Source organism: Pleurodeles waltl, unplaced genomic scaffold (assembly GCF_031143425.1).
Source record: "Pleurodeles waltl isolate 20211129_DDA unplaced genomic scaffold, aPleWal1.hap1.20221129 scaffold_97, whole genome shotgun sequence".
In the NCBI taxonomy this organism is placed as follows: Eukaryota; Metazoa; Chordata; class Amphibia; order Caudata; family Salamandridae; genus Pleurodeles; species Pleurodeles waltl.
The window spans coordinates 1,028,816-1,172,994 of record NW_027150408.1 but is presented as its reverse complement, the minus strand read 5'-3'; the positions used below and the strand labels follow the sequence as shown (position 1 = coordinate 1,172,994).

The 144,179-nt window shown below is 47.2% G+C and overlaps 1 long non-coding RNA gene across 2 annotated transcripts; it reads right to left on the bottom strand.

Annotated features, from left to right (window-relative positions):
* Positions 1–53,453: 53,453 nt before the first annotated feature.
* LOC138282305 (uncharacterized) lies at positions 53,454–139,341 on the bottom strand. 2 transcript variants are annotated; one of them, XR_011200909.1, is made up of 3 exons: positions 139,216–139,341; positions 99,700–99,767; positions 53,454–53,722 (listed from the first exon to the last, which is right to left on the bottom strand). It is a non-coding gene; the product is annotated as an uncharacterized lncRNA (long non-coding RNA). The 2 variants fall into 2 exon arrangements; XR_011200910.1 differs by lacking the exon at positions 53,454–53,722 and adding an exon at positions 86,833–86,968.
* Between the last annotated feature and the right edge of the window lie 4,838 nt (positions 139,342–144,179).

The following is a 144,179-nucleotide window of genomic DNA, read 5'->3' as shown; positions in this document are numbered from 1 at the left end:
GCGCCTCTCTTTAGAACTTGTAGCGGATGTATTCTAGGCGCTATAAAAATCCACCTCGGAGACCAGCACAACTGAGGGTGCAGCTTCCTTTCAGAGTTGACACTCAGTCGGTGGCTTCGGGGCGCTGTGACTGCTCAGGGAGATCTTATTCATTCCTATAGCTCCAACTTTTTCGCTCCTGGGTGACAGCACAGCCGCGGATGAGGTTTTTCTGTTACTGAGAGATGTTGCCTTCTGGGCGCTATGGTGGCTGCCTAGGCCGGCGGAGCCGCCACAGTTGGGCTGGTGCAGACCTCGGCACTGTGGACACTAACGAGCAGTGCCAGCTTACAACCACCCCGGCCAGAGTTTGCAACCCGGCCTGTCAAGCCCCCACCCAAAGACCATCACTGTACTGTTCAAAGTGACCCTCGCTCTTGTATCCATCACACGTAGCGGTACGCAGAAGTATTTCAGGCACTATATAGTAATGTGAAAACCTTCCTTCCAACAGCACGTCAGGTTTATCTCAGATTTTTTAAATCTAAACATGCAAATATCTGACCAGCTTTACAATTCTGATATTTTTCAAGATACAACCACTTGTAAACGCAAATATGAAGTCTGTGACTCTGCTATTAGTAGTGCAATGGAGTTTACATATAGTGCTTGCTGGCAGAGTTTCAACCTTTGTAGCACTTTAAATCACAGGTTTTATTATTGACCAGCACTGTGGTACTCGTTGTTTCATTTCAGGAGCATAAAAGGATGAGTTGATTTCGCCTGCACAAAGCCTCTGCATCAGGTGCGTTACCCTCCGGTGCCTCTTACCGGCAATGCCTTGATTTACGAGCCGTGCTGACGGAGCAGAGATGGCAGGAGCTCGGTCTGTGGCGGGGGTGCTTGGGCACAGTGCTCACACCACGTGTCTTCATCCGCGGACCTTGCAGTGGTGAAAGAGCTGAGTGAGATGCTTCTGGCCTTGCCTGAGGAACCAACCTGACCTTGGCACCATCCTCCGTGGTACCGGCCTCACCGGTCTGTCAGCCTCCCTGGCACTAGACTCAACTCTAAGTGCCATCCTCCGTGGTACCGGCCTCACTCGTCTATCAGCCTCCCTGGCACCGGACTCAACTCTAGGTACCATCCTCCGTGGTACCAGCCTCACCCGTCCGTTAGCCTCCTTGGTAACAGACTCAACACTAGGTACCATCCTCTGTGGTACCAGCCTCACCCCATCAGCCTCCTTGGCACCGGAATCAACTATAGGTATCATCCTCCATGGGATTGGTCTCCCCCCATCAGCCTCCCTGGCACCAGACTCAACTCTAGGTACCAGCCTCTGTGGTACTGGTCTCACCCCCATCAGCCTCCTGGACACCGGACTCATCTCTAGGTACCATCCTCCGTGGTACCGGCCTCACCACGTCAGCATCCCTGGCACCGGACTCAACTCTAGGTTCCATCCTCTGTGGTACTGGTCTCACCCCCAACAGCCTCCTTGGCACCAAACTCAACTCTAGGTACCAGCCTCCGTGGTACCGGCCTCACCCCCATCAGCCTCCCTGGCACCGGACTCAACTCTAGGTACCAGCCTCTGTGGTACTGGTCTCAACCCCATCAGCCTCCGGGACACCGGACTCATCTCTAGGTACCATCCTCCCTGGTACTGGTCCCACCCGTCCGTCAGTCTCCCTGGCACCTGACTCGACCCTAGGTACCATCCTTCATGGTACCAGCCTCACCAGTCCGTCAGCCATCTGTCAGCCTCCCTGGCACCGGACTCAACTCTAAGGTACCAACCTCCGTGGTACCGGCCTCACCCCTCCGCCAGCCTCCTTGGCACTGGAATTAACTCTAGGTACCAGCCTCTGTGGAACTGGCTTTACCAGACCGTCAGCTGTCCGTCAGCTTCCCTGGCACGGGACTCAACCCTAGGTACCGTCCTCTGTGGTTCCGGCTTCACCTGTCCATTAGCCACCTTGGCACTGGACTCAACGCTAGGTACCATCCTCCGTGGTACCAGCTTCACCCATCCGTCAGCCATTTGTGAGCCTCCCTGGCACCGGACTTTAGGAACTATCCTCTGTGGTACCGGCCTCACCTGTTCATCAGCCTCCTTGGCACTGGACTTAATACTAAGTACCAGCCTCTGTGGTACTGGCTTTACCCATTCATTGGCCTCCGATCATGGAGCCGCCCTCAGTCAGCCGCCAATCTCCGGTAAAACTGCCTCAGACTTCAGGGTAGAGACCTCCCTTTCAGCCCTGGCCTCGGCTCGGCATCAGCGTTCTCTGAAGACCTTCCCCAGAGAAATGTCATAGTTCTCACCACCTGTGAGTCAGAGGTTACAAGCTGAGTATTTGTCTTATAACATCATGCGGTAGAACACAGGGATTCAGTCCAATTATCTTCACATCAACAGATGTTTCACATGTGACCTGGTTTGTGTACCCCTACACGTGACAGCTCACACTGTGGCATTGAGGTGTTCAATGCAGATGGGAAATGCTAAAGCAAACTCACCAGCTCCAACCACAGCTCTGTGTGGCATTGAGGTTCCCCTTGATGTCAGCGGCTAGACCGGGATCCTTGAGTGTGTTGCATAAGATATGGTCCTTGATCCAGCAGCTTGTGAAAGAAGTGACACCATAGTTAATGTCCTGCATGACTGATATGTGAAAATGCACACTTGACACACACATCAATGATTATGTTGGGTACACACCAAATTCAGATGTAATGCTGAAGTGGCAATATCTGCTCATCCCCTTCCACAAGGATGTGGTTATTGTACATGGGTAGGGTATCAATAGTCTACTCTACAACACTATATGGTGCACTTACCTGATGGATGGGTGGCAGTGGTTTTGACTGCTGCAGCCAGGGCGTCTCCTGTACCCCTAGATGGTGTCATCCATATCATTGAAGTAGTCCTAGCAGCAGCTGTGATGTAACTGTAACTAAGTGCAAAGGATGGTGGTGATGAATCTACATGTACAAGTCAGAGGCATGGACCAGTGATCTACAAGTTACAGGAGTCCCTAATATCTACCAAATATCACACGTACAGGCGAACATGTATTTGGAGGTTACTGGGAGCCATAGGACAGAAATAACTAGGGTGCCCTACACTGGCCACCTTTGGACACACCTACATTTTTAGGGGCATCATGTATCCGAAATATGATGTGGTATCTGCTGATTTGTAAAGGAGACTTCCACAACATGCACAGCTGGTTCATCTTTGCACATCCGATTATGTCCGTGCATTGCAGAGTACATGTCTGATATACACAATTATCAACCAAGGTATGCGTAACAATCATTCTACTCCTCCCAAGACAGGAAAACATTGCCCATTGTGGACTGCGCTCCTCATTCCACCACACGTCCGTTCTCTGAGACCATTCTTACAGACTTCAAGCTCCATGTTGATGCTCACACCCAACAACCAAGGTAAGAATGCTTTTGTTTGAGGGGTATCAAAACCCACCCACCACCCCGAAACTACACCCCTGGTCCCTTGATCTTGCACTAGCCTGTCCTTCACATCACAGCCCTGCAACCAAGCTCCAGTACGCCATCTCCGTTAGGGTGTGGACACAGCAGAATTACCTCTATGTGCATCTCTCAAGCGCTGAAAACCTATGCATCGTTCCTGTTTGAGATCATAATGCTTTCTGCTTATGGAATGCCCTGGTATGGTCACTACATACACGCACAGTCAGTGGCACATCCATGAACTATGACCCAATGACATTGGTAGGCATTTTTAAACTTATTGCAAGCATCCATACCAAAACTCCTGATTCAAGCATGAGGATCATGATTTTTTAATAAAAAATTAATATAATTACATTTTTCACTGTTACTACTGCTTTAACTTCAGTGCGAGTTAATGGCAAAATGTAATTCCTCTATACTTTTCTCTCACAGCTGTGCCCAGTTGGTGTGACTTGTCTTGGCATATCGTTCATGTGTCTCATTTGTACCCCACGGGAGGTGTGGGCCAAATTCAAAGATCATTGCAGAGAAGTATGACAGATATTAGCCTACTCAAAAACATGTTTTGTAAAAAGATATGGTTGGGCTAGTAATGATGGGCCACCTCTGGGATAATGTTTGTCCAACAAAAAGCAAATGATTTTAAGGTCTTGCCTGAGACAGAGCATGCGCTGCTGTTTGTGAGACATTACTTACAGGGGGCTTAGAGACCGCCCATTGCTTACCATTGGTTGGCTTCATTGTCATTCTCATTTACTTTCATTTCATTAGCTGGAGCTTGTTGACATTCACTTCCACTTCTTGTGTTTGTCCCGCCCCTGGAGCATTGTCCAATTGCTTGCATCTTTCCACAGCTTCCTGATCAGACGCTACTTTTTTTTTCTTTTTGTCTAAGCCCTCGAGTGGAGTGCATGTCTTGTACAACAGTTTTAATCGTGCACTAGTCATCCGACACTATAGGTCGTAGAGTGAAAGTGCGCAGTGTTTTAGGTACCCGACTCCTTCGAGGCCACATCTTGAAGGTGAAGCCTCTCACTGGCCGAGCACGGCAAACCAGTCCAAGTCCCCCTTCTGGGAAACACACAGAGCGCGCTAACCTCGCCAACGAGGAGCGCGGCTTTTGTTTTAATCTGCTTTGCCTATAGTCAGGGCCACTGGAATTATGCGACTGTGTGGTTGCGGTGATTTTCAAAAATTTTAGATTTGCAACATGTGTGACATTATCCATCACCTGCCGCATGATCTGCAGATTTTAACAAAAAAATAGTTTCTAGCTCAAATTGTTCAAATATTAATATAAATGAAATGACGGGTGTTGCCGCGCAGTGAAAGGCCCTTTGCAAAGCAGGACTGTCACCTTTTTGTTGCTTATTTCTATACTTTGGGCATTAAGATGGTACTTATGAAGCACAACCAATGTCCAGGCAGTGTTACCAAATTTATAAATGATGAAATAATGAAGTAATACTATTACAAAATGTGCCACATTATGCCCCATAGTTTGCCTTTTCTTGCTGCATAATTTACTCAGCCGTCGCATAATGTGTCCCTCTCCTGCCGCATAATTCCAGTGGCCCTGCCTATAGTTTTAAGAGCTTCTGCGTCAGACAGGCGAGGCCGAGGTTAGATCGGGGATTTGCACAAGATCACACACTGTGGTCGAGAGCTATGACTTTACGTTACGCCACAAGTTTGCGCCTCGTGTGCACAGGCGGCTTCCGGTGCGGCTCCCTGCTCCACACCATAACACAGTGAAAGAGCTCAGGGTCCCCCAAGTGTTGCTGTAGGAGGATCAGAAACCACAAGTTGCCATACTGGAATGTTCCACAGGTTACAGGCAGGGGCATAACTTCCATGGGTGCAGCAGGTGCAATGGCACCGGTGCTCTGTGAACCCTGATTATTGCAGTATTTAGCAGTTCAAACAGCAGCCAGAGGTCCCATTCCCTCCTGGCACGGGGGCCCATGGCACACAGGCATTAAGAAGGCCTCAAGGATGCTGGTTTTGTAACACTTCCTCGACACGTGGCCCTGGAGATGATATACTCTGTCAGACACCTTGTTATACATGAAGGAGCTCTGCTGTTTAATCACCTCTCCATCGGTTTGTATCTGAAGCCCTTACATCACTTTCTGTCACCAGCTCCTGACGTGGCCCTAGGCTCTGCCATCCTATCTTCCAAGCAGCCTTTAAGGTTAAAATGACATATTCTTGCTAACAAAGCTCATTTCTATATTACCAGGAATGAAGTATTTAAACAAGGATCCATCAAACATGAAGTGAGGATGTCTGACGCTGGTTAACAGTGGCCGGGTGTTCCCACAGCTGCTAAAGCATGGGCATGGGCATGCGCACATATTTAACCAGGGGCCAAAATGTTTGGTGTGGTGTGTGAGGGAGGGCCGCATTGATGCCAGCAGGGTGGTGGTCGGGCCGGAGGAGGGGGTTGGGTTGTGGGGTGATGGTGGTACAGTGGGTAAATATATACATCTAGTGGCTGAACTGCCACTGAAACCAGAAAACTCGGGATAAATCCCGGCTTCCCCACTTTACCAAATAGTGTGATCCTAGGCAACTGTTCTATTTCACTTTCCCTCCAAGCCTTTTCCAGTGTTTAGTCCGCCTCGAGCGCCCCAGCCAACTACTGAAAAAATACGAGGCTCTATGTTTTCCGCATGGTTTCTGGACTACTTTTTCTCTTTATTTCGTAGGCAGACCGATCTCACTGGGCAGTAGTTGAGCCCTTTGCATGACATCGACCCTGTTACATGCATATGTGCACCTTTGCCGGTTACATGGATATTTGCACTTTTGCCAGTTACATGGATAATTGCACTTTTGCAGATACATTTCACTGCGAGCAAACTTCTGTTTCCTTTTGTGTGTCTGCTTCATGCTCATGGCGGCTGTTGGCTCGCTTATGTGAAGCTGTTTTACTTTTCATTTTCAGTTTATGTGGCAAGACAAATCCGGTTAGTTATGTGAAATTGTTTTACTTTTCATTTTCAGTTTATGTGGCAAGAAAAGTCTGGTTAGGCGTGTACAATGCTAATAGCTTTAACTCGTTTCTCATATATGTTCGCAGAGGTTCCTGGGTTGATCCTTTCATATACTACGGGTGTAGAGGTCACCGCTTGCAGGGAGTGTGACTGAGAACCTTGGAGAGAGACAAGCCTAGGTAGGGAAACCACTGAGCTCCCAGCAGCCCATGTAGAGGTCACAACATCCGGGGGACATTTCATAGAACGAGGAAAGAACCTGCGACTCCTGAGGGAACAGGACGGCGAGAACATGTATCCCTGCTCACGTAAATGAAGGAAACGGCCCTAACATTGTCTCCCCTCAGTGGTCAGTGCCACGCTGGGGTGAACTTAAACGCTGAAACTCATTTCAGATCGCGGCCTCCGTTCCCTCGGTCACGAGCTGCACAGTGACAAGTGGCTCGCAGTCGGTGCCCCGTGTTAGAGGCATTGGACTCTGGGGAACCCCCACACTTAGGAACCCCCCAGCAAAAACAGGGAAGGACTCCTCAGAACCCAACATCAGAGACGGGGAGATCACCCCTCTTCGTGCGCATGACTCTGGTCCCCCTCTGCCCCCCACTTTAAACCTTCCACGGGGTTTAGTTTCCTTGCCCAGGGTGGGGTTATTCGTGACCAGTTGTGCTTTTAGCTTAAATCCCATCATCCTCTCAGGCTTTCGCGGCTGCTCTCTGGCCTCCCAGGTCCCTTCACACAGTGCTTAATTTGTAAATAAATACGTACCGGTGCTGACGCCCGCCTCTCAAAAACGCGGCTGCTGCAATTACACTGCTAGTGAAAGATGTGTTGGGGTTTAAGAAGTGGGGCCACTCGCCCCCGGTGTGCACTACACATAGTGTGAAGGGTGTTTTGAGCTGTTTATTAAACGCACGGGATCTGCGTCACGGTGGTTATTAGAATGAAGATTAACGCTGCTCAGAGGAGACTAAACCCATCTATATGTGCAGTTCAGTCACTGCTCCCCTCTCTCACCTCTCAGGTGCAGGCCTAGGAGCCGGGGCTCGGGCGTCTCTTCCCGCCAAAGTGTGCACGTCCGTAGCATCTCCTGGTTCAGCATCTGATCGCACGAGCTTAAAGTGCGCACATCAGTGTGTCTTCCAACAATGCAGAGTAATTTCTCCATCCTTGATATACCCCTGGGATTCTACATATACGAACAAAACTAACGACTCGTTGCTGTTGGTATGTCTACCGGCCCCAGCCCTTCCGGCGGTAAATCACAATGTATTTTGTGATGAGCGGGGGGAGCGTGCCGAGAGGCGCTATAGTTAGCGTTAGACTGGCGCTGATCTGTGTCCCTTCTCGTGGGACTCCTTAAACAGGATGGCGATGGTTGCAGAGGGGGCGGAGACTTAAGACAAGTTAAAAACAAGCATTTGCAATGCAACAGGTCCCGCGTTTGCTCGTGTTAGAGCTAATAGCGTTGTAAACTCCTAACCAGACTTTTCACTCGGAATGAAACTTATTGGCCAAAGTGCAATTATGTACGTAACCGGAAAAAGTGCAATTAACTGTGTAACAGGGTCGATATTATGAAAATCGCTCAACTTCTGCCAAGCGAGATCGCGCTACGAAAATAGAGAAAAAGTAGTCCACGAACCGGATGGAAAACAGCAAGCCTTGCATGTTTTCTGTACTTGTTCAATGCGCTCGAGGAGGGCTAACCACCGGAAAAGGCATGACGTATGCGTGCCTTCGACTAATGAAATCAAGCAGATTCTAACAGGCAAGCCCACGAACCAATGAAAGACACTGACGTGACGTGGATGGGGCTCGGAGCACTTTTTAATTCCTAAAGAGTCTCGCTTAGCGAAACGCATGCACAAGTGAGAAAATGTACATAAACTTAATCATACACCATAGCTGCTAGGCATCTGTTTATCTTTATTATGTTGCCACGTGCTCGACAAACCTCCTGAACTTTGATGATTGATCTTGTGTTCACAGCCTTGGGCTGCAATCTGCTTATCGCTGTAATTTACTTGTTCTAACCGTAGTTCCGAGAATGTGTGTGCTTAATCAGTAACTGCCAGAACAGGTTCGTACAGGTCGTTGCCACCTCCTGCCAGCTGCATCTGTACCTTCTCCCACCACACGTGTATCCCTGAAATATTCTGAAGGCCGCAGAGGACCTTGAATACGCTAGGGGTGGAGTTGTCCTCTGACTAAGTAGTTCTGTGTGTATATAAGGTTGGGTGCCCCAGAGTGAAGGGGCAGCCTCTGTAGGATAGTCACTTGACTGTCCTGGGACTCTGTATTAGCTCGAGCTATAATCCATGTAATAAACTTCTCTTTATTCCTCCAGTTGGTGACTCCGCTTGATTTGTGTACTCTCTGCTAAACGGACCCTGAGGACTAGGGTGTCCCTCCACCACTGGGAAGGAGACGCCGGGTGGGGATTCTATCTTTCCTGGTTCCTCAGTTGGCACCCGAACAGGGACCCGAGTCAGGCATCCAGGGGACCGACCAGGTGACGGAGGACTCACGATTGGATTTCCAAGGGAGGCGCCCCACACCAGATTCTGAGCTTCGTTCTCTGTCGTGGACCTGCGGATCTCCACTGTGTGTCTTCCAGCCGGCTCAACTTCTCCTGGCGCTGTCTGAATTCGGGTCTCTGTTTTCCGTGAACTACTGGAGTCCCCAACTGTCGGACTACAACAGAAGTGTCAGGTAAGGACGGGAGTTGAAAGATTCCTGTCTAAAAATAGGTCTGTGAGTATTGTACGGTTTCTATCGCTCTTTGCAAAGATCGACATCAGTGGTAAGACTGACCTCAGTTGTCATTTAAGTATATAGGAAGCCAAGGGCATATTTGCCACTCATTTGGTGTATTCAAACCACTGGTGTAAGAATTTTTAAAAAAAATAATACTGGAAGAATGCCAGCGTTCAGTTGTTTTAGGAAATTGTGTTGTTGTCTTTGCAGTACGGACTTCCGTCTGGAGGAAGCATGCCCCGCTCCTCCGGCCGGGACTCCGAATCATGATATATATGTTAAATATGGCATAGGTCCGATTATCTGGTCTGATATATGGAGAAAAAGAACCAAAGGTAGTTCTGATTTACAATGGCCTATTTACGGGACATTCAATAAAGATAAATTAGACTATTTACAGGAATGTTTGTTTGTGACAAAAAGTAGACCAGGGATGTTTGATTCACTACAGACTTGGCAGAAAGAAGCAGACCAAAGACGTAGGAAGGCAGAGAAAGAATTACTAAGACATAAGACCAGGACGGTGACTGAAAAGGTATATGACTCTGACGTAGCTGAACATCAACAGAAAATTTTAGAACATGACGAAGGCTTCACTTACAAACTGATAAGTGTTACCCTTCCTGGACAGTGGTGGATAAGCCACAAGAGGAAGACCCCCTTTTAAACGATATGTTAGATAAACCCCTGTTATATACTCCACCAATATATCCTACACTACATCCTCAACCTGCTCCAGGTGACCCTATTGTGCCACCCCCGGTTGGATCTCAGGCGAGTGCTCCGCCACCCACCACCACCCCTCCTGTCACCAGACCTATAGAGGATACACCCCGCCCAACTGTACCCACCCCTCTATTGGCCCCCGTTTGGCCCACCCCTGACTCCTTTTTAGACACCACACATACCCCCCGTCCCATGACCCCTCGAAAGCGCACCCTCCGCGGACACTTGTTCTCTAAGTCACAAGAGGAAGATGTCATTCAAGAAATGACACGGAGGTGGATGACTAATTGGAATGACTATGGGGTCAGGGACATTGTCCACACTATGAAACAATGGGATAGTTTAGTTCAGTTACATGCAGCTACCCTTATGTGCAACATTATAATACAAGAATATGAGGATGATGGTTCCTCAGCTCCCGCCGGACTGGTGGACCTCCGAAAACGCGCCTCTACTGGACTGCCGTTTGGTTCTGGTCTACATGATTATGTTGTTACTCTTCTCGTATATATAGGGACCGCCTGTGGACATGTAGCCCTTTTATAAGGGCATCCATGTTTCCCATGAGAGAGGTTCCGCCGGTTTGGCGAGAGCCGGTCATGGATAATGCTGGCCAAGTTATTACCGCAGGGCATTTTCAACAAATGTGGGCACACACCCCATGGAAAAGATCTGAAACATATACCCTAAAAGCCGCCTTACCTGACCCCCGTAAGAATCCTGCAGGATATTATAAAGAACTGCAACAAATTCTTGAATTCTGTACTATGACGTCGTCCGATATTGACATGTTAATGGCAGCAGTAGTCCCGCAGGAAGTATGGTCAAAAGTACGGAGGCACGACCATGCTGAACTAGGGAGCACGTGGGACCAATTGCAAGCAGCAGAAAGGGACAGGGTTGGGGTAGCGAAACCAGACCCACTTATATTGGCTCTCCCACTGCGTATTTTGGATTGAATGAAGACCATACTTGCACCACACAGGATAAATGGGCCGCCTGTAAACAGAAAAAGGACGAGGGTGTTTCAGACTTTTATACAAGGTTTGAGGGTGTCTTTTCTGATTACAGCAGCCAAGACATGACCACTGAAGGGGAGATAAAACTCTTTGTTGACAAATTCGTGGACAATTTATTACCAGACATAAGGGGAAAATTGAAATTGTGTGAAAGTACGTGGCCAGTCTCTACTGCCACTGGAATACTGACAATGGCCCAATATTATGAGAACAGGGAGATAGAAGAATAAGAAAAGAACGAGAAAAAAATGAAGATGTTATTTCAGCAGTCCGACCCTCAGCCCCGCCAACAGCAGTCCAGATCAAGGTCACAAGGACCTCCCAATTCTTCCCTCTCCTACAATCAGTGCGCCTATTGCAAGCAGGAGGGCCACTGGAAGAATGACTGCCCCAATAAGGACAACTCCACAGGCCGCCCCATGCCCCCACCGCAACAGGACAACAGACCACGCGGTAGGTCTGGTCCTGCAGACAGACCCTGCCAGCAGGCCCCTTCACGGTCCCACAGTACCCCCCGCCTGAATTATTTTGATGCTTCATCCCAGCGTCAATATTTTAATGACGACTATGATGCGTATGAAGGTCAGGGGTCCTCCTTTGACTAGGACAGCCTTCGACAGAGGGGGGTGGGACCAGTTTCTATTCCTGTTAGGCAGAATGGCCCTCACGTTGAGGTACAATTAGACAGTACTTCACATGATTTTTTGGTAGATACTGGGGCCACCAAAAGTTCTGTTAAACAGGAAGAGGTCCAAGGGGTCCCTCTGTCTGGCAATATTAACGTCTCTATGGGTTTTTCTGGTGTTCCCGTGGCTAACCCCGTCTCCCAGCCGCTGCATGTTGCTATAGGTCCTTACACCATTAGCTCCCCTCTCATTCTTACTTCGGCCTGTAGTGAGAATTTATTGGGTTTGGACCTATTAAAGAAATTGTACGCCACCATTTATTGCTCTCCGGATGGAGTTCATGTCACTTTAGGTCCAAATATTTCCCTGTCACAATTTTTGTCAAAACCACTTTCACTCGAACTTCGAGATTTGCCAGACATTTTATGGGCCACACATAAAGACGATGTTGGATGTCTGGACATACCACCGTATGTCATCATTTGTAAGCCAATGCCAAATTGCCTCGTCTTCCCCAATACAAATTATCCCAACACATTGAACAACAACTCAAAAATATTGTGACCCAGTTGATTGATTTGGGCGTCATTGAAGAAACGCGTGGTAATGATTGTAACAGTCCTGTCCTTCCTGTTCATAAAAAATTATCTGATGGCACCGCGTCTCCAGGACTCCGATTTGTTATTGATTTACGGGCGGTCAATAAGATTGTAATACCCCAGTTCCCTGTTGTTTCTGACATTACAACATTATTAACAATTATACCTGCCTCCGCTACTTGGGTCTCTGTTATCAATCTTTAGAATGCATTCTTTAGCATTCCCATTCATCCAGAGAGCAGACACATCTTTGGGTTTTCACTGGGTGGTCGCAGTTTCCGGTTCTGTCGCGCTCCACAAGGCTATACTGAATCACCTAGCATTTTTAGCCAGGCCCTCAAGGGTCAATTAGATACCCTTGTATTCCCTTGCTCCTCGACGCTGGTTCAATATGTGGATGACCTTTTAATAGCATCCACTTCAGAACAAAATTGTAAAACAGATACTGTAGCCTTATTGAAACATCTTGCACACCATCACCATAAGGTCTCCCTCTCCAAATTGCAGTATTGTAGACAGGAGGTTATATACCTAGGACACCTCCTGTCTAAGGAGGGACGTACGTTGACGGCTGACAGAATACAAGCTATACGAGACATACCGGTTCCAAGGACACAGAGAGAGGTTAGGGCCTTTATAGGTATTACCTCCTTCTGTCGTCAATGGATTCCTAATTATTCTCTTTTGATAAAACCGTTTTTGCATCTCACCCACAAAGATTGTCCTGAAACAATTGAATGGAATGACGATTTTCAGTTTGGTTTTGATGAATTGAAAAATACACTCTGCACAGCACCTGTATCATAAAGATTTTCAGTTATATGTGAGCGAGAGAAATGGATGTTCACTATCAGTGTTAACCCAAGAGCATGGCGGCCAACAACGCCCCTGTGCTAATTTTTCGGCCCAACTGGATCCAGTGGCCCGTGCACTCCCGAGTTGTCTACGGGCAGTAGCCGCTGCAGCGGTCGCAGTGCGCCAGTCGGCCGGGATAGTCATGGATTCACCCCTCACCCTGTTGGTCCCACACACTGTTGACGCACTATTAAACAAAACAAAAACACAGCATCTTACTAATGCACGATTAACTACTTATGAACGGACACTTTTAGCTAGTCATATAACATTAAAAAGGTGCAACACGCTCAATCCTGCCACTTTATTGCCAATTACTGAAAAAAACAGAAGATTCTTATGATGACATACATGACTGCATTCTCCGGACGGAGGATGAAACAAAAGGGAGAGTGGACTTACAGGACACTCCACTGAAAGACCCTGATGGCATATTATACGTAGACGGCTCATGCATCAAGCTACCCAATGGCACTACCTCTGCAGCCTATGCAGTTACAACAGCTACCACTGTAGTTGAACCAGCTAGAATACCACATAACTCTGCTCCGGCCGCAGAATTAATAGCTCTAACACGAGCCAGTGAGTTAAGTTAAGGACTTAATGTGAATGTTTACACGGACAGCCAGTATGCATTTGGCGTAGCACACAATTTTGGTCGCTTGTGGGCAGAACGAGGATTCCTCACCTCACATGGGACATGTATTCAACATGGGACCCTTATAACTAACTTACTTTCTGCCCTGACATTGCCCAAAACAATGGCTATCATGAAGTGTAGTGCACACAAAAAGGTGACAGCTGAAACTGGACGGGGCAACGCCCTAGCCGGTCAGACAGCAAGACATGCAAAGACAGGACACATGATAGTACAGAGAAGGTTTGTCCTCAAGAAATATTTGGGAACACGGTAGAGAGTGTCAGGAAGATACAGGATGAGGCAACTGAACAGGAGAGAAAGGAATGGGAGGAAGGGAAGGCCAAGTTAGATGAAAATACGCTGTGCTGGACAGATCTGTCACAGAGGGAAAGATGGATGTTACCCGATGCATTCGTTCTGCCAGTAGTGACTATGGCCCATGGTCTTGCACACGTTAGTGCAAAAAGCATCTGTAATTTGCTTGATCCGGTTTGGTCTAATAAAAATATCAGAAGAGTAGCTGACCAACTGGTTCAATCCTGCATGATTTGTTTACAACATAACATAGGGAAGGGTGCCTCAGTCCCCGCTGGGCATTTTTCACCACCAACGTATCCCTTTGAAGTACTACAAATGGATTATATTGAGATGGAAAGGTGTAACAACTTGAAATATGTCCTAGTTGTGGTCTGTATGTTAAGTAAGTGGGTAGAAGCTTACCCTACTAAAGATAATACTGCCCTTACTACAGCAAAGGTACTTCTGAAGGAGTTCTTCCCACGGTTTGGGGTCCCAAGGTGTGTCTGGTCAGATAATGGGAGTCATTTTGTAGGGCAGGTGATGAAAAGGGTGTGTGAAGGGTTGGGCCTCCGCCAGAAGTTTCATGCAGCTAACCTCCCCCAGTCAGCAGGACTAGTTGAAAAATATAATGGCACACTTAAATTGAAGATGTCAAAGATATGCGCAGAACGCAGTATATGGTGGCCGGACGCATTGCCCCTGGCTTTAATGTCTGTCAGGATGACGCCTCACTCTAGATCAGGGTTGTCACCCCATGAGATAGTGATGGGAAGGCCAGCAAATGTCTGGGGGGTCCATCACAAGTACTCAGAACTAGAACATCCTGTTTTGATGGACTATTTAAATGAACTCACTAATTCTTTGCGTTCTTTTCACCAACAGGTGCGTGAAGCACTCCCATCTGTATCCACTGATCCAGGTCACAAGATACTACCTGGCGACTGGGTTCTCACAAAGAATTTCCAGCAGAAAAAGAGTCTCGAACCTCAATGGAAAGGTCCGCGACAGGTCCTTCTTGCTACTCGAACAGCAGTTAAAGTCGAGGGAGCTAAGAATTGGATACATGCATCCCACTGTAAGAAAGTACCCCTACTCGTACCCTCTGATGAAATAAAAAGTGGTGACCACCCGACGACTGAGGACCATTTCAGCAACACTACGCGGAGTGATAAAAAACAGAACAACAGTGTGCTGCAGGAGGTTCCCTCAGATTTAGGTCACACTGAACAATTGTTTCCTGACCATACCATACTACAGTCCACAAGATACGATTTCCGCCCACGAAAATAAGAAAATGAACAATGAACTGATTGCTTGTCCCCTGTACTAAGTCTGACGATAGCTGCAGGGCCGTGATTTTGTCTGTCGGGGCGGACCAGAGTGTGTCAATAGGACTGCTGGAAGCAACCATCAGTCACGGGCAGCACTTAGGTCGGGCTGAACTGCTAGTGGGACAAGCAATAAAGAGAAATGGGTGTTATAGAAGAAGACAAGAGGAAAAAGAAGAAAATAAGTAATTTAAAAAGACTAGTAGGCCCAAGTATCGCTTGTCTAACCATAACAATACTATTTTTGGTACTTCTGTCCTGCATTGGGTGGGTAATACATGATTCTGATTCAGAGGTCTCACAAACTACGCCACCGCCTTCAGAACACAGCTATGTTTCCTTACCACCCCATGAGGAAGGACGACGTAAGGAATATGAAAACAATACCTTCATATCTATGTTACATCAACATCAGCTGGCTTTAAATAGAACAAATTGTTGGATATGTGGCTTGCTACCGAGTTCCGTGCAAAGAAGGTTACCATATATTTCATTCCTTTTTTCTATTGATGGCTCCTGCAGTGCCTGGTATGAACTATCAGCCATTTGGGCTACCTCAATGGATGCTACTAATTCCGGACTATTAGTCACCCACCTATACCGGTTATGCTGGCCCACTGAAACAAGAGTTTATGGAACAAAAGAAGAAAAGTCAGAATATGCTGACCGATGAAATAGGTCTACTGACATATATTTTTTATCCTTTAATACCACACCCTGGATTGGCCGAAGATTTTTTGTAACCCAGGTCAAGGCTCCACTTTGTTTTCAGAAAAGTGGTAATAGAAGTGTAGGTGCCAGTAACTGTAATGCTACAGTAATATTGAATGGAACTAATTGGCCTACCATGATACCATCACAAAACTCGTATTTTGTTTGTGGTAATAATGCCTACACCTCCTTGGTACCCACCTGTAGGAGGCTGGACTGGCTTGTAGTGAGTACCAAGGGGTACTTGCACCTTGCACCAGGCCCAGTTATCCCTTATTAGTGTATAGGGTGTCTAGCAGCTTAGGCTGATAGATAATGGTAGCTTAGCAAAGCAGCTCAGGCTGAACTAGGAGACGTGTGAAGCTACTACAGTACCACTTAGTGTCATATGCACAATATCATAAGAAAACACAATACACAGTTATACTAAAAATAAAGGTACTTTATTTTTATGACAATATGCCAAAGTATCTTAGAGTGTACCCTCAGTGAGAGGATAGGAAATATACACAAGATATATATACACAATAGCAAAAATATGCAGTATAGTCTTAGAAAACAGTGCAAACAATGTATAGTTACAATAGGATGCAATGGGGAAACATAGGGATAGGGGCAACACAAACCATATACTCCAAAAGTGGAATGCGAACCACGAATGGACCCCAAACCTATGTGACCTTGTAGAGGGTCGCTGGGACTATTAGAAAATAGTGAGAGTTAGAAAAATAACCCTCCCCAAGACCCTGAAAAGTGAGTGCAAAGTGCACTAAAGTTCCCCTAAGGACAAAATAGTCGTGTTAGAGGGAGAATGCAAGGAAAACACAAATCAGCAATGCAACAACGATGGATTCCTGTCTGAAGGTACCTGTGGAACAAGGGGACCAAGTCCAAAAGTCACAAGCAGCTCGGAGATGGGCAGATGCCCAAGAAATGCCAGCGGTTGGTGCAAAGAAGCTCTTACTAGGCTGAAGAACTGTGAATACTGCAGGAACGACAAGGGCTAGAGACTTCCCCTTTGGAGGATGGATCCCCCACGCCTTGGAGAGTCGTGCAGAAGTGTTTTCCCGCCGGATGGACGCCAACAAGCCTTGCTACACGCAAATCGTGCGTTTGGCGTTTTTGGACGCTGCTGGGGCCCAGGAGGGACCAGGAGGTCGCAAATTGGACCTGCAGAGAGAGGGGACGTCGAGCAAGACAAAGAGCCCTCACTGAAGCAGGTAGCACCCGGAGAAGTGCCAGAAACAGGCACTACGAGGATGCGTGAAACGGTGCTCGCCGAAGTTGCACAAAGGAGTCCCACGTCGCCGGAGACCAACTTAGAAAGTCGTGCAATGCAGGTTAGAGTGCCGTGGACCCAGGCTTGGCTGTGCACACAGGATTTCCGCCGGAAGTGCACAGGGGCCGGAGAAGCTTGCAAAGTCGCGGTTCCCAGCAATGCAGCCCAGCGAGGTGAGGCAAGGACTTACCTCCACCAAACTTGGGCTGAAGAGTCACTGGACTGTGGGGGTCACTTGGACGGTGTCGCTGGATTCGAGGGACCTCGCTCGTCGTGCTGAGAGGAGACCCAAGGGACCGGAGATGCAGCTTTTTGGTGCCTGCGGTTGCAGGGGGAAGATTCCGTCGACCCACGGGAGATTTCTTCGGAGCTTCTGGTGCAGAGAGGAGGCAGACTACCCCCACAGCATGCACAAGCAGGAAAACAGTCGAGAAGGCGGCAGGATCAGCGTTACAGAGTTGCAGTAGTCGTCTTTGCTACTATGTTGCAGGTTTGCAGGCTTCCAGCGCGGTCAGCGGTCGATTCCTTATCAGAAGGTGAAGAGGGAGATGCAGAGGAACTCGGCTGAGCTCATGCATTCGTTATCTAAAGTTTCCCCAGAGACAGAGACCCTAAATAGCCAGAAAAGAGGGTTTGGCTACCTAGGAGAGAGGAAAGGCTACTAACACCTGAAGGAGCCTATCACAAGGAGTCTCTGACGTCACCTGGTGGCACTGGCCACTCAGAGCAGTCCAGTGTGCCAGCAGCACCTCTGTTTCCAAGATGGCAGAGGTCTGGAGCACACTGGAGGAGCTCTGGACACCTCCCAGGGGAGGTGCAGGTCAGGGGAGTGGTCACTCCCCTTTCCTTTGTCCAGTTTCGCGCCAGAGCAGGGGCTAAGGGGTCCCTGAACCGGTGTAGACTGGCTTATGCAGAATTGGGCACATCTGTGCCCAACAAAGCATTTCCAGAGGCTGGGGGAGGCTACTCCTCCCCTGCCTTCACACCATTTTCCAAAGGGAGAGGGTGTCACACCCTCTCTCAGAGGAAGTTCTTTGTTCTGCCATCCTGGGCCAGGCCTGGCTGGACCCCAGGAGGGCAGCTGCCTGTCTGAGGGGTTGGCAGCAGCAGCAGCTGCAGAGAAACCCCAGGAAGGGCAGTCTGGCAGTACCAGGGTCTGTGCTACAGACCACTGGGATCATGGAATTGTACCAACAATGCCAGGATGGCATAGAGGGGGCAATTCCATGATCATAGACATGTTACATGGCCATATTCGGAGTTACCATGGTGAAGCTACATATAGGTAGTGACCTATATGTAGTGCACGCGTGTAATGGTGTCCCCGCACTCACAAAGTTCAGTGAATTGGCTCTGAACAATGTGGGGGCACCTTGGCTAGTGCCAGGGTGCCCTCACACTAAGTAACTTTGCACCTAACCTTTACCAGGTAAAGGTTAGACATATAGGTGACTTATAAGTTACTTAAGTGCAGTGTAAAATGGCTGTGAAATAACGTGGACGTTATTTCACTCAGGCTGCAGTGGCAGGCCTGTGTAAGAATTGTCAGAGCTCCCTATGGGTGGCAAAAGAAATGCTGCAGCCCATAGGGATCTCCTGGAACCCCAATACCCTGGGTACCTCAGTACCATATACTAGGGGATTATAAGGGTGTTCCAGTAAGCCAATGTAAATTGGTAAAAATGGTCACTAGCCTGTCAGTGACAATTTGGAAAGAAATGAGAGAGCATAACCACTGAGGTTCTGATTAGCAGAGCCTCAGTGAGACAGTTAGTCACTACACAGGTAACACATACAGGCACACTTATGAGCACTGGGGCCCTGGGTTACCAGGGTCCCAGTGACACATACAACTAAAACAACATATATACAGTGAAAAATGGGGGTAACATGCCAGGCAAGATGGTACTTTCCTACACAACCCCCCCCCAAACGAAGGACAATAAGACTAGCCATTACCTGATGAGTCTTCATTGTCTAAGTGGAAATATCTGGAGAGTCCATCTGCATTGGAGTGGCTACTCCCAGGTCTATGTTCCACTGTATAGTCCATTCCCTGTAGGGATATGGACCACCTCAACAATTTCGGATTTTCACCTTTCATTTGTTTTAGCCAAAGTAGAGGTTTGTGGTCTGTCTGAACAATGAAGTGAGTGCCAAACAGGTATGGCCTCAACTTCTTCAGAGCCCAGACCACAGCAAAGGCCTCCCTCTCAATGGCAGACCAACGCTTTTCTCTAGGGGTCAACCTTCTACTAATAAAAGCAACAGGTTGATCCTGGCCCTCAGAATTAAGTTGTGATAGGACTGCCCCTACTCCTAATTCAGATGCATCAGTTTGGACATAGAATTTTTTAGAGTAACAAGGGCTTTTCAGGACAGGTGCAGAGCACATGGCCTGCTTCAGCTCCTCAAAAGCTTTCTGACAGTTTGCTGTCCATAATACCTTTTTAGGCATTTTCTTGGATGTGAGGTCATTAAGAGGGGCTGCAATGGAGCCATAGTTCTTAATGAACCTCCTGTAATACCCAGTGAGGCCTAGGAAGGCTCTCACCTGAGTCTGAGTGGTAGGGGGAATCCAATCAATAATAGTTTGGATTTTCCCCTGAAGTGGTGCAATCTGTTCCCCACCAACAAGGTGTCCCAGATAAACCACCTTACCCTGCCCTATCTGGCACTTTGAAGCCTTGATAGTGAGGCCTGCCTTTTGCAGGGCCTCCAAAACTTTCCAAAGGTGGACCAGGTGATCATCCCAGCTGGAGCTAAAGACAGCTATATCATCCAAATATGCTGCACTGAAAGCTTCCAGCCCTTGCAGGACTGTGTTCACCAACCTCTGAAAAGTGGCAGGTGCATTTTTCAAACCAAAAGGCATTACAGTAAACTGGTAATGTCCTCCAATGGTAGAAAATGCAGTCTTAGGTTTAGCATCTTCTGACATTTTGATCTGCCAATACCCTGCAGTCAAATCAAAAGTGCTTAGATACTTGGCAGATGCCAGTGTATCTATTAGCTCATCTGCCCTGGGTATAGGGTGGGCATCTGTTTTGGTTACCAAGTTGAGACCTCTATAGTCTACACAAAACCTCATTTCCTTCTTTCCATCTTTAGAATTGGGTTTTGGTACCAGTACCACAGGAGAAGCCCATGGACTGTCAGAGAGCTCAACCACTCCTAGTTCCAACATCTTCTGAACTTCTTGCTTTATGCAGTCCCTGACATGGTCAGGCTGCCTATAGATCTTACTTTTGACAGGTAAACTGTCTCCAGTATCTATAGTGTGCTCACACCAAGAAGTGGTGCCTGGCACAATGGAGAAGAGTTCTGAAAATTGTCCTAGGAGATTTATGCAATTATCTTTCTGCTCAGCAGTAAGACAATCAGCCAAAACTACACCTTCCACAAGAGCATCTTGTTCTGTGGAAGAGAAGAGATCAGGTAGAGGATCACTGTCTTCTTCCTGTCCCTCATCTGTTGCCATGAGCAAGGTGAGATCAGCCCTGTCATAGTAGGGTTTCAGGCGCTTGACATGGAGCACCCTAAGGGGACTCCTGGCAGTGCCTAAGTCAACCAAGTAGGTGACTTCACCCTTCTTTTCAACAATTGTGTGGGGTCCACTCCATTTATCTTGGAGTGCTCTTGGGGCCACAGGCTCCAAGACCCACACTTTCTGCCCTGGTTGGTACTGAACCAAAACAGCCTTCTGATCATGCCATTGCTTCTGGAGCTCTTGGCTGGCCTGAAGGTTTTTACTGGCCTTTTTCATGTACTCAGCCATCCTTGATCTGAGGCCAAGTACATAGTCCACAATATCCTGCTTAGGAGCTTTTAAAGGTTGTTCCCAACCCTCCTTTACAAGTGTGAGTGGACCCCTAACAGGGTGTCCAAAAAGAAGTTCAAAGGGGCTGAAGCCCACTCCTTTCTGGGGTACCTCCCTGTAGGCAAAAAGGAGGCATGGTAGAAGGATATCCCATCTCCTGCGGAGTTTTTCAGGGAGTCCCATAATCATGCCTTTGAGAGTTTTATTAAATCTCTCCACCAGTCCATTTGTTTGTGGATGATAGGGTGTTGTGAACTTGTAAGTTACACCACACTCCTTCCACATGGCCTTTAAGTATGCAGACATGAAATTGCTTCCTCTGTCTGATACTACTTCCTTTGGGAAGCCCACCCTGGAAAATATTCCCAGGAGGGCCTTTGCCACTGCAGGAGCTGTAGTGGTCCTTAAAGGAATAGCTTCAGGATATCTTGTGGCATGGTCCACTACCACCAAGATAAATCTATTGCCTGAAGCAGTAGGAGGGTCAAGGGGGCCAACTATGTCAACCCCTACCCTTTCAAAGGGAACCCCAACCACAGGCAGTGGGATAAGGGGTGCCTTTGGAGTGCCACCTGTCTTGCCACTGGCTTGACAGGTTTCACAGGACTTACAAAATTCTTTTGTGTCCTCAGACATCCTAGGCCAATGAAACAGTGGTACCAATCTGTCCCAAGTTTTCATTTGACCCAGGTGCCCAGCTAAGGGAATGTCATGTGCCAGTGTTAGGAGGAACTTTCTGTACTCCTGAGGAATCACTAATCTCCTGGCAGCTCCAGGTTTAGGATCCCTATGCTCAGTGTACAAGAGGTTGTCCTCCCAGTAAACTCTGTGTGAGTCACTGACATCCCCATTAGCCTGTTTGACAGCTTGCTGTCTGAGACCCTCTAATGTGGGACAGGTTTGCTGTGCCACACTCAGCTCCTCTCTGGCAGGCCCCCCTTCACCCAAAAGCTCAGCAGTGTCTGCTTCCAGCTCCTCTGGTGTAGGTTCTGCACAGGGAGGGAATTCTTCTTCCTCAGAAGTAGAATCCACTGTAGAGGGAGGGATAGTAGGAAGTGGTTTGCTTCTACTAGCCCTAGCTTTAGGGAGCACTTGGTCCATTGTTCCAGGATCCAAGCTTCCCTGTCCTTTTTGCTTTTTGGCCTGAGCCCTTGTCAAAGCAAAAATATGCCCTGGGATGCCCAGCATTGCTGCATGGGCCTCCAACTCCACATCTGACCAAGCTGATGTCTCCAAATCGTTCCCTAATAGACAGTCTACAGGTAAATCTGAAGCTACCACAACTTTCTTTGGACCAGATACCCCCCCCCAGTTGAGATTTACAACAGCCATGGGGTGGCTTTGTGTTATGTTGTGAGCATCGGTTACTTGGTACTGGTGTCCAAGTATGTGTTGTTCAGGGTGCACCAGTTTCTCAATCACCATTGTGACACTGGCACCTGTGTCCCTGTAGGCCTGGACCTCAACACCATTTATTAGGGTTAGTTGCTTGTACTTCTCCAAGTTATGGGGGCAAGCAACCAAAGTGGCTAAGTCAATAGCCCCTTCAGAGACTAAAGTAGCCTCTGTGGTCTCCCTAATCAGACCAACCCCAACTAAATTACCAAAAGTGAGCCCAGCTACTCCCTTGGATTGGCTATTAGTAGGTTTGCTCCCACCACCACTGCTATTAGTAGGGACACTAGGTGTAGCAGTAGGGGTTGTAGTGGTAGGAGCTGTGGTGCCTTTCTTTGGACAACTGGGATCTGTTGTCCAATGGCCTTTTATCTTACATAAATAGCACCATGGTTTCTTTTCCTTGTTCTGATTAAAGGAGGATTTGGGCCCACCACCCCCACCAGAGTGTTTTTGTGGGCCTGATGAAGACTCATTTTTAGATTTGTCCCCACCCTTGTCAGAAGACTTACCATCCTTCTTTTTGTTGCCATCTTTGTCACCCCCTGTATGAACTTTTCTGTTCACTCTTGTTCTGACCCATTTGTCTGCCTTCTTTCCCAATTCTTGGGGAGAGGTCAGATCAGAGTCCACCAAGTACTGGTGCAACAAATCAGACACACAATTATTAAGAATATGCTCTCTCAGGATCAAGTTATACAGGCTGTCATAATCAGTAACTTTACTGCCATGTAACCACCCCTCCAAGGCCTTCACTGCCTGGTCAATGAAATCAACCCAGTCTTGTGAAGACTCCTTTTTGGTATCTCTGAACTTTATCCTGTACTGTTCAGTGGTTAAGCCATAACCATCCAGGAGTGCATTCTTAAGAACTTGGAAATTGTTGGCATCATTTTCTTTTACAGTAAGGAGCCTATCCCTACCTTTTCCAGTAAATGATAGCCATAGGATAGCAGCCCACTGCTTTTGAGGGACATCCTGTACAGCACAGGCCCTCTCAAGTGCAGCAAACCACTTGTTAATGTCATCCCCCTCCTTGTAAGGGGGAACTATCTTATGCAGATTCCTGGAATCATGCTCTTTTGCAGGATGACTATGGGGAATACTGCTGCTGCCACCATGGGTATCTAAACCCATCTTCTGTCTTTCCCTCTCTATTTCTAAAGACTGTCTATCCAAATCCAGCTGTTGCTTCTTGAGCTTCAGTCTGGTTTGCTCCACTCTCAATCTATTGAGCTCCCTTTCTAACAATCTGTCATCAGGGTGGGTGGGAGGGACATTTCTAGATACAGAGGTATGATGGGAATGAACAGAAGGAGACCTGTCCCTTACAGAGGGCACCCTAACAGCTTGGCTACCAGTATAATGTGAGAGCACACCATCAGTATGGTGTGATTCAACCTCTGTACCAACTATGCTAGACTGTCTAGTAATGGGCAGGCTGAGAAGTTTCTTTCCTGAACCTTTTCCTGGGGGAGTCCCTGGATCAGATTGAGAACCATTAGCTACTTTTTCTACAGATTGGGCACTTATGGCCTTATCCTGTACTCTAAGCATATTAATTAACAGTTCTAAAGAAGGATTCTTCCCTACACTCAAACCTCTCTCTATGCAGAGACTCCTTGCTCCTTTCCAGCTAAGGTGATCATATGCAAGTTTGGACAGTTCAACTTTTTGGCCTGTGCCAGACATTTTTAGAGAGAGTTAAAGTGATAGACAAAGAGAAAAAAGTTTTCAGAACTTTTTGGAAAGACAGAAAAAAACTTTTTAAACTTTTAAGAACTTTTTGAAAGTTTAGAAGTACTTTTCAGCACTTAGAAAAGAGTGAAAAGAGGAAATGCAAAACTTTTTGGCTATGTGTATATACACTGACCTTGTTTTGTATATTTTTCTCTTATGAAAAGTACAATGACAAGAGTGGTAAGTAGTCTCAAAGCACTTATCCCACCGCTGCACAACCAATGTAGGAGGCTGGACTGGCTTGTAGTGAGTACCAAGGGGTACTTGCACCTTGCACCAGGCCCAGTTATCCCTTATTAGTGTATAGGGTGTCTAGCAGCTTAGGCTGATAGATAATGGTAGCTTAGCAAAGCAGCTCAGGCTGAACTAGGAGACGTGTGAAGCTACTACAGTACCACTTAGTGTCATATGCACAATATCATAAGAAAACACAATACACAGTTATACTAAAAATAAAGGTACTTTATTTTTATGACAATATGCCAAAGTATCTTAGAGTGTACCCTCAGTGAGAGGATAGGAAATATACACAAGATATATATACACAATAGCAAAAATATGCAGTATAGTCTTAGAAAACAGTGCAAACAATGTATAGTTACAATAGGATGCAATGGGGAAACATAGGGATAGGGGCAACACAAACCATATACTCCAAAAGTGGAATGCGAACCACGAATGGACCCCAAACCTATGTGACCTTGTAGAGGGTCGCTGGGACTATTAGAAAATAGTGAGAGTTAGAAAAATAACCCTCCCCAAGACCCTGAAAAGTGAGTGCAAAGTGCACTAAAGTTCCCCTAAGGACAAAATAGTCGTGTTAGAGGGAGAATGCAAGGAAAACACAAATCAGCAATGCAACAACGATGGATTCCTGTCTGAAGGTACCTGTGGAACAAGGGGACCAAGTCCAAAAGTCACAAGCAGCTCGGAGATGGGCAGATGCCCAAGAAATGCCAGCGGTTGGTGCAAAGAAGCTCTTACTAGGCTGAAGAACTGTGAATACTGCAGGAACGACAAGGGCTAGAGACTTCCCCTTTGGAGGATGGATCCCCCACGCCTTGGAGAGTCGTGCAGAAGTGTTTTCCCGCCGGATGGACGCCAACAAGCCTTGCTACACGCAAATCGTGCGTTTGGCGTTTTTGGACGCTGCTGGGGCCCAGGAGGGACCAGGAGGTCGCAAATTGGACCTGCAGAGAGAGGGGACGTCGAGCAAGACAAAGAGCCCTCACTGAAGCAGGTAGCACCCGGAGAAGTGCCAGAAACAGGCACTACGAGGATGCGTGAAACGGTGCTCGCCGAAGTTGCACAAAGGAGTCCCACGTCGCCGGAGACCAACTTAGAAAGTCGTGCAATGCAGGTTAGAGTGCCGTGGACCCAGGCTTGGCTGTGCACACAGGATTTCCGCCGGAAGTGCACAGGGGCCGGAGAAGCTTGCAAAGTCGCGGTTCCCAGCAATGCAGCCCAGCGAGGTGAGGCAAGGACTTACCTCCACCAAACTTGGGCTGAAGAGTCACTGGACTGTGGGGGTCACTTGGACGGTGTCGCTGGATTCGAGGGACCTCGCTCGTCGTGCTGAGAGGAGACCCAAGGGACCGGAGATGCAGCTTTTTGGTGCCTGCGGTTGCAGGGGGAAGATTCCGTCGACCCACGGGAGATTTCTTCGGAGCTTCTGGTGCAGAGAGGAGGCAGACTACCCCCACAGCATGCACAAGCAGGAAAACAGTCGAGAAGGCGGCAGGATCAGCGTTACAGAGTTGCAGTAGTCGTCTTTGCTACTATGTTGCAGGTTTGCAGGCTTCCAGCGCGGTCAGCGGTCGATTCCTTATCAGAAGGTGAAGAGGGAGATGCAGAGGAACTCGGCTGAGCTCATGCATTCGTTATCTAAAGTTTCCCCAGAGACAGAGACCCTAAATAGCCAGAAAAGAGGGTTTGGCTACCTAGGAGAGAGGAAAGGCTACTAACACCTGAAGGAGCCTATCACAAGGAGTCTCTGACGTCACCTGGTGGCACTGGCCACTCAGAGCAGTCCAGTGTGCCAGCAGCACCTCTGTTTCCAAGATGGCAGAGGTCTGGAGCACACTGGAGGAGCTCTGGACACCTCCCAGGGGAGGTGCAGGTCAGGGGAGTGGTCACTCCCCTTTCCTTTGTCCAGTTTCGCGCCAGAGCAGGGGCTAAGGGGTCCCTGAACCGGTGTAGACTGGCTTATGCAGAATTGGGCACATCTGTGCCCAACAAAGCATTTCCAGAGGCTGGGGGAGGCTACTCCTCCCCTGCCTTCACACCATTTTCCAAAGGGAGAGGGTGTCACACCCTCTCTCAGAGGAAGTTCTTTGTTCTGCCATCCTGGGCCAGGCCTGGCTGGACCCCAGGAGGGCAGCTGCCTGTCTGAGGGGTTGGCAGCAGCAGCAGCTGCAGAGAAACCCCAGGAAGGGCAGTCTGGCAGTACCAGGGTCTGTGCTACAGACCACTGGGATCATGGAATTGTACCAACAATGCCAGGATGGCATAGAGGGGGCAATTCCATGATCATAGACATGTTACATGGCCATATTGGGAGTTACCATGGTGAAGCTACATATAGGTAGTGACCTATATGTAGTGCACGCGTGTAATGGTGTCCCCGCACTCACAAAGTTCAGTGAATTGGCTCTGAACAATGTGGGGGCACCTTGGCTAGTGCCAGGGTGCCCTCACACTAAGTAACTTTGCATATAGGTGACTTATAAGTTACTTAAGTGCAGTGTAAAATGGCTGTGAAATAACGTGGACGTTATTTCACTCAGGCTGCAGTGGCAGGCCTGTGTAAGAATTGTCAGAGCTCCCTATGGGTGGCAAAAGAAATGCTGCAGCCCATAGGGATCTCCTGGAACCCCAATACCCTGGGTACCTCAGTACCATATACTAGGGGATTATAAGGGTGTTCCAGTAAGCCAATGTAAATTGGTAAAAATGGTCACTAGCCTGTCAGTGACAATTTGGAAAGAAATGAGAGAGCATAACCACTGAGGTTCTGATTAGCAGAGCCTCAGTGAGACAGTTAGTCACTACACAGGTAACACATACAGGCACACTTATGAGCACTGGGGCCCTGGGTTACCAGGGTCCCAGTGACACATACAACTAAAACAACATATATACAGTGAAAAATGGGGGTAACATGCCAGGCAAGATGGTACTTTCCTACACCACCTGGACCGGCACGTGTTACATTGCTTGGTTACTACCACCAACTTACACAGCTGGCCCTCAACACCACAGGACTCGGAGAGGGGTCATATCTGCAGAAGATACCTCAGCACAAGAAGCATTGGACTACTTTAAAGGAGTCCTTCTATTTTGGGGCCCTATGATGAACAGTAGGGATATCAGACATCTCACACGAGTCGTGGAAGCAACAATAAATGAAACAGCAGGAACTCTGAGTAACATCACTGCAGAGCTCGCTGCTGACCGCCTTGTTACTCTTCAAAACAGAATGGTTCTTGACATCATCTTGGCGGACCGTGGTGGAGTTTGTACTTTGATCGGATCGAGCTGCTGCGTTTATATACCAGACAATGCCCCTTCAGTGTATAAAGCTATTCAAAGGTTGCATATGATAGCTTCCACAATACACCAAGACGAAGGAACATGGTCCTTAACCGACTGGTTTTGGGGTTTGATTTCCCAATGGGGCTGGAAGATACTAATATTCCTTTTTGTGCTTGCTGCTGTATTCCTCACCTGTTGTCTTTGTGTGCAGTGCCTACCTGCTTTGCGCGGTTGCTGTATGGCATCCCTTGCCCCCTGGCCTGTTCGCCCTCCTCAACACACGGCTATGCTGCCCCTTGAGCAGGAGACAAAAGACCTTATGTCCATTAACATAGACACTGAATGACGTTCAAACTTGCCTCACAATGGCAAAAGGAGGGATTGAAAAAATGTACATAAACGTAATCATACACCATAGCTGCTAGGCATCTGTTTATCTTTATTATGTTGCCATGTGCTCGACAAACCTCCTGAACTTTGATGATTGACCTTGTGTTCACAGCCTTGGGCTGCAATCTGCTTATCGCTGTAATTTACTTGTTTTAACCGTAGTTCCGAGAATGTTTGTGCTTAATCAGTAACTGTCAGAACAGGTTCGTACAGGTCGTTGCCACCTCCTGCCAGCTGCATCTGTACCTTCTCCCACCACACGTGTATCCCTGAAATATTCTGAAGGCCGCAGAGGACCTTGAATACGCTAGGGGTGGAGTTGTCCTCTTACTAAGCAGTTCTGTGTGTATATATGGTTGGGTGCCCCAGAGTGAAGGGGCAGCCTCCGTAGGATAGTCACTTGACTGTCCTGGGACTCTGTATTAGCTCGAGCAATAATCCATGTAATAAACTTCTCTTTACTCCTCCAGTTGGTGACTCTGCTTGATTTGTGTACTCTGTGCTAAACGGACCCTGAGGACTAGGGTGTCCCTCCACCCCTGGGAAGGAGACCCCGGGTGGGGCGGGGGTGCTAGCTCCAGTTTTGTAGTCGCCGGTGAGATCTAGTTTTAAATTGCACCGTGTTGGGTTTGGAGGGCCGCAGGGCCTCAGGAATATGCAACTAAGCAGCGCTTAGAGGACAACTCCATGCTGAAACGTCATTGGCTTTAATCGGCTTCTTTACAACTGTGCGCACTGTTCTCCGATCTACATCATGCAAACTAAACAACAAATGGAGATTTACTCCATCTTTTTCTGTACAAAGGTTGTGCTGTTCTTCATTGAACTACAGATGTTGTGCAGAGGACACACCTGTGAATCCACCCCCACCGGAGCACCGCCTGTCATCGAGCCAGGAAATGAATGAGAAGCCTTTTTGGAGAAGGAGTGATTATTGGCTTATTACACAAAACCAGGGCCTGGAATTATGCAGCCTGGGTTGAATAAATTATGCGGCAAGAAAAGGAAACTGATGCAGTGTTATACAGCACATTATGTGGTGGCATTACTTCATTTATTTGTCATTTTTACTCACCTTAACATACTCTGGTCAGACTTTTCACATTAATACCAGTTGTTTAAAGACCAAAAGCAGCAAAAAACAACTTAAAGGCAACTAGTCACTTCTGCAAAGGAACTGCCAGTGTGGGACACATTGCAATGTTTTTAGTAACTTTTGATCTGTTTCTGCCAGAAACATTTATTTTTGGTTACAATCCGCAGACTGCTTAGCAGAGGATGCATTATGTGGCAAGTCGATAATTATGCAGAAAATGCAGCAGCCACAAAACCTCCTAATGCCAGCGACCCTGCATAAGAATTTAAGAATAAAAATAATTGTTTAATTAAGTGTTTTGTATGTTTTCCTTGGCATTGTGTGCTGTCGCCGTCTGTTGAAGCATATGTAAGGGGGTGTTTCACCCAGCAGCGCCCCCTGCAGGCGGAACCCTCTTTCAGCCAAGCAGTTGTCGTCCATTCTGCACCCCCTTCAGCGGTCTCCACTGCCCGAGCCCGCTTGGTATATCTTGTAGGAAAGTACCCTCTTTCTTGGCATTGTGTGCTGTCGCCGTTTGTTGAAGCATATGTAAGGGGGTGTTTCGCCCAGCAGCGCCCCCTGCAGGTGGCACCCTCTTTCAGCCAAGCAGTTGTCACCCATTCTGCACCCCCTTCAGCAGTCTCCACTGCCCGGGCCGGCTTGGTATATCTCTGCAAACTACGTTTCATGGAAAGATCCACCCACAAGGGACTAATCAAGTCTTTCAGATGTTGCATGTAGCAGGTCATGGACGTCTTAGAGGGAGAACCTAATGGCTTGCACTCTCTCTAACCCCCCCGGGTGGGAACTGCCACAAGGTGCCTCGGGGGTCTGTGTCCATATCCGCGTGAATGGTCGCACTTTTTTACATGAACCATGGACTTTTTAAGTAGATGTTTCCTTTCTGACAGTGCTACAGTCGAAGTGCTACAGTCGAAGGAAGCTTGTTGATGCCATGCTAGTGCTTTGAAGTCTGCATGCCTTTGTAGGTTAATGAACTGAAGGTTATGCTGACATAGTCCGCGTTCTCTGGGTTGTTGTAATGGGCTCTTTTGCTCCTTGAACATGCTGATTCACGATAGTAAAGGTGAAGTCTGAAGGTGTATGTTAACAGCAGCCCCTGCATGCGTGTATGTTTCCTTGAAAGACACAACCCTCCACCCATTCCTTACACCCTATCGCCCCCCCAACCCACGCAGCGGTTCTGACTCAGATTCCGTCTAGGTGCCAGCTCAGCAGTCGGCAGAGGTTGGTGATCTGGTGATCCATAGTGTAACCTCAGAGGAGTACACTGCCACGCCTACCTGCTGGAGGACTGTGTGGATGGAGGCATTCTGTGGTGCTGTGGTGTCACTGGAGGCATTTTGTGGTGCTGTGGTGTCACTGGAGGCATTCCGTGGTGCTGTGGTGTCACTGGAGGCATTCTGTGGTGCTGTGGTGTCACTGGAGGCATTCTGTGGTGCTGTGGTGTCACTGGAGGCATTCTGTGGTGCTGTGGTGTCACAGGCCCATTAATCTACCCACAGGGGTGATGGCTCGCAGATTGGCGTCTTCCATCCCATGTGTGTGAAGCACACACGGTGCTCCATGTTTGAGCCTTCTCCCATGCTCAGTGCATGCACAGTGTGACTGATGTAGTGACCAGATGACATCCTTAATGGGGACATGCTATCTCTATGGACTCCGCCCTAGAGGCCACATTCTGTTTTCATGACCCTTTTCCCCCCACCCACCCCCCTTGAATGTTTTCCTGGATTTGTTGAACAACTAAGAAGAACCTCCTCCCACCTCCTATTTGCTGGTAATCTAAGATTGTAAGCAGAGCTTCTGGCTGATTGGGGCATCTAGCACTAATGACATGAAGGTTTATCAGGCTGCTTCTAGCAGCTCTTCAGATACCTCCTGTTGACCATTGAGAACCTGAAGGGGGCCTCCTTGAAACCAGTGGTGCATATTATTCATCTCCTCGTCTTGCACCTGTGAAGATTTTTTTTTTTTTTTAATTCTTCTGATCCTTGACTTGAAGTATGTTCAGGACCTGACCGGAGAGCATCACCCTGCTGAGAGCGCACCACTGCCATGTTCATGGATCAGACTGCCAGCCTCCCAGGCTTCTGCGCTGCTCGTAGAACTGCAACCAGATGTCCCCTGTGGAAAATGACCACTGTGGTGTGTATAGAACAGTGGAGGTTACCATCCCTGGTGAGTGTTCCTCTACGGTCTGCTTGTCTCACCGCACCAGGGATGTGCTGTATCCGTTTAGTACTGTTACTCACACTTCACTGGTGCAGTGATGAGCCAGGGACTGAGACACAACCCGGGCATGCGCACTGAAGCCCCCCAGGGCTACTAACTGCCAGGGTCGGAGACTTGAGACGCTACCTGAGGTGCATTAAAGATGAAACCACCCCTGGTAGCTTCCTAGATGGTAGCATGTTTTGTGTAGGTAGCCTCTAATTGTAACTGAATTAAAGGAGGTTTCAAGACTCAAGTAGACATTTGAAACAAATGAACCGAAGACACAACAAGGCCACTTTATTTCTGATAAGCTTCTTTCCATATCGTATACTCCTCAGCAAAACCTTTTGCAATATAACCACCCAGCCCCCCCCCCCACAAGATGGCATATTTTATTTATTGGAACTCTTGAGTGTAATGAGGCCTGGAGGTCAGTTGCTGCTAATAGCGCATTGAAGAGAAAGGGCCTGAGCTATGCAGATTGTGAATAATGAGGCCACTTTTTAGAGCATCCTTAAAGGAGGAGTGATGAACGTCAGGTGGAAGGTGTAGGGAAGAGCTTATCAATCGGTGGGACTTGAACTGGGGAGGCGCACTAACCCCCCCCGGACCCCAACATATGCTCACCAAGACGTGTTACATGAAACAAGAGGTACACAATCAGGCAGCAGAGACTGAATGACCCTTCTAGTTGCAAAGTACCTGTTTCATCTTTTACTGATAAATTGCTGCATCTTTGCATAAATGAATCAGTGAAAAATGCTCAGCACCTGGAAGATCACGACTTGACGTCCAGGGAGCCAGTGTGGGTTACTCACAACAGACTGAAATGAGCTGCACTGGCGACACCGCTGAGCTGCCTGATTGTCAGGTTTTGCCTACAGCGCGCATGTGCTGACAGCGAAAGCTATTGTTCTGGAAAAAAATCTTAAAGGGGCTTAGAGACACCCTGCCCACTACTTAACATTGGTTGGCTTCCACGCCGCTCTCGTTTTAAGGTTGAGCGTAGCAGTGTACAAGCGCACCTTTTCTGATGTGTTGGTATGTACCTGGGCTTTTAAAGCATAGCAGCACGCAAGCGCTGCTTCTTCCGACGTGTTGGTATGTACCTGGGCTTTTAGAGCATAGCAGCACGCAAGCGCTGCTTCTTCCGACGTGTTGGTATGTACCTGGGCTTTTAGAGCATAGCAGCACGCAAGCGCTGCTTCTTCCGACGTGTTGGTATGTATCTGGGCTTTTAACAACGCCCACCTCACGACCATCACTACCACTCGTTCCTGGGCTCGCTCTTCAAAAATCCTTTGATGACATTGGTAAATGCTTTCTGTTTGTCTCTCCTTGGGGCGGTTTGGTTACCGCCCTGGCCATCGCTCCTGTTTTATGGCTTATTGCACTTGGGCCGATACGTTTGACTGCGAGCAAACTTCTTTTTCCTTTTGTGTGTCTCCTTCAGGCTCATGGCGAGGCCCTGTGAATCCACTCACTCCTGTGAAACTGTTTTAATTTTCAGTTTATGTGGCAAGAAAAGTCCCGTTAGGTGTTTACAACGGTAATGGCTGTAACTTAAGCAAATGCAAGACCTATTCCATTGCAAATGCTTGTTTTGGGTTTGGCATTGCTTTGGATGTATGCATTAGAATTCAGTGGTTCCCAACCTGTGGTCCAGGGACCCATGGGGGTCCGCGAAGCCTCCTCAGGGGGTCGGCGACTGCTTAGAAAATTAAATAATATTACCAGATTAGGTCCCCAGCTTTCAGTAATGACTCTGTGGGGGGTCCCTCAGTTCCAGTAATGATAAAGTGGGGTCCACAGAAGTAAGAGGTTGGGAACCACTGCATTAGATGTTGGGAGAGCTGGTGGTATGAAATATACTAATCGACCAGGAGATGGCAGTATCACACCTGAAAACTGTTGCAATTAATTGTCGACTATTTCTAAACATTGCCAAAGTAAAGATGTCTAGTGTTTGCTGTCGACTTTTTGCTTTGCTGCTGTTTGTAAATGTATTTTGTATTCTGTGGTGGGTGGATCCAAAATTTGAATGACCCACTAACAGACCAATGGATGTACAGAGTGGGCTGACCACCCTATACATATATTACATATAACATTACTTAGAACATATGAATGTTGGGAGCTCCATTAAAAACAATGCAGTGCTCTGGGCTGCTAATGGCTAGTAGGAGCCCGGAGCCCCAACACTCCAATGTTTTTGTTCACAGCTATTGCTGTGAACAAAAGCCTCACAAGCCAGAGGGGATTTGAATCACTTCAGGCTCCGTGAGGCCTTTGTTTTAATTATTAGAACATTTTGCCCTCTGGTGGCAAAATGTTCTAATAGTCTTATAGCCCTTCGTAGCTGGGCTATATCGGCATTAAAGTCCCGCTCCCTTGTTAATGGCCCTAGCCTTTGGCTCAGGCCTCTAACGCTAAAGCGGGCCTTTAATGGCCGGTATAGCCCACTACAGCGGTATAGTGTTGACATTTGTTTGTGTTAACACACTGTAATTAATTTAATGTATATCGTAGTTTTGCACTTAATTGGTTTTACCCATGCTTTTTGTTGTAGAGTTTTGTGAGTTCTTATTTGGAACTACGACCCCACTGAACACTGCATGGTCCTGGGACCCCAGGCAGAGATCTGTTGCCTGCTGTCTCCCGAGTCTGCTGGTACTGGTGTGGTCCTTTTCCATCAATAAATCTACTAGTCTAAGAAGAAGATAAACGCGCGTCCCGGAAGTTATTTTATTTGAAGCTACATCTTGTGTTCTGCATGAGTTGCCGTGCTGCATATTATGGTACCAGGAGTGAGGTTGCTGCTATGCCGGGCTCTGCCAAGGTCCCCTCGAACCCACTGCCAGTTCTCCAGCACGTATGTGAATTGGATCTCCTATTCTTGCTGTTGGTTCATGCTACTTTTATTTATATTGTGTTGGCCGTTGGATCTGCTGAAGCGGTAACTTAGAAATGTAAGAGTGTAAACGCCTGTTACCTGTTGACTTGCTCTCAATGTTCCACGTGTCACGTGATCCCGGTTGCTGCAGCTGTGCTGGATCCTCACAGCGACGTCTTCCTGTGAAGATCGTGATTTCCTGGCTCGTGCTCTCTGTTCTACGTCAGCACGCCACGTCAAGTCATGCAGCGGTGGCCATATTGTGAATGGCATCGTCCTTCCATCTGGATTTCTAGTTTGATATGATCGCATTGCAATGTCAGTCAGATGGCTAGAGTTTATTATTTAATGTTTTGCTGCACTAAAATGCCTGTTGTACGTCTGGAGGAAATATTTTACTTTTAGTAAGTACTTTTTAAGTTACGATTTTTCAAAGTTTAGAAAATGTCTTGCTTTTGTGCGTAATTACGCACCATATAAATCAATGGAAGACAACCTTAAAACTTAAAAAAGCATACAAAATCAGGCAATGCGTTTACCAGTGTCTCCTTTTGTTTTTAGGTCGAGGTTGTCAAGAGGTCCTGTTGACCAGCTGGAGAAGTTAGGGCGGTTCCTGGTTTTGGCAGGAGCAGCTGCTGAAAGTCTTGAGCTGGTGCAGGACCACTGCGGGGGACCACTGGGAAAAGCAATGCACAGGTGAAATGAAGGGTGAATCTGTTGGGTCCCCTAAGAGTGTAGAGGTCACAAGGGGTAGGGGACCCTTAGCGCACAGCTGGTTCTCTGGTGCAGGGCACAGGGAGGCCAGGTGCAGAGCAGATAGATGAGCCAAGAGCTATGCCAAAGGTGCCCTTCGAAGCAAGTGGTAGGTAACTTTGAGGGTGGTTTGCAGGTCAGCAGGGCAACTCTGGGGGGGTGATTCTTATGTGTCCTGAATTCCCTTGATTGGGGCTTGCTTTTGGTCCTCTGGGAGTCTGAACTGGACTTTTCTTCTTGGTGTCAGAATTGGAGGTTTGGTGCCACTGGCCATTGCACGGTTCAGCCAATGGAAGCTGCAGTGACACCAAACTTGGCACACTTGGAGGGTTTGTCCCCCTGGTCCGTGGGGTAGAAGTTGGTCCAGCTGCTGTGTCTGGTTCCTTGGTCAGCAGCCAATCAGGGAATTGGACTTCACTGGTCTTTGCTTCCTTGTTGTAGGGAGTGATGTCTTAACTCTGGAAGGAGATACTTGGTGATTTTCAGAAGGGTGGAAGTCCTCTGGGTTTTTTTTAGAGTCTGTCCAGGGGGTCGAGTTTCAAGGGTGGAAAGCCCTTTGAAGCTCACAGGCAGAGCTGTGCACCCTCCTGGGTCAGGAGGTATAACACCTCTGCCCAGGAAGGGCTTTGTTTTCTGAACCCAGAGAGCAAAGGCTCTCACCCCAGGGTTCCAGAATCTTGTATGGTGGAGGCGGGCTGGTTGTGACTTCTATGGTGGTCCCTGGGTATATTTTGCAATAAATCAATACTGGTACCAGTTTGGATTTATTGTTCTGAGTTGTTTGCTACCAAAGAACCCAGGTTTCAGAGTGGCCACTATGTAGTTGAAAAACTCGTGTTGACCAGTGTCCAGCACATACATTAAAATGGCTGCTCTCTTCACTCACTATGTCCCAGGTTTGGCAAGGACACAGCAGGTACATATTGCTCATGCATCTATGCCCTCACATATAGGCCCTCATCATGAACCTGGCGGTAATGACTGCCCCGCCGGCGGTGGCGGTAACTACCGCCAACAATCCAGCAGTGCAAACCGCCAAAGAATGAAGCACAGGAGAAACAGTCAGTGGCCCCTCCACTAACCGCCAGTCTGGAACCTCCTCCTCCGACAGTAGAGACCACCAACAGGCGGGCAGAAAGGCCCAACTCAATCAGGAGATAATGAACACAGCACCGCCATAATTTCCGGGGCGGGAACTACCGCCACGTAAAGCCTGGCGGAAACCAACCAACTAAAAGGACACCCTCACCGGAGGCATCCAGAACACGCCGACACCAACATGGAGCAGGAGTTGGAAATCATGCCAGTGCTCCTCCTTGCCATATTCCTCCAGGACCGTGACCGACGACGAAGACGACGACGGTAAGTACCCAGCCTAGCACACAAGGGAGGAAAGGGCACAATTATACAGCCACCCACTCCACCCACACCGCGACGCACACCCAACCCCTCCCTCCACCCCAAGCCATACATACCCTAGCAAAATGTACTTACCTCACACAACCCAACAAATGCCTGAACCAATGCACATACCAGTGCACCCCACACCTCCACAGTGAAACGCGGCACAATGGCTCAATTTGGCACCAGCAGGTCTGCTGGGCAGTAAAATTTAATAATAAATAAATCAACAATATACAATAGGCCATAGGCCAGTCCATTGTCCATGAAGGGCAAACATAGCCCAAACTTGACTCCTACGATGGAAATGGAACTCCACTCAGAAGGGGCATCAATGGGGCAGACAGGCACTTCATGGGGCAGGGGCACGGGGTGGTGAGGGAGGGAACCTATGCTTGGAAGGGGGGGCTTGGGCTTAGGTTTGGGAGGTGGAGGGGGTTTGGGCATGCCCTTGGATGGAGGGGGAGTGGGCTTGGACGGGGGTGGCAGAGGGACCAGGGGCAACACGGGGCTTCTTCTTCTCCGGGGAAGGGGCACGGGAACGAGAAGGGGTGACTGGAGCGGACTTGGAGGTGGAAGGAATGGACTGGGCAAGGATATAGGCACGTTTAGGGACAAGACGGGGGGCCAGTGGGTTCAAACAGGTCAACACGGGAGAGGAAAAGCTTTCTAGTTGCAGTAGGAGCGGTACTGGAGACAGGTGTGGGAGTGGAGGTTGAGGGAGTGGTAGAAGGAGATGGAGGTGTGCTGGATGTGGATGCAGGTGCCTGTACAGTATGCTGAGGTGTGGTGGATGTGTGTGGAGTGGATGAGTGTGAGCGTTTGTATATTTTGGGAGGAGGGGGGTGGACACAGTTGGAGAAGACAGGCTGCCAGTGTATATGGATGTTGTGTGGGTGTTTGCAGGTCTGGTGAGTAGAATATGCGACTGAACCACTACTGCCTAAACAACGACTGCCTAAACCACTACTGCCCAACACCGAGAACGCCTAAACAATGAATTTTTTTACAACGAAGTCTAAACAACGAAAAAAACGATTAAATAGAAATATGCCTAAACAACAACCTCCTATATAACGAATATGGGACCCACTACAGTACTATGCTGAAAAACCAGCGAAAACAAAAACAACAATATTTTGCCTACAGAAAACAATGAAAACATCACCACAAATTGAAAACATATAAACACAGTTTTAATGTGAAATAAATTGTTTTAAAACAAAAAGGGTAGAACAGTAACGAAAATAACACTATAGAAAACGTTAGTCCTACAACAGTTTCTACATCACCCAGGAAGTATTTCTTCTCCTCAAGAAACGACAACTAAAAGGGAAAAGAAATGCAAACTACGCTATAACTATACTTGTAAATTAAATATAAGTTCTGTCAGAAACGAGTACAGAATAAAAAAAAAACGTCCAAAACATATTTTATTTACAATTATAGCATTACTCATAAAAATACATATATACAGACGACCTCCATTTTGTGTTCAGTATTACACCGAACAGCTTACAGAGAGGACATGTAAAACACTACGGAGAGAAAGTTATCTATATTTCATCCAACAGCGCCATCTACCGACATTGCATGGTAACATATACTTAAAATAGATATAAATGTATATACAAAGCTATAAAATAGCTGAAAAAAATGAATAAATAAGGTAATTTTACACTTTTGTATTACAGACGTATATTTCAGGAAAGTGACCAAAAAAATAACAGGACATCTGTGTTATAAAAGGTAAACAATTTCCATTTCTCAGAAACAGTTTGATTAAAGCGTTACAAATTGTGTTAAAATAATATGTTAAAAAATGAGTATGATAAGATTACTAAAAAAAATTATGATACAAATAAAATGTATCTATAAAACAATTCATGTGCGAAATAGTAAAAAAAAAATGATTTCACCTAGTAAATTTAATTCAAAGGCAAGATATTACTCACCTCAAAATTGAAGGCTAGAAAAAAAAGTACTTTCTAAATTAAGCTAAGTACATACCTGAATGAAGTAGAACAAATGAACTTCCAAAATATTAGTAGTGTCATTTGAAAATCTACTTACCTCACAGAATATGATAAATAAGAACCAGTACAAGTAAATTATTAATAAAACTCTACTGACTACTTACCTTACTACAAGTCCAAAATGGCAACTAAACGTAGCATAAATCTTTCCAGAAAGATAAGAATTAACCTCATAGAAAATAAATACTTACATGGGGACCTGTTCTCCCCACTGAGAAAACATGAAATGTACTATTCCAAGTCTACAAGGAACTTACCTCTGGGCAGCTAATACACAGTGACTAAAATCTAACTATACTACTGCAACGACACTGCATACTTACATGACAGCATGTGGTAGACAATGATTATAGAGACAACTTACTATTCCAAGTCCACAATGTACTTACCAGACAGCAGCACCTGGTCACAAAGTAGGGGCAAATTTACTAGTAGAACTCCACCAACTACTTACATTTGACAAGTGGTAGAGTCTAAATAAAACAAAATTTACTGTTGCAAATCCACAAACTACTTACCTCAGAACAGATGATGAACAGTAAATAAATGCCAAATTAGCTAATCCAAGTCCACCAACTACTTACGTCACGGCAAGTAATAAACAATCAGTAAATGACAAATTTACTATTCAAACTCCACCAGATACTTAGATAAGGGACGTGCTGCACATATATTATAAAATAAATACTATTAAAACTCCAACAAGTACTTACCTAAGGGCAGGCGCTAAACACTAAATAACACCAAATTTACTATTCTAACTCAACCAACTACTTACCTTAAAACAAATACTGGACAGTGAGTACGCTCAAATTAACTTTTCCCAATCCACAAAGTACTTACCTGAGGGTATCTTAAAAACAACCAGTAAAGGCCAATTAACTATTCAAACACCACCTAATACTTACTTGAGAGCAGATGGAATACAATAACAATAAGCCCAAAAATATTAGTATAACTGCACTCAGTACTTACAGAATCACAAGTATTCAAAGTAAAAACATTAATAATACAAAATAAAAAACTAAATAATACACTCTTTATTATTTCTTTTAGACTCCAAGGAACAAAAAAAACACCAGAAGATGTGAAAAAATTGAAAAAAATTCAACTACGTGTGGACTCTACATAAAAGGTAAGATGTACTATTAAACCTCCATCCAAGTAGTCACCTTAAAGCAGATACTGCACAATACATACACTCAACTTTACTAATACAACTGCAGCAGATACTTATGTAAGGACAGCTGCTGGACAGTGAGTATACAATAAATTAACTGTTACAACTCCAGAAACTACTTACGTCAGGACAGATGGTGCACTCTAAATAGAACCAAAGTTACTATTGAAATCCACCAAATACTTACCTCAGAGCAAATGAAAGAGTAAATAAATACAAAAATTACTATTCCAACTTCTCCACATACTTACATAGGGGTAGGTGCTGGACAGTGAGTATAAGAGAAAAGTACTATTACAATTCCACCAAGTACTTACCTCAGAGCAAGTGCTGGACACTAAATAGAACTAGAATTAGTATTCCAACTCCACCAAGTACTTACCTCAGGGCAGATGATAGACATTCAGTAAAATCCAAATTTACCATTCCAAATTCCCCACATACTTGCGTGAGGGTAGGTGCTGGACAGTGACTTAAAAACAAACAAATTTACTATTACAGCTCCACCAAGCACTTATCCCAGGGCAGCTAAAAGACAGTTAATAAAGGCCAAATTTAGTACTCCACCTCCACTGCATATTCACATCAGCTCAGGAAATGGGCAGTGAACATACATGAAATTTACTATCACAACTCCAAAAAGTACTTACCTCAGAACAGATACTGGTCACAGACTAGACCCACATTTACAATTCTAAATCCACAAATGACTTACCTCAGCACTGGTGATACACAATCAACAAATGTAAAATGTAATATTCCAGCTACACTGAACACTTAGAAAGAGCATGCACTATATGTTAACTAACTTACTATTTTATAAAGTAATTCCACCACATAATTAAAATTAAAAACTAAAAAGTTCTTATAATATATTTTTTTGTATTATTTACAGATATTTTATGAATGGCATCACAAGGTGAAGCAAGTTACATGACCTCACGAACAGGACACCAGCTACTAAAGTATGAAGGGTATCTTTATTGAAGAGATGAGGTTGTCAACCTCAGGAGTCATTGGAGGTGTGTACACTTCTACTCTTCACATTGCAGAGGCAGAGCTGTTACTCTGGAAGACACCGTTGTTAGGACAACAGAGCACAACCACTCTGCCTCTGCAATGGAAATAGATTAGAGAAAATGTACAAAAAATAAAACATATTGCACACACCTCCAATGACTCCTGCGGACAGGTTCTAAGGGAGGTAGTACAAAGTATTCCCGTACAGATTGCAGGTAGCATACCTTCTATACCAAACCTTAGGCGAATGTTTCAACGAGAAAAACTGGCAAGTAACCCCCAACATGTAACACAGCGATCCTATGAAGACATTAACATCCCCCGGAACTAAAAATTGCCTTTTCCAAAGAAACTTTTCTCATGCATGACAACGAAAACCCTCAAAAAATTAATTTTAATATTTAGCACAACCTGCAACTTACTAATCCTAGAAAATAGTGAATTTTGGATGATGGATGGAACATTTAAATCTACACCCCATCCGTTCACTCAAATTTACACTATACATGCAACAAAAAATAACACTACAGTCCCCCTAGTGTATGCATTATTGCCTGACAAACATTCCTCTACTTATACTGAATTGTTATCAGCAATCACAAACAAAACACTGAATAAAAGACCTAGAAAAGTGATACTGGATTTCAAATTATCAGTGATAAACACAATACTGAAAATATATCCAGAAACCCAAATTCAAGGATGCTTTTTCTACTTTTCACAGGCATATTGGCGTAGAATTAAAAAATCATCCTTAAGTAGAGAATATTTCTCAGACTGCATACTGCAATTTGAATTAAGGAAACTAACAGCATTATGCTTTGTACCACCTGAAAAAGTAGATGAGTATTACACAACAATAACAGATTCTAACTATTATACGGTAAATGAAGACAAATTGGCACCCTTACTAAATTATTTCGAAGAAACCTGGATTGGACACCTAAGCAGATCTGGTCGCAGAAGAAAGCCAAGATTTCCAATAGAATGGTGGAACTGCTACCAGACCTGTTTAGAAGGTGGTGCAAAGACTAATAATGCCATAGAGGGATGGCACAACTCCTTTAACGGAGCAATAGGAAAACCCCACCCAAACCTGTATCATTTCATGGAAATTTTGAAGAAGGAGCAAGGTTTCCAAGAAATGAGACTTGCTCAGTCACTCTCAGGTAGCCTGAACCCACGCCAAAGTCAAAAAAGCAAAGAAATGGCATAAAGAATTTTGGCAAAAATACAAGAATTTCATACAATGACGGCTTCAGACTATCTTGACAGTCTAGCATATATTCTACATTACTAACAACCACTAGGCTACTCAGAAATGACTTGCCAGATTTAAAAAAAGACCATTAATTAAATTGCCATTTTTAAAATTATTTTTACACTAAATTAATCCAACCAAAACAGATCCTACCTTTGAAGTTTTCATGTCTTTATGCAAATACGTGTTGCTGAAGAAATCCTCTTCATTAATATAGAAGAAGCATTTTATACTGCAGAATTAAAAAAAAAAAATAATCATCCTGAAAAAAATGTAATTGGTGATACCAAATGGATGATGAAAAAAACAACTCTGTATACAATAAAAAGTTAAAGAAAAAAAAAATATATAATATTTTACCAAACCACAAATTTGAAAAAAAACCAATATTAAAAGCACCCCAAGAACATTTTATACCCAAGAAAATAAAAAATGTGAATCAGATACTTACCAAAGCAACAGCATTAAAGAACAAAATAATAATCAACAAAAATACATGAAAACGAAATAAAGGACATTACTAATACAAAAAAATAAATAATTACGAAGGCTGTTACAATTAACAAAATATTCTTTTTAAAAACCGGACAATTGCCTTGTTTATCGAGCCCTAAAATAAAATAATCACAGGCAAAAAAATAATTGTTTGTATTTATTAGAAAAGCAGTACAATTATTTTAAAGGTAAAACACTGCTACACATTTTTATTTTTTTATCGATACCACTATCATATGCAAACCTGTACGGGAAGAAAAAATTAAACATTCCAAACATCGAAAATCTACTCCCTACCTTAGAATTACCTCCGACAACTATATCTGCAGTAAAAATACCCTAAAACATACTGTAAAAAGAATTATAATTCCACTTACCCGAACGAGGTCTCTGCGTCCCGTCTTGACCAGGAGGAGCACTAAAATTAGAAAACTGACTATTTCACTCATAGGGTATAATAGGAAAAAGAAGGAAATACCAGAAAAAAAAAGGTTAAATAAATGTAAATAAATTTGTAAAAAATTTACAAAAATCTGTAAATATTAAATAATAAATAAAAAAATATTTAGCATTTTTAAAACTATATTATTTTCAAAATAAAAATAAACATTTTTAAAAATAAAATATGTTTTTATTATTTAAAAATTATGTTTGCATATAAAAAAAAAATTTGTGGATGAAAAAAACCCTAACACCAAAAATAATAAAAAAATAATATTTATATATTTTCTGGGATTTTTTAATTAAATAATAAAACTAAAAAAAAGTAATAATAATTCAATTTAATATATATTTATTATTATACTTCCAAAAATATAATTTTAAATAAATTCATATTAATTTTATATTACCAGAAAAAAATCTAACATTTTCCAAATAAAATAAAAAATGTTTTAACAATTTTTAAAAATGAAAAAAACAAAGTACAATTAATAATTAAAAAAAATATTCACAAACAATATTCTACTCCTCAAAATATTATTATAATACATATTTAAATATAAAATTAATACATATCTATTTTGAATTTAAACAAATAAACATCTTTAACACTGAAAAGCAAAAAAAATAAAAAAAAATAAAAAATGAATTCACCATTATTAAAAATAAAATGTCAGTATCAATACACTCCCAACTCATTATCCCTCAATAAACACTATCACTTCCCTAAAAGAAGAATTACACCAATATAAAAAATACCCAAGGATATAAATAAATACCTGAGTATTAATACACTTCCCCACCCATAATCCCTGCATCCCCCATATCCCGCCCCTAATTCAACTCATGTTTAAAAAAAAATAATAATAAAAAGTACCCAAGTGTATAAAATAATACCTGAGTATTAATATACTTCCCACCCATAATCCATACATCCCATCCGTTATCCTGCAGCTTGTTTTAAAAAAACAAATAAAAAATTACCCAAGTGTACAAATTAATACCCAAGTACTAATACACTTCCCCACCCATAACCCCTGCATCCCATATATCCCACCCCTTATCCTGCAACATAAAAAAAAAATGAATACAAAATTACTCAAGTGTATAAATTAATACTTCAGTATTAATACACTTCCCCACCCATAACCCCTGTATCCCACATAACCAGCCCCTAACTACACAGCATGTATTAAAAAAAAAAAAAAAAAATCCCAATTGAATGAATTAATACCTCAGTATTAATAAACTTCCATACCGATAACTCCTGCAACCGGAATATCCCATCCCTTACCCCATAGCATATTTTTTAAAAAGGAATAAAAATGTACCAAAGTATATAAAATAATACCTGAGTATTAATACACTTCCCCACCCATAACCCCTCCATCCCATCTATCCCGTCCCTTATCCCACAGTTTGTTTTTAAAAAAGAAATACAAAATTACCCAACTGTATAAATTAATACCTAACTACTAATACACTTCCCCACCCATAAAAAGCTGCATCCCATATATCCCACCCCTTACCCGCATCGATTTTTAAAATTGGAATAAAAAAATTACCCCAGCGTATAAATTAACACCTGGGTATTAATACACTTCCCCACTCATAACCCCTGCATTCCATATATCCCGCCCCTAAATCCACAGCATAAATTCCAAAACTTTAAAAAAAACAGTGTATAAATTAATACCTAACTATTAATACACTTCCCCACCCATAACGTCTACATCCCATACACCCCATCCCTTAATCCACAGCATATCCTTAATTTTTTTAAAAAAAATACTCAAAGTCCTTATGAAATACCCAAGTATTAATGCACTCCCCACCCATATTTCACAATTACTAATACACTTTCCCACCCATAACCCCTACATCCCACATATACCGCCCCTTAATCCACATCATGCCACCCCATAAAAAAAAAACCTCAAAGACATAATTTAATACCCGAGTAATAATAGCATCCCTACTCATAACCCCTGCATCCCATATATCCTACCCCTAAATCCACAGAATGATTAAAAAAAAAAATACCCAAGTATATACATTAATACCTAATACCTAAAAAAAAAAAATTACAAAAAAAACTCAACCATTCAAATTACTAGCACAATATTAAGACACTTTCCCACCCATAAAACCAAAATCCCATAAAAACCGCACATAATTGCGCTACATCTCTCCAAAAAACGACACAAAAACAATGCAGTTTAAAATCCATACTTCAGTATCAATACCCATACCAAAACATAACCCCTGCATACCAAATATGTAAAATATATATATTTATTTATATATCTATATATATATATATATATAAAATACATATATATATAAATAAATATATATAGAAAAAATATATATATTATAAAATATGTATAAAATATATATATACATAATAATACAATAATTATACATATGTACATTAATATATACAAACAAAAACATTAATAAATACAACATATCCAATAATATAAATATTAAAAATACATGCATATATATATAAACAAATAATAATTAAAATTTAAACAAATAAAAAACAAAAAACAAAACTTACCTTAAATTTGTTGTTAAAAAACAAAACTTACCTTAAAATTTGTTGTTCTGGTATTCGTTGTTAAGGCAAAATCGTTGGTAAGGCAGTAGTTGTTCTGAACTTCGTTGTAAAGACCTAGTAGGTGTTCAGGATTCGTTGTTCAGGCAAGTAGTTGTTCCAACGTAGTTGTTCAGGTTGTTTCCCCCACTGGAACAGAGCATCTCTGGCAGGTGAGGTGTGCCACTGGGAATATTCTGTTAAGGGGGGAGGGGTTGAGGTACCCACTATGGAGAAGCACTTATTGGTTATTCTTTAAGCATGCTTTATGTGTTATCATCTTATGTGATTCCAGGGCGCTGGCCCATTCAGAATCATGCCTAAGTTGCATCAGGGATGTGTCGACGTGTTCCAATGGCTTTACAAAGCCAAGTGATAAGATCTCACCTGTGTCCCCTTTGATATATTGTACGTACAACTTTGTGTCTAGTTTTTTCTGTAAGGGTTTACCATAGGAAGTTCATTGAGGCAGTAGGCATCAGTATGTGATGAATTGTCCTGGGAGATGGCATAGTCCTCGTCAAAAGTTAAAAGCTGGCCATCCCGGAAGAGGTCTTCCACTGTGTCAAATGAGTGTGCCTGCCAGTCTGGTAGCTGCTCTCTTGTCAATGAGACCTACACGCTGGTGAGGCCCTGTATTGCAATGTTAGGGGCATATGGAGCAATCTGGTTTGTTTGTTAGGCGAAAGTTTCTGGTTAGAGATTTCCATGGCAACCATCCAGGAAGGGAGCAGGGCATCATCAGTGGAGATCTTGAATGTGTTTTTGCCCGCCAGCCATCGAGCCACCCACTCAAGCTGTGCCGCAGGTAGTAAGACTCGAAACAGGGGGCCCCTCAAACCTCCCTGAACCACTGGCAACCCATCATCTTCCATCATTCCAGAATGTATCCCCCACCACGTGATCTAGATCACAGAAGAAGTGGCATGGTGGAAAGCCTGGTACGTTGACAAAATAATACTGCAATTGGGGAAGGATTATCATCTTTGACAATGCAATCATGCCGGTGAGGGCTCTGGGGAGCTGCTGCCAGAGTTGCCCTCAAATTAGTCTTCCTGCAAGTGGTGAAGTGGAACCCCAGGTAACGGGAGGCTGTGGACTTCCAAGCTTAGGGTGTAGGGGCAATGCTGGTGGTGTGGGGTTTCACCTCGGAACAAGAAAGTATAGAATTTTCCCCAGTTAACTTGGAGCCCAGTCACCGCTTCGAAGTCCTGAAAGGCAGATGTCAAACAGGAGGTGTCGATTTGTGTGTCTCGGATGTAAAGTAGAACATAATCTGTGTAAAGGGACACTATATGCGTGTCTCCGTGCAGCTGTATCCCCCCAAACGGGGCTTTTCCAACTGAGGCAGTGCGCCATTGGCTACATGGATATGGAGAACAGGATTGGGGAGATGGGACAACCCTGTCGTGCGCCACGATCAACAGGAAAGGGGAGCAATATTAGGCAGCCCACTTGGACCCTTGAAGAGGGGTTTATGTTTAGTAGTTTGGTGTAGGTTAGGAGGCATGGACCTAGAACGAAGGATGATAGGGTCCCAAACAGGTACTCCAGGAGAGGCAATCAATACAGACTATTAGGCTGATCTAGTATATAGTGGGGAGGCCTGGTTTATTACGTTGAATAGTCGACAGATATTATAGGGGTGGCCAGTTAGCTGTGTAGGTCAGAGTGATACATACTGAAGAATGGCAGATTGCAAATGTAATGTCCGGCCTGTAGGCAGGGTGATTTCTGTTATTGTAGGGGACCGCCACACCAGCAGTTAGCCAGGTTTGTCCCCTTATGAGTGGATTCGAGCTGTGTATTTGCTAGAGTTGGGCTGGCAATCTGAGAGATACTGCAGTATGGTGCCTCAGGAAGCCCTAGTTAATAGCGTGGAGCAGACTGATTAAAAAGCCGCCTACAGTGTTGAAGAAAGGAGTGGATGGGCCCCAGACCCGTGGTCTTTGGTTTTTACAGGTAGTCTGCCAATGGCAGGGTCATAACCTGGTCAGGAGTTCCATTGGCATGCTTCACTTGGCTTTAGCCTGGCATGACTCAGCACGTACCTAACTAGTGCACTTTGTCCAGAAGGTCTTGGGTGGTCTGTTTTTGGGTCTTCAGCTGTGGTGCCATCTCTGTGATATTACGTTCCGTGTTGGTGAACCGGGAAGCCAGTTTTCGCAGGTCCTTCCGACCAAATTCCACACATATCTCCTTTATGTGCGCTTCTACTGATGAGCAAGAGGATTTATTGGTAAGTAGGTAAATAGGATGGTGGCCAGTTTTTCACCTAAGTCCTGTGGAGAACTGGAGGTCTTTGCCCCATGTCAAGGCTCCTCCCCATGATGGAGTGTGGGATAGGGTAGACAGGGGTGAGGTTTTGGTGATTTCGGTTTACCCATGGTGTGTTCCCAATCTACCACACCAATACGTTACTGGATCACTGTATGCAGGATGACTCCAACCATGGTCCATGGGTAAAAGTCTGCGAGTGTCAGCTGTGGTCTTTGTAGCCAGCCCCCCTACACCCTCCCCCCACCTGTGCCGGGTATGCCCCGGTGTGGTATGCAGGGTTGGGTCTGGCCAGTCGACAACCAGATGCAGCACTGTCTTAGTCCGGGGGGGAGGGTTTGCACACCCTGGGGTGAGCATGGACGGAAGTTGATAGCCCTTGATTCGGGTCCCCACAGTCTGTTTAGGAGCAGAGGGTGTCGTGCTGCAATCGTGCACTGGATGATCCTGATTCCTATGCACTCCCTCTGCCCCTAGCCCTCTCCTGAAGACTGCCTTTTGGGGGGCCGGTGAGATGAGTGCGTTTACTCGTTGGGGAAGCTTGGATGTCACCTGACTCATCACCTCTAAGTCCACAGTGCCATCAAGCAGGGCCACCCGGTCCCACAGCTGCATCATCAAGGAAGGTGAGGTGATGTTGAAGAGCAGGCACGACTCCCTCCATGAGTCTCTCCCAGTGCCGGCATCCTCTGGAGTTGCTCCACAGAGGGGGTACCTCAGGGTTGGCCCGCCGTCAATAGTCGTGTTCCATTACTTCCTTTCACTAGTCTAAACTCCAGGGCAAGTCCACCGTCCGGGTATGGAATCAGGCCTCCCTAGGACCCCAGGCCTGCATGTCAGGGTTGCACTGAAGCAGTGGGGTACCTCACCTCTGTCTGGGGATGACATGGGTCCTTCTGTAAATTCTTGTTGTATTCAGTCCCACTGGGGCCTGTCATTTTTGTGTGACCCCCCACACTGGGGTCGGGTGCTGAGCGGGGAAGAGGCCGACAAGTTGTAGGAAAGTACCATCTTGCCTGGCATGTTACCCCCATTTTTCACTGTATATATGTTGTTTTAGTTGTATGTGTCACTGGGACCCTGGTAACCCAGGGCCCCAGTGCTCATAAGTGTGCCTGAATGTGTTACCTGTGTAGTGACTAACTGTCTCACTGAGGCTCTGCTAATCAGAACCTCAGTGGTTATGCTCTCTCATTGCTTTCCAAATTGTCACTGACAGGCTAGTGACCATTTTTACCAATTTACATTGGCTTACTGGAACACCCTTATAATTCCCTAGTATATGGTACTGAGGTACCCAGGGTATTGGGGTTCCAGGAGATCCCTATGGGCTGCAGCATTTCTTTTGCCACCCATAGGGAGCTCTGCCAATTCTTACACAGGCCTGCCACTGCAGCCTGAGTGAAATAACGTCCACGTTATTTCACAGCCATTTTACACTGCACTTAAGTAACTTATAAGTCACCTATATGTCTAACCTTTACCTGGTAAAGGTTGGGTGCAAAGTTACTTAGTGTGAGGGCACCCTGGCACTAGCCAAGGTGCCCCCACATTGTTCAGAGCCAATTCACTGAACTTTGTGAGTGCGGGGACACCATTACACGCGTGCACTACATATAGGTCACTACCTATATGTAGCTTCACCATGGTAACTCCGAATATGGCCATGTAACATGTCTATGATCATGGAATTGCCCCCTCTATGCCATCCTGGCATTGTTGGTACAATTCCATGATCCCAGTGGTCTGTAGCACAGACCCTGGTACTGCCAGACTGCCCTTCCTGGGGTTTCACTGCAGCTGCTGCTGCTGCCAACCCCTCAGACAGGCAGCTGCCCTCCTGGGGTCCAGCCAGGCCTGGCCCAGGATGGCAGAACAAAGAACTTCCTCTGAGAGAGGGTGTGACACCCTCTCCCTTTGGAAAATGGTGTGAAGGCAGGGGAGGAGTAGCCTCCCCCAGCCTCTGGAAATGCTTTGTTGGGCACAGATGTGCCCAATTCTGCATAAGCCAGTCTACACCGGTTCAGGGACCCCTTAGCCCCTGCTCTGGCGCGAAACTGGACAAAGGAAAGGGGAGTGACCACTCCCCTGACCTGCACCTCCCCTGGGAGGTGTCCAGAGCTCCTCCAGTGTGCTCCAGACCTCTGCCATCTTGGAAACAGAGGTGCTGCTGGCACACTGGACTGCTCTGAGTGGCCAGTGCCACCAGGTGACGTCAGAGACTCCTGCTGATAGGCTCCTTCAGGTGTTAGTAGCCTTTCCTCTCTCCTAGGTAGCCAAACCCTCTTTTCTGGCTATTTAGGGTCTCTGTCTCTGGGGAAACTTTAGATAACGAATGCATGAGCTCAGCCGAGTTCCTCTGCATCTCTCTCTTCACCTTCTGATAAGGAATCGACTGCTGACCGCGCTGGAAGCCTGCAAACCTGCAACATAGTAGCAAAGACGACTACTGCAACTCTGTAACGCTGATCCTGCCGCCTTCTCGACTGTTTTCCTGCTTGTGCATGCTGTGGGGGTAGCCTGCCTCCTCTCTGCACCAGAAGCTCCGAAGAAATCTCCCGTGGGTCGACGGAATCTTCCCCCTGCAACCGCAGGCACCAAAAAGCTGCATCACCGGTCCCTTGGGTCTCCTCTCAGCACGACGAGCGAGGTCCCTCGAATCCAGCGACGCTGTCCAAGTGACCCCCACAGTCCAGTGACTCTTCAGCCCAAGTTTGGTGGAGGTAAGTCCTTGCCTCACCTCGCTGGGCTGCATTGCTGGGAACCGCGACTTTGCAGCTACTCCGGCCCCTGTGCACTTCCGGCGGAAATCCTTTGTGCACAGCCAAGCCTGGGTCCACGGCACTCTAACCTGCATTGCACGACTTTCTAAGTTGGTCTCCGGCGACGTGGGACTCCTTTGTGCAACTTCGGCGAGCACCATTTCACGCATCCTCGTAGTGCCTGTTTCTGGCACTTCTCCGGGTGCTACCTGCTTCAGTGAGGGCTCTTTGTCTTGCTCGACGTCCCCTCTCTCAGCAGGTCCAATTTGCGACCTCCTGGTCCCTCCTGGGCCCCAGCAGCGTCCAAAAACGCCAAACGCACGATTTCCGTGTAGCAAGGCTTGTTGGCGTTCTTCCGGCGGGAAAACACTTCTGCACGACTCTCCAAGGCGAGAGGGATCCGTCCACCAAAGGGGAAGTCTCTAGCCCTTTTCGTTCCTGCAGAAACCTCAGCTTCTTCTGTCCAGTCGAAGCTTCTTTGCAACCGCAGCTGGCATTTCCTGGGCATCTGCCCATCTCCGACTTGCTTGTGACTTTTGGACTTGGTCCCCTTGTTCCACAGGTACCCTAGATTGGAAATCCACAGTTGTTGCATTGTTGGTTTGTGTCTTTCCTGCATTATTCCTCTAACACGACTTCTTTGTCCTTAGGGGAACTTTAGTGCACTTTGCACTCACTTTTCAGGGTCTTGGGGAGGGTTATTTTGCTAACTCTCACTATTTTCTAATAGTCCCAGCGACCCTCTACAAGGTCACATAGGTTTGGGGTCCATTCGTGGTTCGCATTCCACTTTTGGAGTATATGGTTTGTGTTGCCCCTATCCCTATGTTTCCCCATTGCATCCTATTGTAACTATACATTGTTTGCACTCTTTTCTAAGACTATACTGCATATTTTTGCTATTGTGTATATATATCTTGTGTATATTTCCTATCCTCTCACTGAGGGTACACTCTAAGATACTTTGGCATATTGTCATAAAAATAAAGTACCTTTATTTTTAGTATAACTGTGTATTGTGTTTTCTTATGATATTGTGCATATGACACTAGGTGGTACTGTAGTAGCTTCACACGTCTCCTAGTTCAGCCTAAGCTGCTCTGCTAAGCTACCATTATCTATCAGCCTAAGCTGCTAGACACCCTATACACTAATAAGGGATAACTGGGCCTGGTGCAAGGTGCAAGTACCCCTTGGTACTCACTACAAGCCAGTCCAGCCTCCTACACAAGTGTGAGGCTGTCTTCATACACAGTGCAACAGTGCCAGTCTCTCTCACCTCCACTGTCCAGCAAAGCCCCGCAGTCAGCCCAGTTGATGACCACTCTCCGTGGATCACTGCAATGAGGCGTCCCCTCTCAATGGGCAGGTGCGGAGAGGGGACGTGCGATAGGCCAGCTCATGTTGTTGCAGGCTGGATAGCCATAATCAGTTGGTGGGAGGGTCACCTCCCCAGCCCCGCAGCTCCTTTATATGCAGATGTTTTGGGGAAAGAGGTGAGGGAGCCTCCTGGGCACCTGATTATGGCAGGATTAATGTTGACTGCGGCATTCAGGTCCTGGAGCAAAGTTACTCCACGGCTGCCATCTTTGGCTCCATGGCAACCCCATAAGCACCCTCTCATACACACACTGTATATAATGGGTTGAGGTTGTAGACTTGTCATCTGGTTTGTTTGTGCACTAGCATACACCACACACAGCCTGTTAAATGTAGCCTTAGGGAGTGGGGCTTGGGTGGCGAGTTGACTAGGAAAGACTGGAAAAAATACGTACATACCACAGGATGATGCGGAATACCAAGTTCAGTACATCCAGCATAATATATTGCATATAGCTTACCTCACTCCCGCAACTCTGTCCCAAATGTTTGGGTCCTCCTCTGGTTGTCCGAGATGCCAACATGCAGGTGCTGACACGATGCACATGTTCTGGAGCTGCTCAGAGTCTGTAACCTTATGAGCGGCAGTGTCCAACTTGCTGAGAGGTGACTGGATGTGTTTCCAATGGAAGTTGCATTGTTGGGATTGTTGAGGTGCTCAAAAACAGATAAAGCTGCTAACCGGTTTATAAACCAAGCATTGCTGATAGCACGCAGACTAATTGCCATGCATTGGAAAGCCCAGGTATTGCTAGATATAGTCCACTGGTGTGCGGCAATACTGAAGTGGGGACAGGGAGAGGAGCTCAGGAGGCAAGAAACATGAGGACTATGCAAATACCCCAGAACTGTGGAATGGGAAGCACTATTACTTGACTTGCACACATACAAACAAGATTTGGTGGCCAGTCACTTAAACCTACCCTGGCGGGGACATAACCTCCCCCCAAGTCCCCTTTCATCCCCATTCCCACTCCTCCGTCATAACCCCTTCCAGCCTGTCCATGGGTGAGTGACAACACCCTTCTGTTACACCCTTTGATGTCCCCAAATAGCTTCCCAGTGGACATTATAGCTCCATGGATGTCACTGTTGATTTTCAATGTTCGCAGTACTTGCTTGAGATGGGAAGATTGAATAGCACTTATGGTAATGGCAGAATGTGAGTTAACATCAACACATGACTTGTTTTTTCCAATGTTGCTGTCTTTAAGGACTGAACCAAGGACTCCTGCTGATACTGATGTGATACTATTTTATTAATGACGATGTAGCTGGATTGCTGATTTTACTAATGATAATGTAACTCACTGATATTAAAAATGTAATTAAAATTGGTTAAAAAAAGTTATTGGAGATGCAGTTGGGTAGTTAGCTTTCACTACAAAATACTAAAGGTAGGTCAACACCAATGAGGGACACATTAGCAAAGCACATTTACTTTCGATAATTATTGAAATTATGAACTATGATTCAATCTCAGGCCCTAGCCATGGATTATGCATTTCCTTTGTCCACTTTATTAATCAGCAGCCTTTACAATCAGAAAAAGCTTTATTTCACAGAAATCTTAGGGAAGGTGTATTCCACATAACCAATCAAACTCTAAATTCATGACATAGTCCATGTTTATGTCCCCTCTCTCTTCATGCGATAAGAATGGTCAGTTCCTTAGTGTTCATGCCTGTTTGGAGCCGTCATTCCCTATAAGAGAAAATACACCTTGTAACTATTCCATGCAGAACCAATATGACGTTCAAGTGGAGGGCAAGCAAATAGCCTTAAATCTCGAATACAGTATTCAAAAGCCTGATAATGGCATAATTGTCATACTACTACCATAGGAAAGTCCCAATTGTATCCTGCCTCAACTTTGTCACGGGACAGCAGAAACCTCTTGCTAAAGCGGGTGTTGATGATCCTTGCCTTCAGGTCCTTAACCCCTTCACAGCCATGGACATAATGCTATATTAATTAGGCCGATCTGCCCCCAGGGAGGGAAGAAGCCATTAGGCACCAGGGATGGTATTTACATTTTTTTTATTTATATTGCTAAGGGAAGCGACCCTTTAGGCAAGGGTCGTTCCCCTGTGAGGGGGGAAAGGGAGGAAGCAATTTTTTTTATTAGACCTTTTCTGCCCCTTTTGGCGCGGGGGAGGGGTGCAGGAGCCACTAGAAACCAGGGATTGTCTTTTTTTTTTAACCTTTATATTGATAAGGGGAGCGACCCCTTACGCAAGATCCCAAATGGCCTAAAGTACAAGTTACTTACCTTCGGTAACAAAATATCTGGTAGAGACATATTCTAGTTGCAGATTCCTTACCTTAGAATTTTCCCCCAGGCGTCAGACTGGATCTGGAGATTTTTCTTCGAGCAGTACCCTTGCGCGTCGGTAGGTGGTGTCGGTCGACTCCGCAGGCGTCGTGGTCGCCGTGATGACGTCGGGAGTAGTACATAGACACCGCCCTTGCGCAGTGATGTCAGTTCTTTTCTTTCTGCACTACGTGCTGATCCGGAGAGAGCTACCCTGGCTATTTTTTGGCCAAATTCAACCGTTTTGTTGACATTTTTGTGTACGACTTTGGTGCGTCAAGATGACCCCGAAGACCGGATTCCAGCCTTGTGAGGACTGCCATCGGACAATGTCGGTGATGGATCCTCATCGCATTTGTCTGTGGTGCCTCGAGCGCGACCACGACCCGAAGTCGTGCTTCAAGTGTCGGGCCATGCACCCGAAAGCCATGAGGGAGCGGTCCCTAAAGCTAATGGCAGCCCGGCACTCGACTCCGCGTAGGTCCTGTTCTCGCTCGAGAGGAAGGTCTTGAGATCGGTCGCGGAGTCATCACCACTCTTCGAAATCCTCAGGTCAATGTAAGAAGAAGAAGTCATCACAGCGTCCACGGCGCCACCTACTGACGCGCAAGGGTATTGGTCGAAGAAAAATCTCTGGATCCAGTTTGACTCCTGAGGGAAAATTCTAAGGTAAGCAATCTTCAACTAGAAGTCTCTATCAGATATTATTTTCGGGCCATTTCTGCCTATTTTGTGAAGGCCCATCTGCCCCCAAGAAGGGGCAGAAAGCCCACCAGGGAAGATTTTTTTCTAAAATAAGAGGGTGGGGGTATGTCCGTACCCCTGCCCCAAATAAATGGGGCCAAAGTTGTTCTGCCCACCAGTGGGCAGATGGGGCAATTACCCTCAATCCACACCCATGGGGGTGGTTTGGTGAGCAGCAAAACTACTAAATGCCAGGGAGTTTAAAAAAAAACAAGAGTGGTGGTGGCTACCAACCAGTATGGGCACGGTAATGCCCCCACCCCAACTGAAGGGGGTAACAGAATTTCAGCTGTTACCCTTCACACTAAAACATCTTAAGCCACGGCAAGCAAGAGGACATTTGATTATTTGGTGTTTTGGTTTTACATTTGGGCCATGAGAGCTTGGCTAACTCTCAAAATCATCCCACTTGGAAGGGTGAGGGCTGCACTTTTAGGACTGTGGGACGCTGCCACATAGAAAAATCCACAAGACCTAGACACATTTCAAAAGTAAACATCTGGGTGAGTCCAGGGTGGTGTGCTTCACATGCATCCTGCACCATTTTCTTACCCACAATGCCCTTTAAACTGCCAACTTTGCTAGAAATCACACATATTTCCCCATGTTTATGAGGGAACCTTCTGGAATCTGCAGGAATACACAAAATTACCACCCAGCATTGTCTCATCTATGCCGATAAAAATTCTGCCCCACTTGTCAGCCTACATTTTTATTTTTTTAAACTGCCCTTTTGGACCTGCTTTGGTTTCCCCTTTAACATGTTTTTGGGTGGTAGGAAATTGGCCCTGGTGGGGTGATCCCACACAGAAATGTGGGAAAAATGTGATTTTTGTTTTTTAGCTAAATTTGAGGTTTGCTGAGGACTCTGGGTAAGGAAACACTGGGGGATCCATGCAAGTCACACCTCCCTGGACTCCTTCGGGTGTCTAGTTTTCAGAAAGTTCTGGGTTTGGTAGGTTTCTCAGTATGGCTGCTGAGCCCAGGACCAAAAACGCAGGTGCCCGCCACCACAAAAACAGGCAGTTTTGAATTTGATAATTTCGATGTATCCAGATAGAGTTTTGGGGCATTTCCTTTCGCGTGCACTAGGCCTACCCACACAAGTAAGGTACCATTTTTATCGTGAGACTTGGGGGAGTGCTGGGTGGAAGGAAATTGGTGGCTCCTCTGACATTCCAGAACCTGGTCACCGAAATGTGAGGAAAAAGTGTTTTTTGGCCAAATTTTGAGGTTTGCAAAGGATTCGGGGTAACAGAACCTGGTGAGAGTCCTACAAGTTATCCCACTCGGGATACCCCTAAGTTTCTAGTTTTCAAAAATGCACAGGTTTGGTAGGTTTCCCTAGGTGCCGGCTGAGCTAGAGGCCAAAATCCACAGCTTGGCACTTTGCAAAAAACAGCTGTTTTATTTGAGAAAACGTGTTGTGTCCATGTTGTGTTTTGAGGCATTTCCTGTCGCGAGCAATAGGCCTACCCACGCAAGTGTGGTATCATTCTTATTGGGAGCCTTGGGGGAACGCTGGGTCGAATGACATTTGTGGCTCTTCTCAGATTCAGGAACCTTCTGTAACCAAAATGTGAGGAAAAATTGTTTTTTTGGCCAAAGTTTGAGGTTTGCAAAGGATTCGGGGTAACAGAACCTCGGGAGAGCCCCACAAGTCACCCCATCTTGGATTCCCCTAGGTGTCTAGTTTTAAAAAATGCACAGGTTTGGTAGGTTTCCCTAGGTGCCGGCTGAGCTAGAGATCAAAATACACTACTAGGCTCCTTCCAAAAAAAACGTCAGATTTCAATGTAAAAATGTGATGTGTCCATGTTGCATTTACTGTCGTGTATTTTAGGACTACGCACACAAGTGAGGTATTATTTTTATCGGAAGACTTGGGGGAACACAGAATAGGAGAACAAGTGTTATTTCCCCTTGTCTTTCTCTACGTTTTTTACTTCGTAAATGTAAGACAGTGTGTAACAAAGACGTCTATTAGAGAAATGCCCACTAATTCACATGCTAGTATGGGGAACCCAGAATTCATAGGTGTGAAAATAACCACTGCTTCTCAACACCTTATCTTGTGCCCATTTTGGAAATACAAAGGTTTCTTTGATACCTTGTAGGAGGCTGGACTGGCTTGTAGTGAGTACCAAGGGGTACTTGCACCTTGCACCAGGCCCAGTTATCCCTTATTAGTGTATAGGGTGTCTAGCAGCTTAGGCTGATAGATAATGGTAGCTTAGCAGAGCAGCTTAGGCTGAACTAGGAGACGTGTGAAGCTACTACAGTACCACCTAGTGTCATATGCACAATATCATAAGAAAACACAATACACAGTTATACTAAAAATAAAGGTACTTTATTTTTATGACAATATGCCAAAGTATCTTAGAGTGTACCCTCAGTGAGAGGATAGGAAATATACACAAGATATATATACACAATAGCAAAAATATGCAGTATAGTCTTAGAAAACAGTGCAAACAATGTATAGTTACAATAGGATGCAATGGGGAAACATAGGGATAGGGGCAACACAAACCATATACTCCAAAAGTGGAATGCGAACCACGAATGGACCCCAAACCTATGTGACCTTGTAGAGGGTCGCTGGGACTATTAGAAAATAGTGAGAGTTAGAAAAATAACCCTCCCCAAGACCCTGAAAAGTGAGTGCAAAGTGCACTAAAGTTCCCCTAAGGACAAAGTAGTCGTGTTAGAGGAATAATGCAGGAAAGACACAAACCAGCAATGCAACAACTGTGGATTTCCAATCTAGGGTACCTGTGGAACAAGGGGACCAAGTCCAAAAGTCACAAGCAAGTCGGAGATGGGCAGATGCCCAGGAAATGCCAGCTGCGGGAGCTTAGAGTGCCGTGGACCCAGGCTTGGCTGTGCACGAAGGATTTCCGCCGGAAGTGCACAGGGGCCGGAGTAGCTGCAAAGTCGCGGTTCCCAGCAATGCAGCCCAGCGAGGTGAGGCAAGGACTTACCTCCACCAAACTTGGGCTGAAGAGTCACTGGACTGTGTGGGTCACTTGGACAGCGTCGCTGGATTCGAGGGACCTCGCTCGTCGTGCTGAGAGGAGACCCAAGGGACCGGTAATGCAGCTTTTTGGTGCCTGCGGTTGCAGGGGGAAGATTCCGTCGACCCACGGGAGATTTCTTCGGAGCTTCTGGTGCAGAGAGGAGGCAGGCTACCCCCACAGCATGCACAAGCAGGAAAACAGTCGAGAAGGCGGCAGGATCAGCGTTACAGAGTTGCAGTAGTCGTCTTGGCTACTATGTTGCAGGTTTGCAGGCTTCCAGCGCGGTCAGCGGTCGATTCCTTATCAGAAGGTGAAGAGAGAGATGCAGAGGAACTCGGCTGAGCTCATGCATTCGTTATCTAAAGTTTCCCCAGAGACAGAGACCCTAAATAGCCAGAAAAGAGGGTTTGGCTACCTAGGAGAGAGGAAAGGCTACTAACACCTGAAGGAGCCTATCAGCAGGAGTCTCTGACGTCACCTGGTGGCACTGGCCACTCAGAGCAGCCCAGTGTGCCAGCAGCACCTCTGTTTCCAAGATGGCAGAGGTCTGGAGCACACTGGAGGAGCTCTGGACACCTCCCAGGGGAGGTGCAGGTCAGGGGAGTGGTCACTCCCCTTTCCTTTGTCCAGTTTCGCGCCAGAGCAGGGGCTAAGGGGTCCCTGAACCGGTGTAGACTGGCTTATGCAGAATTGGGCACATCTGTGCCCAACAAAGCATTTCCAGAGGCTGGGGGAGGCTGCTCCTCCCCTGCCTTCACACCATTTTCCAAAGGGAGAGGGTGTCACACCCTCTCTCAGAGGAAGTTCTTTGTTCTGCCATCCTGGGCCAGGCCTGGCTGGACCCCAGGAGGTCAGCTGCCTGTCTGAGGGGTTGGCAGCAGCAGCAGCTGCAGAGAAACCCCAGGAAGGGCAGTCTGGCAGTACCAGGGTCTGTGCTACAGACCACTGGGATCATGGAATTGTACCAACAATGCCAGGATGGCATAGAGGGGGCAATTCCATGATCATAGACATGTTACATGGCCATATTCGGAGTTACCATGGTGAAGCTACATATAGGTAGTGACCTATATGTAGTGCACGCGTGTAATGGTGTCCCCGCACTCACAAAGTTCAGTGAATTGGCTCTGAACAATGTGGGGGCACCTTGGCTAGTGCCAGGGTGCCCTCACACTAAGTAACTTTGCACCTAACCCTTACCAGGTAAAGGTTAGACATATAGGTGACTTATAAGTTACTTAAGTGCAGTGTAAAATGGCTGTGAAATAACGTGGACGTTATTTCACTCAGGCTGCAGTGGCAGGCCTGTGTAAGAATTGTCAGAGCTCCCTATGGGTGGCAAAAGAAATGCTGCAGCCCCTAGGGATCTCCTGGAACCCCAATACCCTGGGTACCTCAGTACCATATACTAGGGAATTATAAGGGTGTTCCAGTAAGCCAATGTAAATTGGTAAAAATGGTCACTAGCCTGTCAGTGACAATTTGGAAAGAAATGAGAGAGCATAACCACTGAGGTTCTGATTAGCAGAGCCTCAGTGAGACAGTTAGTCACTACACAGGTAACACAGTCAGGCACACTTATGAGCACTGGGGCCCTGGGTTACCAGGGTCCCAGTGACACATACAACTAAAACAACATATATACAGTGAAAAATGGGGGTAACATGCCAGGTAAGATGGTACTTTCCTACACAACCCCCCCCCAAACGAAGGACAATAAGACTAGCCATTACCTGATGAGTCTTCATTGTCTAAGTGGAAATATCTGGAGAGTCCATCTGCATTGGAGTGGCTACTCCCAGGTCTATGTTCCACTGTATAGTCCATTCCCTGTAGGGATATGGACCACCTCAACAATTTAGGATTTTCACCTTTCATTTGTTTTAGCCAAAGTAGAGGTTTGTGGTCTGTCTGAACAATGAAGTGAGTGCCAAACAGGTATGGCCTCAACTTCTTCAGAGCCCAGACCACAGCAAAGGCCTCCCTCTCAATGGCAGACCAACGCTTTTCTCTAGGGGTCAACCTCCTACTAATAAAAGCAACAGGTTGATCCTGGCCCTCAGAATTAAGTTGTGATAGGACTGCCCCTACTCCTAATTCAGATGCATCAGTCTGGACATAGAATTTTTTAGAGTAACAAGGGCTTTTCAGGACAGGTGCAGAGCACATGGCCTGCTTCAGCTCCTCAAAAGCTTTCTGACAGCTTGCTGTCCACAATACCTTTTTAGGCATTTTCTTGGATGTGAGGTCATTAAGAGGGGCTGCAATGGAGCCATAGTTCTTAATGAACCTCCTGTAATACCCAGTGAGGCCTAGGAAGGCTCTCACCTGAGTCTGAGTAGTAGGGGGAACCCAATCAATAATAGTTTGGATTTTCCCCTGAATTGGTGCAATCTGTTCCCCACCAACAAGGTGTCCCAGATAAACCACCTTACCCTGCCCTATCTGGCACTTTGAAGCCTTGATAGTGAGGCCTGCCTTTTGCAGAGCCTCCAAAACTTTCCATAGGTGGACCAGGTGATCATCCCAGCTGGAGCTAAAGACAGCTATATCGTCCAAATATGCTGCACTGAAAGCTTCCAGCCCTTGCAGGACTGTGTTCACCAACCTCTGAAAAGTGGCAGGTGCATTTTTCAAACCAAAAGGCATTACAGTAAACTGGTAATGTCCTCCAATGGTAGAAAATGCAGTCTTAGGTTTAGCATCTTCTGACAATTTGATCTGCCAATACCCTGCAGTCAAATCAAAAGTGCTTAGATACTTGGCAGATGCCAGTGTATCTATAAGCTCATCTGCCCTGGGTATAGGGTGAGCATCAGTTTTGGTTACCAAGTTGAGAACTCTATAGTCTACACAAAACCTCATTTCCTTCTTTCCATCTTTAGAATTGGGTTTTGGTACCAGTACCACAGGAGAAGCCCATGGACTGTCAGAGTGCTCAACCACTCCTAGTTCCAACATTTTCTGAACTTCTTGCTTTATGCAGTCCCTGACATGGTCAGGCTGCCTATAGATCTTACTTTTGACAGGTAAACTGTCTCCAGTATCTATAGTGTGCTCACACCAAGAAGTGGTGCCTGGCACAGTAGAGAAGAGTTCTGAAAATTGTCCTAGGAGATTTATGCAATTATCTTTCTGCTCAGCAGTAAGACAATCAGCCAAAACTACACCTTCCACAAGAGCATCTTGTTCTGTGGAAGAGAAGAGATCAGGTAGAGGATCACTGTCTTCTTCCTGTCCCTCATCTGTTGCCATGAGCAGGGTGAGATCAGCCCTGTCATAGTAGGGTTTCAGGCAGTTGACATGGAGCACCCTAAGGGGACTCCTGGCAGTGCCTAAGTCTACCAAGTAGGTGACTTCACCCTTCTTTTCAACAATTGTGTGGGGTCCACTCCATTTATCTTGGAGTGCTCTTGGGGCCACAGGCTCCAAGACCCACACTTTCTGCCCTGGTTGGTACTGAACCAAAACAGCCTTCTGATCATGCCATTGCTTCTGGAGCTCTTGGCTGGCCTGAGGTTTTTACTGGCCTTTTTCATGTACTCAGCCATCCTTGATCTGAGGCCAAGTACATAATCCACAATATCCTGCTTAGGAGCTTTTAAAGGTTGTTCCCAACCCTCCTTTACAAGTGTGAGTGGACCCCTAACAGGGTGTCCAAAAAGAAGTTCAAAGGGGCTGAAGCCCACTCCTTTCTGGGGTACCTCCCTGTAGGCAAAAAGGAGGCATGGTAGAAGGATATCCCATCTCCTGCGGAGTTTTTCAGGGAGACCCATAATCATGCCTTTGAGAGTTTTATTAAATCTCTCCACCAGTCCATTTGTTTGTGGATGATAGGGTGTTGTGAACTTGTAAGTTACACCACACTCCTTCCACATGGCCTTTAAGTATGCAGACATGAAATTGCTTCCTCTGTCTGATACTACTTCCTTTGGGAAGCCCACCCTGGAAAATATTCCCAGGAGGGCCTTTGCCACTGCAGGAGCTGTAGTGGTCCTTAAAGGAATTGCTTCAGGATATCTTGTGGCATGGTCCACTACCACCAAGATAAACCTATTGCCTGAAGCAGTAGGAGGGTCAAGGGGGCCAACTATGTCAACCCCTACCCTTTCAAAGGGAACCCCAACCACAGGCAGTGGGATAAGGGGTGCCTTTGGGGTGCCACCTGTTTTGCCACTGGCTTGACAGGTTTCACAGGACTTGCAAAATTCTTTTGTGTCCTCAGACATCCTAGGCCAATGAAACAGGGGAACAAGCCTGTCCCAAGTTTTCATTTGTCCTAGATGCCCAGCTAAGGGAATGTCATGTGCCAGTGTTAGGAGGAACTTTCTGTACTCCTGAGGAATCACTAATCTCCTGGCAGCTCCAGGTTTAGGATCCCTATGCTCAGGGTACAAGAGTTTGTCCTCCCAGTAAACTCTGTGAGAGTCACTGACATCCCCATTAGCCTGTTTGACAGCTTGCTGTCTGAGACCCTCTAATGTGGGACAGGTTTGCTGTGCCACACTCAGCTCCTCTCTGGCAGGCCCCCCTTCACCCAAAAGCTCAGCAGTGTCTGCTTCCAGCTCCTCTGGTGTAGGTTCTGCACAGGGAGGGAATTCTTCTTCCTCAGAAGTTGAATCCACTGTAGAGGGAGGGATAGTAGGAAGTGGTTTGCTTCTACTAGCCCTAGCTTTAGGGAGCACTTGGTCCATTGTTCCAGGATCCAAGCTTCCCTGTCCTTTTTGCTTTTTGGCCTGAGCCCTTGTCAAAGCAAAAATATGCCCTGGGATGCCCAGCATTGCTGCATGGGCCTCCAACTCCACATCTGACCAAGCTGATGTCTCCAAATCATTCCCTAATAGACAGTCTACAGGTAAATCTGAAGCTACCACAACTTTCTTTGGACCAGTTATCCCCCCCCAGTTGAGATTTACAACAGCCATGGGGTGGCTTTGTGTTATGTTGTGAGCATCGGTTACTTGGTACTGGTGTCCAAGTATGTGTTGTTCAGGGTGCACCAGTTTCTCAATCACCATTGTGACACTGGCACCTGTGTCCCTGTAGGCCTGGACCTCAACACCATTTATTAGGGTTAGTTGCTTGTACTTCTCCAAGTTATGGGGGCAAGCAACCAAAGTGGCTAAATCAATAGCCCCTTCAGAGACTAAAGTAGCCTCTGTGGTCTCCCTAATCAGACCAACCCCAACTAAATTACCAAAAGTGAGCCCAGCTACTCCCTTGGATTGGCTATTAGTAGGTTTGCTCCCACCACCACTGCTATTAGTAGGGACACTAGGTGTAGCAGTAGGGGTTGTAGTGGTAGGAGCTGTGGTGCCTTTCTTTGGACAACTGGGATCTGTTGTCCAATGGCCTTTTATTTTACATAAATAGCACCATGGTTTCTTTTCCTTGTTCTGATTAAAGGAGGATTTGGACCCACCACCCCCACCAGAGTGTTTTTGTGGGCCTGATGAAGACTCATTTTTAGATTTGTCCCCACCCTTGTCAGAAGACTTACCATCCTTCTTTTTGTTGCCATCTTTGTCACCCCCTGTATGAACTTTTCTGTTCACTCTTGTTCTGACCTATTTGTCTGCCTTCTTTCCCAATTCTTGGGGAGAGGTCAGATCAGAGTCCACCAAGTACTGGTGCAACAAATCAGACACACAATTATTAAGAATATGCTCTCTCAGGATCAAGTTATACAGGCTGTCATAATCAGTAACTTTACTGCCATGTAACCACCCCTCCAAGGCCTTCACTGCCTGGTCAATGAAATCAACCCAGTCTTGTGAAGACTCCTTTTTGGTCTCTCTGAACTTTATCCTGTACTGTTCAGTGGTTAAGCCATAACCATCCAGGAGTGCATTCTTAAGAACTTGGAAATTATTAGCATCATTTTCTTTTACAGTAAGGAGCCTATCCCTACCTTTTCCAGTAAATGATAGCCATAGGATAGCAGCCCACTGCTTTTGAGGGACATCCTGTACAGCACAGGCCCTCTCAAGTGCAGCAAACCACTTGTTAATGTCATCCCCCTCCTTATAAGGGGGAACTATCTTGTGCAGATTTCTGGAATCATGCTCTTTTGCAGGATGACTATGGGGAATACTGCTGCTGCCACCATGGGTATCTAAACCCAAATTCTGTCTTTCCCTCTCTATTTCTAAAGACTGTCTATCCAAATCCAGCTGTTGCTTCTTGAGCTTCAGTCTGGTTTGTTCCACTCTTAATCTATTGAGCTCCCTTTCCAACAATCTGTCATCAGGGTGGGTGGGAGGGACATTTCTAGATACAGAGGTATGATGGGAATGAACAGAAGGAGACCTGTCCCTTACAGAGGGCACCCTAACAGCTTGGCTACCAGTATAATGTGAGAGCACACCATTAGTATGGTGTGATTCAACCTCTGTACCAACTATGCTAGACTGTCTAGTAATGGGCAGGCTGAGAAGTTTCTTTCCTGAACCTTTTCCTGGGGGAGTCCCTGGATCAGATTGAGAACCATTAGCTACTTTTTCTACAGATTGGGCACTTATGGCCTTATCCTGTACTCTAAGCATGTTAATTAACAGTTCTAAGGAAGGATTCTTCCCTACACTCAAACCTCTCTCTATGCAGAGACTCCTTGCTCCTTTCCAGCTAAGGTGATCATATGCAAGTTTGGACAGTTGAACATTTTTTCCTGTGCCAGACATTTTTTAGAGAAAGTTAAAGTGATAGAAAAAGAGAAAAAAGTTTCCAGAACTTTTTGGAAAGACAGAAAAAAAACTTTTTAAACTTTTAAGAACTTTTTGAAAGTTTAGAAGTACTTTTCAGCACTTAGAAAAGAGTGAAAAGAGGAAATGCAAAACTTTTTGGCTATGTGTATATACACTGACCTTGTTTTGTATATTTTTCTCTTATGAAAAGTACAATGACAAGAGTGGTAAGTAGTCTCAAGCACTTATCCCACCACTGCACAACCAATGTAGGAGGTTGGACTGGCTTGTAGTGAGTACCAAGGGGTACTTGCACCTTGCACCAGGCCCAGTTATCCCTTATTAGTGTATAGGGTGTCTAGCAGCTTAGGCTGATAGATAATGGTAGCTTAGCAGAGCAGCTTAGGCTGAACTAGGAGACGTGTGAAGCTACTACAGTACCACCTAGTGTCATATGCACAATATCACAAGAAAACACAATACACAGTTATACTAAAAATAAAGGTACTTTATTTTTATGACAATATGCCAAAGTATCTTAGAGTGTACCCTCAGTGAGAGGATAGGAAATATACACAAGATATATAGACACAATAGCAAAAATATGCAGTATAGTCTTAGAAAACAGTGCAAACAATGTATAGTTACAATAGGATGCAATGGGGAAACATAGGGATAGGGGCAACACAAACCATATACTCCAAAAGTGGAATGCGAACCACGAATGGACCCCAAACCTATGTGACCTTGTAGAGGGTCGCTGGGACTATTAGAAAATAGTGAGAGTTAGAAAAATAACCCTCCCCAAGACCCTGAAAAGTGAGTGCAAAGTGCACTAAAGTTCCCCTAAGGACAAAGTAGTCGTGTTAGAGGAATAATGCAGGAAAGACACAAACCAGCAATGCAACAACTGTGGATTTCCAATCTAGGGTACCTGTGGAACAAGGGGACCAAGTCCAAAAGTCACAAGCAAGTCGGAGATGGGCAGATGCCCAGGAAATGCCAGCTGCGGGTGCAAAGAAGCTTCGACTGGACAGAAGAAGCTGAGGTTTCTGCAGGAACGAAAAGGGCTAGAGACTTCCCCTTTGGTGGACGGATCCCACTCGCCTTGGAGAGTCGTGCAGAAGTGTTTTCCCACCGGAAGGACGCCAACAAGCCTTGCTACACGCAAATCGTGCGTTTGGCGTTTTTGGACGCTGCTGGGGCCCAGGAGGGACCAGGAGGTCGCAAATTGGACCTGCAGAGAGAGGGGACGTCGAGCAAGACAAAGAGCCCTCACTGAAGCAGGTAGCTCCCGGAGAAGTGCCAGAAACAGGCACTACGAGGATGCGTGAAAACGGTGCTCGCCGAAGTTGCACAAAGGAGTCCCACGTCGCCGGAGACCAACTTAGAAAGTCGTGCAATGCAGGTTAGAGTGCCGTGGACCCAGGCTTGGCTGTGCACGAAGGATTTCCGCCGGAAGTGCACAGGGGCCGGAGTAGCTGCAAAGTCGCGGTTCCCAGCAATGCAGCCCAGCGAGGTGAGGCAAGGACTTACCTCCACCAAACTTGGGCTGAAGAGTCACTGGACTCTGGGGGTCACTTGGACAGCATCGCTGGATTCGAGGGACCTCGCTCGTCGTGCTGAGAGGAGACCCAAGGGACCGGTAATGCAGCTTTTTGGTGCCTGCGGTTGCAGGGGGAAGATTCCGTCGACCCACGGGAGATTTCTTCGGAGCTTCTGGTGCAGAGAGGAGGCAGGCTACCCCCACAGCATGCACAAGCAGGAAAACAGTCGTCGAGAAGGCGGCAGGATCAGCGTTACAGAGTTGCAGTAGTCGTCTTGGCTACTATGTTGCAGGTTTGCAGGCTTCCAGCGCGGTCAGCGGTCGATTCCTTATCAGAAGGTGAAGAGAGAGATGCAGAGGAACTCGGCTGAGCTCATGCATTCGTTATCTAAAGTTTCCCCAGAGACAGAGACCCTAAATAGCCAGAAAAGAGGGTTTGGCTACCTAGGCGAGAGGAAAGGCTACTAACACCTGAAGGAGCCTATCAGCAGGAGTCTCTGACGTCACCTGGTGGCACTGGCCACTCAGAGCAGTCCAGTGTGCCAGCAGCACCTCTGTTTCCAAGATGGCAGAGGTCTGGAGCACACTGGAGGAGCTCTGGACACCTCCCAGGGGAGGTGCAGGTCAGGGGAGTGGTCACTCCCCTTTCCTTTGTCCAGTTTCGCGCCAGAGCAGGGGCTAAGGGGTCCCTGAACCGGTGTAGACTGGCTTATGCAGAATTGGGCACATCTGTGCCCAACAAAGCATTTCCAGAGGCTGGGGGAGGCTACTCCTCCCCTGCCTTCACACCATTTTCCAAAGGGAGAGGGTGTCACACCCTCTCTCAGAGGAAGTTCTTTGTTCTGCCATCCTGGGCCAGGCCTGGCTGGACCCCAGGAGGGCAGCTGCCTGTCTGAGGGGTTGGCAGCAGCAGCAGCTGCAGAGAAACCCCAGGAAGGGCAGTCTGGCAGTACCAGGGTCTGTGCTACAGACCACTGGGATCATGGAATTGTACCAACAATGCCAGGATGGCATAGAGGGGGCAATTCCATGATCATAGACATGTTACATGGCCATATTCGGAGTTACCATGGTGAAGCTACATATAGGTAGTGACCTATATGTAGTGCACGCGTGTAATGGTGTCCCCGCACTCACAAAGTTCAGTGAATTGGCTCTGAACAATGTGGGGGCACCTTGGCTAGTGCCAGGGTGCCCTCACACTAAGTAACTTTGCACCTAACCTTTACCAGGTAAAGGTTAGACATATAGGTGACTTATAAGTTACTTAAGTGCAGTGTAAAATTGCTGTGAAATAACGTGGACGTTATTTCACTCAGGCTGCAGTGGCAGGCCTGTGTAAGAATTGTCAGAGCTCCCTATGGGTGGCAAAAGAAATGCTGCAGCCCCTAGGGATCCTCTGGAACCCCAATACCCTGGGTACCTCAGTACCATATACTAGGGAATTATAAGGGTGTTCCAGTAAGCCAATGTAAATTGGTAAAAATGGTCACTAGCCTGTCAGTGACAATTTGGAAAGAAATGAGAGAGCATAACCACTGAGGTTCTGATTAGCAGAGCCTCAGTGAGACAGTTAGTCACTACACAGGTAACACATTCAGGCACACTTATGAGCACTGGGGCCCTGGGTTACCAGGGTCCCAGTGACACATACAACTAAAACAACATATATACAGTGAAAAATGGGGGTAACATGCCAGGCAAGATGGTACTTTCCTACATACCTATTTGTCACTCTTTATATTTTAGCGAATTAATTGCTGTATACTCGGTACAGAATGAAAATTCAGTGCAAGGTGCAGCTCATTTATTGTCTCTGGTTACCTAGGGTTCTTGATGAACCCACAAGCCCTATATATACCCGCAACCAGAAGAGTCCAGCCGAGGTAATGGTATATTGCTTTAAAAAAAAAAATCGGACATGGCATGAAAATGTACAGAGTAAAACGTGTAGAGAAATGGCTGTTTTTTTCACCTCAATTTCAATATTTTTTATTTTAGCTGTTATTTTCTGTAGGAAATCCTTGTAGGATCTACACAAAAAACCCATTGGTGAATTTGGAATGTTGTCTACTTTTCAGAAATGTTTAGCTTTCTGGGATCCAGCATTGGTTTCACACCCATTTCTAACTGGAAGGAGGCCAAAGTATGAAAAATAGTAAAAATGGGGTATATGGCACTAAAATGCCAAACTTGTGTTGAAAAATGTGGTTTTCAGATTCAAGTCTGCCTGTTCCTGAAAGCTGGGAAGATGGTGAATTTAGCACTACAAACTCTTTGTTGATGCCATTTTCAGGGGAAAAAACCATAAGCCTTCTTCTGCAGCCCTTTTCCACATTGTTTTGGGAAAAAAAAGGAAATCTTCGCTGTATTTTGGATCATTTCTTGTTCTCCTCCAGGGGAACCCACAAACTATGGGTACCTCTTGAATCCCTATGATGTTGGGAAAAAAAAAGACGCAAATCTGGCATGGGTAGCTTATGTGGACAAAAAGTAATGAAAGCCTAAGCGCGAACTGCCCCGAATAGCCAAAAAAAGGCCTGGCACCTGAGGGGGAAAGGCCTGGCAGCGAAGCGGTTAATAAAATGTTAACTTTCTGTTATTAAAGCTGGGAAATGTTATATTGTGTCAGGACCAGAGGTGAGGATCATGCTAGCCGCAGACACCTAACCTTGGAATCGATACCCAAGCCATGCCATCCCCGGTGGTGTGTTTGCAGACCAATTTCAAAGGAGGAAGTCCTGATGGGCTAAAGGGGCAAAATTCACATTCTTGCGGACCTGGCCTACCAGGCAGTAGAGTCTGATAAACGTGTGCAGGAATCCAGTAACAGAACTCTTCATGCCAATGCAGGGGTCGCTTCTTGAGATCTGTTGACATGAGCTTGCAAACCTTCACATGCATCAAAAATTCATAAAAATCTAACCCGGCCTGCAGATCGAGTAAACGGAATAATCTACTTGACCTATCTGTAATATACTTGACCCTCACACTGTTGTTAAGTTATATGATCCGAGGCAATATTTTATTTAGCTGTCATTTTTTCATTATCATATATGAGAGCACCTTCAAAAATGAAAGTTCAGCATTTTTACAAATTTAGCCCACATTAGGCTACACATGACCTCTGACTTGCCTCTTAGTTCACTAATATCATTGTCATCAGGGTGGGGGCAGAAATATTTACTAATTCATGCTAAAGATCTCACTTAAAAAAATATATTGCTAAAAAGTGATGTGGTTGTGCACTGTCATTTTCAAACATATATTCCATTGACATGATAATAAACTTTCTGAATAACGAACAAGTTACTTACCTTCGGTAATAATTTATCTGGTAGAGATTCTAATAGCAAATTCCTTACCTTAGAATTTCTCCCAGGCGTCAGACTGGATCCAGAGACTTTTATCATAGCAGTACCCTTGTGCACAGTCAAGTGGCGGCAGTCGACTCCGCGTCTGTCGTTGGTGTCGTGGTCACCGTGATGACATAGGGGTCGTATATAGGCGCCACCTCGGCGTAGTGATGTCAAGTTTCTTTTCACTACTTTGACGCCAAAGCGCAGAGCCATGAAGAACACCAAGAATGGTGAGCCAAAACTAAGGCCCTGTAATGGTTATCCCTGTCCAATAAAATCAGTTCGCAAGCAGGAAGGATGGGTGGGTTGGTAAGGAATCTGCAACTAGAATGTCTCTACCAGATACATTATTATCGAAGATAAGTAACTAGTTCATCTGATAGAGACTTCTAGTTGCAGATTCTTTTCTTAGAATAGATACCCAAGCAATACCATCCTCTGAGGTGGGCTGAGAACCTAAGCTCATACTAGAAAGTCCTGAAGGACCGAATGACCAAAGCAGCTGTCTCTGCGGACCTGACTGTCCAGAGAGTAATACTTTTTAAATGTGTGCAGAGATGCCCACGTTGCTACTTGACAGATATCAATGACAGGAACTCAAGGTGCTAACGCTGTGGTAGCAGCATTAGCTCTTGTAGAGTGAGCGCGCAAACCCTCAGGGGCTTGCTTCTTAGCCAAAGCTTAGCACATTGTGAGATGTTACACTTCTGCACCGCCTTCCCTTTCTTCATACCCACATACACCAAAAAAAGAGTTGATCATCCAAACCAGAAATCTTTGGTACGATTGAGGTAGTATGCCAATGCTCTTTTTGCATCCAGACGGTGGAGTCTCTCCTCTTCGTGAGAAGAATGTGGGAGTGAATGAAAGAAGGAAAAGTGATGGATTGGGCTTCATGAAAGGGCGTGACCACTTTTGGATGGAATGAGGCCCTCGTATGGAGCCCCACCTTGTCAGGGAAAACAGACAACAATGGGGATTTAGAAGAAAGAGCCTGAAGCAACATTAAGGTCTTACTGAGGCAAGATAAAGTGGAGTGGGGGGAAAACAAATAGGTAAGACCCTTACGTAATCTACCCACAAGAGGAGACTTAAAAAGATAATGTTGGTCCGGCAACTTTAGGAAGGCTGAGATAGCCGCCAAGTAACCTTTAACAGGGCCAATGCAGAGCCTACTGGGCGAAAGATATGATGAACAGAAGAACTGCAGGGAAAGAAGCAGGGAGGGGATCAAGAGACTTGTTTGTACACCATGCACAAATTGATGCTGACAAGCGTATACCGTTTTGGTGGAGGGACTCCTGGTTGCCAAGATAACCTCACAGACTTCGGGTGGAAGGTCAAAAGCCGTCAACTGCCGCCACTCTATCTCCACGTGGAAGGTGAAGATTGGACAGCTTGAGATGGAGAACCATCCCCTGCTGCTGCGCCAAAAGTGCCTCCCGAATATGCAGTCTGACTGGAAGATCGGTGGCCATGCTCAATAGCTCTGGATACCGTACTCTCCGTGCCCAGTCTGGAGCCACAAGGATTACTTGGGCCCGGTCGTTCTTGATCTTCTTCAGAACTCTGACCAGAAGTGGTATTGGCGGGAAGGCATAAAGGAGGCCTGAGATCCACTCAAGACGAAAAGCTTTGCAGAGCGAGTGCCGTCATGAAAACTCCAACATGCAAAACCGCTGACATTGAGTGTTCTTTACAAAGCCGAACAGATCTAACCAAGGCTCTCCCCATTTGTGAAAGAGACCTTGCACCTTTTCTGGATGTAGACGCCATTCGTGATCGACTGACTCAACGGCTGCGTTTGTCTGCTCTGGTGCTTAGGGATCCCACCAGATGTTGAACCACCAGTGATATGCCCTGATGTGCCAGCCATGTCCAGAATCACAGAGCCTCTTTATGAAGGGTCCAGGACCCTACTCCGCCCCGTTTGTTGCAGTACCACATGGCAGTAGTGTTGTCCGTGAACACCTGCACTACTTTCCCTTTGAGAGAGGGAAGGAATGCTTTCAATGCAAGCCTGATTCCCAAGAGCTCCAGAAGGTTGATGTGGGGCCCAAAATCCGCATGAGACCAGAGGCCTATGATCTTCGCCTCTCCTATATGGCCGCCCCATCCCAGGAGTCTGGCATCTGTCACTACTGAGATATCTAGTTGGGGAAGTGAGAGGGATCTTCCGTTGATCCGATCCAGATTCTAAAGCCACCACAGCAGATTTTTTGCAGTCCCCTTCGACATCTGGACCATGTCGGAGAGATTCCACTGATGCTGTGCCCACTGGAACTTCAAGTCCCACTGAAGAGCCCGCATATGCCATCTAGCATGTGTCACTAGCAGGATGCAGGACGCCATGAGGCCCGGCAGCCTCAGAGTTGTTTTCACCGAAAGCCAGGATAGAGGCTGAAACATCAGAATCATAGCATGAATATCCTTGATTCGCTTTTCGGGAGGATAGGCCCGAAACTGCACTGTGTCCTGAACAGACCCGATGAAACGGAGCATCTGGGAGGAAGTCAGGTGAGGCTTTGGCATGTTTATAGTGAACCTCAATGTGTGCAGGAGGTTCGCCTTAGTCTGAAGGTGGGAGACGACTTTCTGGGGCGTGTCTGCCTTCAACAGCCAGTCGTCGAGATAGGGGAAGACTGAAACCCCTAACCTGCGCAGATGAGCTGCAACCACCGCCATCACTTTACTAGATAGTACCCGTGGGCAGGCAGGACGGGAATATGGAAACAAGCACCCTGCAAGTGTAACGCTACCATCCAGTCTCCTGGGTCTAAGGCAGACAAGACATGAGCCAGTGTGAGCATTTTGAACTTCTCCTTCTTGCGGAAGAGAATGACGGCCCGAAGGTCTAGGATAGGACATAAGTCTTTGCCTTTTTTGGGCAGCAGAAAGTAGCAGGAATAACAACTACAACCTACTTCTGGCACAGGGACCCTCTCTGTGGCCCCTTTGGTGAAGACAGCCGTGACTTCCTAGCAGAGAATTGCCAAATGATCCTCCGGTAAGGGGCCGTAAGATGGAGGCATGGCCGGTGGGGATTACCCCCTTCGAACGATCTGCAAAACCCACCTGTCTGTTGTGATGGTCTCCTAGTGGGGCCGGTGATGGCGAATCCTGCCACCAACTGGTATATGAGGGTGGTTACGGACTAGGAAGGTTTGGAGGCTGCATCAGGGACAGCGGTGGAGTGGGCAAACCTCTGTTTTCCTGTCCCAGGAGCCCTCAGGATTCCACATCCACGGTGGCTGTAAAAGGGACACAATAGGGAGCCTGTTCCATGGCCACGAAAGGGGCAAAAGATAGACTGTTGGGGGTGAGGTGCAACCGAGAGGCCAAGGGATCGAGCCACAGCCTGGCACTCCTTAAACCTCTCATGCGCTGAGTCCGCCTTGTCGCCAAAGAGACAGGTGCCATCAAAGGGCATGTCCATGAGGGTCTGTTGGACATTTCCTGGAAAAATAGATGTCCTCAACCAGGCGTGGCTCCTCAAGGCCGCCGTCAACGCAACCGATTTACCTGGAGAATTGGTTGTGTCCATTTCAAAGGGAATGGTGAACTTAGCTGCATCTCTCCCATCAGCAACAGCTTGGGAGATGTTAGCCCGGGCCTTCTCCGGGATCTGCGGCAGAACTTGCACGACCGTATCCCACAAGCAGTGGTTAAAGCAGCACAAAAGGCATGCAGTGCTCACCGACCGCAACACCAGAATGGAGGAAGAAAACATCTTCTTACCAAGTTGGTCTTTGATTCTCTATCCGGGGGAGCGGAAAGTAATGCACCAGATGACAAGGATGCCTGGATGAAAAGGCTCTCAGGTGAGGGGTGTTGGGGCAGGAATTTAGGGTCATTTGGAGCGGGCCGATGGTGGCGAGAGATTCTACTGTTTACAGGAGCCCATGTGCTGGGTCTGGACCAAGTACCCGGAAGGACATCAATGAGGGCTTCATTGAAGGGGAGGAGAGGCTCTAAGGTAGAAGGCCCAGCTTGAGGCACCTCCGTCAGGAGATTCGTCCTGACCGCTACAGTGGACAGCTCCATGCCAAGGACCTCAGCCGCCCTACTGACCACCACAGAATAAGAGGTTCCCTCCGCCGTAGCCACGGTAGGAGGAGAATGCATGCCAGCATCTTTATCTAGACCATTAGCCTCGTCCTATTCCTGTGCCCAGTCCAAATCAGGGTTATCTAGCTGGTATTCTAAAAGGCCCAGTGTCCCCTCCAATCCTTCCTTGTATTTGTACCCATAGTAATAAGGGTCCGACCCCAATCTGGGGTGAGAACCGCATCGAAGTCAGAAGCAGCGTTGGCCGACGCCGTTCTTTCTGCGGGTCATCGTGGGTAAGAATTGGGTCGACGCCGATCGTGTGCACCACCAATGTCGGGAGCACTGATGACCTAGTTGGTGTCGAGGAAGGTCGCGATGGTACGACCAGCGTCAGCACGAATCAGGAGGGACCACTGGGGGCCGAGGCCAAAGACGCTGGTGTGGAAACCTTAAGGACCCTCATCTGAGCCCCCAGGCCCCGAAGGTGTCAAAGAAGGGTCAGAATGCTCAAATATGAGGCGCATGGCCTCATAAAACTCCTTGAGTTGGGCAAGGGTCGCCCTGGCTCCCGGAAAATTGGGGAGGTGCAGAGCACAGCAAGGACACTCCTCCCACGTCGCATTGGCTGAGCGATGCGATGTAGTTGGAAAATGCCTGGCCTTCTTCAACTACTTCTTTCTCTTACCTGAATGACACGAAGAATTTGATGACGAGTGGTGGTGACTCCGCAAACAGTCTCAAGACATTCCTCATGAGTGACACTGTGAACGATGCCGAGTCAAGCATCAGGCCATCATGAGCTTTAGGGACCTCTCCCTCAAAGCCTTCGGGTGCATGGTCTGGCACTCAAAGCACAACTTTGGGTTGTGGTCGCACTCCTAACAACACAAACGGACCTGATGCCGATCTGTCCCTGACATCATATGGTGACAGGCCTCGCAAGGCTTGAACCCGTTCTTCGGGGACATAATGATGCGCCAAGGGTCAACACAAAAACCCTACAAAAGGGTCCAATATGCTTAAAAAATTACCAGGGTTTCTCTTCTCCAGATCAGCGTGTGGCACAGAAAATAACGGACGTCACTACGTCGAGGCGGCGCCTGTATACGACCCCGACGCCATCCCAGAGGCCACTAAGCCAATGACAGCTGTGGAGATGACTGACGCCACCTGAAGGCGCACAAGGGTACTGCTGGAAGAAAAAATCTCCAAATCCAGCTTGAGACACAGGGGAAATTCTAAGATAAGGAATCTAATGTAAGGAATATGCAACTAGAAGTCTATCAGATATGCAGTTTTACTGATAAAACCACATAGCGCATACAATTTATTTATTTTCAGAAATTAGGTTTGTGCAAAAAAGTTTAACAGACAATGGGCCAGATGTAGGAAAAATAAAAATAGCGAGTCGCATTTTGCGAGTCAATGCGACTCGCAATTTGGTATGCCAGGAAAGAAACCGGTCCGATTTTGCGACTCGCATCCGGACTCGCAACGCTGTGTGCGAGTCCGCAGATTGCGAGGTCGCTGTTTGCGAGTGTGCAAAAAACGAACTCGCAATTAGCGAGTTGGTGTCGCAAATTGCGAGTTTCCTCAAAATTGCTTGCAGGTGCAGCAGAACACTCCAGAAAGCACACAAAAACACTCTGGAAACACTTCCTGGCACATGATGATGACATCACAGCCAGGAAGTTAACAAATACACCTGGGAGGAGGCTGGACCACACCCTTTTACAACTGCCAGTCTGCACACTGAGCTAGCTGCAGCAGCCATGGAGGGAACCCCCCTGTAGGAGGCTGGACTGGCTTGTAGTGAGTACCAAGGGGTACTTGCACCTTGCACCAGGCCCAGTTATCCCTTATTAGTGTATAGGGTGTCTAGCAGCTTAGGCTGATAGATAATGGTAGCTTAGCAGAGCAGCTTAGGCTGAACTAGGAGACGTGTGAAGCTACTACAGTACCACTCAGTGTCATATGCACAATATCATAAGAAAACACAATACACAGTTATACTAAAAATAAAGGTACTTTATTTTTATGACAATATGCCAAAGTATCTTAGAGTGTACCCTCAGTGAGAGGATAGGAAATATACACAAGATATATATACACAATAGCAAAAATATGCAGTATAGTCTTAGAAAACAGTGCAAACAATGTATAGTTACAATAGGATGCAATGGGGAAACATAGGGATAGGGGCAACACAAACCATATACTCCAGAAGTGGAATGCGAACCACGAATGGACCCCAAACCTATGTGACCTTGTAGAGGGTCGCTGGGACTATTAGAAAATAGTGAGAGTTAGAAAAATAACCCTCCCCAAGACCCTGAAAAGTGAGTGCAAAGTGCACTAAAGTTCCTCTAAGGACAAAATAGTCGTGTTAGAGGGGAAATGCAAGGAAAACACAAATCAGCAATGCAACAACGATGGATTCCTGACTGAGGGTACCTGTGGAACAAGGGGACCAAGTCCAAAAGTCACAAGCAGCTCGGAGATGGGCAGATGCCCAAGAAATGCCAGCGGTTGGTGCAAAGAAGCTCTTACTTGGCTGAAGAACTGTGAATACTGCAGGAACGACAAGGGCTAGAGACTTCCCCTTTGGAGGATGTATCCCCCACGCCTTGGAGAGTCGTGCAGAAGTGTTTTCCCGCCGGATGGACGCCAACAAGCCTTGCTACACGCAAATCGTGCGTTTGGCGTTTTTGGACGCTGCTGGGGCCCAGGAGGGACCAGGAGGTCGCAAATTGGACCTGCAGAGAGAGGGGACGTCGAGCAAGACAAAGAGCCCTCACTGAAGCAGGTAGCACCCGGAGAAGTGCCAGAAACAGGCACTACGAGGATGCGTGAAACGGTGCTCGCCGAAGTTGCACAAAGGAGTCCCACGTCGCCGGAGACCAACTTAGAAAGTCGTGCAATGCAGGTTAGAGTGCCGTGGACCCAGGCTTGGCTGTGCACGAAGGATTTCCGCCGGAAGTGCACAGGGGCCGGAGTAGCTTGCAAAGTCACGGTTCCCAGCAATGCAGGTTAGAGTGCCGTGGACCCAGGCTTGGCTGCGCACGAAGGATTTCCGCCGGAAGTGCACAGGGGCCGGAGAAGCTTGCAAAGTCGCGGTTCCCAGCAATGCAGCCCAGCGAGGTGAGGCAAGGACTTACCTCCACCAAACTTGGGCTGAAGAGTCACTGGACTGTGGGGTTCACTTGGACAGTGTCGCTGGATTCGAGGGACCTCGCTCGTCGTGCTGAGAGGAGACCCAAGGGACCGGAGATGCAGCTTTTTGGTGCCTGCGGTTGCAGGGGGAAGATTCCGTCGACCCACGGGAGATTTCTTCGGAGCTTCTGGTGCAGAGAGGAGGCAGACTACCCCCACAGCATGCACAAGCAGGAAAACAGTCGAGAAGGCGGCAGGATCAGCGTTACAGAGTTGCAGTAGTCGTCTTTGCTACTATGTTGCAGGTTTGCAGGCTTCCAGCGCGGTCAGCGGTCGATTCCTTATCAGAAGGTGAAGAGGGAGATGCAGAGGAACTCGGCTGAGCTCATGCATTCGTTATCTAAAGTTTCCCCAGAGACAGAGACCCTAAATAGCCAGAAAAGAGGGTTTGGCTACCTAGGAGAGAGGAAAGGCTACTAACACCTGAAGGAGCCTATCACAAGGAGTCTCTGACGTCACCTGGTGGCACTGGCCACTCAGAGCAGTCCAGTGTGCCAGCAGCACCTCTGTTTCCAAGATGGCAGAGGTCTGGAGCACACTGGAGGAGCTCTGGACACCTCCCAGGGGAGGTGCAGGTCAGGGGAGTGGTCACTCCCCTTTCCTTTGTCCAGTTTCGCGCCAGAGCAGGGGCTAAGGGGTCCCTGAACCGGTGTAGACTGGCTTATGCAGAATTGGGCACCTCTGTGCCCAACAAAGCATTTCCAGAGGCTGGGGGAGGCTACTCCTCCCCTGCCTTCACACCATTTTCCAAAGGGAGAGGGTGTCACACCCTCTCTCAGAGGAAGTTCTTTGTTCTGCCATCCTGGGCCAGGCCTGGCTGGACCCCAGGAGGGCAGATGCCTGTCTGAGGGGTTGGCAGCAGCAGCAGCTGCAGAGAAACCCCAGGAAGGGCAGTCTGGCAGTACCAGGGTCTGTGCTACAGACCACTGGGATCATGGAATTGTACCAACAATGCCAGGATGGCATAGAGGGGGCAATTCCATGATCATAGACATGTTACATGGCCATATTCGGAGTTACCATGGTGAAGCTACATATAGGTAGTGACCTATATGTAGTGCACGCGTGTAATGGTGTCCCCGCACTCACAAAGTTCAGTGAATTGGCTCTGAACAATGTGGGGGCACCTTGGCTAGTGCCAGGGTGCCCACACACTAAGTAACTTTGCACCTAACCTTTACCAGGTAAAGGTTAGACATATAGGTGACTTATAAGTTACTTAAGTGCAGTGTAAAATGGCTGTGAAATAACGTGGACGTTATTTCACTCAGGCTGCAGTGGCAGGCCTGTGTAAGAATTGTCAGAGCTCCCTATGGGTGGCAAAAGAAATGCTGCAGCCCATAGGGATCTCCTGGAACCCCAATACCCTGGGTACCTCAGTACCATATACTAGGGAATTATAAGGGTGTTCCAGTAAGCCAATGTAAATTGGTAAAATTGGTCACTAGCCTGTTAGTGACAATTTGAAAGTAATGAGAGAGCATAACCACTGAGGTTCTGGTTAGCAGAGCCTCAGTGAGACAGTTAGGCACCACACAGGGAACATATACATGCACACCTATGAGCACTGGGGCCCTGTGTGACAGGGTCCCAGTGACACATACATATAGGCCACAAACCTATGAGCACTGGGGTCCTGACTAGCAGGATCCCAGTGACACATAACAACCATACTGAAAACATGGTGTTTTCACTATGAGCACTGAGGCCTGGCTATCAGGATCCCAGTGAGACAGTGAAAACAGTGACAAACACCCTGACATACACTCACAAACAGGCCAAAAGTGGGGGTAACAAGGCTAGAAAGAGGCTACCTTCTCACACAACCCCCCCCCAAACGAAGGACAATAAGGCTAACCTTGGCCAGTTGAGACTTTATTGTCTAAGTGGTGATAAGTAGAGAGTAGCTCTGCAATAGACTGGTTACTCCCTTTATCATCCACTATATGGTTACTTCCCTGTGGGGATGTAAACCACCCTGTTTGAAGTTTTTTAGCTAACCAACAATGTGAAGATGTATTTTCAGAGTTTCTATCAGTAAGTTTTAGTTTAGAGCAGTGGGAATTATCCACTGAACCTATTTGTAATGATGGAAATGCCAGACAGGGATGCTGTCTCAGTAAAGCCATAGCTGGGCAAAAACTTTGTCCATTTGGCTGGAAGAGGGAACAGGGATGCTGTTTCTCTTGAGTTGGAGCAGGGCAGGGATGCTGTCCTATGAGCTCCACACTAGGGCAGGGATGCTGTCCTAAGTGTTGTGAGGCAGTACAGGGTTTCTGCACTAAAGTTTCTCTGGGAGGGTTGGAGGGATGCTCCATGTTAACTAAAATGGTGTTCTTTTTGTCACCAATGTTAGTTATCCCACAGAGAGGTACTTCTACCTCAGGGAGTCCAGCTATGCCAGCTGATGATTCCCTTGGAACAGGTGCCACCCCAGGAGAGGTTTCTCCCACCACAGGAATGGTATCCTGAATGGTAGGGTGGTTAGGGGATACTGTGATACCCTTTTTACCTGTTGATGGAGAGGGATCCTGAGTTTTCAGGCCTTCTCTCCTTTGCTTTTTCATTTCAGTAGAAATGAGAGGGAACAATTCCTCAGGGATGCCCAGCATGGCTGCATGGGCATAAAACTCTACATCAGCCCAACCTGAGGCCTCTAGGTCATTACCTAAGAGACAGTCTACAGGTAAGCTAGGTGATACCACCACCTGCTTTGGGCCAGTAACTCCACCCCAACTAAACTGAATTATAGCTAAGGGAAGAAACTTAGTGGAGTTATGGACATCAATAATCTTATACTGTTGTCCAATGATGTGTTGTTCAGGAGGCACTAGGTTTTCAGTCACCAAAGTGAAACTGGCACCTGTGTCCCTGTAGGCCAAGGCCTCAACACCATTTATTGAAACTGTCTGCCTGTACTTATCCATTGTAAGGGGACAAGCAGCCAGTGTGGCAAGGCCAATGCCACTAGGTGTGACAGAAACTGTCTTGGGACTGATTACATCAGTTTCCACTATGGACCCATAAGTGAACCCAACTACACCCTTTGCTTGACTGTTGCCAGCAGTCCCACCACTAGTACCACTACTGCTAGGGGCACTAGAGCTTGATGTATTAGTGGTGGTAGGCTCAGGGGGTTTACCTGGACAGGACTTATCCCCTGGCCTATGGCCTCTGTTTTTACACACAAAGCACCAAGGCTTTTTAATGTGTGCAGGTTGGGAAGAAGAGGAAGAATTTGTTTTATCCCCACCCTCTGAAGAGTGTTTAAGATTTGAAGTGGGATCTTTGGTTTTACCCTTATCCCCATGCTTATCTTGAGATTTTTCACCATCTTTCTTCTTATTGCCATCTTTGTCACCCCCTGTATGAACTTTTCTGTTCACCCTTGTTCTGACCCATTTGTCTGCCTTCTTTCCCAATTCTTGGGGAGAGGTCAGATCAGAGTCTACCAGGTACTGGTGCAACAAATCAGACACACAATTATTAAGAATATGCTCTCTCAGGATCAAGTTATACAGGCTGTCATAATCAGTAACTTTACTGCCATGTAACCACCCCTCCAAGGCCTTCACTGCCTGGTCAATGAAATCAACCCAGTCTTGTGAAGACTCCTTTTTGGTATCTCTGAACTTGATTCTGTACTGTTCAGTGGTTAAGCCATAACCATCCAGGAGTGCATTCTTAAGAACTTGGAAATTGTTAGCATCATTTTCTTTTACAGTAAGGAGCCTATCCCTACCTTTTCCAGTAAATGATAGCCATAGGATAGCAGCCCACTGCCTTTGAGGGACATCCTGTACAACACAGGCCCTCTCAAGAGCAGCAAACCACTTGTTAATGTCATCCCCCTCCTTATAAGGGGGAACTATCTTGTGCAGATTCCTGGAATCATGCTCTTTTGCAGGATGACTATGGGGAATACTGCTGCTGCCACCATGGGTATCTAAACCCAACTTCTGTCTTTCCTTCTCTAATTCTAAAGACTGTCTATCCAAATCCAGCTGTTGCTTCTTGAGCTTCAGTCTGGTTTGTTCCACTCTCAATCTATTGAGCTCCCTTTCTAACAATCTGTCATCAGGGTGGGTGGGAGGGACATTTCTAGATACAGAGGTATGATGGGAATGAACAGAAGGAGACCTGTCCCTTACAGAGGGCACCCTAACAGCTTGGCTACCAGTATAATGTGAGAGCACATCATCAGTATGATGTGATTCAACCTCTGTACCAACTATGCTAGACTGTCTAGTAATGGGCAGGCTGAGAAGTTTCTTTCCTGAACCTTTTCCTGGGGGAGTCCCTGGATCAGATTGAGAACCATTAGCTACTTTTTCTACAGATTGGGCACTTATGGCCTTATCCTGTACTCTAAGCATATTAATTAACAGTTCTAAAGAAGGATTCTTCCCTACACTCAAACCTCTCTCTATGCAGAGACTCCTTGCTCCTTTCCAGCTAAGGTGATCATATGCAAGTTTGGACAGTTCAACTTTTTGGCCTGTGCCAGACATTTTTAGAGAGAGTTAAAGTGATAGACAAAGAGAAAAAAGTTTTCAGAACTTTTTGGAAAGACAGAAAAAACTTTTTAAACTTTTAAGAACTTTTTGAAAGTTTAGAAGTACTTTTCAGCACTTAGAAAAGAGTGAAAAGAGGAAATGCAAAACTTTTTGGCTATGTGTATATACCCTGACCTTGTTTTGTATATTTTTCTCTTATGAAAAGTACAATGACAAGAGTGGTAAGTAGTCTCAAAGCACTTATCCCACCACTGCACAACCAATGTAGGAGGCTGGACTGGCTTGTAGTGAGTACCAAGGGGTACTTGCACCTTGCACCAGGCCCAGTTATCCCTTATTAGTGTATAGGGTGTCTAGCAGCTTAGGCTGATAGATAATGGTAGCTTAGCAGAGCAGCTTAGGCTGAACTAGGAGACGTGTGAAGCTACTACAGTACCACTCAGTGTCATATGCACAATATCATAAGAAAACACAATACACAGTTATACTAAAAATAAAGGTACTTTATTTTTATGACAATATGCCAAAGTATCTTAGAGTGTACCCTCAGTGAGAGGATAGGAAATATACACAAGATATATATACACAATAGCAAAAATATGCAGTATAGTCTTAGAAAACAGTGCAAACAATGTATAGTTACAATAGGATGCAATGGGGAAACATAGGGATAGGGGCAACACAAACCATATACTCCAGAAGTGGAATGCGAACCACGAATGGACCCCAAACCTATGTGACCTTGTAGAGGGTCGCTGGGACTATTAGAAAATAGTGAGAGTTAGAAAAATAACCCTCCCCAAGACCCTGAAAAGTGAGTGCAAAGTGCACTAAAGTTCCTCTAAGGACAAAATAGTCGTGTTAGAGGGGAAATGCAAGGAAAACACAAATCAGCAATGCAACAACGATGGATTCCTGACTGAGGGTACCTGTGGAACAAGGGGACCAAGTCCAAAAGTCACAAGCAGCTCGGAGATGGGCAGATGCCCAAGAAATGCCAGCGGTTGGTGCAAAGAAGCTCTTACTTGGCTGAAGAACTGTGAATACTGCAGGAACGACAAGGGCTAGAGACTTCCCCTTTGGAGGATGTATCCCCCACGCCTTGGAGAGTCGTGCAGAAGTGTTTTCCCGCCGGATGGACGCCAACAAGCCTTGCTACACGCAAATCGTGCGTTTGGCGTTTTTGGACGCTGCTGGGGCCCAGGAGGGACCAGGAGGTCGCAAATTGGACCTGCAGAGAGAGGGGACGTCGAGCAAGACAAAGAGCCCTCACTGAAGCAGGTAGCACCCGGAGAAGTGCCAGAAACAGGCACTACGAGGATGCGTGAAACGGTGCTCGCCGAAGTTGCACAAAGGAGTCCCACGTCGCCGGAGACCAACTTAGAAAGTCGTGCAATGCAGGTTAGAGTGCCGTGGACCCAGGCTTGGCTGTGCACGAAGGATTTCCGCCGGAAGTGCACAGGGGCCGGAGTAGCTTGCAAAGTCACGGTTCCCAGCAATGCAGGTTAGAGTGCCGTGGACCCAGGCTTGGCTGCGCACGAAGGATTTCCGCCGGAAGTGCACAGGGGCCGGAGAAGCTTGCAAAGTCGCGGTTCCCAGCAATGCAGCCCAGCGAGGTGAGGCAAGGACTTACCTCCACCAAACTTGGGCTGAAGAGTCACTGGACTGTGGGGTTCACTTGGACAGTGTCGCTGGATTCGAGGGACCTCGCTCGTCGTGCTGAGAGGAGACCCAAGGGACCGGAGATGCAGCTTTTTGGTGCCTGCGGTTGCAGGGGGAAGATTCCGTCGACCCACGGGAGATTTCTTCGGAGCTTCTGGTGCAGAGAGGAGGCAGACTACCCCCACAGCATGCACAAGCAGGAAAACAGTCGAGAAGGCGGCAGGATCAGCGTTACAGAGTTGCAGTAGTCGTCTTTGCTACTATGTTGCAGGTTTGCAGGCTTCCAGCGCGGTCAGCGGTCGATTCCTTATCAGAAGGTGAAGAGGGAGATGCAGAGGAACTCGGCTGAGCTCATGCATTCGTTATCTAAAGTTTCCCCAGAGACAGAGACCCTAAATAGCCAGAAAAGAGGGTTTGGCTACCTAGGAGAGAGGAAAGGCTACTAACACCTGAAGGAGCCTATCACAAGGAGTCTCTGACGTCACCTGGTGGCACTGGCCACTCAGAGCAGTCCAGTGTGCCAGCAGCACCTCTGTTTCCAAGATGGCAGAGGTCTGGAGCACACTGGAGGAGCTCTGGACACCTCCCAGGGGAGGTGCAGGTCAGGGGAGTGGTCACTCCCCTTTCCTTTGTCCAGTTTCGCGCCAGAGCAGGGGCTAAGGGGTCCCTGAACCGGTGTAGACTGGCTTATGCAGAATTGGGCACCTCTGTGCCCAACAAAGCATTTCCAGAGGCTGGGGGAGGCTACTCCTCCCCTGCCTTCACACCATTTTCCAAAGGGAGAGGGTGTCACACCCTCTCTCAGAGGAAGTTCTTTGTTCTGCCATCCTGGGCCAGGCCTGGCTGGACCCCAGGAGGGCAGATGCCTGTCTGAGGGGTTGGCAGCAGCAGCAGCTGCAGAGAAACCCCAGGAAGGGCAGTCTGGCAGTACCAGGGTCTGTGCTACAGACCACTGGGATCATGGAATTGTACCAACAATGCCAGGATGGCATAGAGGGGGCAATTCCATGATCATAGACATGTTACATGGCCATATTCGGAGTTACCATGGTGAAGCTACATATAGGTAGTGACCTATATGTAGTGCACGCGTGTAATGGTGTCCCCGCACTCACAAAGTTCAGTGAATTGGCTCTGAACAATGTGGGGGCACCTTGGCTAGTGCCAGGGTGCCCACACACTAAGTAACTTTGCACCTAACCTTTACCAGGTAAAGGTTAGACATATAGGTGACTTATAAGTTACTTAAGTGCAGTGTAAAATGGCTGTGAAATAACGTGGACGTTATTTCACTCAGGCTGCAGTGGCAGGCCTGTGTAAGAATTGTCAGAGCTCCCTATGGGTGGCAAAAGAAATGCTGCAGCCCATAGGGATCTCCTGGAACCCCAATACCCTGGGTACCTCAGTACCATATACTAGGGAATTATAAGGGTGTTCCAGTAAGCCAATGTAAATTGGTAAAATTGGTCACTAGCCTGTTAGTGACAATTTGAAAGTAATGAGAGAGCATAACCACTGAGGTTCTGGTTAGCAGAGCCTCAGTGAGACAGTTAGGCACCACACAGGGAACATATACATGCACACCTATGAGCACTGGGGCCCTGTGTGACAGGGTCCCAGTGACACATACATATAGGCCACAAACCTATGAGCACTGGGGTCCTGACTAGCAGGATCCCAGTGACACATAACAACCATACTGAAAACATGGTGTTTTCACTATGAGCACTGAGGCCTGGCTATCAGGATCCCAGTGAGACAGTGAAAACAGTGACAAACACCCTGACATACACTCACAAACAGGCCAAAAGTGGGGGTAACAAGGCTAGAAAGAGGCTACCTTCTCACACCCCCGAAAAAGGAAAATTAAATTCTCAGAGAGGGAGCTTGAGGTGCTGACCGAAGAATGTTGTCAGCACCATGATGAGCTCTTTGGGAGAGCTGCCCTCACTGTTCCAGAGGCCACCAAAAAGAAAATCTGGCAGGAAATGCAGGAGAAAATCAATGCCCTGGGGGTGAGCCACAGGACAATTGAGGACATAAGGAAGAGGTGGTATGACCTCCGCTCCCGGACCAAGGAGAGGGTGGCAGAAAGGCTCCGGGAGATGAGAGGCACTGGAGGGGGACCATCATCTGTGCCACCACCCACACCCCTTGAAGACAGGATTGAGCAAACCTTTGAGCCAGAGGCAGTGTGTGGATTTGGGGACCTGGACACTTCAGAGCCCAGCACATCAACCGGTGAGTACCATGTGATAAGCCTGTACCCCTATCAATGTCATACACCACCCACCATGTACACAGGTGCATGCACAACCAAATTAGCTCCATTTCAGGGTAGAAAAAGCCAGAATGATGCATTATGGGAAATGTAGTCCAATAGGCAGTGCATAGGCAAATGTTTATTAGGAATTGTGCAAAAGATACTAGACACTGACAGTGTGTTCCCCATGTCCCACAGGTCTCCAGCAAGACACCCCCTACACCCCAAGCACCCAGGCCCAGGAGGACACCCCAGGACCCTCCAGCACCCCCACATGCACAGTCAGCAGCATTCCTGCAGTTGTAACGCCTGCTGCAACAGCAACGCCAGGAGGTGCCCCAGCAACAGCCAGGGAGGATACAGGTGCGAGGACAGGGCAGCCACCACTGCGCAGGCGTCGCAGGGCAAGAGCGTCTGATTTCCGGATTCCTCCTCCAACCAGCAGTGAGGCACATCTGCTGCGGGGTCAGCGCCTGCAGAACACAACATTGGGCAGGATCAGTGGGGTGCTGCACCGCATTGAAAGACAAAACCAGTCAAGCATGCAGCACCTCAACAGGCGGATGGACCTGATGTGCCAGAACACTGGGGACATTGCCTCTGCCATCAGGGAACTGGCGGCCGGACTGCTGGGTCAGGCAGAGGCTGGCCGGCGCAGGGATCGGCAGATTATGTCAAGACTGGACAGGATGGCCACATCAATCGGCAGGCTAGCCATCAACACAACAGGCCTGTCGAGGAGGACAGTTGGCCTGCAAATTGAGATGGGCCATTTTGCTGGGGATGTTGCCAGGGGCCTGGGACGTCTCACACATATCATTGAACTAATGGGGAGACACGTGAGATGTCGAGGGCCACCGGGGAAACACCCCAAGATAGTGAAGAGGGCTCCACAGTGAGCAGTGTATCTGCCACTGACAGTAGGGTGCTAAGGAGTGGGAGGCAGAGCACCATAGATGCGGCTGGGACCAGCCAGGCTGGCAGGAGGGGCAGGAGAAGTTAGCCAACAGCCCGGACAAACAAATGTGGCACATGGCTTTAATGTGCCACATGAGTGGTTGGCAGTTCCCTGCCCATGGACAATTGAATCTTGTATATAGTTCTTGCATGACATTATTAAAACAGTTATTTTTCTTCCACTTAACAAAAGGAGTGTTTGGTTAATGGGTGAGTATGGTGGGAGTTTACACGTACCGTCCAAAATATTGCGTAGCAATGTGTTCCCGTCTCAGTCTGCCTTGATTAGCTAGACTCCTATCCCCATGATGGCGGTGTGGTTGTTCTTGCTCTTCCTCATCAGGATCTGGGTCTGCAGGGGTGAGAGGTAGCCCACGTCTGGTGGCTATGTTGTGGAGGATGGCGCATGCGACCACAATTTTGAAGGCGGTAATGGGGGTGTATTGGAGGGCGCCTCCGCTGCGGTGGAGGCATCGGAATCTTGCCTTCAGGAGTCCGAAGGTGCGCTCGATGAGGTTCCTGGTCCTCTTATGCGCACTGTTGTATTGCCTCTCTGAATCATTGCTGGGTGTTAAAAATGGAGTCATGATCCATGGCCTTAGAGCATATGCACTGTCACCTGTTGGGCACAAAAGTACACTGTTAGTAAGTCCAGATAGTCGTGCACAGTGACCTGTGTGTATGTCTGCAAGGTGTATGCAGCTCTACCTAGGAGGTATCCATCTCCAAACTCCCCACGTTCCAGGCGTTGATGTATCCCACTATGTCTAAAAATGTATGAGTCATGGGTACTGCCTGGAAACTTAGCTACAATGTCCGTGATGACGTAATGGGCATCACAAACAACCTGTATGTTGAGTGAGTGGGTACACTTTCTGTTGCGGAATATATGTTCCAGATTGGCGGGGGGCATATTTGAATGTGTGTCCCATCTACACATCCAATGACCTGGGGGAAGTGGGCAATGCGGTAAAAGTCCAGCTTGGTGCTGTTAATTTCTGCCTCATTCCTTGGTAAGTATATGAACTGAGACCTGTGCGCTACTAAGGCATCTAGGAATGCCCTGAGGAACCTTGACACTGCACTTTGGGATACCCCACCTGCCACGGCAATGACCCCCTGATAGCTCCCTGATGCCAAGAGGTGCAGTGCGCATAGTACTTGCACATGCGTAGGGATGGCGCAGCCACGCAGAGTCTTGTGTTCTAGCTGTGGTTTTAGTAAATCTATTAATTCTAGAATGGCAGCGCTGCTAAGGAGGTATTTATCATAGATCTCCTCTTCAGTTTGCTGGAAAAGGGTCTGCCTTGTTCTATATATCTTCTCCTGTCTGTGGCCCCTCCTCCTCCTCTGCTGGGCTGCGTAGACTCTCCTCCTCACTGCTATCAGGTATATGTCCGCCATCTTGAGTGACCCAGATGCCTTCTGGGTCTCCTTTTATACTTTGGTAATGGTTACCACCTGCTCTGAGTTAGTGGTAAATGCGACTTGCAAACTGGGTTTTTTGCGACTAGTCGCAATTTGCGAGTTGCAATTGCATATGGGTTGCGACTCGCAAATTGCGACTCGCACATTGCGGGTCGCAAAAGGGGGTCGCAACGGGTGCGACTCGCAAACGGGGCACATCGCTTTTTGCGATTCGGAAATGGGCTCATTGCATCCCATTTCCGATTTTGCACTGTCGCAAATTGCGATTCCGCCCGTTTGCGAGTCGCAAACGTTTGCTACATCTTGCCCAATATTTAGTATTTGCACATCACCAAGCAGTGTTTGGATTTGTTTTAAACCTCTAAAAATATTTTATTCACCACACAAAATTAAAACAATGTGCCTGTCTGAAGACTGAAATATATTCTGAAATCTGTGTAAGGTTCACTTATTTGTTATTTCAATGTTGTGTTAGAAAAAAAGCCTGACATCTTACAAACTTTAATTTCACACGCGTTGCACAGCATGATTTTCACACAGTTCACTTCCTTGAATTTCACTGAGAAAAAGAAAAGTAAATGTTTCAAGACAAACTGACTTTTGACCTCTGTCTCTGAATGCAGAGTAAACGTTGACAAGATGAATACAAGATTTAGAGGCATCTATATTGCTTGCCAGAACGGGTGAGTAGGCTGTAAAAATAATTGTTCATGATGAAATCTCATTTGCCATAGTCAGTGGGCAAGTAGATATCTTGAGGCCTGCTTCAGGGGGTTGCTTCTTGGGAAAGGCATTAAGGGCCATATGTACGAACACTTTTTCCCATAGACACAGAATGGGTAAAAACCTTTGCTACATCTGGCCCTAAAGATCTTAATGCAAAGCCTGGCCCATTTAGAATAGGTCTGCTTCTGCACTGCTCTACATTTCTTCGTACCAAGAAACCCCAGAAAAAATTGGTCGTCCACAAGGAACTCATATGTGCGGTCAAGGTAGAACACAACGCTCTTTTTGGATCCAAGCGGTGGAGTCGCTCCTCTTCTTTAGAGGGATGTGGAGGAGTGTAAAAGGTAAGCAGTGTGATGGATTGGCCTACGTGAAATAGAGTGACCAGTTTTGTGAGAAAGGAGGATCTTGTACGAAGCACCACTTTGTCAGGATAGATCGAGAGGTAAGGCGGCTTCGATGACGAGGCCTGCAGCTCACTCACTCTTCGAGGAGATGGAATTGCCTGAGAAAAGCTATTTTATTTGTAGGGAGACTGAATGGACAGTTGTGGAAAGGCTGGAACGGAGCACACACTAAGAATGTTAAGAGCAGATTGAAGTCCCACTGAGGAATAATGAATTTGGAAGTAGGGAAAAGATGGACAAGAGCTTTTTGGAACATATTTACAATAAGGGACTTGGAAAGGGATGTGGCAGAAAGAGCCAAAAGATATACTTTAATAGTGCCCAGAGCAGAGTCCTGCTGGGAAAGGGAGAGAATGAAGAGGAGGACTGTAGAAAGGGGAGCAGAGAGGGGATCAATGTCTTTTTCTAGACATTATGCCACCAATTTTGTACAACAGCACGCATACACTGTCTTGGAGTGAAGCCTGGCTGCCATGATCACGTAGCAGACTTTGGGAGGAAGGTTGAAATCTCAACTTTAAGCCTCCGTCTCCATGCAAGGAGGCAAAGACTGGCTGCTGCAACAGAGGATACTCCTGAATTGGCAGCATGATCAGACGACCAGTTGACATGGTCAATATAACAGACACTCTGTGCCCAGCCTGGAGCCACAAGGATGATTTGGGCCAAGTAATTCTTGAGAACTGTGGGCAGGATTGGTATGGGCAGAAATGCATACAGGAGGCCTGTGCTCCACTTGAGAAGATAAGCATCTGAGCCATAGCCATTTTGAAAACTCCAGGGTGCAGATCTGCTGACATTCTGCATTCTCGGCGAATGCTAACTGATGTAATCAAGGCTCTCACCATTGTTGAAATTGAACTTGCGCCCCCTCTAGGTAGAGATGCTGTTCACGATCCTTTAGACCTTGACAGTTGAGTTACTCGGCCCTGGCATTCAGAGAGCCCTCCACCACCTGGATGCACATGGTGTTAAGAAGGCATATTAGGAGGACTTAGAGACTGCAGCTGTCAGGGGGTGGCACACTGAACAGACTGCTGACCGCCAGACCCACGAGGTCTCTGGGTACCACGCTCTGAGATAGAGAGGCTGGGAAGCACACACAGCGCAGGGGTTGGGAGGGAATTTGCACAGCTGGAACCCACTTCTGTAGCCACGTCAGAGGATTGAGAGCGACTTGAGGCCATAGAATGGCCCAAGGACTTGGGCTTAGCCCGACTGTCCTTAAAGCGCTCATGCTTCAAATCATCTCCCTGACACCAGCACTTCTACTTTTGCTTCGAAAGTGTGAAAACCCAATTACTAACCAAGTTATTGAAAAAGGGCATGGGACACAATATCTTGCATAATGTTTATTTTCACATCTTATAGTAAATATGTGAAACCATCACAATACAAGATAAAGTCCTGTATCCACTTTTCAAAAGTATTGGTTAAGATACAAGTTACTAATTGAGTTTGCATATTATCAAAGCAATTAGAAATGTTATTGAATAGGTCCCACATGACATTTGTTTGACTTATTACACAGACTGTGGTTCTTGTGGTCAATCGGGGTTGTCCTTGTTTACTATACATATGTTCTCTAAAAAGAACTTAAAAATCATGTCAAGTCTTTAAAGTTTTGCCACACAAGGTACTCTGTGACAACATGGCATATGTTCCATCCGCCATTATATGAACTGTGGGCACTATAATCCACTTGTCAATTGGCAAACAGCAGACCTAGCATGTTCTGACATCAGATAAAGGTGTCAAGTAGGCCATAAACAAGTCCATGACTTCCTCAAGTAGTGGAACTAAAATGTTGTGGCTGATTGCATGGCAAAGTAGTGGCCCATGGAAGATAGTTATCCATACACAGACTTTTGAAAGGTTTCCCTAATGGAAGGTAAACCTCAGTCAATTTCGAAGTACTTAACTTTTGTATGATACAAGATACAAGTAGGAAAATACAGGTCTGGCTGAGATGGGAACTGGGGACAGTAAACAGCACTCTACAGCCTTTTCCCCTGCTCAGAGCAGACTTTAGAATGACAACGTGGTTGAGCCTTTCTAGGCGTTTCAGGTATGAAATCGCAAAGTGTCCTTTTCACCCTTGCTACGTTCTCCAGAACATACGAAGTGGAGGCTGCCGCTTCTGTAACAGTAAGACTTTCAATGACAGGCAAATGAAAGTGAAGGAAAAACATGAGACCTCCTGTGGTTGTCTGATGATAAACAACATACGCAATGTATTTTACCCTCTGGATTCGGAGAATAAAGATTTCAAGTACCAAGAAGTTTTATGACTCACAATGTATGGCTGAAAAAACTGGTTCTTCTTATCCAGTCTCCCCATAGGAAATCAGGTGCTTAGAAGATGAGCTGGAATCCAAAGGCACCTAACAGTGAGCTGGAGCCTCGGAGTTCTGAGCAGTATCCACCAACTGATAGGGAGTAATAACCGCAAGTCCTTAGGATTCACAAAACCCTTGAGGTGGGAAGAAGACTTTAGTATGAGTGTGAACCTCTGGGGTCATGTGTAGGAAGTTGGCTCCATATATACTATTTCAAAGTAAGAAATAGTGTGCACAGAGTCCAAGGGTTTCCTCTTAGAGGTAAGATAGTGGCAAAAGTAGATAATTCTAATGCTCTATTTTGCGGTAGTGTGGTCGAGCAGTAGGCTTATCAGAGAGTAGTGTTAAGCATTTGCTGTACACACAAAGGCAATAAATGAGCAACACACACTCAAAGACTTACTCCAGGCAAATAGGTTTTTATATTGAAAAATATATTTTCTTAGTTTATTTTAAGAACCACAGGTTCAAGATTTACAGTTAACACTTTAAATGTAAGGTACTTCACTTAGATACTTTAGGAACTTTGAATAAAAGCAATATCATATAGTCTTTGTAAAAATGGCAGCAAGCTATTTTCAAAGTGGACACAGTGCAAAAATCAACAGTTCCTGGGGGAGGTAAGTAAAGGTTAGATTAGGAGGTAAGTAAAACACGTACAAGTCTCAGTTCTGGGGCATAGGCTGCCCACCGTTGGGGGTTCAAGGCAACCCCAAAGTTACCACACCAGCTGCTCAGGGCCGGTCAGGCGCAGAGGTCAAAGAGGTGCCCAAAGCACATAGGCGCCTATGGAGAACAGGGTTGCTCCGGTTTTTGTCTGCCAGCAGGTAAGTACCTGCGTCCTTGGGGGCAGACCGAGGGGGTGGTTTGTAGAGCACTGGGGGGGGAACACAAGTAGGCATACAAAACACACCCTCAGCGGCACAGGGGAAGCTGGGTGCAGTGTGCAAAGCAGGCGTTGGGTATTCTATTGGTTTCAATGGAGGGACCCAGGGGTCACTCTAGCGGTGCAAGCAGGCACAGAGGGGCTACTCGGGACAGCCAATGGGCAAGGCACAGGGTCGCCTGGGTGTCTCCTCCTGTGCTGAAGTTCGGTTCCTTGAGGTCCTGGGGGCTGCGGATCCAGTGTTGGTTCCAGGCGTCGGGTCCCTTGTTACAGGCAGTCGCGGTCAGGGGGCGCCTCTGGATTCTCTCTGCAGGCGTCGCTGTGGGGCCTCAGGGGGGGTTGTCTCTGGTTACTCACTGGCTCGCAGTCGCCGGGGAGTCCTCCCTGTGGTGTTTGTTCTCTGGATCTCGAGTCGGGGGCGTCGGGTGCAGAGTGTGAAGTCTCACGCTTCCGGCGGGAAAAGCGCAGTCTTTGAAAGTTGCTTCTTTGCTGCAAAGAAGTAGCTGGTTTTGAACAGGGCCGCTGTTCAAAGGAGTTTCTTGGTCCTTTAGTCCAGGGTGGTCCTCTGAGGCTTCAGAGGTCGCTGGTCCCTGTCGGCTGCGCCGCTAGTTACAGGGTTTCGAAGTTGGAGACAGGCCGGTAGGACTGGGGCCAAAGCAGTTGTCGTCGTCCGTCTTCTCTGCAGGCTTGTAGGTCAGCAGTCCTTCTAGTTTCTTCAGGTTGCAGGAATCTGATTTCCTGGGATCTGGGGTGCCTCTAAATACTGAATTAAGGGTGAGTTTAGGTCTGTGAGGGCAGTAGCCAATGGCTACTGTCCTTGAGGGTGGCTACACCCTCTTTGTGCCTCCTCCCTGTGGGGAGGGGGGCTCATCCCTAATCCTATTGTGGGAATCCTCCAAACTCAAGATGGAGGATTTCTCAAGGCAGGGGTCACCTCAGCTCAGGACACCATAGGGGCTGTCCTGAGTGGTAGGTGGCTCCTCCTTGTTTTCCTCATTATCTTCTCCAGCCTCGCCGCCAAAAGTGGGAGCAGTGGCCGGAGGGGTGGGCATCTCCACTAGCTGGGATGCCCTTTGGTGCTGTAACAAAAGGGGTGAGCCTTTGAGGCTCACCGCCAGGTGTTACAGTTCCTGCAGGGGGAGGTGTGAAGCACCTCCACCCAGTACAGGCTTTGTTCCTGGCCACATAGTGACAAAGGCACTCTCCCCATGTGGCCAGCAACTTGTCTGGTTTGCGGCAGGCTGGCAGGGACTGGTCTCACGCTTTTCACAAGTGCACACTGCTGGGATGGGGCGGCCATCCCAGATAGTTGGAGATCAGAGGACTCTGGTGTCTGGCGGAATCCAGACTCCACATCAATTTCCTGGAGCTATAGGCAATCCGGCTAGCATTTAAAGCAGATCTTTCCTCTGTAAAGGGGAAGTTAGTGCAGGTGTTCATGGACAACACAACTGCCATGTGGCACTGCAATAAGCAAGGCGGGTGGGGTCGTGGACCATTTGTCAAAAGGCCCTGCGTCTCTGAACATGGCTGGAACAGCAGGGCATAACCCTGGTGGTTGAACAATTGGCAGACAAACTCCGCCATTGATGCCTAGCGGATTACGAGTGACATCTCCATTCGGAGGTGGCGCAAAAACTCTTTCTGCAATGGGGAGGGCCATGGTTAGAGCTGTTCAACTTCCAACAGAACGTGCAATATCAACAGTATTGCGCATTGGAGTTTGCAAGACCGCAATTGTTCAGCAATGCTTTTTGATGCGAGCGGAGATCAGGCCTTCTGTATGTCTTTGTGCCCATTTCACTTCTGACCAGATGTTTCAAGAAGATCAAGGACGACGAGGCACAAGTAATCCGTGTGGCTCCAGACTGCACAGAGAGTCTGGTATCCCAATTCTGAAAATGAGCATCCATGCTCCGATCAAGCTTCCTCTATGGGAGGATCTTCTGTCTCAGCAGCAGTGGAGGGTTCTTCACCCGAACCGGTCCACTCTGCACCTTTATGTGTGGAGATGGAGTGAGGACAGTTGACAACCTTCCTCCCAAAGTCTGTAATGTTGTTTTAGCAGCCAGGCTTTCTTCCATAAAAGTGGTATATGCCTGCTGTTGGCAAAGCTTTGTAAAATATTGTACAGATAAGTTACTAGATCTTCTTTCTGCTTCCCTTTCTGATGTTCTTTTCATTCTGTCCCTTGCCCAGCAGAGCTCGGGTCTGGGCACTCTTGAGGGCTATCAGTCTGCTTTATCTACTTTTCTGCGGCCGCCTGACCAACTGTAGGCGGGTGTCGTCCACCTCGCCTACCGACGCTCTGACATGGCGCCGATCGCGCACCTCCTCCGTCCCCGTCCAGCGTCACCAAGGAGACGCGTGGGGGCGGAGCACCCTGTCGGCACCGGACTTCCGGGTTGCCGCACCAGAAGAACGCGAGGACGCCAGAATAAAGGGAGACGCCGAATGCGGTATAACGAACGCCGGTGAAGAGGAAGACGTGGAGGAAACAACAGAACAGGGAGAGAAGACGACCGGAACGAGTGACGAGGAGCAGAAACCCAGCCCAAGCAGTGGAGCAGAGGAAAAGCCTTGAGGAGGAGAGGATCCCAGCCACGACCCAGGAGGGTCGTGGCTGAACAAGGTACGGGCTATATTCAAGGGAAACCGACAGAAGGGGGATAAGGGGGGGTGGAAGGAAGAAAGAAGACCAGGGAGGGCATAAAGGGAACGGGACAACTGGCGGAGGGTAAACGCCACCTCCAACTAGTGTGGGAGGCACAACAAAGGGAGGCCAGAGAAGACCGAGAGGCCCTCCAAGCCACCCTGAAAAGTCAGGCCACTATAATGGCCAATAATCAACTAGTTCATGAGACCGCCCTTCAAAAATTGACCGATACCATTGCTGCCAGCAAGGTACATCCGAATGTGCCTAGCTCGGTACTACAAAAATATCAAGAGGGTGAGGATCCCGACTCCTTTTTTACGAACTTTGAAAGAGTGGCCTCATCAGCTCAATGGCCTGAAAACCGATGGGGCCAATACATCGCTCCCCTCTTAACAGGCACCCTCCAGTCCGCCTATCAGGCTGCAAATCCCGGTGGCACCACCCCTTATTTCGACATTGAGAAGAGTATTCTTGAGAGAGTGGGGCATGATACTGAATATTATCGGATGAAGTTCCGCAAAGTTAAATGGGGTCAGAATGAAGATCCACGTACATTTTACTACCGGGTGAAGGACCTAGGACTGAAGTGGTTGGGACCCTTGGGGACTAACCGCGAAGACGTCATTAAGGCCATCATTTTAGAGCAATATCTGGATTCCCTTCCTAGAAGCACCCGGAATTGGATAAGACAGCACCCTAAAATCGACACCGAACTAGCCATCGATTTGGCTTGTGCCTATCACCAGTCGGTGGACGTTAAAAGCCAAACTTCCAGACCCCTGAACAAAATACCCATCACTCCTCCTCAATATACAACTAGACGAACCCTTGAGGAGCCCGGATCCTCCCGGAGTACAGATCGAAACCCCATGCAACAACCCCAGTGTTTCAGTTTTGGGGAGTGGGGCCACATAGCCCGAGGGTGTCCAAAGAAGCATGAGGGAGTGGAACCAATGGAGATAGGGGTTACTCGAGGGAGAGTGTTGTGCATAGGGAAGGGAGATAAGTCATTCAAACACGCCCTGCGAATAAATGGACAATTGGTCACAGCCTTGATTGACTCCGGGTGTAGTCAATCAGTTATATGCCGAGATGTAGTCAAATCTGTAAAGCCCGCCACAGACCAGTGGGTGACTATATGTTGTATCCATGGGGACCGAGCTAAGTATCCCCTTGAGTTGGTAGAAGTGGAGTGGGACACCTATCATGACTTCCTCCCCAGGGGACTCATGGATAATTTGAAAGAAGACTGCGTCATTGGGACTGATTATCTGTGATTTCATGACCTCTTAGATCAAATACGGAAATCCAACCCTATCGATGGTTGGTGGGTAGACGCTCCATTTAGTAATACTCCAATTTATGGCCCCCCAGAACGAAAAAAACTAACCCGAAAAGAAAAAAAGGCAGAAAAACGAAAATATGCATTTAATCAAAGACAGGAGAATATAGAGAAAACAGTGGCCAACATAACCAGCGCCCCAGTGTCGTTTAGAGTAAGCCAACGCGAGGATCCCACCCTCGAGCACGCCTGGAGAAGTGTCAAAAGTGACTCTACCAGAGAGGTAGGTCCACACTTTATAGTCCATAAGGACCTTCTATATAGAGTTTCCACGACAGTAAATAGCGAGAAGAAACAACTAGTAGTTTGTGAGCCTTACCGGACTCAGGTTTTGTTCCTAGCTCATAACCAGCCAGGAGGAGGCCATTATGTCCGAGAGAAAACAGAGGAATACCTATTGAGACGTTTTTACTGGCCGGGAGTCTATGCCCATATCCGAAAATACTGTACCCAATGCCCAAAGTGTCAACTAGTCGAACCAGGAGCAACTAGGAGAGCCCCGTTACATCCCCTACCAATTATCGATACTCCTTTCAGAAGAGTAGGCATGGACTTGGTCGGACCTCTTTTACCATCTACTAAGGGCCACACCCATATCCTCGTTCTGGTTGATTATGCCAGCAGATATCCTGAGGCTATCCCTCTTACTACTACCACTACCAAAGCCGTTGCACAAGCCATGATAACATTTTTTTCACGGGTTGGTTTCCCAGAAGAAATTCTTACCGATCAAGGGACACCATTCATATCTGGGCTCATGAAACAGATATGTAAAACTCTAAGAATTACCCAAATAAAAACAGCGGTATATCATCCACAAACAGATGGTTTAGTGGAGCGGTATAACCTCACCATTAAAACTCTCTTGCGGAAGATAGTAAGCGACTCGGGAAAAGACTGAGATCAGAAACTACCCCTAGTGCTCTATGCAATACGGACACATGAGCAGTCCTCTACTGGGCACAGTCCGTTTGAACTAGTATTCGGGAGACAGCCCCGTAATTTACTATACATGGCGGCAGAGTTGTGGGAGGAAGAGAACAATGAAGAGAGACCCCTCCTAGATTATATCCACAATTTAAAGACACAACTCCAGACGGTCTGGGAGGATGTAAGACACCATTTGGAAAAAGCCCAAGAAACTCAAAAAAACTATTATGATCAGGGCACCAGACTGCGGGTTCTTCAACCCAACGATCAGGTATTGATCATGCGACCTACCTCTGAACATAAGTTACTGGCAAAATGGCAAGGGCCGTATCGAGTAATAAAAGCAGTCACCCCTGTTACTTACTTGATTGAACTAAACGATCACCCCAAACGGACTCAAATCTATCACATTAATTTATTTAAAAAATGGGAAAATCCTGGGAACAATAGTGGTCTTCCTGCTAAGGGATACCTAGTAACACCGACCAACTCATTAGGGCTAGACCTATGTCCCACCCTCCAACCAGAAAAACAAATAAACCCTTGTGTCAATGATTCCCTACCGGACACTGAGAAACGTCAATTACTCGAGTTAATACAAAAACATTCTAAATTCTTTTCCGAACTCCCCGGGCAAACGTCTCTGGTTCAACATCATATTCGGACACCCGAGGGCCAAACCGTACGCCTACGGCCCTACCGAATTCCCGAAGCGAGAAAGATTCTTATAGAGGGGGAGATAACAAAAATGTTATCTTTAAACGTCATTGAACCTTCCACGAGTCCGTGGTGTTCCCCTGTCGTCTTAGTTCCGAAACCGGATGGCTCTGTCCGGTTTTGTATCGACTTCAGAAAGCTCAATGAGATATCGCTCTTCGATGCATATCCTATTCCCCGGGTAGACGAGGTACTAGAGAAGATAGGACATGCACTTTCATGTCCACCATTGATCTAACGAAAGGATATTGGCAGATTCCCTTAGCCCCAAACGACAAAGAAAAGACGGCGTTCGCAACCCCTTCTGGTTTTTATAATTTCACCGCCCTTCCCTTTGGGCTTCACGGTGTACCTGCTACATTCCAACGCTTGATGGACCGACTCCTACGGCCCTTCCAAGAGTTCACTGCAGCCTATCTGGACGATATTGTCATTTTTAGTACAACCTGGACAGAACACCTACAACACATAGAGAAAGTGTTCTCCACCCTAGCGAGAGCAGGCCTTACCGCCAATCCTACAATGTGTGTTCTAGGGCCAACCCAAATAGCATATCTCGAGTATGTAATTGGTATGGGAGTTTTGCGTCCTCAGAAAGATAAAGTAGATGCCATTAGACGGATACCCCTCCCCAGAACCAAAAAGGAACTTCGTTCTTTCCTGGGGTTGGTGGGGTATTATCGTAGATTCATTCCGCAATATTTCACCATTACTGCCCCCTTCACAGATTTGTTAAAGAAGCAATACCCTGCCACCCTTCCTTCTTTTTCTCCTTCTCAACTTCAAGGCTTTCAATTACTCAAGGAGGCCCTCTCAACCGAGCCAGTATTGAGATGTCCTGATTTTTCTAGACCCTTCCACCTTTTTACCGACGCTTCCAACGTCGGCCTGGGAGCAGTCCTAGCACAGCCCGACGATCAGGGACATGACCACCCCATCGTCTATATTAGTCGTAAGTTATTATCAAGGGAAACTCACTACCCCACTATTGAGAAGGAATGCCTTGCCATAAAATGGGCGATTGAGTGTCTACAGTATTATCTCTTGGGTCGGCCTTTCGTCCTCTATACTGATCATGCCCCATTGACTTGGTTAGCCTCTCAAAAGGACACTAATTCCCGGGTGTTGCGCTGGTTCCTTGAACTCCAGCCCTTTACCTTTCAGGTCCGTCACATCCCTGGGTCCAGCCAGTGCCCCGCTGACTTTCTCTCCCGCTGCCCGGATTCTACGGTCCTATACCAGTCCCGTTCCTGGGATGGGGTGTGTAGGTGGGTTTCGTCCACCTCGCCTACCGACGCTCTGACATGGCGACGATCGCGCACCTCCTCCGTCCCCGTCCAGCGTCACCAAGGAGACGCGTGGGGGCGGAGCACCCTGTCGGCACCGGACTTCTGGGTTGCCGCACCAGAAGAACGCGAGGACGCCAGAATAAAGGGAGACGCCGAACGCGGTATAACGAACGCCGGTGAAGAGGAAGACGTGGAGGAAACAACAGAACAGGGAGAGAAGACAACCGGAACGAGTGACGAGGAGCGGAAACCCAGCCCAAGCAGTGGAGCAGAGGAAAAGCCTTGAGGAGGAGAGGAGCCCTGCCACGATCCAGGAGGGTCGTGGCTGAACAAGGTACAGGGCTATATTCAAGGGAAACCGACAGAAGGGGGATAAGGGGGCGGTGGAAGGAAGAAAGAAGACCGGGGAGGGCATAAAGGGAACGGGGCAGGTTGTTTTGGGTGCCGGGGACCGGGAAACCACTGATCACCTTCCTACCCTGTCACCAGCCTAAAATAGCCACTTGAATAGCCCGCTCCCTCCTTTGTTGCCTAACCTCAGTTAATACACTGCCTCCTGTAAGTCCTTCCCTCACACCCCCACACCTGTACTAACAGATCATAGAGATATCAAATTACCCTCCTACTTACCTGGACATATCCTCTTGTTTTTCCGAGAGCCCACGGGAACCAAGAAGAAGCTGTCTGGAGAACGCCACCTAAAAGGAAAAAGAAAGAACATTAAAGTCTCAGAAAAGCCACTCAAGCTTTCACCAGAAATCCTCCAAAGAGAAATTGGGAAGAATCACAGTCATTATAATTACAATCACCCTACTATAATAAATAAATTGTGCTTATGCCCTTATAGGGCCCTAAAATCCGCGTCTGAGTTCTCTATACCACTGAGCCCACCTCCCACCAACCCTCTTGGTTAAGTCCCCTATTGTAAATAGGTTTTTAAAATGGCTTGTACAAGTTTTCCCCCTACCCCGTTCATTATGTCTCACCTTGGCTCTTAGATTTCTGATGTGTGCCCCGTTTGAGCCACTTCATAACTGTCCCCTCAGGCTGCTCACAAACAAAAGAGCATTTTGTGTGGTCATAACATCTGCCCGGAAGGTGAGTGAGCTGCAGGCCTTGCCATTGAAGCCTCCATATCTCATAGTTTTTCCTGATAAAGTGGTGCTTCGCATCCGTGCATCTTCAATTAAATGTGGCGACCCCACTGTATTTTGTACAGACTGTCACCCTGCCCACTTTCTTTGCTCCCCTGAATCCCTCTAAGGAAGAGAAGCGAGTCCACCTACTGGACCCAAAAAGAGCATTGTTCTTCAAACCTAGCTTACTATTTTTTATACTTTAAAACTATATTACTATTTATAAAGAAATAGGAAGACACCTCATCATTGTTTCATGATAACACTAATTAAATATTGGACTCTCTCTTTAATAGCCTATCACACACCAATCTTTGGGCAGGGTTTCCATAGCAACCCACTAGAACCACAAGTTAAAACATAGCCCATATATTTTACAAACTGCACATTACTGTGCAACTGAAATGCAGGAGTTGTGCTTGACTTTTTCCAATTGTAACCATATCCAATACTACATTACATTTTTTTGTTTAATGCACTATCACAGACGTAGTTACTGTAAAAAAACACAACTTAATTGTAAGTTTCCACATATTAACACCATCCAATGATATGAATTTTATTTTTTGTTCAAACAACTCATGCCCTCCATTTTAGTCTTTCAATTTAAAATATCTGCTACACCTCCAGCCTTCCACCTTGAGCTATTCATGATTGCCTAAAGAATGCTTAGAGTGTTGATTCTAGGTCACTACTTTGTGTTCAGTGCTAATGAGTGTGCTATAAAGAGTGGCACTGAGAGGGAGCTTGATTTGCCAAATGTGGACATAAGTTTGACCTGCCAGAGAGGTTTAAAGTGGCATCAATTGCTGTCTTTGGTAAAAGGAATTGGAGATTTCCAACCCCCTGACATCATGATTGTTCACTGTGGTGGTAATGTCCTGGGCATGCTTACTGGGCTAGGACTGAAAATCCTGATGAAGGATTTCTTTGCACAATTAATGGTACTTTTTTTCTCAGTCTGCCTTGGTATTTTTCAACATATGTCAAAGGCAGAAATAGAAATGGTCAACCGTATTCTGTCCAACAGAAAAACAAATCCAAGAAGCAGGTTAATCAAATTATTTCTGCATACTAAGTAAACACAACATGGGTCTGATCTACAACAAACCTTTGCATTGCCATGGATGGAATCTATAGAAGTGAAAGAGTTCACATACAGACAAAGGAAACAGGGTGTTTCTCTCCAACCTGAAAAACTGCATTTGGCATTATGTGTAATTGTCAGCCACTGCACAATAAACGCAGTCTCTTTTCAGAGCCAGCCTATTTCCCCAAACACTAGTATTTTAATTTTTTTTCAATTTAAAATTTACAAATATGTTGTGAATACGCGAAACAAAAGCAGACATTCAATGCACACCACCACATTTAAAATGCACATTAAATGATTGTTTCTTACCAACAATGCTTCAATATCAGTGGTTCTGTGAGCGTGCACGAGTACCTCACTTGGTCTGTAAGTGCATGCATGAAGCTGAGTGGTTCTGTGAGTAGGTGCATGAGCCTACGAGTCGATGTGTGTGCAAAAGTTGACAAGTGTGTCTGTCAGTGCGTGCATGAGTGTTGGAGTGGGTTTGTGTGTGCATTATTCTCTGTGAGTGGGTCACTCACTCATGAGTACTGCAGTCGGTCTGTGAGGGCGTGCATGCGTAACGAAGGGATTCTATCAGTGCATGCATGAATCTGAGTGGGTGCATGAGTCTCAATAAATCAAATATTTTTAAAGTGCTACTTGTCAGCCATTGGGGTCTCAAGGCGCTGCTTGGATGGGGAGTAGGGGGGCTGGCTGAATAGTCGAACAGCCATGTCTTGAGGTCCTTCTTGAACTGATTCAGCAAGGGTGTAGGAAAGTGCCCTTGTTGGCATGGTTAACCCTCTCCCTCCCCCCACTGTTTGCCTAGTTTTGATTCCAAATTTCAATGTGATAGGATCCTGCTAACCAGGCTCCATCACCAGTGATCTTTCCCAAAATCTGTGCCTTTGTTTTCACAATTGGCACACCCCTGGCACACAGTGAAGTCCCTCGTAAAAGGTACCCATGGTACCAAGGGCCCTGTGGCCAGGGAAGGTCCCCAAGGGCTATAGCACGAATTATGTCACCCAGGAATACCGCTCACCAAGCACATGCACACTGCCTTTGCAGCTCGTGTGTGCTGGTGTGGAGAAAAATCGACATGACCCCCTTCTCAGGGTGCCTCTTCACAAACCACTGCCTGTGGCATAGGTGTTACCCCTCTAGCAGGCCTTATAGCCCAAAGGACGGGTGCACTATACCACAGGTGATGGTATAGCTGCATGAGCAATATGCCCCTACAGTCTCCAAGCCCATTCTTAGACTTTATAAGTGAAGTGTGGCCATATTAAGTATATGGTCTGGGAGTTTGTCATTATGAACTCTGCAGCTCCATAACGACTTCACTGAATACTGTGAGGTTTGTTATCAAACTTCTCAACCCTATAAACCCACACTGATGCCAGTGTGGGATTTATGGAGAAATGCACACAGAGGGAATCTTAGAGCTGCCCCCTATTTAGTTAACCAAACTACTGGTGCAGAACTGACCAGTCTGAGCCAGTCTGCCACTTTCATACACGTTTCTGACCACATGGGGTGAGAGCCTTTGTGTTCGCTGTGGCCAGAAACTAAGCCTGTCCTGGGTGGGGGTGCTTCACATTTCCCCTGTTAGGAATGGGGCCTCTAGTTGGCAGTCTGTTTGCACCCTGTCCAAGTAGGGGCCCTCACTCTACTCAGGATAAGGCAGATACCCACTCAGATAACCTCTGCTTACCCCCTTGGTAGCTTGGCACGAGCAGTCAGGCTTATCTCAGAAGCAATGTGTAAAGCATTTGCTTCTAACACACAGTAATAAGTGAAAACACTACAAAAGGACACCCCACCTGTTTTAGAAAAATAGCCAATATTTATCTATATAAAACAAGACCAAATATGATATAAATCCAACATACAGTAATAAAAATATGAATTCTGTAAGATTTACTCAAAAACAGAGTTCCTTGAAGTTGATAGCTCCACCTGGGGCTATCACGGCGTAGTGAACAACAAAACAAAGTTCAGGCCGATAGCGGCGTCGTGGGCCAGCTACGGTGTAGGGAAGACACGCAAACATGACGTTCGATTTGCAGGGCGTTGTGATCCTCGCGGTGAGTGGTGTCGCTGACGTCACGGTGTCTGTTCCAGAGTTGGTGCAAGAGTCGTCACGCCCTTGAAGTCACATGTGTTGCAGATCAAACTCCGAGCTGATGAAGTCAGGAGCGCTGGCGTGGTTGGCGTCTGGGCTGTGGTGTGAAGTGGGACGATGTGACATGTGGTGCCCACAGGGCACGGTGCAGGCAGCGGCTCTGTGACAGCATCCAGAGGCGGCGGTGAGACCACGGATAAGGTGTGAAGCAGGGCGTCACATATGCGGGCCACATATGCAGGGCGTCGTGCTGTGTTACCAGGTCACGGTACAGGCAGCGTCGTCATCGTTGCTTAAATGCTGTCACCGGTAGGCCCAAGTCAGCAGTGTGGGACTGTGCTACATGACCCTCACGAGCGTTGTCCACAGGCCACGGTGTAGGCAGGATGCTTGGTGTCGACACTGGAGTCGATGATGTTGGCATTGGTGGACCAGGGCTGCGGTGGGGGACAGGACGGTGCTTTGTGTACCTCAGCAGGAGCAGCAGCGATGCGGATGACGAGGCTGTTGTGTGAGCACGCAATGCTGGAGTGCAGGGCCCACAGGCCTCAGTGTGAGCAGCGGGTCGGTGAAGTCGTCCGATCACTGCGCCGGTGGGACCAGGGTCATGGTGCGAAGCGGGGCAATGCAACTCGGTGCGGTGTTGGCAGGTCACGGTGCAGGCCAGCGGCATCGTAGTGGTTTCTCCTCTTCAGCAGCACAAAACACACAGTTCACAGTGCTGCAGGTTGAGGAAACGTAAGTCTTTGGTGTCTCTGAGACTTTCAACAGGAGGCAACCTCTACTCCAAGCCCCTGGAGAACTTTCTCAAGCAGGACTGTAGGAGGCTGGACTGGCTTGTAGTGAGTACCAAGGGGTACTTGCACCTTGCACCAGGCCCAGTTATCCCTTATTAGTGTATAGGGTGTCTAGCAGCTTAGGCTGATAGATAATGGTAGCTTAGCAGAGCAGCTTAGGCTGAACTAGGAGACGTGTGAAGCTACTACAGTACCACTTAGTGTCATATGCACAATATCATAAGAAAACACAATACACAGTTATACTAAAAATAAAGGTACTTTATTTTTATGACAATATGCCAAAGTATCTTAGAGTGTACCCTCAGTGAGAGGATAGGAAATATACACAAGATATATATACACAATAGCAAAAATATGCAGTATAGTCTTAGAAAACAGTGCAACCAATGTATAGTTACAATAGGATGCAATGGGGAAACATAGGGATAGGGGCAACACAAACCATATACTCCAAAAGTGGAATGCGAACCACGAATGGACCCCAAACCTATGTGACCTTGTAGAGGGTCGCTGGGACTATTAGAAAATAGTGAGAGTTAGAAAAATAACCCTCCCCAAGACCCTGAAAAGTGAGTGCAAAGTGCACCAAAGTTCCCCTAAGGACAAAATAGTCGTGTTAGAGGAATAATGCAGGAAAGACACAAACCAGCAATGCAACGACTGTGGATTTCCAATCTAGGGTACCTGTGGAATAAGGGGACCAAGTCCAAAAGTCACAAGCAAGTCGGAGATGGGCAGATGCCCAGGAAATGCCAGCTGCGGGTGCAAAGAAGCTTCGACTGGACAGAAGAAGCTGAGGTTTCTGCAGGAACGAAAAGGGCTAGAGACTTCCCCTTTGGTGGACGGATCCCTCTTGCCTTGGAGAGTCGTGCAGAAGTATTTTCTCGCCGGAAGGACGCCAACAAGCCTTGCTACACGCAAATCGTGCGTTTGGCGTTTTTGGACGCTGCTGGGGCCCAGGAGGGACCAGGAGGTCGCAAATTGGACCTGCAGAGAGAGGGGACGTCGAGCAAGACAAAGACCCCTCACTGAAGCAGGTAGCACCCGGAGAAGTGCCAGAAACAGGCACTACGAGGATGCGTGAAACGGTGCTCGCCGAAGTTGCACAAAGGAGTCCCACGTCGCCGGAGACCAACTTAGAAAGTCGTGCAATGCAGGTTAGAGTGCCGTGGACCCAGGCTTGGCTGTGCACGAAGGATTTCCGCCGGAAGTGCACAGGGGCCGGAGTTGCTTGCAAAGTCGCGGTTCCCAGCAATGCAGCCCAGCGAGGTGAGGCAAGGACTTACCTCCACCAAACTTGGGCTGAAGAGTCACTGGACTGTGGGGGTCACTTGGACAGCGTCGCTGGATTCGAGGGACCTCGCTCGTCGTGCTGAGAGGAGACCCAAGGGACCGGTAATGCAGCTTTTTGGTGCCTGCGGTTGCAGGGGGAAGATTCCGTCGACCCACAGGAGATTTCTTCGGAGCTTCTGGTGCAGAGAGGAGGCAGACTACCCCCACAGCATGCACAAGCAGGAAAACAGTCGAGAAGGCGGCAGGATCAGCGTTACAGAGTTGCAGTAGTAGTCTTTGCTACTATGTTGCAGGTTTGCAGGCTTCCAGCGCGGTCAGCGGTCGATTCCTTATCAGAAGGTGAAGAGGGAGATGCAGAGGAACTCGGCTGAGCTCATGCATTCGTTATCTAAAGTTTCCCCAGAGACAGAGACCCTAAATAGCCAGAAAAGAGGGTTTGGCTACCTAGGAGAGAGGAAAGGCTACTAACACCTGAAGGAGCCTATCAGCAGGAGTCTCTGACGTCACCTGGTGGCACTGGCCACTCAGAGCAGTCCAGTGTGCCAGCAGCACCTCTGTTTCCAAGATGGCAGAGGTCTGGAGCACACTGGAGGAGCTCTGGACACCTCCCAGGGGAGGTGCAGGTCAGGGGAGTGGTCACTCCCCTTTCCTTTGTCCAGTTTCGCGCCAGAGCAGGGGCTAAGGGGTCCCTGAACCGGTGTAGACTGGGTTATGCAGAATTGGGCACATCTGTGCCCAACAAAGCATTTCCAGAGGCTGGGGGAGGCTACTCCTCCCCTGCCTTCACACCATTTTCCAAAGGGAGAGGGTGTCACACCCTCTCTCAGAGGAAGTTCTTTGTTCTGCCATCCTGGGCCAGGCCTGGCTGGACCCCAGGAGGGCAGCTGCCTGTCTGAGGGGTTGGCAGCAGCAGCAGCTGCAGTGAAACCCCAGGAAGGGCAGTCTGGCAGTACCAGGGTCTGTGCTACAGACCACTGGGATCATGGAATTGTACCAACAATGCCAGGATGGCATAGAGGGGGCAATTCCATGATCATAGACATGTTACATGGCCATATTCGGAGTTACCATGCTGAAGCTACATATAGGTAGTGACCTATATGTAGTGCACGCGTGTAATGGTGTCCCCGCACTCACAAAGTTCAGTGAATTGGCTCTGAACAATGTGGGGGCACCTTGGCTAGTGCCAGGGTGCCCTCACACTAAGTAACTTTGCACCTAACCTTTACCAGGTAAAGGTTAGACATATAGGTGACTTATAAGTTACTTAAGTGCAGTGTAAAATGGCTGTGAAATAACGTGGACGTTATTTCACTCAGGCTGCAGTGGCAGGCCTGTGTAAGAATTGTCAGAGCTCCCTATGGGTGGCAAAAGAAATGCTGCAGCCCATAGGGATCTCCTGGAACCCCAATACCCTGGGTACCTCAGTACCATATACTAGGGAATTATAAGGGTGTTCCAGTAAGCCAATGTAAATTGGTAAAAATGGTCACTAGCCTGTCAGTGACAATTTGGAAAGAAATGAGAGAGCATAACCACTGAGGTTCTGATTAGCAGAGCCTCAGTGAGACAGTTAGTCACTACACAGGTAACACATTCAGGCACACTTATGAGCACTGGGGCCCTGGGTTACCAGGGTCCCAGTGACACATACAACTAAAACAACATATATACAGTGAAAAATGGGGGTAACATGCCAGGCAAGATGGTACTTTCCTACACAACCCCCCCCCCCCAAATGAAGGACAATAAGACTAGCCATGACCTGATGAGTCTTCATTGTCTAAGTGGAAATATCTGGAGAGTCCATCTGCATTGGAGTGGCTACTCCCAGGTCTATGTTCCACTGTATAGTCCATTCCCTGTAGGGATATGGACCACCTCAACAATTTAGGATTTTCACCTTTCATTTGTTTTAGCCAAAGTAGAGGTTTGTGGTCTGTCTGAACAATGAAGTGAGTGCCAAACAGGTATGGCCTCAACTTCTTCAGAGCCCAGACCACAGCAAAGGCCTCCCTCTCAATGGCAGACCAACGCTTTTCTCTAGGGGTCAACCTCCTACTAATAAAAGCAACAGGTTGATCCTGGCCCTCAGAATTAAGTTGTGATAGGACTGCCCCTACTCCTAATTCAGATGCATCAGTTTGGACATAGATTTTTTTAGAGTAACAAGGGCTTTTCAGGACAGGTGCAGAGCACATGGCCTGCTTCAGCTCCTCAAAAGCTTTCTGACAGCTTGCTGTCCATAATACCTTTTTAGGCATTTTCTTGGATGTGAGGTCATTAAGAGGGGCTGCAATGGAGCCATAGTTCTTAATGAACCTCCTGTAATACCCAGTGAGGCCTAGGAAGGCTCTCACCTGAGTCTGAGTGGTAGGGGGAACCCAATCAATAATAGTTTGGATTTTCCCCTGAAGTGGTGCAATCTGTTCCCCACCAACAAGGTGTCCCAGATAAACCACCTTACCCTGCCCTATCTGGCACTTTGAAGCCTTGATAGTGAGGCCTGCCTTTTGCAGAGCCTCCAAAACTTTCCATAGGTGGACCAGGTGATCATCCCAGCTGGAGCTAAAGACAGCTATATCGTCCAAATATGCTGCACTGAAAGCTTCCAGCCCTTGCAGGACTGTGTTCACCAACCTCTGAAAAGTGGCAGGTGCATTTTTCAAACCAAAAGGCATTACAGTAAACTGGTAATGTCCTCCAATGGTAGAAAATGCAGTCTTAGGTTTAGCATCTTCTGACAATTTGATCTGCCAATACCCTGCAGTCAAATCAAAAGTGCTTAGATACTTGGCAGATGCCAGTGTATCTATAAGCTCATCTGCCCTGGGTATAGGGTGAGCATCAGTTTTGGTTACCAAGTTGAGACCTCTATAGTCTACACAAAACCTCATTTCCTTCTTTCCATCTTTAGAATTGGGTTTTGGTACCAGTACCACAGGAGAAGCCCATGGACTGTCAGAGTGCTCAACCACTCCTAGTTCCAACATTTTCTGAACTTCTTGCTTTATGCAGTCCCTGACATGGTCAGGCTGCCTATAGATCTTACTTTTGACAGGTAAACTGTCTCCAGTATCTATAGTGTGCTCACACCAAGAAGTGGTGCCTGGCACAGTAGAGAAGAGTTCTGAAAATTGTCCCAGGAGATTTATGCAATTATCTTTCTGCTCAGCAGTAAGACAATCAGCCAAAACTACACCTTCCACAAGAGCATCTTGTTCTGTGGAAGAGAAGAGATCAGGTAGAGGATCACTGTCTTCTTCCTGTCCCTCATCTGTTGCCATGAGCAGGGTGAGATCAGCCCTGTCATAGTAGGGTTTCAGGCGGTTGACATGGAGCACCCTAAGGGGACTCCTGGCAGTGCCTAAGTCAACCAAGTAGGTGACTTCACCCTTCTTTTCAACAATTGTGTGGGGTCCACTCCATTTATCTTGGAGTGCTCTTGGGGCCACAGGCTCCAAGACCCACACTTTCTGCCCTGGTTGGTACTGAACCAAAACAGCCTTCTGATCATGCCATTGCTTCTGGAGCTCTTGGCTGGCCTGAAGGTTTTTACTGCCCTTTTTCATGTACTCAGCCATCCTTGATCTGAGGCCAAGTACATAATCCACAATATCCTGCTTAGGAGCTTTTAAAGGTTGTTCCCAACCCTCCTTTACAAGTGTGAGTGGACCCCTAACAGGGTGTCCAAAAAGAAGTTCAAAGGGGCTGAAGCCCACTCCTTTCTGGGGTACCTCCCTGTAGGCAAAAAGGAGGCATGGTAGAAGGATATCCCATCTCCTGCGGAGTTTTTCAGGGAGTCCCATAATCATGCCTTTGAGAGTTTTATTAAATCTCTCCACCAGTCCATTTGTTTGTGGATGATAGGGTGTTGTGAACTTGTAAGTTACACCACACTCCTTCCACATGGCCTTTAAGTATGCAGACATGAAATTGCTTCCTCTGTCTGATACTACTTCCTTTGGGAAGCCCACCCTGGAAAATATTCCCAGGAGGGCCTTTGCCACTGCAGGAGCTGTAGTGGTCCTTAAAGGAATAGCTTCAGGATATCTTGTGGCATGGTCCACTACCACCAAGATAAACCTATTGCCTGAAGCAGTAGGAGGGTCAAGGGGGCCAACTATGTCAACCCCTACCCTTTCAAAGGGAACCCCAACCACAGGCAGTGGGATAAGGGGTGCCTTTGGAGTGCCACCTGTCTTGCCACTGGCTTGACAGGTTTCACAGGACTTACAAAATTCCTTTGTGTCCTCAGACATCCTAGGCCAATGAAACAATGGAACCAATCTGTCCCAAGTTTTCATTTGACCCAGGTGCCCAGCTAGGGGAATGTCATGTGCCAGTGTTAGGAGGAACTTTCTGTACTCCTGAGGAATCACTAATCTCCTGGCAGCTCCAGGTTTAGGATCCCTATGCTCAGTGTACACGAGGTTGTCCTCCCAGTAAACTCTGTGAGAGTCACTGACATCCCCATTAGCCTGTTTGACAGCTTGCTGTCTGAGACCCTCTAATGTGGGACAGGTTTGCTGTGCCACACTCAGCTCCTCTCTGGCAGGCCCCCCTTCACCCAAAAGCTCAGCAGTGTCTGCTTCCAGCTCCTCTGGTGTAGGTTCTGCACAGGGAGGGAATTCTTCTTCCTCAGAATTAGAATCCACTGTAGAGGGAGGGATAGTAGGAAGTGGTTTGCTTCTACTAGCCCTAGCTTTAGGGAGCACTTGGTCCATTGTTCCAGGATCCAAGCTTCCCTGTCCTTTTTGCTTTTTGGCCTGAGCCCTTGTCAAAGCAAAAATATGCCCTGGGATGCCCAGCATTGCTGCATGGGCCTCCAACTCCACATCTGACCAAGCTGATGTCTCCAAATCATTCCCTAATAGACAGTCTACAGGTAAATCTGAAGCTACCACAACTTTCTTTGGACCAGTTACCCCCCCCCAGTTGAGATTTACAACAGCCATGGGGTGGCTTTGTGTTATGTTGTGAGCATCGGTTACTTGGTACTGGTGTCCAAGTATGTGTTGTTCATGGTGCACCATTTTCTCAATCACCATTGTGACACTGGCACCTGTGTCCCTGTAGGCCTGGACCTCAACACCATTTATTAGGGTTAGTTGCTTGTACTTCTCCAAGTTATGGGGGCAAGCAACCAAAGTGGCTAAATCAATAGCCCCTTCAGAGACTAAAGTAGCCTCTGTGGTCTCCCTAATCAGACCAACCCCAACTAAATTACCAAAAGTGAGCCCAGCTACTCCCTTGTATTGGCTATTAGTAGGTTTGCTCCCACCACCACTGCTATTAGTAGGGACACTAGGTGTAGCAGTAGGGGTAGTAGTGGTAGGAGCTGTGGTGCCTTTCTTTGGACAACTGGGATCTGTTGTCCAATGGCCTTTTATTTTACATAAATAGCACCATGGTTTCTTTTCCTTGTTCTGATTAAAGGAGGATTTGGACCCACCACCCCCACCAGAGTGTTTTTGTGGGCCTGATGAAGACTCATTTTTAGATTTGTCCCCACCCTTGTCAGAAGACTTACCATCCTTCTTTTTGTTGCCATCTTTGTCACCCCCTGTATGAACTTTTCTGTTCACCCTTGTTCTGACCCATTTGTCTGCCTTCTTTCCCAATTCTTGGGGAGAGGTCAGATCAGAGTCCACCAAGTACTGGTGCAACAAATCAGACACACAATTATTAAGAATATGCTCTCTCAGGATTAAGTTATATAGGCTGTCATAATCAGTAACTTTACTGCCATGTAACCACCCCTCCAAGGCCTTCACTGCCTGGTCAATGAAATCAACCCAGTCTTGTGAAGACTCCTTTTTGGTCTCTCTGAACTTTATCCTGTACTGTTCAGTGGTTAAGCCATAACCATCCAGGAGTGCATTCTTAAGAACTTGGAAATTATTAGCATCATTTTCTTTTACAGTAAGGAGCCTATCCCTACCTTTTCCAGTAAATGATAGCCATAGGATAGCAGCCCACTGCTTTTGAGGGACATCCTGTACAGCACAGGCCCTCTCAAGTGCAGCAAACCACTTGTTAATGTCATCCCCCTCCTTATAAGGGGGAACTATCTTGTGCAGATTCCTGGAATCATGCTCTTTTGCAGGATGACTATGGGGAATACTGCTGCTGCCACCATGGGTATCTAAACCCAACTTCTGTCTTTCCCTCTCTATTTCTAAAGACTGTCTATCCAAATCCAGCTGTTGCTTCTTGAGCTTCAGTCTGGTTTGTTCCACTCTCAATCTATTGAGCTCCCTTTCCAACAATCTGTCATCAGGGTGGGTGGGAGGGACATTTCTAGATACAGAGGTATGATGGGAATGAACAGAAGGAGACCTGTCCCTTACAGAGGGCACCCTAACAGCTTGGCTACCAGCATAATGTGAGAGCACACCATCAGTATGGTGTGATTCAACCTCTGTACCAACTATGCTAGACCGTCTAGTAATGGGCAGGCTGAGAAGTTTCTTTCCTGAACCTTTTCCTGGGGGAGTCCCTGGATCAGATTGAGAACCATTAGCTACTTTTTCTACAGATTGGGCACTTATGGCCTTATCCTGTACTCTAAGCATATTAATTAACAGTTCTAAGGAAGGATTCTTCCCTACACTCAAACCTCTCTCTATGCAGAGACTCCTTGCTCCTTTCCAGCTAAGGTGATCATATGCAAGTTTGGACAGTTCAACATTTTTTCCTGTGCCAGACATTTTTTAGAGAGAGTTAAAGTGATAGAAAAAGAAAAAAAGTTTTCAGAACTTTTTGGAAAGACAGAAAAAACTTTTTAAACTTTTAAGAACTTTTTTGAAAGTTTTAGAAGTACTTTTCAGCACTTAGAAAAGAGTGAAAAGAGGAAATGCAAAACTTTTTGGCTATGTGTATATACACTGACCTTGTTTTGTATATTTTTCTCTTATGAAAAGTACAATGACAAGAGTGGTAAGTAGTCTCAAGCACTTATCCCACCACTGCACAACCAATGTAGGAGGCTGGACTGGCTTGTAGTGAGTACCAAGGGGTACTTGCACCTTGCACCAGGCCCAGTTATCCCTTATTAGTGTATAGGGTGTCTAGCAGCTTAGGCTGATAGATAATGGTAGCTTAGCAGAGCAGCTTAGGCTGAACTAGGAGACGTGTGAAGCTACTACAGTACCACTTAGTGTCATATGCACAATATCATAAGAAAACACAATACACAGTTATACTAAAAATAAAGGTACTTTATTTTTATGACAATATGCCAAAGTATCTTAGAGTGTACCCTCAGTGAGAGGATAGGAAATATACACAAGATATATATACACAATAGCAAAAATATGCAGTATAGTCTTAGAAAACAGTGCAACCAATGTATAGTTACAATAGGATGCAATGGGGAAACATAGGGATAGGGGCAACACAAACCATATACTCCAAAAGTGGAATGCGAACCACGAATGGACCCCAAACCTATGTGACCTTGTAGAGGGTCGCTGGGACTATTAGAAAATAGTGAGAGTTAGAAAAATAACCCTCCCCAAGACCCTGAAAAGTGAGTGCAAAGTGCACCAAAGTTCCCCTAAGGACAAAATAGTCGTGTTAGAGGAATAATGCAGGAAAGACACAAACCAGCAATGCAACAACTGTGGATTTCCAATCTAGGGTACCTGTGGAACAAGGGGACCAAGTCCAAAAGTCACAAGCAAGTCGGAGATGGGCAGATGCCCAGGAAATGCCAGCTGCGGGTGCAAAGAAGCTTCAACTGGACAGAAGAAGCTGAGGTTTCTGCAGGAACGAAAAGGGCTAGAGACTTCCCCTTTGGTGGACGGATCCCTCTCGCCTTGGAGAGTCGTGCAGAAGTGTTTTCCCGCCAGAAGGACGCCAACAAGTCTTGCTACACGCAAATCGTGCGTTTGGCGTTTTTGGACGCTGCTGGGGCCCAGGAGGGACCAGGAGGTCGCAAATTGGACCTGCAGAGAGAGGGGACGTCGAGCAAGACAAAGAGCCCTGACTGAAGCAGGTAGCACCAGGAGAAGTGCCAGAAACAGGCACTACGAGGATGCATGAAACGGTGCTCGCCGAAGTTGCACAAAGGAGTCCCACGTCGCCGGAGACCAACTTAGAAAGTCGTGCAATGCAGGTTAGAGTGCCGTGGACCCAGGCTTGGCTGTGCACGAAGGATTTCTGCCGGAAGTGCACAGGGGCCGGAGTAGCTTGCAAAGTCGCGGTTCCCAGCAATGCAGCCCAGCGAGGTGAGGCAAGGACTTACCGCCACCAAACTTGGGCTGAAGAGTCACTGGACTGTGGGGGTCACTTGGACAGCGTCGCTGGATTCGAGGGACCTCGCTCGTCGTGCTGAGAGGAGACCCAAGGGACCGGTAATGCAGCTTTTTGGTGCCTGCGGTTGCAGGGGGAAGATTCCGTCGACCCACGGGAGATTTCTTCGGAGCTTCTGGTGCAGAGAGGAGGCAGACTACCCCCACAGCATGCACAAGCAGGAAAACAGTCGAGAAGGCGGCAGGATCAGCGTTACAGAGTTGCAGTAGTCGTCTTTGCTACTATGTTGCAGGTTTGCAGGCTTCCAGCGCGGTCAGCGGTCGATTCCTTATCAGAAGGTGAAGAGGGAGATGCAGAGGAACTCGGCTGAGCTCATGCATTCGTTATCTAAAGTTTCCCCAGAGACAGAGACCCTAAATAGCCAGAAAAGAGGGTTTGGCTACCTAGGAGAGAGGAAAGGCTACTAACACCTGAAGGAGCCTATCAGCAGGAGTCTCTGACGTCACCTGGTGGCACTGGCCACTCAGAGCAGTCCAGTGTGCCAGCAGCACCTCTGTTTCCAAGATGGCAGAGGTCTGGAGCACACTGGAGGAGCTCTGGACACCTCCCAGGGGAGGTGCAGGTCAGGGGAGTGGTCACTCTCCTTTCCTTTGTCCAGTTTCGCGCCAGAGCAGGGGCTAAGGGGTCCCTGAACCGGTGTAGACTGGCTTATGCAGAATTGGGCACATCTGTGCCCAACAAAGCATTTCCAGAGGCTGGGGGAGGCTACTCCTCCCCTGCCTTCACACCATTTTCCAAAGGGAGAGGGTGTCACACCCTCTCTCAGAGGAAGTTATTTGTTCTGCCATCCTGGGCCAGGCCTGGCTGGACCCCAGGAGGGCAGCTGCCTGTCTGAGGGGTTGGCAGCAGCAGCAGCTGCAGTGAAACCCCAGGAAGGGCAGTCTGGCAGTACCAGGGTCTGTGCTACAGACCACTGGGATCATGGAATTGTACCAACAATGCCAGGATGGCATAGAGGGGGCAATTCCATGATCATAGACATGTTACATGGCCATATTCGGAGTTACCATGGTGAAGCTACATATAGGTAGTGACCAATATGTAGTGCACGCGTGTAATGGTGTCCCCGCACTCACAAAGTTCAGTGAATTGGCTCTGAACAATGTGGGGGCACCTTGGCTAGTGCCAGGGTGCCCTCACACTAAGTAACTTTGCACCTAACCTTTACCAGGTAAAGGTTAGACATATAGGTGACTTATAAGTTACTTAAGTGCAGTGTAAAATGGCTGTGAAATAACGTGGACGTTATTTCACTCAGGCTGCAGTGGCAGGCCTGTGTAAGAATTGTCAGAGCTCCCTATGGGTGGCAAAAGAAATGCTGCAGCCCATAGGGATCTCCTGGAACCCCAATACCCTGGGTACCTCAGTACCATATACTAGGGAATTATAAGGGTGTTCCAGTAAGCCAATGTAAATTGGTAAAAATGGTCACTAGCCTGTCAGTGACAATTTGGAAAGAAATGAGAGAGCATAACCACTGAGGTTCTGATTAGCAGAGCCTCAGTGAGACAGTTAGTCACTACACAGGTAACACATTCAGGCACACTTATGAGCACTGGGGCCCTGGGTTACCAGGGTCCCAGTGACACATACAACTAAAACAACATATATACAGTGAAAAATGGGGGTAACATGCCAGGCAAGATGGTACTTTCCTACAAGGACACACAGCAAAGTTCACCCTGTGCACTATTTAAAGGCAGAAGCAGCAACTGCAGGCCAGTCCAGCAAAGCAACACAGCAAAGGGACAGTGCTCCTCCTCCAGCTGTTCTCCTTGTCAGAGGCTCATCTTGATTCAAGAAAGATTTGAAAAGTCTGGGGGTTTTGGGTCTTCTTATACCTTGTTCTGCCTTTGAAGTTGGCAAACTTCAAAGCAAAATCTCAAGTGTTTGCAAGATCCTTCCCTGTCCTGGCCAGGCCCCAGACACACACCAGGGGGTCGGATACTACATTGTGTGAGGGCAGGCACAGCCCTTTCAGGTGCGAATGATCACTCCTCCCTCCCTTGTAGCTCAGATGGTTCATGAGGATATGCAGGCCACACCCTGCCCCATTTAGTGTCACTGTCTAGAGAAGAGGTGTTAACAGCCAAACTGTCAAACTGACCAAGATGCGGAACCCACACAGGCAGAGTCACAGAATGGTTCAAGCAAGAAAATGCCTACTTTCTTAAAGTGGCATTTTCAAACAGACAATTTAAAAACCAACTCCAATAAAAGATGTATTTTTACATGGTGAGTTCAGAGAGCCTGAACTCCACATTTGTATCCGATCTCAAGGGGAATTTGCAGTTTAAGGATATTTAAAGGCAGCCCACATGTGAGGGATAGGCCTTGCACAGTGAAAACCGACTTTGGCAGTATTTTACTGTAAAACACACCAGTACATGTCCTACCTTTTAAGTAGGCTGCACTCTGCCCATGGAGCTACCTAGGGCCTACCTTAGGGGTGTCTTACATGTACCAAAAGGAAAGGATTGGGCCTGGCAAGTGGGTACATTTGCCAGGTCGAATTGGCAGTTTAAAACTGCACACACAGACACTGCAGTGGCAGGTCTGAGCCATGTTTACAGGGCTACTAATGTGGGTGACACAACCAGTGCTGCAGGCCCACTAGTACCATTTGAGTTACAGGCCCTGGGCACCTCTAGTGCACTGTACTAGGGACTTATCAGTAAACCAGATATGCCAATCATGGATAACTCAATCACCAACACAATTTACATAGGGAGCACTTGCACTTGCACTTGAGCACTGATCAGCAGTGGTAAAGTGCGCAGAGACAATAAACCAGCATAAACGGAGTCCAGTATATCATAAAAACAGGAGGTTAGAAGGCAAAAAGACAGGGGAGACACGCCAAAATACCTGCAGGGTCTAACACATAGCGATTACTGCCTCCCTGGGTGCCGCCAAAGCCTCCCTCCAGTTCTCCTCCTCGAGTTCTCCTAAGTCCCTTTTCCAGGCCCTGCGTAACATCTCCATTAGGTCTGGCATATTCCATAAGAACATTTTGCGTATCTGAGATAGCTTATGTTATTTCATTTTTGTCAAAAGCAGTTTAGCCTTGAGGGCCGAAAACTCCAGGGTCCAAAGCCGCCAGCAGTGTTGGTAGACACTCATGGATAAACCAAACAACAGTACAAGCTAAATAGGGAGCACTTGCACTTAAGCACTGATTAACAGTGGTAAAGTGCACAGAGACAATAAACCAGCAAAAACCGACCAGAAAAGAATAGTAGGAAGGCGGCAAAACGTTTGGGGATAACCCTGCAAAAAGAGCCAGTTCCAACATCACCGCTGCAGGAGCTGTAACATCTGGTGGTGAGCCTCAAAGGCTGAAGCCTCTTGTTACAGTGCCCAGGGGCACTCCAGCTAGTGGAGTTGTCCGCACACGGACAAAGCCGCACTTTTGGCAGCATGTCCAGCAGGAAAATTATGGAAAGCAGGGAGGAGTGACCCCCCTCCCCCAGCCTCCAAAGCTAGGGCCACCGCTAGGGTGTCCAGAGCTGAGGTGACCCCCCTTCCTGCAGAATCATCCATCTTAGTTTGGAGAACAGGAACCAATAGGGTTAGGTTTTTTGACTCTGTGCATACTATATGTCATTTTGATATAGTATATAAAGAGTCAGCTTCCTACAAAGGGGGACTGACTGAGGTGGCGAGGTAGCGTGTTCCAGGTCTGTGGGCGATGTAGGAAAAGGATCTCCCTCTGGCTGTGTTGTTACCAATTCTAGGGGTGGCGGCAAGGGCAAGTTGAGCAAAGCGGAGTTGTCGGTCTCTGACTGGGTCTGAGAGACTCAGTTGGTGCATGAGTCGCTGAGTCTGAGTGGGTCTGTGAGTGTGCGCATGAGTACCTCAGTGAGTCTGTGAGTGCTTGCGTGATTCTCCGAGTAGGTCTGTGTGAGTTCACGAGTGCCTCTGTGGGTGTATTACTGGGTGCATGAGTGTATGTGAGTATTGTAGGAAGCAGCATATATAGTGAACCCAAACGAGGTACAATGTGCAAAAAGTCCAAGCAATCATCAGAGGAATCACAGAGGAACAAATTACATCACAAATGCTCCATTTTTGGGTAGTGTGGTCAAGCGACTCCTACGGTAAGTGAGACACACACTGAAAGAAATCCCACACCAATTTATACAAATAACATGTACTTTTATATAAACTCTGATATTTTGATTTAGCACTGCATACAGGTATAGTAAAGCGACTTACGTGACCAATCTCCTGGACTTCGGCCACACGGACCGGTCACCTCGGGCAGCTGGGTGCATGGGTACAGCTCAGCGTCAGGTGCCCCATGTAAGTCTATGGGGACAGGTTTGGTCACAAAGTTGCTTGAGGGATGGATTGGGAGTCCACATCAGAGGAACCCACGTGGGTCTCGAACGTTGAGACCCTTAGGCACGTAGGGATACCACCGGTCCACTTCACCTCAGGCTGTGAGGTGCAGGTGCAGTGGTGTGTTCTCGCATCAGGTCCGGTGCTGGAGTTCGTAACGAGGCAGAGAGATGTGGGGACAGCCTTGGTCCTCTTCTCCTAGGTGTAGGAGGCTGGCTTGGCTTGTAGTGGGTACCAAAGGTACTTACACCTTGTGCCAGGTCCAGTTATCCCTTATTAGTGTAGAAGAGGTGTTTCTAGCAGCTAAGGCTGATAGAAGGTAGCTATGGTAAAGCAGCTTAGGCTGAACTAGGAGACATGTAAAGCTCCTACTATACCACTGGTGTCATATGCACTATATCATAAGAAAACACAATACACAGATATACTAAAAAATAAAGGTACTTTATTTTTATGACAATATGCAAAAAGTATCTCAGTGAGTACCCTCAGTATGAGGATGCCAAATATACACAAGATATATGTACACAATACCAAAATTATGCAGTAATAGCAAAAGGAAGTAATGCAAGCAGTGCAAAGTTACAATAGATTGCAATAGGAGCACATAGCTATAGGGGCAACACAAACCATATACTCCAAAAGTGGAATGCGAACCACGAATGGACCTCAAACCTATGTGAGCTTGTAGAGGGTCACTGGGACTGTAAGAAAACAGTGAGGGTTAGAAAAATAGCCCACCCCAAGACCTTGTAAGGTAGGTGTAAAGTGCACCTACAACCCCCAGAGAGCACAGAAGTCGTGATGGGGGATTCTGCAAGGAAAACCAACACCAGCAATGCAACAACAGTGGATTTCCGGACCTGAGTACCTGTAAGACAAGGGGACCAAGTCCAAGAGTCGCGACAGTGTCGAGAGTGGGCAGGAGCCCAGGAAATGCCAGCTGAGGGTGCAAGGAAGCTGCCACCGGATGGAAGAAGCTTGGTGTTTTGCAAGAACGAAGAGGACTAGGAACTTCCCCTTTGGAGGATGGATGTCCCACATCGTGAAGAAGCTTGCAGAGGTGTTCCCACACAGAAAGACCACAAATACGCCTTGCTAGCTGCAAGGGTTGCAGTTAGGGTTTTTGGATGCTGCTGTGGCCCAGGAGGGACCAGGATGTCGCCACTTGGATGAGGAGACAGAGGGGGCACCCAGCAAGTCAGGGAGCCCTCACAGGAGCAGGCAGCAGCCGCCGAAGTACCAGATCAGGCACTTAGAAGAGGAGTGAACCAGAGTCCATGCGAAGTCACAAAAGGGAGTCCCACGACGCCGGAGGTTGGAACTCAGAAGGTTGTGCACTGCAGGTTAGAGTGTCGGGGACCCAGGCTTGGCTGTGCACAAAGGAAATCCTGGAAGAGTGCACAGGAGCTGGAGCAGCTGCAAATCACGCGGTACCCAGCAATGCAGTCTAGCGTGGGGAGGCAAGGACTTATCTCCACCAAACTTGGACTGAAGAGTCACTGGACTGTGGGAGTCACTTGGACAGAGTTGCTGAGTTCCAGGGACACGCTCGTCGTGCTGAGAGGGGACCCAGAGGAGAAGTGATGCAGTCTTTTGTTGCCTGCAGTTGCAGGGGGAAGATTCCGTCGACCCACAGGAGATTTCTTCAGAGCTCCTGGTGCAGAAAGGAGGCAGGCTACCCCCAGAGCATGCACCACCTGGAAACAGTCGAAAAACCCGGGAGGATGAAGCGATACAAGGTTGCTAGTAGTCATCTGGCTACTTTGTTGCGGTTTTGCAGGCGTCCTGAGCAGTAAGCGGTCGATCCTTTGGCAGAAGGTGAAGAGGGAGATGCAGAGTAACTCTGGTGAGCTCTTGCATTCGGTATCTGAAGAATTCCCCAAAGCAGAGACCCTAAATAGCCAGAAAAGGAGGTTTGGCTACCCAGGAAGGAGGATTGGCTACTAAGAGAGGTAAGAGCCTATCAGAAGGAGTCTCTGACGTCACCTGCTGGCACTGGCCACTCATAGCAGTCCAGTGTGCCAGCAACACCTCTGTTTCCAAGATGGCAGAGGTCTGGGACACACTGGAGGAGCTCTGGGCACCTCCCCTGGGAGGTGCAGGTCAGAGGAGTGGTCACTCCCCTTTCCTTGGTCCAGTTTCGTGCCAGAGCAGGGCTGGGGGATCCCTAAACTGGTGTAGACTGGCTTATGCAGAGATGGGCAGCATCTGTGCCCATCAAAGCATTTCCAGAGGCTGGGGGAGGCTACTCCTCCCCAGCCATCACACCTATTTCCAAAGGGAGAGGGTCGCACACCCTCTCTCCGAGGAAATCCTTTGTTCTGCCTTCCTGGGCCAGGGCTGCCTGGACCCCAGGAGGGCAGAAACATGTCTGAGGGGTTGGCAGCAGCAACAGCTGCAGTGGAGACCCCGGAAAGGCAGTTTGGCAGTACCCGGGTTCTGTGCTAGAGACCCGGGGGATCATGGAATTGTCTCCCCAATGCCAGAATGGCATTGGGGTGACAATTCCATGATCTTAGACATGTTACATGGCCATGTTCGGAGTTACCATTGTGACGCTATACCTAGGTAGTGACCTATGTATAGTGCACGCGTGTAATGGTGTGCCCGCACTCACAAAGTCTGGGGAATTTGCCCTGAACAATGTGGGGGCACCTTGGCTAGTGCTAGGGTGCCCACACACTAAGTAACTTTGCACCCAACCTTCACCAGCTGAAGGTTAGACATATAGGTGACTTATAAGTTACTTAAATGCAGTGGTAAATGGCTGTGAAATAACGTGGACGTTATTTCACTCAGGCTGCACTGGCAGGCCTGTGTAAGAATTGTCAGATCTCCCTATGGGTGGCAAAAGAAATGCTGCAGCCCATAGGAATCTCCTGGAACCCCAATACCCTGGGTACCTCAGTACCATATACTAGGGAATTATAAGGGTGTTCCAGTATGCCAATGCGAATTGGTGAAATTGGTCACTAGCCTGTTAGTGACAATTTGTAAAGCAGAGAGTGCATAACCACTGAGGTTCTGGTTAGCAGAGCCTCAGTGAGACAGTTAGTCATCACACAGGGAACACATACAGGGCACATACTTATGAGCACTGGGGCCCTATATGGCAGGGTCCCAGTGACACATAGACTAAAACAACATATATACAGTGAAATATGGGGGTAACATGCCAGGCAAGATGGTACTTTCCTACACTAGGTCCAGGGCAGACGGGTGCAGAGGTGTCCTGAGGCATTGGGTCTTTGTCTTCAGGTCACTCACTGTTGCTAGGGTTCTGCAGAATCAGGCTGCAAATGCTGTCAGGAAGTCCACGTAGGGCAAGCTTTGGGTAGGCTGTGTCTGAGCGGCCTGGGGACCATGGTGACACCGCTGGCCCACTTCAACTCGGGCTAGGCAGCTCAGCTGCAGTGGTGTTGCCCAGTGTTGGGTTTTGGCAGTCCTGGTCCTCACAGTTCTTGCTTGGGTGCCTTGGGTGCCTTGGGTGCAGATGCAGGGCAGCATCCTGTAATCCAAAAGAGTTCTTCTTGGTGATTTGTGAAGCACAGACAGCGCTCCCTGTCGTTTGGAACCTGCAGTGGCAGGACAGGTCAGTTGCTCCTCGAGGGCCAGGTGCAGCAGGCAGGCTGGCAGGTTTGGCACCACGTCAGTCGTGCTTCTTAGGTCTCTGGTTTTGCAGTCGTGTTGCACACACCTTTTGTGTCATGGAAGAAAATCAGAGAATCTGTATAGGAAAGTGACCTTGTTGGCATGGTTGCCCCCCACTTTTTGTCTGATATTGGTGATAACTTGACAGAGCGTGATGGGATCCTGCTTTCCCAAAATTGTAGCATTGTGTCAACATTTAGCAGACCCTTGGTACACAGTTAGGTCCCTTGTAAAAAGTACCCATGGTACCAAGGGCCCTGTTCCCTGGAAAGTCCCCAAGGGCTGCAGCATGTGTGCGCTGGTGGTGAGAAAAAGGCAAATTCGACATTGCACCTTTCTCAGTAAGCCGCGCCCACAAACCACTGCCTGTGGTATACGTAAGTCAACACTCAAGCAGGCTTTTAAGCCCTAAGGGAGGATGCACTATACTATAGGTGAGGGCATACCTGCATGAGCAATATGCCCCTAAGTGTCTAAGTCCATTCTTAGACATTGTAAGTCCAGTGGGGCCATATTAAGTATATGGGCTGGGAGTTTGTCATGAATTCCACAGATCCATAATGGCTACACTAAACTCTAGGACGTTTGGTATCAAACTTGTCAGCACAATAAACCCAAACTGATGCCAGTGCTGGTTTTATTGAAACTTGCACCCAGAGGGCATCTTAGTGATGGCCCCTGTATTTACCCAGTCCTTTAATGCAGGACTGACGGGTCTATGCCAGCCTACCACTAACAGACAAGTTTCTGACTCCATGGGGTGAGAGCTTTTGTGCTCTCGTAGGCCAGAAACAAAGGCAACACTGTGTCCGTGCTTCACACCTCCACCCTGCAGGAATTGTAACACCTGGTGGTGAGCCTCAAATGCTCAGGCTTATTACCTAGAAGCAGGCCTGATTCTGAGTGCCCCCAGTCTCCATAGGTTCCCACTATAAAACCCGGCAGCAACTTTGACCTCTGCACCAAGCTGCCCCGTGTGACTGGTGAAGGGTGCTTGGGGCTAACTCGAACTCAGACCAATGGTATTATAACCCCCAGAGAATGGAACTGTAAGTCTGGTACTTACCTCCAAAACTGTACTTTCTTTTATTCCCTACGGAACTGTTCCTGAAAATTGCAGTGTGCCAACTTTTAAAACAGATATTTGCTTTATTCACATAAGCCATTTATATTGCCAAATTAAAACAAATAGGTATTGATACGTATTTTGGACACTTACTTGTAAATGTACTTTCCTTGCAAATTGAATCTTGTGGTTCTAGAAATAAATGGGCAAAATATTTTTTTGATATCTAAAAAGAATTGCCCTGAAGTTAGGGCTTTGAGAGCATGCTTCATTTATTACCTGTGTGCGTACAAATAGTTATTTGCACTACCTTCTGATAAGCCTAACTGCTTGACCACAGTACAAAGCAGCATTAGTATCATATATTTGTTGCCTCTTTAAACTCTGGTGAACCCCTGTACAGACTATGGCCCTCATTACAACATTGGCAGTAAATGCTGCTTACCGCCGTGCAGAAGACCGCCAACACACCGCTGAGGCGGAGGAAATCCGCTACAGCTATTATGACCCACAGGCCGGAATCCGCCAAAATCTAGACACCCACACAGGTCCGCCTCACCAAAGGTCAGTGATAAACTGGCGATAACAAAACCTCCACCGTCACACCAACAGGAATACACCCACACTATCACGACCCACGAATGCATGCGGCGGTCTTTCAACCGCGGTATTCCATTGGCAGTACACACCGCCACACTCAAAATACACACACGTTTACAAAACACAACCACATTGAACAAATCGAAATACACACACCTGATACACATACACACATCACTCAATACAATATAAAAAACACACCCACATCACCCACAAACCCCTACGACAAAAATTGAGAACAAAGCACAGAGAGAGACACCACCATCAACAAACTAGCATCCACAGGCACACAACACCATCACTCACACAACATCCACGCACCTCACACAACACACACAAACATAACCCCTCACACATCACAACACACACCACCGCACACATCACCCACACCACACCATGGCACCGCAAAGACACCCTAGGTTCTCTGAGGAGGAGCTCACGGTCATGGTGGAGGAAATCGTCCAGGTAGAGCCACAGCTATTCAGATCACAGGTGCAGCACACCTCCATTGCTAGGAAGATGGAGCTATGGCGCAGAATCGTAGACAAGGTCAACGCAGTGGGACAGCATCCAAGAACACGGGATGACATCAGGAAGAGGTGGAACGACCTACGGGGGAAGGTGCGTTCCGTGGTCTCAAGACAGCAGATTGCAGTTCAGAGTACTGGCGGTGGACCCCCACCTCCTCCCCCACAACTAACAACATAGGAGGAGCAGGTCTTGGCTATACTGCATCCTGAAGGCCTCGCAGGAGTAGCTGGAGGAATGGACTCTGGTAAGTCAAATCTTAACTATTACATCCCCCACCCTTCCTGCATGCTATCACATATCCCCACCCTCACCCTCACCCCCATCACTCCAACACCTCACATATGTCCCACTATCACAAACCACCCATCCCAACACCAAGCCCTGCATGCAACACCAAAGCATGGACACCCATCATCAAAGCATGTCCACTACAGATGCCCACACAGATCCCCAAACCAAAAATCACACAAGGTCCTAGACAAGATTGTAAGCACTGGGGTACAGGGTCACCCACCCATTGCACACAATGGCACACACAGTTGCAATAATCATGCCTTTACACCCCTGCAGGACCCCTCCCCAACTTCACCGGACAGGAGGTTCCAGACATGTCCACCCCCCCCCCATACAGAAGAGGCCCACAGTGATGACAGCAGCTCTGTCCAACTGGATCTAGATGACCAGCCCGGCCCATCTGATACCTCGGGACAGTCGGTTTCCCACACACTGGCACATGCCCACACAGAGCCCCCCTCAGGAAAAACCGGCACAGCACCCACCCAGCGGGCCCATACCTCTGTCCCCAGGACAAGTCAAGCAGCAGTGTGTCCACCATTACAGGGAACCCAGGCAAACCCAAGAACATCAGGGATCTGGGGGCAGTGGGTACACGGTTCAGGGGACAGAGGAACAGGACAACAGGGGAACTGGGAGGACTGCTGTGCGACAGGGGGAGGACAGGCCCAGGGAACCGCTTCTCCACGAGGCCCTCTCCAACATCATGGGAGTGTACCATCATTCCCAGGAGACGATGGCAATGGTAGTGGCCAAGTTTCAGGAGACCCAGAAGCTGCAGGAGGAACAGTATTTGGGGATCAGGGAGGAACTCAAGTCCATCAACACCACCCTGGTCACCATTGTAGGGGTGCGGAAGGACCTTGTGAACACTAGGAGGGACACTGTGGCACAACAAGGGGTCCCTGACACTAGCCTCGATGATGAACTGCCCACCACCTCTGCCGGCGCTAGTGGACAGGAGGCACCGCCACAGGACCACAGGACCAGCACCCCACCCCCTGCAGATGGAGAACCACCCCGCAAACGGTCCCTGAGATCCAGGACAAAGACAGAGAACAATGCCAACACCCTCGCCAAGAAATGAGACAAACCTGAATGTCATCCTTCTGTCCCACTTTGTCACCCTGTCCATCCATCAACTGCCCTAGCTCCACTTCCCATGCCACTTTGGACAATGCACCTGTGAGACAAATAACTGGACTCTGCCATGGACATTACTCCACCATCACCCCTGACCATTTTCCAACCCCCTCCACTAATTTGCACTTAAATAAACACCCTTGGATCACAAAACAATCTGGAGTCAGTCTGTGCTTTCACAAATGTGTATTTGCTATAACTAAGGAAACTAGCAATGTCCATTGTATTGGCAACATACCTATGTCACACAGCTCTAGTCCATGAAGTAATATAGCAGAGGTCACACACTGGGACCCACATCTGTGAAATGGAAAGGCAAAGAGACAGGTCAGGGTCCATACACTGGGTGAAAGTGACAGACATATGATAGGTCTAACAACTGTATGAGATGTAGGAGGCAGTGATGTCTTCTTACCTGTGTCTCACTGGAAGTATTGCCCGATCACGTTGTTTCTGTTGTCGATATCCTCTTCTTCTGCCTCCTCTTCTTCACTGTCCACAGACTCCACAGCTGCCACAAGACCTCCTTCTGGACCATCCTCCTGCAGAAAAGCCACTTGTCGTCGCAAAGCCAGGTTGTGCAGCCTACAGCAGGCCACGATGATCTGGCACACCTTCTTTGATGAGTAGTAGAAAGAACCACCTGTCATATAGAGGCACCGGAACCTGGCATTCAGGAGGCCGAAGGTCCTTTCGATCACTCTCCTAGTTCGCCCATGTGCCTCATTGTAGCATTCCTCTGCCCTTGTCCTGGGATTTCTCACTGGGGTCAGTAGCCATGACAGGTTGGGGTAACCAGAGTCACCTGCAAATGTCGAGGGACAACTGTTAGACACACACTAACCCTTAGGGACAACCCCAGACAACTATTCACAGGGTATAGGGTCCTTGTCCTCACCTATTAGCCACACACAGTGCCTCTGGAGTTGCCCCATCACATAAGGGATCCTATTTAGGCAATACTCCAATAGTAGGTAAGTAAACATACTATACATGTACAGTAACAATCAGGAATAAGCTTAAAAAGCAATTGAAAACACTGTAAAACAGCAGACAAAACTCAAGACCAGGGGGAGTGGGAGTGGGGGTGTTGGGGTTAGATGGATGCAGGAGTTGGTCGACGGTGGAAAGAAGAGGGTCAACACTGGGGCAGATGAAAAGTTCCTGGCTGATGCGGTCGACGTCCCACGCTGGATGAAGGATTGTAGTCAGTCTGTGGACTGGAAAAACCACATACAAGACTTGGAAAAGGCAAATATCGCAATTGCTAGAAGTGGATCTGTTAGGGACCAGGAAGGTCAGGGTGCAGGGTGACTCATCCCACAGGCAAAGTCCCTGGTGACCCTCGGCAGTGCAGAGAGCCCAAAGAAGAAGATGCAGCCCATAGAGATGACTCACAGGCAAGGAGCACAGGAGTCACGGTGAGGCCCATGCAGGACACTTAAAAAGGAATCCCACGTCACTGAATAACCATGCGAAGGGCCGAGTGTCGCAGGGAAGAGTGATGTGGACTGGAGCTACACAAAGACTGAAGTTCCCCTGGAGCAGATGCCATCAAGCCTTGTCAGTTGCAAGAGGCACTATGCATGGAGAAGGGAAGGTCCTACCTTCACCCAAGTTGGACAGCTGGGAGAGAGGATGCCAAGGACCACTCCAGACCACCATCTGTGATGCAGGATCCACACAGTTCCATAGAAGAGGAGATCCATGCAGCCGGTTGTCATTGCAGCAGAAGGCCTGCAGATGCACAGGAGCGACTCCTTCATTCCACGGGAAGTTTGCTTCTTAGTGCGGACTGAAGACTCGCCGCCCTCATACAATGCACAGCCGGGGAAATGGTACAGTTGCTAGAAGAAGCCAGAGAAACAATGTTGGAGAGCAGAGGCATAGCTGTAGATGCGGATTGTAGGTCCCTGTGGAGTCCAGTTGCAGTTCGAGTGGCCAGAAGTTTCAGTAAACGATGCAGATGATTCCTGCTGGAGTCTTGCATGTCGAATCTGGGAACCCACCCAAGAGGGAGGCCCTAAATAGCCATGGAAGGGGAACTGGTCACCTAACCACGTGACCACCTATCAGGACGAGGCTGTGACATCACCTGCCTGACGTGGCCACTAAGATGCTCCCAGAGGCCTCTGCCCACCATAGTGTCAAGATGGCTGAATCAAAGGGCCATCAGGAGGAGCTCTGGGCACCACCCCTGGGGTGGTGATAGACAGGGGAGTGGTCATTCCCATTTCTCAGTTCCAGGACAGAGCAGGGATTAGGGGTCCCTCAACTGGTGCAAATTGGTTTATGCAAGGATAGCACCAAAGGTGACCATCAAAGCATACCAGTGGCTTGGCGAGGCTACCCCTCCCAAGTCATTTAACACTTTTTATAACAAAGGAAGAGGGTGTTGCCTCCCTCCCCTAAATGAAATTCTTTTATTCTGCCTTCCTGGACTACAAGTCGGACATGTTTGATAACAAACATGCCCATGTTCAGAGTTACCCTTATATAGCTGGACAAAGGGTGTGACCTATGTCCAGTACACACATGAAATGGCATCCCTGCACTCATGAAGTCCAGGAAAATGGAGACGAGTTTGTGGGGACATCTCTGCTCATGCAGGGGTGCCTTCCGACATCGGTACTTGCAGCAGGCCCTCTGGGCTAGGAGGCCCTGCCTTAGGAGTGACTTACAGGGACCTAGTGCAGTGAACTTCAGTGAAAGGATGCATGTACCTTTACATGCAGGCTGCAATGGCTGTCCTGCAAACACATTTTACATAGGTCCCCATGGGTGGAATAATATGCTGCAGCCCATGGGGAACCCCTGGCGTCTCCATGCCCAGGACACCATATACTAGAGACTTACATGGGGGCACCAGTATGCCAAATGTGGGAGGTATGAAGTCATAGCAAACAAATGTACAGGGGGAGTGCACAGTAACTGGGGTCCTGGTTATCATACTGACACGCAAAAAGTGGGGGTAACCATGCCAAAAAAAGGGTACTTTCCTACAGCTACATAACCCTGGAGTCACTACACCCTGTAGATGACCACTTTCTGTGGGGAGTGGGCAACATCATGTCCAGAGGTCCTAAATTCCCCCAGACACAAGCAGAATTTCCTAGGCTGTGTCCATTTCGAGCTGGTCACCCTAGGGGTGTGTCCAGCCTAGAAATGCAAAATGCCTCCTACATAGCTAATGTTCCTGAATATCCAGGTGCCAGATGGGCTCTGGGGGTCAGCATCTCCCTCTCAGAGACCACATCTGTCTCGGAATGCAGATCATGCTATGGGAAGAGGTGTCCAACACCTCACCCTGAGAAGCTTTGTGACTGACCTCCAAAGAGCAAAGGCTCTCACCCCTGGATCTCAGACTCTAGTCTGTTGGTGGCAAACTGGCTAGAACTGGTCAGTTAGCTCAGAAGCAGTTGGTATGTTTTCAGGAGGCAACTCTAAGGTGCGCTCTGGATGCGTGCATTAATAAATCTATCGCCAGGGCTTATAAAACATGAGATGTTCAACACCAAACATCCCTATTTTCATTGAAGACACCATGGAGCTGGGCAACTCATATTAATCAGTGTCCAGCACATCTATTTAAAATGCAATCCCTGTTCACTTAATATATCTAAGAAACGACAGACATAGCAGGGGCATATCTGCTCTTGCAGATATGACCACGCATATAATATTATGCACCCTGCCTGAGGGCTATAAGGCCTGCTGTAGGGGTGACTTACAAATATTACATGCAGTGTTTTGGGGACATGGCACACAGTCCATAAGTCATGTTGTGTTTTCACTTTTAGGGGGCACCTTGTCACGCAGTCTGCATGAGGTCAGTTCTGGGTCCCTTAGAGAAGAACAAGTTCTGCTACAGCTCTTAGCGACCCTCTGCAGTACCCAGGCACTCTAGGTAACACTTACTATGGAACTTACAAGGGTGCTACAGAGCCTTATCACTTGGGATCAAGGGATCAGGTGTCTTGTTTTGGGGAAGGCAGACTGGCACTGGGGACCTGCTTACCAGGAAGCCGGTGCACTTCTGTTAAAGCTGCATCAAAACCTGGCAACAAGTTGGGAGGGAGCAAGGGACAGACAGCTACGTACAAGTGTGAGAATGACTGTTTTGCGATATTCATGAATTGGTTGCAATGTTACACAAGGAGGACGCACTGGGCGTTGAGCTGAATTCGTGACTATCGCACGTGGTGCCAAAAAATCTTGCCTTCGAATGTATTATGACCTTGGCCTAAGTTGTTAAATGCAGGGCTGCTCAGTTCCAAGGCAACCAAGACTTACTTGGTTTCACCTTATCCCACTTTCTTCTACCGTCCTACTCTTCCTTTCTCCTTATTTTATCCTTGCAGGTTCATTTTCTTCTCTACTTTCTCCTTGTGATTGCTTTCCTATGACCCTGTTCCCCTTCCCATTCTGCCTTTTGCTAGGTCACTGGCACACTGATATACATTCTAAAAGTTTTAACATCTAATTGTCAGGGATAGTGAGGTCTTTCCATTATTGTAACGCGGGAGCAGCTCACTACTATTAATGGAAATAATCTGTGTGACACCCTCACATTTACAATATATGAGGTTCTATTTTGATCTATGTACGAAGTTGGCTCTGTATATACTATCTCAAAATGAGAGATAGTGTGCACAGAGTCCAAAGGTTCCCCTTAGAGGTTGATAGTGGCAAAATTAGATAATTGGAATGCTCTAATTTTTGGTAGTGTAGTCGAGCAGTAGGCTTATCAGAGGATAGTGTTAAGCATTTGTTGTACACACACAGGCAATAAATGAAGAACACGCACTCAAAGACTTAAGTCAAGGCCAATAGTTTTTATATAGAAAAATATATTTTCTTAATTTATTTTAGAACCACAAGATTCAGGATTTAAGTAAATACATTAAATGCAAGGTACTCCACACAGGTAAATAAGGAACTTTGAATTAAAGCAGTAGTACAGACAGTATAGGTTAAAATGGCAATAAGCTATTTTAAAAGTGGACACTGCAAAAATCAACAGTTCCTGGGGGAGGTAAGTTTGGTTAAGTTTCTCAGGTAAGTAAAGCACTTACACAGTCAGTCTCCTGGGCATAGGCAGCCCACTGTTGGGGGGCAAAGTCACCACAGCAGCAACACAGGGCCGGTCAGTTGCAGATGTCAAAGGAGGGCCCAAAACACATAGGCGCCTATGGAGAACAGGGGTGCTCCTGTTCCGGTCTGCTGGCATGTAAATACCTGCGTACTCTGGTAGCAGACCAGGGGGGTTTTGTAGAGCACTGGCAGGGGGAGGAGGACACAAACAGGCACACGAAACACACCCTCAGTGGAAAGGGTGGGCCGAGTGCAGTGGGCAAAGTAGGCGTCGGGTTAGCTATAGGAAGCAATAGAGGGACCCGGGGGTCACTTAGGCGATGCAGGCAGGGCACAGGGGAGCTTCTCGGGCCAACCACCGACTGGGCTAGGAAGAGGGCCACGTGCTGGTCACTTCTGCAATGGTGGGTGGTTCCTCTCGGTCCTGGGGGCTGCAGGTGCAGTGCTTGGTCCAGGCGTCGGGTTCCTGGTTACCAGGCAGTCACGGTCAGGGGTAGCCTCTGGATCCTCTATGCAGGTGTCGCTGTGGGTGTGCAGGGGGGTTTTCTCAGGTTACTCACGTTATGGCAGTCGCCTGGGAGTCCTCTCTGCGGTATTTGTTTTCTGGAGCTCGAGTTGGGGGCGTCGGGTGCAGAGTGAGAAGTCTCACACTTCCGGCGGGAAGGGAGAGTTCTTTCAAAGTTGCAAAAATTTTGCAGTTTGTGAACAGTGCTGCTGTTCTCTGGAGTTTCTTGGTCCTTCGGGTTCAGTGCAGTCCTCTGAGTCCTCAGAGGTCGCTGGTCCCTGACCATGCCCTGGGGTGTTGTAACAAAAGGCATTAGCCTTTGAGGCTCACCACCAGGTTCATCCCAGCTAGTGGAGATGCCCGCCCCTCTGGCCACTGCCCCCACTTTAGGCAGCAAGGCTGGAGGAGATGATGAGGAAAACAAGACCCATCCACCAGTCAGGACAGCCCTTAAGGTGCCCTGAGCTGAGGTGACTCCTGCCTTTAGAAATCCTCCCTCTTGAGATTGGAGGACTCCCCCAATAGGAATATGGATGTGCCCCCATCCCCTCAGGGAGAAGGCACAAAGAGGGCTTTGTTCCTGGCCACAGAGTGACAAAGGCACTCTCCCCATGTGGCCAGAAACTCGTCTGGTTGTGGCAGACTGGCAGAAACTGGTCAGCCTAGCACTAGGAGTCGGACTGGTATTCCGGGTCCCTCTCTAAGATGCCCTCTGGGTGTATTTTAAAATAAATCCCACACTGGCATCAGTGTGCATTTATTGTGCTGAGAAGTTGGATACCAAACTTCTCAGATTTCAGTGTAACCATAATGAAACTGTGGAGTTTGTGTTTGTTAAACTCCCAGACCATATACTCTTTCATGGCTACCCTGCAATTACAATGGCCAAGGTTTTGCTTGGACACTGCAGGGGCATATTCATCATGCACTTATGCACTCACCTGTGATATAGTGCACCCAGCCTTAGGGCTGTAAGGCCTGCTAGAGGGGTGACTTACCTATGCCACAGGCAGTGGGTTGTGGGCATAGCACTCTGAGGGGAGTGCCATGTCGACTTAGTATTATTTCTCCACACCAGCACACACAAGCTGTGAGGCAGTGTGCATGTGCTGAGTGAGGGGTCCCCAGAGTGGCATAAGGCATGCTGCAGCCCTTAGAGACCTTCCCTGGAAACAGGCCCTTGGTACCAGGGGTACCATTTACAATGGATCTATCTGTGTGCCAGGGCTGTGTCAATTGTGGGAACAAAGGTACAGGTTAGGGAAAGAACACAGGTGCTAGGGCCTGGTTAGCAGGGTCCCAGCACACTTTCAATCATAACTGGCATCGGCAAAAGTTAAGGGGGTAACCATGCCAAGGAAGGCATTTCCTCACCCCCCCCCCCCCCACCAGGCAGGTCTTATCCTCCAAACCCACCCTTGCTGCCATCCACAGAATCAGGAAGAGTACATCTGAAGGCAGATGCTTCTCTTACCTTGTAGCCCAGTCAATAAAAACACGCTTCCGCTCAAACTCAGACATGCAGCCTCACTGAACCAGCTCACAAAGGATCTAAAGACATGGATCGCCGAGTGTGCAGCACGTCCACAACAGCAATTTGAGCCTCCACGGGTGATAAGCCGCCCTTTAAAACTGTCAGATTACTCGACTGACTGATGTGTGCAAAAATACATTGATTAGGAATGAAAAACTTTTTGCCTAATAATAGCTTTACAAGTATGTCTCAATAAAAACATAAAAAAAGAAAAGTAAAGTTTTACCTAAAAGTTATTTTGAAAGATTACCAATACATAACTCACCAACTGTTCAATATCAACAGTCATGTTTGGCCAATAGAAACGGCTGCCAATACTCTTTTTGGTTTTGTTAATTCCAAAGTGATCTCCAATTAGTGAAGAATGTAAATTATTAAAAATTTGTTTTGCCAATTCTTCACCAATGATAGATAACAAGTGCCTTCTTCCCCTTTCCTACAAAGAACAAGTTTTCACCTAATTTGCCCAAAAAAAAACCATGAGAACATTTAAAGGAAGATTTCTATTTACTGCGCATGTTCCACAAAAGATACATTAAAAGCAAGTAATATATAAATATATATATATTGAAAATGTCACTTACCCAGTGTACATCTGTTCGTGGCATGTTCCGCTGCAGATTCACATGCTATGCACAGGTCCTGCCATCTAGTGTTGGGCTCGGAGTGTTACAAGTTGTTTTTCTTCAAAGAAATCTTTTCGAGTCACGGGACTGAGTGACTCCTCCTTTTCGGCTCCATTGCGCATGGGCATCGGCTCCATCTTAGATTGTTTTCCCGCAGAGGGTAAGGTAGGAGTGATAGAGTGTAAAGAAATAGATGTCCATGCAATGGAATAGAGATGTATATACAGAGTTTAAATAAAGAGGTGTCCATGCAATGGAGTAGAGATGTATATACATATGTACAAATTTTAAATGTACCTTAAACGGCTACAGGCTCCCGGGGAGGAGGGAGGGCGCATGTGAATCTGCAGCGGAACATGCCACAAACAGATGTACACTGGGTAAGTGACATTTTCCATTCGATGGCATGTGTAGCTGCAGATACACATGCTATGCATAGACTACAAAGCAGTAATCCTCCCGTAAGCGGGGGTCAGCCTGTAGGAGTTGAAGTTGTCTGAAATAATGTTCTTAGTACAGCCTGTCCTGCTGTGGCCTGTTGTGTTGCCAACACATCTACACAGTAATGATTGGTAAATGTATGAGGTGTTGACCAAGTGGCTGCTTTACAAATTTCTGTCATTTGGTATGTTTTCTAGAAATGCCATTGTTGCTCCTTTTTTCCTAGTGGAATGTGCCTTTGGCGTAATTAGCAGTTGTCTTTTAGCCTTTAGGTAACAAGTTTGGATACATTTCACTATCCACCTGGCTATGCCTTGTTTGGATATAGGGTTACCAGTATGGGGTTTTTGGAATGCGATGAACAATTGTTTAGTTTTACAAAATGATTTTGTTCTGTCAATGTAATACATTAAAGCTCTCTTAATATCTAATGTATGTAGTGCTCTTTCTGCCACTGAGTCTGGCTGTGAGAAGAACACTGGGAGTTCCACTGTTTGGTTTAAATGAAACCGTGAGATGACTTTAGGTAGAAATTTAGGGTTTGTGCGAAGTACAACCTTGTGTTTGTGTACTTTTATAAAGGGTTGTTCAATAGTGAATGCTTGTATTTCACTAACTCTTCGTAATGAAGTAATTGCCGCTAGAAATGCTACTTTCCAAGTTAGGAATTGAATCTGACAAGAGTGCATGGGTTCAAAGGGTGGACCCATGAGTCTTGTAAGTACAATGTTAAGATTCCATGAGGGTACTGGTGGTGTTCGTGGAGGTATGATTCGTTTGAGACCCTCCATGAAAGCTTTAATGACTGGCACTCTAAATAGAGATTTGGTTTGTTTATTTTAGAAATAAGCAGAAATTGCTGTGAGATGTATTTTGATGGATAAAAAGCTACATTTGCTTTTTGTAGGTGGAGTAAATAACCTGCAATGCCTTGTATGGTTGCATCTAAGGGTGTTATGTGTTTTGCTTGACAGTAGAAAACAAATCTTTTCCATTTGTTAGCATAACACTGCCTGGTGGTAGGTTTTCTTCCATACATTCTGGTGGAAGATTTAGATATCCAAACTCTAAGATTTCAGGAGCCAGATTGCCAGATTGAGTATTGCTGGATTGGGGTGTCTGATCTGTTGTTTGTTTTGTGTCAACAGGTCCTGTCTGTTTGGGAGTTTGATGTGTGGTACTATTGACAGGTCTAGCAATGTGGTGTACTATGGTTGACGTTCCTACGCTGGTGCTATAAGTATGAGTTTGAGTTTGTTTTGACGCAGTTTGTTGACCAGAAACGGAATGAGCGGGAGAGGGGTAAAAGCGTAAGCAAATATCCCTGACCAATTGATCCATAGAGCATTGCCCTTCGATCGAGGGTGTGGGTACCAGGACGCAAAGTTTTGGCATTTTGTGTTGTGGTTGGTGGCGAACAGATCTATGTCTGGTGTCCCCCACTGACGAAAGTATTTGTGAAGTACTTGGGGGTGAATTTCCCACTCGTGAGTTTGTTGGTGATCTCGACTGAGGTCATCTGATTGTGAATCCCTGGAATGTATTGAGCTACCAGGTGTATGTTGTTGTGAATTGCCCAATGTCAAATCTTTTGTGCTAGAAGGCAAAGTTGTGATGGGTGGGTTCTTGCCTGTTTGTTTAAGTAGTACATTGTTGTCATATTGTCTGTTCTGACAAGAATGTGTTTGTGAGCAAGAAGAGGTTGAAAGGCTCTTAGTGCTAAGGAGACTGCTAGCAGTTCTAAGTGATTTATCTGAAACTGTTTCTGTTTGTTGTCCCATTGTCCCTGAATATTGTGATTATTGAGGTGAGCCCCCCATCCAATCATTGATTCATCTGTTGTAAGAATGGCATGAGGCACAGGGTCTTGAAATGGCCGCTCTTTGTTTAAATTTGTGGGATTCCACCACGGAAGCGATACGTGTGTTTGGCGGTCTATCAACACTAGATCTTGGAGATGACCATGTGCCTGCGTCCATTGTTTTGCGAGGCACTGTTGTAAGGGCCGCATGTGTAATCTTGCCTTTGGGACAATGCATGATGCCATCATACCCAGCAGTTTCATGATAAAACGGACAGTGTAGTGTTGGTTTATCTGAATTTTTGTCAATATGTTGTGGAACAATTGCACTCTTTGTGGGCTTGGACTTGCAAGTGCCTTTTGAGTGTTTAGTGTAGCCTCTAAGTACTGCTGAATTTGTGATGGTTGCAGGTGTGATTTTTGATAATTTATTGAGAACCCTAGTGTGTGTAGGGTGTCTATTACATAACGTGTGTGATGTTGACACTGTTTTTGAGTGTTGGCTTTTATTAGCCAATCATCGAGATATGGGAATACATGCATATGCTGTCTCCTTATGTATGCTGCGACTACGGCAAGGCATTTTGTAAAGACTCTGGGGGCTGTTATCCCGAAGGGTAATACTTTGAATTGGTAATGTTTTCATTGTATAACAAACCTGAGGTATTTTCTGTGAGCTGGATGGATGGGTATGTGAAAATACGCATCTTTTAGATCCAATGTTGCCATCAATTCTCCCTGTTGTAGCAGTGGGACTACATCTTGTAGTGTTACCATGTGAAAGTGTTCTGATGTATGTAGAGGTTGAGAGTCCTGAGATGTAATATTGGTCTTAATGTGTTGTCTTTCTTGGGAATAAGGAAGTACAGGGAGTAAACCCCTGTTCCTTTTTGATGATGCAGCACCAGTTCTATGGCTTGTTTGAGTAATAGTGCCTGTGCTTCTGTTTGCAACATTGCAAGATGTTGTGATGAAAGTTTGTGCGCTTTTGGGGGAATGTCTGGAGGAAATTGTGTGAATTCTATGCAGTAACCATTTTGGATAATGGATAGTACCCATGTGTCTATTGTGATGTTTAACCATTGGTCATATACCATTTTCAGTCTTCCTCCCACAGGGAAAGTGTGTTTAGGGAAGGTGATGATAAAGTCACTGTTTGTGTTTAGTGGCTTGTTTTGAGGATTGGTATTTTCCTCTAGATATGGGGAATTGTCCTCTGTAGGATCCCCGAAATCCCCCTCTTTGGTATTGTGTCTGCTGAGAGGGCTTGGAGTGTGAGGTAGGTGGCTCAGAAGGCTGTGGCCTGAAGCCTGCCCTATGTTGAGGATCCGAAATGAGCCTCTGTATTGGGATGAATAAAGTGCTCCCATCGCTTTGGCAGTGTCAGCGTCTTTTTTCATTTTATCTATGGCTGTGTCCACCTGTGTGCTGAAAAATTGCTGCGGATAAAAAGGCATGTTGAGGACGGCTTGTTGGATTTCAGGTTTAAGACCTGAGCCATGCATGTCGTCTAATGGTGACAGCCGTATTTATAGTCCTCGCGGCTGTATCTGCTGAGTCTAGTGCCAATCTTATTTGATTGTTCGTAATTGCCTGTCCCTCCTCTACTACCTGCTGGGCTCTCTTCTGTTGGTCCTTGGGGAGATGCTGAATAATGTCCTTCATCTCATCCCAATGAGCCCTATCGTATCTAGCTAGAAGGGCCTGCGAATTAGCTTTGCGCCACTGATTGCCTGCATCTTCAGAGGACTGTGAGTTAGCCCTTTTTCTCGCTGCGCTGACCACTACTGAATCAGGGGGCAGCTGTTGTGTGATATAAATGGGGTCTGAGGGTGGTGGCTTGTACTTTTTCTCTACCCTTGGGGTTATAGCCCGTCCTTTAACCGGTTCTTGGAATATCTGCTGTGCATGTTTGAGCATACCAGGGAGCATGGGTGTGCTTTGGTATGTGGCATGAGTTGAGGACAATGTATTGAACAAGAAGACATCCTCTAGAGGTTCTGTGTGCATGGTCACGTGCTTAAAAGCTGCTACCCTAGCTAGAACCTGTGTATACAAGGTGCTATCCTCAGGTGGCAATGGCTTAGATGGGTAGCACTCTGGGCTATTGTCTGAGACTGGGTTTTCATAGAGATCCCATGGATCTGTGTCCTGATGTGGCTGCATAGTGTGTGATGGAGACTGTGCAGTGGGTGTAGCAGGCGGGGAGACATTGTGTTGAGGAGAGAGAGGAGGAGACTGGTGAGGAGAAAACTGGGGAGGCAGAGATTTCTCTCTTGGCACTTTAACCGTTGGCTGATCAGTGTCCAAGCATCCGTGGAAGGCCAGTTTTCTTTTTATTTTGAGAGGAAGTGCTGTGAGGATTTTTCCAGTATCCTTGTGGATCTGTATCCTGGCCTGTTTGTCATCGAAATCATCCATTTGTTGTAATTCTTCCTCAAATCGATGGCTTTCTTTTAGCTGTTTCGAAAGTCCATGCTCCTGTGTATAGGAATATCTTTTCGGCTCCGAAGTCGTTTTTTTCGGCACCGACGGGCCTGGAGTAGTTGTTGGCCTCGGTTCCGAAAGTGACTTTCGGGGTCTCGACCCGATGGGTCAGTGTCGTATGCTTTCAGAGCCTGTGCCACAGCTCGAGTCCGAAGGCTTTGTTACGGGCATGGCCTTTTTCGGTGCCAGAGATTTTACTTGGTCACCGGTCGCTTTTTTATGGATGGAGCCATGACCTTCTGGCAATGGCATCCCCGAGGCCTTGTTTTTGGGCTTTGTTTGGGTCGGGGCAAGCGTACTCACATGCTGGCCCACTGTTAGAGGTCTGTCGACGTCAGACTCTTGTTCGGAATCGGATCCCCGAACGGAGACGGCGGTGTGGATCATCTCCTCCTCTTCTGCGCCGAGGCATTCGGTGCTTCTGGACGCCATCTCTAACCTTCGCGCACTTCGGTCTCTTAAAGTCTTTTTCGAACAGAAGGATTTACAGACTTCACAAGTATCGAGGAAGCACCGAAAAAGGCCATGCAAACCAGATGTTGATCTGTGTAGGGATACTTGGCGTGGCACCGAGGGCAGAATCTAAACGGGGTCTGGTCCATGAGGCTTCAACAATACTTTTGGTCGGGCCGACCAGGTCCAAGTTGGGCACGGGTGCCCCGAAGGGCAATCAAAGATGTGTATCCGCCGGTACCGAGGTGTCGATGCTTGGATGAGACGCGATCGAAAACAATACCAATGATTTTAGATGGTTTCTAAGATTTTCCGACTCAAACAACCGGATTGAAGAGGAACACGTCCGAACCCGATGGCGGAAAGAAAACAATCTAAGATGGAGCCGATGCCCATGCGCAAAGGAGCCGAAAAGGAGGAGTCACTCAGTTCTGTGACTCGAAAAGACTTCTTTGAAGGAAAACAACTTGTAACACTCCAAACCCAACACTAGATGGCAGGGCCTGTGCATAGCATGTGTATCTGCAGCTACACATGCCATCGAACATACATATATATATATATATATATATATATATATATATATATATATATATATATATATATATATATGTATATATACACACACATGTTAACAATCATTTAAAATAATTTAATATAATTAAATGAATCAGACTAAACAATATTTGTTAACACAAAAGTAGGTAGATCAATATAATTGAAAGGATCACCAATTCATGAAGCTTCGTTCAAACAAGTACAGTACATTTTATGAATGTATAACCATTTTCTAATTCCAAAGCAATCTGAAAACTAACTTACCATCAATGGTGAATTTTTTGGAAAGTCTCCGTAATCCATTCTTCATCACTTTACTGAAATAATCAGGGTATACATTACTGCGTATATAATTCGGAATCTGGTTGTACTTTGTGACGTCCATTGTTCTTTACAATAACAAAAAAATATAAAATGAAGAAAATCTAAACATCGTAATTGTGAAAAAGTAAAACATTACATAGATGAATATACGTTAACAAAGGTAATTACTGTGTTCCTCTGATTGACAATTTACACCCACACATTCATTTTTTGAGAATTAAAATTTTCAGTTTAGATCTTCTTCCGACATTTAGCATTTACAATATCAAGATTTGGTTGATCTGTTATACAATTAACATACAAGCAAACAGTAAAACTTAACTTAGGTCTTGGTATTATACTCAGGAAGTGTTCAACTGCGGTGTCTGGGTAATAAGTCTAGCAATGTGGCTTTAGTGGCCTTGTGTTCCCCAGCTTGGTGATGCTCTTTCCCAATAATATGTGATTATTTACATTGGTGGGGGAAGCCCAGTCTAGTGTCAGTTTATGGCGCGTGGCTCTCCGGAGCTTAATGTTCCTGGTCTGGTTATTAACCCCTTTCTTGTTAGTCACCATGGGTTGCAACCGGTTGTGGTGGTGAGTGTGGGAGCGTTCTCTAATTTGATAGTTTTATAGTTTTGTCCCATCCAACTTACTTGGGGTATTGAGATTGGTTAGGTATAAGTGTGACTATCTCGGGCCTACATCTAATCCATTTCATGGCGGTCTCTCATCGTCCTTAGCCTCTAGTCTGCTTATTAAAGTTTCCCAGACTTCACTTCCTGTGTGTTGTTGGCCCTCCCTTGCTAGTTTTCGCAGTACCAGTGACTCTGCACGAGCCCACCGCAGTGTCATGCTGTGCCAGGTTTTCAGATCTGGAGCTATGGCTGCTTTCCAGTTCATAGCTATCAATCTTTTGTACATCACATATGCTAGGTCTGTGAACTTATGTAGGTGCTTATGTTTCTTTTCTCTCTGTCTCAGGCCCAGTAGGCAGGATTTAGGGTCCACTGTGAGCACCAGCCCCGTCAGTTCTGATACCCTCTCTACCACTCCACTCCACTCCCTGTTCACCTGGGCACATTCCCAGACCATGTGGTAGAAATGTGCCAGTGGGGCTTTACACCTAGGACAAGCTGGGTCCGAGCTGGGGAGCATGCGTTTGATCCTGGCTGGTGAGAGGTACGTTTGATTTGTGTAGTTGAATTGCGTATAGCGGAATCTTGGGTTTCTCGATACCCCCCGTGTATGGTGCAAAACATTTGGCCACTCCACTTGTAGTATTGGGTTTGGGAGAACTGCGTTCCACCTTCCCCGTATATTCTCCAGGTTGGGTTCGGGATATTTGTTCAGGGTTTTATATAAATTCGACACAACCTTTGTTTGATTGTCATATTGCAGCATGTGGTGCAGTACAGGGGAGATCGTTGGTTCTTGGTTACCAGCCGACCATGTCTTCTTAATTGAGTGACATATAGCATAGTATGTTATAAATTGCCCAGGATTTACTGCTGTGAGGGCCCGTACAGATTCAAAAGACATCATTGTTCCTTCCTCAAAGCAGTCTCCTGCCGTCACTATACCCACCTCTGTCCAGGCCGCTAACGAATGCTTTCTATCCCCGTTAGCCTATCCAGGGACTAGTCCCAGTGGGATAAGCGGCGAGTAGGGGAGCACGCTGCGGCCATTTTGAATATATCTCTTCCAGCCACTAGCATTAGCGGTTTATCAGATGCCCCTTTCGGAGATTTGGTTGCCAGCCATGTGTCCAAGGGTTCACCACGTAGACTCGTCAATACCCAAGCAGACTCCGCCTGTGTGGGTCTCTGTATCCAATTCAGTATCCACTGTAATTGTGCAGCCGTGTAGTAGAGTTAAAAATTGGGGGCTCCCAGGCCACCCGCGTTTACTGGGCGCTGCAATGTAGTGAGTGCGACGCATGCTCTGCCCTCCCCCCCATATGAGCTGCAGCAGGATTCCGTTCAAGTCCCGGAAGAAGCTCCTGGGGATCGAGAGTGTCAGTGGCGCAAAGTAATATAGCAGTCGGGGCAGTATCAGCATGTTTGCTATCGCCACTCTGCCCAGCGGTGACAATGGTAGTTTACTCCAGAATCTTAGCGACCCCTTCATGGAAGCCAATGCTCTCCCCAGATTACCATCTCTAAGATCTTCTGTTCTATGATATATTTGAACCCCCAGGTATTTGAACGAGTCAAAGCACCATTTCAGGTGTCCAGCCGGGGCCATTTCTTTTCTTAGCGGGGGCCATATGGTTAATGGGAACACGTACGATTTTTCCCAGTTCACCACCAGCCCGATATGTCTCAGAATTCGGTCAAGAGTGAGATTGCTAAGGGTATCATCTCGCTTCCCTTCCACAAGTATATTAGGTCATCGTCTGCGTATAATGATATTACGTGGTGTAGCCCATTCCTGAGTATACCCCAACTGGCCTCCATAGTCCGTAGGAGGGTCGCTATTGGTTCCATTGCTATTGCGAACAATAAGGGGGAAAGGGGGCATCCCTGCCTGGTGCCTCTAGCAATTGGGAAGCTATCAGATATAACTCCTCCCGTTTTCATACAAGCTTGTGGGTTTGTGTATAATGTCTGTACCCATTGTATGTAATTAGGGCCAATTCCCATTTTCCGCATGGTGGCGAATAAGAAGTCCCACCCTAGTGTGTCGAATGCTTTCTCAATATCTAGCGAGAGTACCATTTCCTCATTGGCATCTGGCGGTGTGCCCCCCAGTACACTCAGCAGTCTGCGGATATTTAAAAAGGTGTTGCGTTTGGGGATGAAGCCATTTTGGTCGTCGTGTATCAGAGTGTGTATGACGGGAGCTAACCTGTTAGCCAATATTTTACCTAGGATTTTGCAGTCAAGGTTCAGGAGTGAAAGTGGTCTATAGGATTTAACATCTGTAGGGTCACGCCCCTGCTTAGGAAGGGCCACTATCATAGCCTCCCTCTGCGTGGGGGGCCATGCCTTGTGGTTCCATGCCTCCTCGAATACTTTCAACAGGTGAGGCTTTAAGTGTTTTGAATACTTTGCGTAGTATTCTATTGGGAGGCCGTCTATTCCTGGCGCTTTATTCCTGGGCATCTGTGCTACTGCTACGTCCAATTCCTCTGCGCACAGAGGGGCCTCCAGTTTCTCACCGTCTGTCTGAGATAGATGCGCCAATTGGGATCCTGCAAGAAAGGATTCAAGTTGTACGGTTGTGCAGACCGAACGTTTGGTATAGATGTTCGTATAGTATTCCCTGAAAGCCACATTTATCTCTTCTTGCGTGGGGGCTATGTTACCGTCGTCTAGTTTTATAGCCCTTATTGGAGACTGCTGTTGTTTCTCCCGAAGGACCCACGCCAGCAGCCTGCCCGATCTGTCCCCCTCCGACTGTAGGTGCATTAAATGATATTTGTGGTCATGTCGACGGAGGCGAGAGTCTACTTCATTGTATTTTATGCGCGCCTCTTTTAGCGCTGTGTAGAGTATCTACTTCCGTGCCACCGCTGTTTCAAGTGTTTTCAGTTTCTTTTCTAAGTTACTAATCTCTGCGTGTAGGGTACGTCTCACTCCCCAAATGGACGATATACAATGCCCTCTGACTACCGCCTTGTGCGCTTCCCACTCTGTCGCTCTTGAGTCTGTGGAGTCTATATTGATTTCCCAGTACTGACTCAGTGCCGTGTCCAGTCCCTCTGCAAAAGCCTGATCCTGGAGCGCTTCCACCTGTAAGCGCCATGTAGGGATCGCCGAGCATCTCCGCCCCCAGTTTAATGTCATTCTAAGTGGTGAGTGGTCCGATAGTGTCTTGGCCAGGTATTCTGTCCCATTAGTCAGTGCGCATTTGTCCCAGTACCCCAGATCATATCTATTCTAGTGTGCACTTTATGGGGTATTGAGTAGAATGAGTATTCCCTCTGTTGGGGTTGTTGCATGCGCCATAAGTCGAGGAGTCTCATATCTCCCGCCCATGTCTGCAAGGGGCACTTAGCATTTCTATTTGTTATTCCTTTCTTCGAGGAGTTTGATCTGTCTAACACTGCATTTGGTAAGCTATTGAAACCGCCCCCCCCCATATGGCCGGGGCTGCAGGGTTTGTTAGTAGTGCCGGGGTGAGTGTGCCCAAGAATCCCACCAACGCGTTATTGGGGGCATAGATCCCTATAACCGATAAGTGTCTCCCATCTAATTGCCCCTCTATTACTACGTATCTGCCCCCTTGATCTATCTTATGCGAAGCTCGGGCAAATGGGACGCCACCTGCTATGCATATCAATACTCCTCTAGCAAAGGCTGAGTAGGTTGTGCCTGTTATCTGCCTGTCACATTTCCCGCGGATCTCCTGTAGCTCAGGCTCCAGTAGGTGTGTTTCTTGTAGAATAGCGATGTGTACTCTCTGGCGTCTGAGACGTGCAACACCCGTGCTCTTTTGCCTGGTGTGCCCATGCCTCTCAGGTTCCACGTGACTATTTCATATTGGTGTGTATTTAGATTTGCGTGTTGGGACATGTAATGTTGTATGGTGTATCTCTATGGAACCCGCTCCGGGCTGCGATGCCAATCTGGGCCCCCACCCACCTCGCCGGGTGTACGTTTAAGACTGATGACCGCAGCAGTGCACTCAGTGCTCTGAGTTGACCTATTACATACAACTTAACTACCCCCCTCCCCTGCTCTATTTCCTTAACACAACTACTAACACGCAGTAAACCACACAACACACTACTTAATGAAACCTGTATCCTTGCGAATATCTGTGGGGGAGCCATTTTGATTACCAGATGTGGCTCTTATACGGGGCTCACATCCTTCCTCAGACATAGTCTGCGTGTATATATATGTGTATGTATGGGTGCTCCTGAAGTGTTAGCCCCCCCCCCTCAATCTGCGTGTACTAAAATGTTAGACAATGTT